The 144,179-nt window shown below is 38.0% G+C and overlaps 1 long non-coding RNA gene across 1 annotated transcript; it reads left to right on the top strand.

Moving 5' to 3' along the window:
• The first annotated feature begins 82,058 nt into the window (after positions 1 to 82,058).
• On the top strand, positions 82,059 to 128,972 carry LOC141557723 (uncharacterized). The gene is made up of 6 exons (XR_012486878.1): positions 82,059 to 82,315; positions 87,575 to 87,655; positions 103,928 to 103,968; positions 123,445 to 123,637; positions 126,773 to 126,905; positions 128,496 to 128,972. It is a non-coding gene; the product is annotated as an uncharacterized LOC141557723 (long non-coding RNA).
• The last annotated feature ends 15,207 nt before the right edge of the window (positions 128,973 to 144,179 follow it).

The following is a 144,179-nucleotide window of genomic DNA, read 5'->3' as shown; positions in this document are numbered from 1 at the left end:
ATTGGTTTCTTCATTTATAAAATGAGGAGGTTGAATTTGATCTCTCAAATCCCTTTGTGTTCAAGCAACCTGTGGTTTTGACAGCCTTGATCTTTGCTCATATTACCTTCCCTACCTTGAGTAGGGAAACCTTGAACTAGCCTCACAAAAACATTATGGGACATTGGGTAGAGTTGGAGAAAGAAATAAATGAAATAAAGTGAGAGAAAGTGAACATGAGAATTGCTACACTGTTAGATTCGCTATCCACCTAGAGAAGGTCATAGTTTGGCCCTGACATTCTGGGATTCTATAATGTGTTTGTTGAATTGAATACCTTTATACCTTGGGCAGTGGAGACAGGGATTCATTTGGCCAGTGTAGGGACAGCCTCCTTCCCACCCCCACAACCTCCACTACCAAGTTCTGACTTGCTTATTGTGGCCTCCAGGGGAAAATGCTAGGTTAAGTGTCCTCTGTTGAAAATCTTGTTCAGACATGAAGAGGTTTGAGGGGGTCTCTCTCCCTGCCTCTACATGCTCCTGGCAATTAACATGGGTGAGAGATGGTGGAGTGTCACTCTAGCCCTCATAGACATTACTTCTAAAATAGAAGGGAGAAAGGATCCCAGCTCTATTTCCTGAGATCAAATCAGAGTTCATTCTTGGCAAATTAATTCAAATTCGTCCAAGGCAGCATCATAAGCAGAATTCCCATTTCCTCCAGAAAGTCCTCTCTGACTAATCTGAAAAGAGGTGATCACCCCCAAATATCAAACTAACAACTTTCCTTAATCTCTCTGAATTGCTATCATGAGATTTAGCCTATAAATTAAAAGGCAGACATCATATGTATACAAGAAGTATCCTTCATCACTGTCAATAGTAAACTCATTTTGTGAGTTTGATATAAGTACTGATTTCAATTAAATTCTATTTATGAAAATTTGTTCTACCCTTTATAAAGCAAGAAACAAATTTAGTATATATTCCCTGAGATTCATAAGCTGAAAAAACTTAGTGTCATAGATTTAGAACCAGGAGGGACCTTAGAGGTCATTTAGTCCCTCATTTTATAATTGAGAAAACTGAGGCCCAGAAATATGAAATGCCCTGCCCAAAGTTATACAAGTAGTTAACCTGGCTTCAAAAAAAAAAGCCTCAGACTCCAAATCCAATGCTTTCCCCACCACTCTGTCCTTCAATACTGGGGAAGAGGCAAGATGGAAATAGAAGGACTCTTCAACCTCTACCAATAGTCAGCAGTTTTCCTTTGAACCTTTAAGCTACTATACCACACATGAAAGAAACTCCAAATTATTCCTATAATTAATAATTAGAGAATGGTATTGAATGGTACATAGATAGCTGGTTTCCAGGAAAACCAAGGTCAGTATCTGTCTCTGCCACATGCTGATCATATGACCCCAGGAAAATCACTTAACTTTTCATCATTCTCGATTCCAGATTTTCAAAATGTGCTCCAGGGACTCCCCAAGGATCCAAAGTCAACATGGCTTTCATAATAACTAAAGAACTTCAATTTCTAATACCATACATATATATATGTATATACATGTACATACACACATAAATTATTATTGCTGTGAGTTGTTTCAGTAGTGTCCAATTCTTCAGGACACCATCTAGGATTTTCTTGGCAAAGATACTGAAGTAGTTTGCCTTTTCCTTCTCCAGCAACTTTTATAGATGAGGAAATTGAAGCAAATAGGGTTAAGTGACCTGTTCAGTGTCACACAGCTAATAAATATCTGAAAGCAGATTTGAACTCCGGAAAATGAATCTTCCTGACTCCAGGCCCTACACTCTATGCACTGCTCCACTTAGTTACTTAGTACATATATATATTTGAATATAGATATATATGTATATGTGGGATTATATATATATATATATATCTCACATAAAAAGATTTTTATGGTATCCTCAATAATTTTATAATATTTTTATTTTTCCCCAGTTACATTAAAAACAATGTTTTTTTACATTTGTTTTAAAAACTTTGAGTTCCAGATTCTCTCTCTTAAACCCATACCCATTCCCCATTAAGAAAGCACATGGGAAGTTATGCCAAACATTTCCATAAAAATAATGTTGTGAAAGAAAACATAAATCTCCCCCCACCTAGGAAAAAAAAAAACCTTGTAGAAAAATGAAAGTGAGAGAAACAGAGAGAATGCTTCAATTTGTATTCAGATGCAATCAGTTCTTTCTCTGGGCATGGATTTTTCATGTTAAGTCCTTCAGAGTAGTCATGGTTCAATGTATTGCTGAGAATAGCAAAGTCATTCACAGCTGATCATCCTACAACATTGCTATTATTTTTGTAATACATTTCACCTTGTTTGAGTTCATGGAGGATTTTTCAGGGTTTTCTGAGAGCATCTTGCTCATCATTTCCCATAGAAGAGTAATATTCTATCATAATCACATACCACAATTTATTCAGCCATTTCCCAGTTAATGGACATCCCCGCAGTTTCTAATTTTTTGCCCTGAGAGTTGATATAAATATTTTTGTCTATATAGGTTCTTTTCCTATTTAAAAAAATCTGTTTTGGGATTCATGCCTAGTAGGGATATGCATGGTTTTATAGTTTTGGGGGTATAATTCCTATATTTTGATCATTTATCAACTGAGGATGGCTCCCATTTTTTATAAATTTGACTCAGCTCCCTATGTATTCCTTCAATAATTCTTAAAAGTACAAAGGGATAGGGAGGCCAAAAAGTTTGAGAACCACTATTCTTAGTAACTCTCCAAGACTATTTGATTGTATGTTGCTAAGAAAGTGTTTTATAGATGTGTTTTGACTTTACTTCAAAATCATTTCTAGGGGGAAAAAATTCATTCTCCTGACTGAACACTCCCTTTTGATTAAAAAAAAAAAAAAAGCCTTATCAAATAAAAACATATAATACAATGGCTACATCTAATAGTGTATAAAATAATCTGTCTTCCCACCTTTCTATCTTAAGTAGGAAGAGATTTTTTCATCAGCTATTCTCCAGAGTCTTCAATACTTTTTAAAAATTATTCAAAATTTAATTTTCTTTTTGCAGTTTTTCATCATATAGTCGTATATATGTATATGGTTCTTTTAGCTCTGGTCATGTTACTCTGCTTCAGTTCATACAAATCATCCCACGTTTCTCTGAATTTCTTATTTCTTACTATATAATGATAGGTACATCTCTATGCCATAGGCTTATTTTGTTTTGTTCTTAGTCGTTTCCCAAATTTTCCATAGATATCCTCTTTATTGGCAGTTCTTTTTTACAATAAAGAGTGCTAGTATAAATTGTTTGACATATACTGTATCTTTGTTACTATCTTTGGGTAAATGTCCAATAGTGGCTAAAGGCAACATTTTCAGAGGATGTCTGCTCCATACAGTAACATATGCTTGCATTTTGAAGATAGATATTTTCAGATTTATAGGTTTATATAGTGCAAAGAGAATTTGTAAACTAGAATGTATGGGTATTTTTATTTATCTATGACATTCATGGTGTCCAAAAAGTCTAAGTATAATCTTAAGCTTTAAAAGTTTAATATTGAATTCAACTATAGTACCTTGAATCTGACCTATTTAAATAACTGTCTACTCAAAAAAAATAGAAATTGATAAAAGTAAAAACATATATTCAGATATTTTCTTAAAGAAACATAATCAGTGCAAATCAGCTACTTCAAGGAAAAGGTTAAAAAAAAAAAGAACCTTTCTGCCACCACATGTCTGAGCTCTATGAAGCAGAGAGACACAATATTAGTACAGAGTAAAAATTTACTTGAAAAACATTAAAAATGAAAATAAAAGGTTACCAGCAATATGACCTTATAAGACAATTTAAAAAAAAGTTGCTGAAATAATAATCCTGCAAAGAGCATGGCATAAGATTCAGATCATTTCACCATCAACTCTTTTTCAACATTTTATGAGATAATATCATTAGTACTCTATATTTTTCCTAAAAGTAATTTAGATGAAACTGACAAGAGGACAACAAATAGATATGAAATGGAACAGATCAACTGGTATAGATATTCCATCTCTTTTTGTCACCTACAAAAGTGGAACTACCTCTATAATCTCAATACCTAATATACTATTAGAAGTAATTGCAATGTTACTTAAGAAAATTAAGTCAAGAAAAGCAGATAAATGTGATCCAATGCATCCAATATGCCTTCATGCTACAAAGGATCAGTTTTCATGACATCTCGAAAAAGGGAAGATTCCAACATAATCTACTCTTACTTTTTTTAAGTGAATGAAAAAATGTCCATACCAGTCCTACATTGAAAATGTAGAGAATATAAAGTCTCACTTTATCTATTATTTGTCAATTACCTCCAAAATTAAGAGATAGAATTTTTAAACATTTGACTCAGTAGAACAAAATACACCTTAGATAAAATGCTTTTCACACATGTTAGAGATACAAAAGATTCTATTAGAGATAGGACTATAAAGATAACTTTTAACAATTCTATTAGTATCCTCTTGATTCAACAATTTTATTGATATTCTCTTGGTTATGTATAAGTATATAAACATATATATATACATATATATAATTGGATAATTAAAAACCAGCTATAATTGTTCTTCCTCTTCTAAAAGGTCTCATGACCTATTTGACTCATGTAAAACAGAGTGCTTTCACAACTTTCCTGATTTATAAACCAGCAGAAGTCATCAATTATTACACAGAATAATGAGTGGGAAATTGTAGTAACACACTTATGGGACCTGGGCTCTAATCCTAGTTCTACCATTTACTATTTATGTGACTTTGACCAAGTCATTTTTTCTTTCTTTAGCCTAATTTCTTCCTTTATATTTGAACTCTAAATCCATGAATTTAAAATGAAGAAAGACATGAACAAAGATACACATGTTTGCCAAATATGCTTACGAGTCATTCAGGATGTTCTACAAAAAGTCCAAGGGGATTCCTTTGTAAGCAAAGATAACATTGTGCTTTATTACACAACAAGCCTCAGAAAACTCTTTAGGACCTCTTCAATACTCAAAATACTCAAAAGAGATCAGCCTAACCACCCACATTCAGAAAAAACAAAGTAGACCAAAAACATTTCTTGTCCAAACTAGAAAAATGCAGTGTTGTCAATCATCTTAAGGTAATTGTTGTATCCAAAGTCTACCTTTTTAACACTAATGTTCTGCTAGTAATGACATGCTAATAAGTCATGATGATATCATGATCTTATTTTGATTACATATATTTTAAAATTTTTGCACAAACAAAACCACTGCAGCTAAAATTAGAGAGGAAGGAGATAGCTGAGAGAGATCTTCACTGTTAAAGATCTCCTTTCCAAGATAAATAAGAAATTTATTCAAATTAATAAAAAGAGCCATTTCCCAAACTATAAATAGTCAAAGAATAGTCAAAGAAGTCCTTTTCAAAAGAAGAGGACCAAGTTATTCTTAGACATGTGAAAAAATGGTCCAAATCACCAATAATTAGAGAAATATTAACTAAAGGCAACTTTGAGACTCTATATCATACCCATAAAATTGGCAAAGTTGACAAAAATGGAAAAATGCCAAATGTTGGAGGGATTATGGGAAAACAGGAAGCTGATGTGCTTTTGGTAGAATTGTGAATCTTTTTAGCCATTCCAGAAAAGCAGTTTGGAACTAATCCCAAGAAGTTACTAAACTGTGCATACATTTTGTCCCAGCCATTGCAATATGAGAGCTATATCCCTAGTCATAGAGATCATAGAAAGAAGAAAAGGACCTATATGTATAAAAATATTTATGACAGTTTTGGGAGGAAATGGCTAAATAAATTTTGATACATGGATGTAGTGGAATACTATTGTCTGAAGAATTAATAAAAGGTCCAAAACAATTCCAATAGACATTGGACAGAAAATGCTATGTGCATCTAGAAAAAGATCTAAAGACACTGAATGTAAATCAACACATGCTGTATTAATTTCTTTTTATTGTTTTTATCTTTCCCATGTTTTTTCTCTTTTGCTCTGATTTTTCTCTCCCAATATGATTTGTAAAGCATTAAAAATAAACTCACCACAATAAAAAAAATTTAAATAAATAAAAAAGAATTAATAAAAGGAATAGTTTCCAAAAAAACCTGGAAAAACCTATATGAATTAATGGAGAAGTGAGAAATAAAATAATTCATATAACATGGCAAAGACAACAATTTTGAAAGACTTAAGAATTCTGATTAAGGCAATGACCAACCACAATTCCAGAAGACTTGTGGTTTATGCTATCCACTACCTGAAAGAGAAGTGATATATTCAGGATGCAGAACATGCATGAGAGAGAAAGAGAGACAGAGAGAGACAAAGAGACAGAGACAAGACGAGAGACAGACAGCGAGAGAGAGACAGAAACACAGAGACAGACACAGAAACACATAGAGAGGCAGAAAGAGATAGACAGATTCACAGAGAAAGAGTCAGACAGAGACAGACAGAGAAAGAGAAAGAGAGAAAGACACAGAGACAGAAAAAGAGAGAAAGACAAAGACAGAGAGCCAGAGAGAGGCAGGGACAGTAACATAAAGTTACATAGAGATAGATATATTTTTTTACATGGCCAATGAAGGAATTTGTTTTGTTTGACTGCACTTTTGTGAGAAGGGTTTTGTTTTTCTCTTTTTAATAGGAGGGGGATTTATAAGAAGGAGGAAAATCAAATTTTTTCATTGAAAAATATATTAAATTTGAAAAATATGAAAAATATCATAATCTTAGAATTGGCATTTCAGGTGACTCAAAGATCCATGTAAATATGTATGGTATTAGCAGGTTGTAATATATTATTAATGATGACTTGTAGATAAAAGACATCATCCCAGACCTCTATCAAAGACACAGGAACAAAACAAAACAAAATAAATAAATAAATAAAATAAGCCAGACATGCAGTCCTAAGTGAGAAACTGTAGTTGGGTGATGACCTGCACTGGTGGAAGGATTTTACACTGATGAAGTCACAGTTTCATCAAAGTAAAATATCAGCTACAATCCCACAGATGTAATTTCTCACAGGATCTAGAGATAGAGGACACCTCAGCAATTAACTTATTAATCTCTTCACCTTATAGATAAAGAAACTAAAATCAAGGCAGATTAGATGAGTTTTCCAAAGCTAAATAGATAATAACTAGAAGATTTGAATCCAGGTCTCATAACTCCAAAGCCAAATTTTTTTTTTTTAATGACACTATGCTGCCTCCATTGGTCTACAGTTAATGCAAAGTAAAAAGATCAGGAAAAAGAAAAAGTAAGGCTCATTGACTTCTTTCCAATTTTCCTCCTGACCTAGCTATTCTGACTCCTGAATTATCTCAGTTGCGTTTCCTCAGGCTACTCTCTCTCTACTTGGTGCCTGAGCTTCCCAAATCTATGTCACTAGTCTTGGTCCTTCAGAGTCAATCAATCAATCAATCAATCAACAAGCATTTATTAAACATCTACTCTGTGAAGACCCATGAGCGTGTTACCCACCTCCTGACAGGGTGAAGATTGAGACATTTTGGGGACATAGCTAATGCATAAATTAGTTTCGCTTGAGTATGCATATTTATTACAGGGAATTGGATTGTTTTATTTTTCAATGGTAAGGGGGAAGGTGTGAGGAAGAGAAAATAGATTTTCATTCACTGGGAAAGGAAATTATGTTTTTAAAGAATTTACTCTGTTCCAAACATTGTCCTAGGTACTAAAGATAAAAAATTACACACACACCCCAAATGTTAAGTCCTTATCCTCAAGGGATAAAAACATATACATGTATCAAGATATGATATGACAAAATAATACATATACATAGCAATAGAACATATACAAAGTAAATACAAGCTAATTTGTGGGAGAAGGAGGCATTCACAACCAGGAGAAATCAGGAAAGGCAGAACTTAAAGTAAGCTTTGAATGAGTCTAGGGATTCTTTGAGGCAGAAGAGAGAAAGGAATGCATTCCAGGTATATGAGACAACCAGCATCGAGAGGAGTTCTGTCTATGATTTTCATTTTATGGATAAGTCCAGGACAACTATACTTCATTCCCCTCTCTCTGATTCTTCTGAACTTCACTACCATGACTCAGCTGGCTCTCACCCTAGAACATCCTTCCACCATCCCAACTTACCTGTTCCATTAATAAGTTTCTTCCAGGATAGACTGGGGGGGGGGAGAGGGAGAAGAGAGAGAAACAGAAATAGAGAGAAGGAATTTTTAAAAGATAAACCCAGGCCAACCATGTTTCATTGTCCTGTCTGTGTGCCAGATTTTGCCACCATGACTCCACAAGCACTGATCTCCCCACCACCATCTTTCATCTCTCTTTATGTGCTGTCTTCCTGCTTTAGAAAGTAAGCTCATTGAGGGCAGAGACTATTTTTCTTTTAGTTTGTCTTCCAACTCCAGTCTCCAGTTCTTAGCACCTGTCATAAAGTAAGCTCTTAATAAAAAACATATTGCCTCCCAAAGATGGGGCTTAAAGTGCGTATGAGGCAAGAAGACCAGGTTAACTGGTGTAAAGTTTATGGAGAGTAATAGGTAATAAGGCTGGAAAGATAAACCAGGTTTTGAAGGTTATGAAGGACTTTAAATAATGGGGAAGCATAAGCTCCTTCCTCTGGAACAGGGCAAGGACTAAATATGTGGGCATGGGGATGAGGTTGTAAAGAAATCTTGGTAACTACCAAGTATATCATATCACTAGCATCCTATTGGGCATCTCCATCTTTATGTCTCCACCAACATGTCCAAAGAAAACTTCATATCTTCTCCCTGAAACTTAATTTTTCTGGATATCCCTAATTCCATTGGAGCAACATAATCCTACCAGTCATCTCTGACTCTTCATTCTTCATTACCCCATATACACATTCAATAAGTATCAGGTCTTGTAATTCTTTCTCCGCATCTTGTCACTTCCATTCCCTTCTCTCTACTTATGTGGCTACACCCCTGGTTCAGACTCTCCATTGCCTCTCACTATTTGGTTTCCTTGCTTCCAGTTTGTCCCCCCCCTGCAAATCATCCATCCAACTGTCAAAGTGAAATTCCTGAAGCACAGATCTGTCTGCTCTCTGCTGCTCAAGAAACTTCATTGATTCCCTTTCAAATACAAATGTCTCCTTTGGCATTTAGAACCTTTTATGTCATGGTTCATGGCATTTTTCCAGAGGGATCTCACATTACTCCCTCTCATTCACTCTACAATTCAGCCATATTGGACTACTTGTTCCCCCATATTTATGAATATTAATTTTGTCTTTTCATCCTCTGCTTCTAAAATACCTAGATTGATTCAAAGGACAGCTAAAGAACCACCTCCTACAACAAGATCCCTCTGGTTGTTAGAGTTTCTCCTAACCACATCCCTCTATCAAAATTATTTTATTACATATGTATTTACTATAGATAGATAGATAGATATATGTATGTATGTATAAATTTATACAACTTGTCTCCCTAAAGTAGAATGAAAGATCCTTGAGAGAAGAGACTGCTTTTATAATATCTAACACAATGCCTGGCACATAGTAGGTTCTGAAAAAGTGATTATTGAATTTAATTGAGTTGCCACATGATGTTATAAACTCCCATCTCATTTGTCACCTTCAAATGAGGTCCTTTCATGTGACCTTTAGTGCTTCCCCAAATCCCTTCTTTACATGCTATATATTTCCAGATATGCTTGCTTGAAGGTGGTTTGTTTTTTGTTTCTTGGGTTTTTTTTTTTGTTTTGTTTTTGTTTTTGTTTTATAGCTGGTATCATCAAAGAACTTTTTTATATTCAAATGAAGTTTTAGAGAAATTTCTAAGCCTTCCAAGTCCCCTTCAGAGTGACATAGTAAAACCAAAAAATGAATTGGAAGTCAGAATACTAAGATTTCAGTCCTGTTTTTGACATCAAATCATTTTGTGATTATGGTCATCATAATCTTTCCATCTGTTAAATGAGACCATTGCACCAAATGATCCATAAGCACAGTGCCTGACACATAGTAGGTCTTAATAAATGCTTGCTGGTTGTTATTTATTTGACAAAAGCTGCAGAGGGGCCTGAGTGCTATATTACAAGGCTGCCTAGGGAAGATGTATATTTAAATCACATCCAATTTACCAAATGAGATAGGTCTTTGAGAAACATTTTGAGTGAGGTAGGACATGGCATATCGCTTATTAAATGGAAAACTGAAAATTGAAATATTGCTTAGGGCTGTAACAAGTGGCCATAGAATTAAAAATTGGGAAGGACCAAAGATATCAACTAGTTGATTTCCCTCATTTTACAGCTGAGAAAAATGAGGTCCAGAAAGTGAGAGTAAGCCTGTTTGTGGCCACACAACTAAAGTAAATACTGTCAGAACTGTGATTCAAACCCAAGCCTCTTGACTACAAATCTAACCTTCTTTCCACTATAAAACACTTCTTCTGGAAGAAACCATGGAGGTGAGCCACACACACACACACACATACACACACACCAAAAGAAAGAAACAAAAAGAAGTGAATGGATTACTTGACTTGAAGGAAGGAAGCAGGTGCAGATTAAAGAAAGTTGAAGCGAGACACACATCACAAAAAAGCAAGAAAAGCTGAATCCATTAAGGAATCGGAGTGGTGAATAAAGGCTATTATTCTCACATTGCTACCACCAGTTAAGAGGGGGAAAGGACCAGAAGGAATCAGGGAAGCGGTAGAGGGATCAATTACAATTGTCTAAGGATGGAGAATCACAAATCTCAAGCAGCATTCGGGCAATGGAGAGGGATCTCTGGAGAAGCAGGCAAAGAAAAAGCTGAAATCATGCCAATACAGATTAAGTAGTCCATATATTTGAGCTCTCAGCAGAAACTGGCCCATTCTCCAAGAGACATTGCAGTGACAGAGAAGATCCACCTGAATTCAAAGAAAAGTATTTTTTAAAATACAATGAAGCATACATTTTACAAAGTTTCCAAATACTTTCAAATTTTGTTTCCTAAACTCAGTTGATAGTTTATTAATTTTATTATGCTTATCACAAAATATAGATGCTTATAAACTAACCTAATTGTTTTTTAACTCATTAAGAATTTATTATTGTTTTGAAACCACACTGAATCAAATTTGCTTCACCTCTGGGCATGTCCCATCTGTCATTTTATATTTGGGTCATTTTCTATACATATTAACATATTCCTAGAACTATCTATCTTGCTTTAAAATACTAGAAAGTAAGTTTCCCCTTGTAGAACTTCAGTTTTCTTATCCAAAGAATGAAGGAATTAAACAACAGAATTTCCAAGACTATAAGTGCTAAGAGTCTGTGATTCAAGAAAGGGACTCAGAGAGGGTTCTATGAAGTAGAAGGCAGTTGACCTGAGAAGAGAAGGCTTTCAATATGCAGAAGTAAAGAAGGATCACATGCCAGACATGGGGATTACAAATGCATAAAGGTAGGAGACCTAAAGATGGGAGTGACAAGCAGCAAGGATAGTCCAATTTGCCTAAATTGTAGGATATATAAAAGGACGTAGTATGGTGGGGAAAGTCTATAAAGACATGCCAGAGTCAGGTGGAGGTGTTTTTAATAATTATATATATATATATAGATAGATAGATAGATAGATAGAAAGAGAGAGAGAGAGAGAGAGAGAGAGAGAGAGAGAGAGAGAGAGAGAGTATTTTATACTCTAAGTCACAGAGGCCACAGAAGTTGTATGAGCTTCATAGAATTCATAGCAAGAAAAAGATTATTGTGTGCTGGGGTTTGTTTATAAGTCAACACTCCATTGGGGAGGTTGCCCTTGAAGAACCTGGAGGACTTGGACTAAAGAAGAGGAAAGGAGGAGAGGGCTCTGGTACCTGACCCACGACATTCCAAAAGTCTTACTACTAATCTTTAATGGGAAGAGTTATATGGAATATGGAAGAAAGCTCACCTGTAAGTCCCATAGTCTCTTCTTCAGGAAGAAGACCAAGGAGAAAAGGGAAAGTCAGAACTTGGCTTCAAATTATCCCAAATATCAACCAGCTTTGGTTATTGCTGATCTTTCATATTGAATAGGACCAATGACCATTATAGGGGATGTCTTGACTTGCACACAAATTATATTTAAGTGAGGCAAAGTTGCTCAAGTCATCAGCTTCACTCTTTCTTCCCAAATCATGGAAATCCCATGGCAGGAAAAAAGTTAAGATGTCTAGTGATGATCCAAGAAACGGTGGATACACTTGGTGTCTTCAATGTCTCACTGATCTCTAAGCATTCCACAGCTCCTGCTTCAGCTCTCTTTTTTGATATTGAAACAAATTGTTCTCAACCACCCATTTTACGAGGGGAAGTCTTCATGTTCCTGGGGTAGACATCCCTTTAATTCACGGACTAGTTTGTGACCCATTTAGCCAATTGGTTTAGCCAATCTGTCAATCTATTTCAGGAATATGAATGGTTTGGGGAGGATTAAGACTTCTAGTGTAAATGCTGCTGAGCCTTTTTCCAGAGCTGCTCATTCACCTTTGATATCCACTTTCATCCAACTCTCTTCTGTGGTTCCAAGAAGCCATAGCACGGACAGTGGACACACTTTAATATGTTAGCCTTAGTGTTTCCAATTTAAGAGATGTATTTGAAGGAAAACCAGAGAGTATTGGGAGGTATTTATTAATTTATTTCAGGATTTTAAGTTCTCTGAATATCAAAGATAATTTTCAATTATTGGAATTGAATTGGAAGCATGATAAAATGGAAAACTCTCTGGATTTAGAATCAGAAAAGGAAGGTTTGAATCCAGTTCTACTAACAACGTCTATGTGAGTGTGGACAATTCACACAATTTCTTAGGTCCTCAGTTTCCTTTTTTGCAAAATGAGGACCACCTGCTCTAAGGTCCTATCTAACTATAAATCCTATGACCTTCTCCAAACTGGAAATTCAATCTAGACTCCTTCAACCAGTTATTTGCCAATCTGGTTTGACTATTAGACAAATGGAAGAATCTCCAAACCCTCCAAGACCTGACCCGGAGCAAATTCCAGCTGCTCCCAGAAGCTGATAAACTGGATGAAGACCTGTAACATAGTTTAAATATATCTGTTGCTTGGGGAGAGAGGGGGTTGGGATGAGAGAGAGACATACATGTGTTAAAAACTCTAAACAAGATATGAGAAAGGAAAGAGATGAAATCCTAAACCTTAACTAGTCACAGTACTTTGTTCTGCTACAAAGATAAAACAGGACCAACAGAGAGTGGTTGTAGCACTCCCTCCCTAGAATGCTCCAGGAAGACAATTGATCACCATTTGTCCCCACACCCAGTTTAGACATTTGACCCCCTGGAGGTGAGGGGCTGATCCTGCCTGTTGATAAATTTCTAGAGATTTTCTCTAGGTCTATGGTTCTGGTTCCAGCAAGTTATTCTATTCTCTAGACCTTTATTTTTCCACCTGTAAAATAAGCAATATATATATATATATATATATATATATTTAATGGTGGAGGGAGGTTAGGGTGGGGAATGCATTTGATTCATAATGCTTGTGTGTTGGGCACTATCTTATTCTGATAAAGATTCTTCTTGCTCACTAACAGACTTCTGCATGTGTTTTAGAGAAATGAGAAAAGAACCACAAGTAACTACCAGGTCCCAACCAAAAAACTACGGAGATAAGCAAAACAGTGAGACTCAGGAGCAATAGTTTCTTAGTAGTTTCTTGTTAGCATCCAGTTGGGATTCTCTAGACGAGTTTCCATTTTCCTCCATAAATTAATTTAATATCATTGGTTTAGATTACTAATGTTCATTTACTATGTTTACGCATTAGACTTACTCTCTCCTCTTCTTCCCCAGCAAGGACTTTTTAGCCTGAGGACTGCCATTCAGAGCAGGAACATTTTAGATTTCCCATTTCAACAATATATGGACTTCAGTATCTACTTTTTACTTTATCTCAGCATAAAAACTTTTCTTGTTGGGGACGAAGGAATTGATTGGACAATAGAATGTCAGACCTGAATGAGGCCTCAGAGAGCAGCTTATCCAGTTCCTTCATTTTGAAGAATAGGAAACTAAAGACAATGTTGAAGAAGTGACTTCTCCAACCTACAGCGGGAAATCACATTAGACTTGGAATTAGAATCCAGGCCTATTGACTCCCATATTGCAACTCTTTCTACCATTTCTGAATGTACTGATTCATTTTAGAGTTTTTCCAGGCATGTCTCAAACTTCCATCCAATAAAAAATTGCATCTTTAAGCCTATTGCCCCAAAATACTCATTTCGTGGGTAAGAAGTTCTCAAGGGTATAAAACAGTAATGGAGCTGGGGACAGGGACTCAGCAGAATCCAGCATTTTGCTTGTATATGTTTTTATCTGGCACAGACCTCCCAGGTCCTCTGGGATCGAGAAGAAGACAACCCTAATGATGTCTGAAGACTCACTCCTTGCCACCTCATGACAGGAGCTGTAAACATCCATCCAAGAGCCTTTGAACAAAATAGTATGGCAAAAAGGAGGGAGAAAAAACAACCTCCAAATGAAACTTCAAGGAGAGTTTATTTCCATCTATGAACAACAGTATATCCAGTGCACACAATGAAATCTCCCTGGGATTCTGGCAATGATGGAATAACCCTCCAACTTTTGCTAAAGACACTAGAGGATATTTCTTTTTGTATGCAATAACTCCAGAAGACAGGTCTTAGGCAAAAAAAAAAATCCTGGAATACAAGGATTACATTAAAATATCAGACAAAAAAAAAAAGAAATTATTTTTATGTTTCCAAAATAATCATATAAGCAGAGCATAATTATGACTTTTTGGAGGATTTTAATTTAATTTTTTTAAATACTAAAACTTGACAAGAATCAACAAACATGATCATTTCCATATACAAAGGATAGGAGAAAATTGACTATAAAACTTTAAAACTCTATTACATACAGCTTGTAACTAGAAATTCTTACACCAGAGCTAGACAGCCCAAAAGGTACCTTCAAATCAATTTTTTTAAAAAGAAGAATTCAGAGGCAGAGACCTCAGGGAGAAATATTAGGCCTTGGAACACAAAGCCTTATAGCCTTACATGTCCTCAAGAGAGAGACTGCTACCCCTGAAATACCCATGAGGTAGCTTCTAGGAAGGTCATTGCCAGGGGAGGGAAAAGGGTGAGGCCGGGATGGGTTGGAGTGGGAGGATACTATCAACTAGTAGTTTTTTATTTTCCTATTTTAACTAATTATTTTTACTACCTAGGTCCTAAGCTCAGTCCTTTCTACGTGCTGATGGAATACAAGCCCTGTCAGCACCCTCTCAATGTTGACACCCTGAGGTGTAACTCTGGTCAGCCTGACCTAGTTATAGGCTCTCATGATTGCTCAGGATATACTCAAGTGTAATGTCCTGACCCCCAGATCTTTCTTAATCTTTTCCAGGGTGTTAACACCATCACCTTTCCAAATTACTTTGCATTTAATTTGTGTGTGTATAATATATTTGTTGACAATAGTCTTCTAATTTTTGCTATATTTTATAGATATAACCATATCTATAAAATACATATTATATATAGTTCATATTTGTGCATCTGTGTGGTTTCCCCTCCAGCCAAAGTAAACTCCAGGAGGTCAGGTATTGTTTTGATTTTGTCTTTATATCTCCAGGGTCTAGCACAGAATCTGGCATAGTAAGCACTTAATAAAACTTGCTGATTGAAAAAATGTTGTTGAATACCTCCTGCCTCAATTAATAGAAGTACAGTAAAGTAGAGGGTTTAAGTTAGTAGCCTGCAGGCAACCTCCCTCTATTCTGACCCAGAGTGAAATTTCACTCTTTTATTGATGAGGGTATCCAAAAGAAGAATCCAAGTGAATTTACAATGGAGAAGTCAAATTCTGTTGCCAATAAGCTTCCTTTAAGGGTGAGTATAGGAAAAGGCAGCCTGGCATAGTGGTAGAGAAGTGATCCTAAATCCAAATCCAAGTATACATAGGTTCAAGTCCTGCCACTGCCATACATTGACCTGTGCTGTCTGACCTTGACTAAGTCATTTAATATCTTGGTGTCCTAAGTGACTCTAAGTTACAGAGAAGGTGCTGTTTTGTATTGGTCAAGGGAGTAGCCTCACCTGAAAGTTCTATCACTGAAATCAGGCCTACTTCCTATATCCTATCCAATAAAAATTAAATTCTCACCCTCCCTTAACACAAAGCACTTTTTATAAAACACTTCCCTACCTCCCCCAGCCCAATGCCAGCAAGAATAAGTACCCTGGAAAGAAGCTAATCCAGAATACTTGCTGTCAGAAGGCAGGGACTTGATTTTCAGCAATTATTCTCCCTAATGCCTAGAAGAGCATGAACACTTGATGCATGGAGAACAAAATGATCCAAGGCTAACCACAGATGGATGCTGTGATTCATTCATGTTGCTACCTGGACCAGCTGAATTTACCAAAAAAAAAATAATAATAATTATGTAATCTTCCATGAAAAAGCAATGTGATATGGTAGGAAGAAAATTGACTTTGAACTAGGAAGACCTAGTTTCAAATTCTGGTTCTGCCACTTGTTACCTGTGCGACTTTAGACAAGTCACTTAACTCCCCTGGGCCTTAGTTTCCTCATCTGCAAAGGGATTTGACTAGATGACTTGCAAGGTTCTTTCCAGTTCTAAATCTATGATCCTATTTCAAATTTCAACCAACTATCAGATGAGAGGATATCTCTTGACCAAAGCATATCAGAGAAGCATTGAGCTGAAAGATAAGGGCATCAGAAAGAAACAGAGAGGCAGAAAGAGACAGACACACAAAGACAGACCGACAGAAAGACAGATAAAGGCAGAGAACCAAAGACAAAAACACAAAGAAACAGAGACAGAGACAAAGAGACAGAGACAGAGAGTGAGACAAAGACAGAAAGACACAAAGAAACAGAGACAGACACAGAGAGAGAGAGAGACAAAAAGACAAATACATAGAACAGGATGCTTCCATCTCAGTTTTCTCCAGTCATATAGGCTGCTCCAATAGTGTTTCCTCCAGTGCATTGTTGTGGCACACACAGGAACCTAGTTTGCACTCTTCCGGTGGGACCATACTTTGTATACCCCCATCAAGCTGGGAAGGCTTTGTAATGTGCCTAGTGATGGACTCTCTATTATCTGAGCACAGGCTTAGCTAAGTTTACAGAGGCCACCCCATCATTACTGAAAACCATATCATTGTTTTTCCCCTTCTTCAGTAACCCATGAAAACCATTTTCTAAAAAGGAATTGGAGGGATTGGGATCACTCTTGGATCTGACCTTTCCTAGTTGTGTAATTCCTTGGCAAGTCACTTGCAATATCATTTTTTCATCTGTAAAATGGGAATGGTAACACTTATAGTACCCACGTCAGAGGGTTGTTGTGAGGTAAACTTTGTAACCCTTCAAGAGCTGTATAGATGTGATTTTATATACCAATAAAATAATATATCCTCGAAGTATTAAACTATTTAGAAATCCATATGTCACAGCTGAGGGCACAGATAAAGAGTCAAAGAGTTTTTGCCCGAGGCTACTTGCTCACTTTAGCAAAGCAATAGCAAACACACCAGCAATAAATCATGAGAATGCAAGATCCCAAGATGAGCAAAAAGGACTTTTCTAGTCAACAAAGTGAATTCATAACCCTCTGGCCCTCATTTTCCTCATCTGCAAAATGGAAATAATTATATTAATATTTCCTGTTTTCATAACATTCTTGTTAGGATTAAATGAGATAATACTTTGGGTCTCAACATGATGCACTATGAAGAGATCATATGGACTTAAAGTCACAAGAAATGGACTCAGTCCTAACTCCAATTCTTCACCATTCTATAAAATGTAAGCTTTTTGAGGGCAGGAACTGTTTCATTTTTGTCTTTGTTAGTACGGAGACTAGCACTAGCATGGTGCCTTGCATGTTTGGTTTTTGTCTGCATCTGTGATTTCATCTGTGGAGGAAGCTTCCAATGAGGCAATACCAATGATGATGTCAACTGTTTTGTAAGCCATCATCTTGGAGAGTTGCTTAGGGCATTTGAGAGGCTCTGATTTAGCATGCTAGGAGAGCCAATAAGCCTCTATGACCCTGAGCAAGGCTGGCTCTCTCTCTATTACTTCTGCTCTTTTACATATAAGAGGTCCCTAATTTGTTGAATTAGACAAGTTACTTAACCTCTCAATTCTGATATCTTCATTTATAAAATGGGGATAATTCTACCTATCCAAGGTTATTGGAAGGAGAGCACTCTTCCAACCACACAGTGTTAAGTAAGGGATCTGTTAGAACTCTGCTGCTCTCGCAAAGCTCTAAGCAGGACACTGCAATGTCAGCTCGATGCTGGAGGTGCAGGGTAGGAAGCAGAGCAGGATCCCAAAAGATTGTGATTTAGAAAGTGTTCATAAGATCACAACTTGGAACTGGAAGGGACCTGAGAAGACATCCAGTACAATTCCCCTCATTTTAGAGACAAAGAAACTGACATCAAGAGAGATTAGGTGTCTTATTTGAGGTAAAACATATAGTAAAGAACATCCAAGATTCAAACCCAGATTTCATGATAGATCCTATAAACTATGTACTGTTTACACATATGGAAAAAAAAGTAGGAGGAAACCCTAATAGTCTAATAGCAAAAGAGGGCAATTCAAGGAGGATGAGGATGGAGATGAGCAAGGTTTTCCCTCTAAGGCTGTTTTATTATTTCCTAGAAATGATTTTTGGCAGAATCTCACCCACTCCAAAGAGGAATAAAAGCAGCAAGGCTCGAACTGGGTCCAGAAGGACCTAAACAGCTTCCAGAACCAGACAGGCCTTCCACCAAGAAAGACAAGGAAAAAATGTGCAGCTTCACCAAAGCTTCCCTGGGCAAAGAAGGAGGCAACAGGACACAGTATCCTGCTTCCGGATTACCCAATCAGGACCAGTTCCCAAATTGTGAGAAAAGGACACAACCGGGCTTCCTGCTAAACACCTCTTCCCCATCTTAGTCCCCTATTTGCCAGAATCCAAGCGACCTGAACAGGGGGACATGAGGCATAATCACAGCCATCTATTAATTTAGACTAATTTCCTGCAGTTCTATCCTAAGTTTCCCAACAGATTCAGAACTTAAAGGTTAAAACATAACCTTGTCTCAGCAGCTCTCAGAGAGCTCTACATGCAAATGTCTACCTACAGCTAGTTCCTGGTAATTATATGCATTTCCAAACAGCCAATCAGCTGTCAGGCTGACAGATACTGATCTTTTCGTTTTATTTTTAGCTCTGTGCTTCCCCCTCTAGATGCAAAAAAAAATTCTGTTTGTTCTGTTTGCTGCAGCAGCCTTTTCCCCCTAGCACTCCAATAAGCTCTTATCTTCCCGAGGCTGGAGTAGGGAGAGTACAGAGCGGCAGACTGACTTCCTAGCCCCTGGATGCCTTCATTGCTCCCCATGCAAGGTGGAAAAAAAATCCATGCTTCCCCCCTAAGTGACTGGAAGACATCCCCCACCTCCATTTATTTATTGGTGCCCTGGGTGTGCGCTAATCTTTGGGAAAGGGCTGGGTGGAGGAGAGAAGCATAGAAAGCTGCATCTGAGAGACCTTTAAATTTTAAAACCCAGCCGGAAGGCAGAGAGGAACTTCCAAACATCTTCAATGGCACATGCTTGGGAGGGTCTGTACCTGGGTTTGAAGCTCTTGTACACCCATGGGCAAGGGACAACGGGAGAAAAAAGCAGTTTGCCATCTAATATTGTTCCCCCTCCAATGGAAGAAGGCAAGAGGAACATTGCAATAGGTTGTTTTGTTTTTGTTTTTTGTTTGTGAGGGGAGAAGTAAATTATACTATGAGACACAGCCAACTTCATGATATATTATTTCTAGTCAGTTTGGAGAACTAGTGGCCATTGGGCAAGGAGTCCTTGTCCACAGTGCACATGCCAAAAAAAAAAAATTAAGGCAATGGGAGAGGTAGCTAGTTGGTATAATGGATAGAACACCAGCCCTGAAGTCAGGAGGACCTGAGTTCAAATATGATCTCAGTCACTTAACACTTCCTGGCTGTGTGACCCTGGGCAAGTCACTTAATCCCAATTGTTTCAGGGGAAAAAAAAGGCAATGGGAGTCTCTCAGCAAGGCTGCCCCTTTGAAGGCTGGGCAAGAGTGGCCAATACTTGGCACTGGAGAAATGGAGGGAGATGCTCCAAATTGCTTGGGTTATATATTTATCTGTTTCTACAAAGTGTGGTAGGATGCACATAGACTCAGAGAATATGCTAAGAAAAAGAAGCCTCTTCAAAAAATGATGTAGAAAGGGCAAAGTGAGTAGACAGAGCAAGAAACTAATAGAACATGCAGTAACTATGTGATCATGGGAAAGTCATTTACTTTCTCTGAGCCTTAGTTTACTCCTTTGCCAAATAGGGATAATGATATAATATAATACACCACAGTGTTATGAAGCAAGTGCTCTGTAAACCTTAAAGTGGGATACAAATTTAAGCTACTGTTACAGTCTGTGATTATATAATTTAAAAACAAGAGAATTAAGCAGAAGGAGGAAAAAGAGGAACAAGGGGGAAAAAAAAAAGACAAGAATGGGAAAAGGGGGGGATGGTGTAGTAGTGCATTGGTCTTCTATCTTCCTAGAAGTTGTGTCAACATAGATGCCAACAACTTGTTGAAAAGTGAAATTTTAGCCAAATTACTTTATTGATCCAAATAAATATAAGAGACACCTTCCCCCTAAAACTGGTTTATATAAAACTTGAGTGCAGTCTATAATCAGTGCTGCTTTTCATTATATGTGTTTGCTTCAGTTTTTCTTTTCCATTTCAAAGAGATCTGACTAATACAGTAATTGAAAATACTGTCTATACAACACCAAAACACAATGTTAGAGTGATTTTTTTTCTTTCTCTGAATTGACGGGTTGTTTTGGTGTCTTTGTTGTGATGGGAAGAGGTTCTCTCTCAAACCAGAGAATATGTTACTGGTTCCTTGGAGACCAATTTTATTTTTTCCAAGAGCTGTCATTCACATATAATAATGTACATTTATTTAAGGTTTGCAAGGCGCTTCCTTTACAGAAACCCTATGAACTAGATGGTTCTAATAACCATTTTACAGATGAAGAAACTGAAGCCCAAAGCATTATGGTCTCACACAAATGAGGAAGTGTCAGAGACAGATTTTGAGCAAAAGTCTCCTAAATCTCAACTCTGTTCTCACTCATTCTGTGAATGAATGAGATTTAATGAATGGATGTGTTAAAGTTCTTCTACATGCTATAGTTATTTACCAACAGTGGGAATGATTTGTGTTGATTTGTCAATAATTTCCCACTTATGACCATGATATGAGTTTTTGAGATGGCTGGCTTTGATCAGAGTTTGATCTATGGACTAAGACCAGGGCAAAATTAATTGGTCCAGCCAGTAATCAAATCTTTGATTTGGGGCCTTTATTAAGATAATAGTTTGTGCTCATGACCCTTTTTCAAAGCATCTTTCTCACAATAGATAATTGTTGCAAATATTTTTATTCTCATTTTACAGGTGAGGAAACACACACTCAGCAGAGTTAAGTGATGGTCCACTAGCAGGTGTCAAGGTCTCAAGTAAAAAATTTTTTACTCCAAATCTGGGGTTCTTTTCACTATTTTCCTTTGCTAACTACCTCATCCTACCAACCAGAGACAGAAGCTGCTGGATAAATTCAGCATATCCTGGGAAAATGAATATTATATGTTGATGGAGAATAAACCTAAGCCACAGAAGCCGCACACCCTGACCCAAGCATTCACCTTCCATTCTAAATCATGATAGGTTCTTGTTATCTATCTCAATGACCCATGCAAGAAGAAAACTTGGTATGAAATGGAAGAGGACAGCCAAATAACTGGGTTCTGAGAAGATCCTAGAGAAGAGAAAAATTAATATCATGGGAAAATTTTCATTGAGAAAGGAGGAAATGTCTATCTTCAAACTCTTCTTCCTCAGCTGTCTTTTCCCTTTGCCTTAAATCTGGTTCAGGTCTTCCTTATCTTTCACTTTATTAGCCTTCTGGTAATATCCTTGCCTCCACTCTCTCCCCTTTTCCAATTCATTCTTCATACTGCTGCCAAAATAAATTTCCTAATGACCTGTGGGGCAGAAGACCTGGATTCAAATCCAGTCTCTTGTGTATACTGGCTATATGATCCAGGATAAGTCAAAATTTCTTGGTCCTTCCAGACAACCTTCTTAATCTATAAATTACATCTTCATGGGTAAAGGGAGTTTCCTCAGTAGGCATTTCCTATGCCAATAAAATCACAGCAACTGTCCAAAACTACTGCACAGATCTGAGCATACCCTGCCCCTCCTACCTTAAAAAAAATTACTTTTCCTGATTCCCCCTTGATTAGAAGATTAAATACAAGTATCTTACCAGGACATGACACCTTTCCTGTTCACTTTAATGCCCCCTTAATGATCATCCCTATGAGATGAATTTATCTTGTATATATTCTGTCTGTTCCTTGTTTGCATGTTGTCTTGTTGTCTCTGCCATTAGAATATAACTCCCTTGAGGGCAGGGACAGCTTTTACTTTCCTTTGTATCCTCAACACCCAGCACATTGGCATATAGTAGGGACTTAATAAATGCTTGCTATGGTTTCACAGCCTCCACTTTGTCACATTTTTCACATTATTCTAATTTAGATACCCAATTTTCTGGTTAAATTGGGATATTAACCATTCTTCCTAAGTCTCTTCCTACTCTCTCCCAATTCTATATTCCAAACTAGGATTGTACTCCATTTACATCGTAATTATATTTTTAAAAAATCAGGAGTAGTCAAATGATGCAGTGGAGAGAACACCAGCCCCGGAATAAGGAAGAAAGACTTCAATTCAAGTGTGGCCTCAAGACACTTGTCACTTACTAGCTATGGGACCCTGGACGAGTCACTTAACATCAGCTGTCTTGTATAAAAGCAAACTGACTGTCATTTCAGGGCAGAAGCAGCTTTAATAAGGGGGTCAGAAAGGCTTCAAGGAAGATCATAGATTTAAGTCCCACCTCCTCATTTACAAAGAAGAAAATTTGATGGCCCAGAGAAGTTAAGTACCTTGCTCAGAGACACACAGAGATCAAGTGATAATAACAGGATGTGCAGTGAGGGCCTTTGATTGTGCAACCAGGGTTCCTTTCTCTGTAGCATCTTACTGAACTGAACTTTCAAAACAGTGGTTTTTCTTTTCCTTTTAAACTCTGTTCAAACACTGCCTCTATTCATTAAATTTTCCCAGATGTCAGCCCCAAACCTTTAGAAGAGATCTCCCCACGCCCAGATTTCCAAGGGTACTTTATCTAGACATTCCATGCCCCTATCTTATTTTTTCCTTATACCCCATTGGCTAAATGTTTTAACCTACATTACATTACATTAACCTATATACATTGACTTAAGCTCCCTGGGGTGGGGACTATGACATTCTTCATTTTGGTATGTTCAGTCCTTTGCACATATTAGGCACTTAATATATATTTACCAACAAGTTACTGCTACATTTAAAAGTGAATGCCTATAATTGCTTCAATTCTAGTACCTTGTGAAATGTTGAAGCACAAAGCCATGAGACATGGCTCTGAAATTCAAGAAGACTAGGAATTTGACCACCAGTAGACTTCACTTGAAGTAACAGGTTTATCTGAAGACATACCTATAAACTATTTCTTTATAAATTATAAAATCATATATCAGAGGCATTAAGAGATCTTCCTACTTCAAGGGATCCAACAATGGGCCTTTTCTTAAAAGCATATAATTTCCCTCTTGTAGCATGCACTCCTGGCAGTTACAATTACTAGTCTATCCTATGCCCAACAGAGTACCTTTGACCACTGACCTTTGTAGTGTCAACTCTACCCGGCTCACCTCCTCTGAGGCCTTCAAAGGTCTCTGGCCATGATTTCTTGAATCTATAGTTTAATAACCAGTAGTGCACTCAAGAACAGCCACGTGTAATCTTAAAAGCCTTTATTATGCCTACTCACATAATGCCCTGACTTGTTGGTTCCCTAGTGAACACTTGGTCTGAAGACCCACGTGTTCATTACCAAACTCCTTATCTCTCGGCTATCCATCCACTTGGCTCACCTACCCCAGACTAGGGAGCCAGGTTAAAGAGAGCAACTGCTGTCTGCAATGGGCTTATAAAGGGCCTGTGAGGTCACACACACAGCCAACCAGCGAGAGAGCCATCACCCATTACAAAGCTATCTCAATATGGACAGGATCCCACCCACAGAGCAGTCCTATATCCACAGAGATTACTTCTGGGCCACTCAAATCTCCTGTTGCACTGTGCCGCCCATTTAAAGGACCCTTACACCCTTTCATTTATCTGTTTTATAAATCCTCAATTTTTGTAAATGGGATTGTTTTTTACAAACAGCCCAAGCACCTTTCCTTTTGTCTATTGGATCCAATATAAACTCTACTGATATTTAAAGTCTTTCACAATCGGGCCCCAGTCTATCTTTCCAGAATTATTACACATTGATCTTCTTCACACACTCAATGGTCCAGCCAAAGTGGTCTGCTCATCACTTCTCACTGACATACAACATTCACTCTCCTGTCTCCTTTTCTTGCATTTGCATTGGATTGTCTCCCTTGAATGAAATGTTCTCCTTCCTCATTTCCAACTTGTAAAAACTCAATTTAATTACTGCCTTCTAGATAGGGCCTTTCCTGCCCTGAAATTAACTTTTACTATTTTGATAGACGCGATATCTATTTATCTATATATACATCATTTCCCCCATAGAACTGAAGACAATCAATCAGCAAGCATTTATTAAACACCTACTGTGTTCCTCAAGTGTACTAGACAGTGGGAATATAAAGACAAAGCATGAAATAATCCTCCTGTCCTTAATGATCTTATATTCATTCTATTGAGAGAGGCAATATGTCCATAAATTAAGTACATATAGAATAAATTTAAAGAGAATAAATAGAAAATACAAGGTATCCAAGTAGGAAAAACATTAGTGGCTGAGGGAATTAGAATAGGCATCATGTAGAGAAGGTGAGACTGAACTGAAATTAAAGGGAAATAAGGTATAGATAGAGGAGGACTGAGTGGATCCTGGTTATGGGAGATGATCAGTAAAAAGGAATAGAGATAGAAATCGTGTATATAAGAAATAAAAGTCCAGTTTGGCTGGACCATAGAATGTGGGAAAGAAAGTAAAGTAAAATGAACGCTAAAGAGGGATAAAGTTGTGAAGGGCTTTAAAAGCTAAACAGAAAAAATTTATGTTTTATCCCAGAGGCAATAGTAATTTTATTGAGTAGGAGGATGACATGATCAGATCTGTGCTTAAGGAAAATCTCTTTGGCAGCTATGTGAAGGATAGATTAGAGTAGGGAAAGACTTGAGACAGAAAGAACAGCTAACAGTTCATGGTAATAGTCCAGAGAGACGGTGGTAAGGATTTGAAGTAAGGGGATGGCTGTGTGAATAGAGAAGGGACAGGCTATGAGAGATGTTATAAAAGGAGAGATGGCAATATTTGGCAAATTATTGTAGGGAGGAAGAGAGGAAGGAGGTAAGGATAACACCCTAGTCACAAAGTTACAAAATTGGGAAACTGAAACAATGATGGTGCCCTCCACAGAAATAAGGGGCTTTAACAGAGAATTGGTTTGGAAGGAAAAAATTCTGTTTTAGATGTGTTGAGTTTAGGAGATCTCTGACATATCTAGTTGGAAATGTCCACTAGGTACTGTAGTTAGGTTGCAAAGCTCAAGAGAAAGACTAGAGTTAGATATATAGCTATGAGTCATCTGCATAGAGATGATAATTAAACTCAAGACAACTGATTGAGACAGAGATAAAGATGGAGGAAGACAGAAAGACAGAGATGCCATGTAGAGAAAGTAGTACTTGAGTTATACCTTCAAAGAAATGAGATAAGGGGGAGGATTGATGGATTCTGGGTATGGGAGATGGCCAGTAAAAAGAAGCAGAAACAAGAAGTGGAGTGTCATGTATATGACACAAATAAAAGTCCAGTTTAGCTGGACCATGGAATGTGGGAAAGAAAGTAACATAAAATGAGAGACAGAAAGAATAGAGACAGAGGTAAAGAGACAGAGAGAAACAGAGACATAGAAAGAGAGAGAAAAAGAGGAGGAGAGAGAGCCCATGAGAGCCAGAGAGGGAGAAAGAAAGGGAGAGAGAAAGAGAAAGGAAGAGACAAAGTATAAAAAGGAGAGACTCAGAGGGAACCCTGGGGTACTCTCACAATTCCAGAATGTAATATGGATGATGAGTTAGCAAAGGAGAGTAGGAAGCAGAGGTTGGACAGGTAGGAGGTAAACGAAGAGAAAGTAGAGTCACAAAAATTGAAAGAGGAGAGGGTATCTATAGGAGAGGACCATCACAACTGGCAAATGTAACAGAAAGTTTGGGAAGAATGAGAATGGGGGGGGGGGGTACAGAGAAGAACACATATTTGGCCATTAAGAAATCAGTTTCAGTTCAGTGAAAGGGTCAGAAGCTATAAAGTTAAGGATTAAGGAATGGTAGGAAAGAAAATAGAGACAACTTTTTCTAGGAGTTTGAGAAAAGGAGGAAAGACAAAGGGTGATGGCTTGAGGAGATTCGTAGAATTTAGTAAAGACTTTTTTTTGTGTTTTAAAGAATGGGAAAGGCATGTCTAAAGGCAGAGAAGGAACAAGTATATAGGGAGAGATTGAAAATTAAGGGGCTGAGGGAGCATTTTGCTAAAGAAGATAGGAGGGATAGATGGGATCGAGGGCACATGAATGTTTTCTTCATTGTCTGAGAGGAGGAAATAGAAAAACAATAGAAAAATAGAAAAATTTTGTCTGAAGTGATGATTTTTTTTATGATTTTTTTCCTTTTTTCTCATTTTACATTATTATAAGACATGACTGAGATTGGAAGGGGCATGATAAAAACAAAAGATCTCAATAAAAATTATAAATGAACAAATGCTTTGGTTTATTGATACTTCATGTGAAGTATACTCTACCTAATTTTCTTTAAGCAAGACCATACCTGTACTTACCTAATACCATGGACTTTCCCTCTGTGAAGCTCAAAGAAACTTGTTCATTAGTTCTTATAGCTTCAGAGGAAAAGTCAAGGGTCTAATACAAAGATAATTCGGCTGAAATCCAAGGGCACCACAACTCAAGTACTAGCTAGCATCCCAGCCTCTCTCCCAATCATACCCTCAAGGGATTGGAGGAGGCACACCTGAGATCACATGGGGGTACTAACAACCCAGAATGAGCTGACAATGAAATCAGCCTGAAGCTTTGGGGCCTATTCCTGAAATACAGAAACCCCCCAAGATGAGTTGATTTCCTTAAGACACACTGCCAAGATTTATAGGAAAACAAAGGGAAACACGTGCTATAGCCTCTGTTTCTTGTTATGTTCCTTCTAATTTTCTACCATCCCTCCCCAGCTAGACTGGAAGTTCCTTGGGGAAGGGATTCTCTCACCCCTATCCCTCACTCCCAAAGAGTACCTGGAGCAGTGCTGTGTACATTGTAGATTTATAAGTGCTCGGTGAGTGAGCAAACTGTAGATTAATGTGAGCTTTCTGAAAGAGGAGTTTGGGTGACGGGAGAGGAAGCTTAGGGGGAGAACAGGGAGGAGTGGATGTATAAGGATCAATATTAGTCACAGGGAGCCTGGGAGGGAAGTTGGAAGAAGAAATCATTGCATCCCCCCAAAAAAGGAGAACACATTACTCAATCCTTCACAGATAGGTTGTATTTGCCCCCATCTCTCTTAACCACTACTACCACCCTTAGGGAAATAAAAGAGCATTCCCCTGACTGAATAGAACCATAGAATTTTAGAATGTTTTGAATTTTAGACCTTAGGGACCACACCGAGACAAAAAAAAAAAAAAACCACAGAAGAGATGGCAGACAGCTGGGATCTGGAAGTCTTGTAAAAGGAAGAAGAGAGAGATAGCGAAGGAGGGGCTAGAACTATATTCATCCATCCATCCCCAAAATGAGTTGCACAACTGTTGTCTTTGAGGATTCTGAAACAAGAATGGGGGAGGGAAGGAACGAGAAAAGAATGAGGCACATGGGAAGATTAAATCTATATAGAACAGAGAAATCAAATGGGAGATCTGCAAGTTTAAAAACAAAAAATTAACTAGGTCATTTCCTGTAAGATGTCTAAAGAATGGGAAGGTGCCATCTGGCTGGAAATGCACAACAGTGATGCTATTTTGTAAGAGAGAACAATGCCAAGAGGCATTGGCTCTACAAAAATTACAGACCAGTCCTTACCCTTCTTCCTCAGTTCAGAAGACAGAAAAAAAATAAATAAATAAGAATACCGTTCCTTGTAACTGAAAGTCATCCTTTTGACTCACCCTCTTCTTCTGACCTTCAAATCATTTTCTCAGGAGCAGGGATGGGTTTGTACTAATCTAAACATCCTCTGATCTCCTTTGTTAGAAGAGAGCGGGCTTGAATTTAGAGGTGCCCATGTGGAGGAAGAATCTATGGCATTAACCTATTAAAACACAAGGTACCTACTGAAAATTAAACTGCTTTGAGTGGATATCAAGCAAGAACATAGGCTACACAAACACAGACTGAGTGATCCTGATTCTCTTATACAAAGCTTTTTTTTTCTTTTTATACAAAGACCACAGGGTAAGGGGATTATGTGGGGGTCATGGAATTATGATTTATTATCAATATATGTTTGATTTATACATGTACCTATTTTATATATTTATATATCTGGGGTTGCAAAAAATTTCTCAGGTGTAAAGGGGTGGTGAATGGAAAAGCTTTAAGAAGCCCTGCTCTAATAGATAATGACCACATTAGTTGGGCTCCATTCACTGCTCCCAGGATGATGGGACATTGGGGAGAAAGCACAACCCAACTCAAATCCTGTCTTCCCTGGACTACATGTTCCACTGGAGAAACATTATTTTTAAAAAGTATATCAAAATCTCACTGACGATCCTTGAGAGTGGGAGGCTATGGAGACAAGAGACAAAATTAAAACATGGAATTGAATAGTCTTAGAACTAGAAGGGGCTTAAGAGATCTTCTAGTTATAGAATCCTAAGTTTAAAGCTAGGATGGACCTCATAGGCAGAGTCCAATCCCCTCCTTTTATGGAGAGGAAACTGACACCAGAGAGGCTATTTACTTCGTCAGAAGTCATAAAGAGAATGTGTCCAAGTCAAGATTTAAACTCAGGTGGGACAACTAGGTGGCGCAGTGGATAGAGCACCAGCCCTGAATTCAGGAGGATCCGAGTTCAAATTTGGTCTCACTTCCTAGCTGTGTGACCCTGGGCAAGTCACTTAACCCCAGCCTCAGAGGGAAAAAAAAAAAAAAAAAAATTTAAACTCAGGTATTTTGACTCCAGAATCAGTGTTCTTTCCACTCATAGCATAGTGCCTTTTTTTTCTTACAATACAGAAACCAGGTTCTAGGAAGAAAAAGTACCATTTTCAAGATTACATGGTGAGTTAAAGGAATCTGAACCCAGATCTCCTGGCTCTTTGGCTTAGCATTCCAGATTAATTCTTTATTTTTCTGCCACAGAAAGAGATGTACCTTTGAAAGGAAGAGAAGACTAGAAAGCAAAAATCAGGCCCACAGGCCATTTCCTCTGACCTTTCCTCATCCTCCCAAGCGATCAAAAATAAGTTTCTCCTTCAGAGCCAATCTTACCTATAGGTATATGATTTTCAGTTCCTCTCTACATTCTTCCCTTCTCCCAACTTCCAATGCTGGTGTCGGCAATTCCCTCAATGGGAGTCAATGTCTTTTAATACATATTGAGACATTAAAAGTTTAAAATGGAAACAGCTAGAGTGACCATAGATTAAAATTCATTCACACTCAAGTAGAGTCAGTTCCATCATCAAGTATAAATAACTGTCAAATTCTTTCCTATTTTTATGTAAGGAACTAGAGAGCATTGGGCCTTTGAAATGGGGGAAAGGGGAGAGAAGAAGGGAAAAGCTAGAGAAACCAAAGACTAGCTTCACTGTGTTTTTAACTATATAGGGACATTTAGAAACTGTATGAAAAGGAAGTTTTGTTCTTGTCCATGGTTTAATTGCATAATTTGTTGATGTAATATTTTGTTCAGCATTTTCCATTTCATTGTTTTAAAAACAGTTTTTCTTAGGGACAAGGGTGTGGGTATTAATGGAGGAATTACCCAAAAAGCTTATAACTGACTTGGGGAGAAGGGGCATATGTGCATGAATAATGAAACAATATAAGACACTCTAAGAGAGGTAGACGGGTAGATTAAGTGATAAATGAATAGGATAAGTGATGAGGTGGCCAAGTGGATTTTCTATCACTTTAAAATAAGGCCGTCCTATTCTGATGGTTTCCAAGAATTTGGGGCTGAATACAATGGGACTTCAATCCCTATGCACTGACTGGAGAGGAAGAAATATGTCGGGCTGGAGAACTTTCCCAGCCTCCCCAGCAGGTGATCACAAGTAATCAAGGAGCAGAATCATTACCACTACAACAGCAACAACAAGAAAAATGACTCCTACACCCATGGGAAGATATTCTTTAGAAGAAAAGGAAGTATCTTGGGCACTTCTCCATAGCTTTCAGCACTTTCTCTCCAGAAGAGACACCCCGCCTTTCACAAACAACTTCACCTCCACCCTTACCAAGCTTGGCAACAGCTGCCTTTAACACTGAGGATTGTTTATCAATGCACATTATGAGGTGTGAGACTTTTTAAAATGTACCTTCCAAGCAAGGCGTTCCTTGCTGTCTCCAAGTCTAGCACAGGAAGATAATGACCTCTCCCTTCTTTCTTTCTGGAAAGCCATTAGCTCTAAATATATAACCTGGACTGGTACCGTTATCTAACATCCTCTAAGCACAGTGCCTGCCCTCAGGGAACACAAAACTAAGACATAAGCAACATAAACAACACATTTCTCCTCTGACCAATGCAAAGGTCAGATCCAGCTTCAGTGTGGCATAGCAGAAGGAGAATTTGGAGTGAAAAATATCTGGGTGTAAATCCTAGTTTGTGACCCTGGACAAGTTATTTTATCTTTCTCTGGCATTATCACCTTATCTATAAAATGAAGAGCTTGAATTAAATTATCTCCAAAGTTCTAAATCTAAATCCTGTTTACTATGCTCATATAACAATAATAATTAATGCTAACTGGCATAGTTTGGCATTTTAAAATTCATAAAGTGTCTTACACGTGTAACCCATGGTCATGGCCCTAGTCACATGGACTGGGTCCAATCTTGGGATTTGGGGAAAATTTCTGTCTGTATGTCTGTGTCAGTGTGTGTGTGTGTGTGTGTGTGTGTTTGTATAAATGAAGGTGATAAAAATTCTCAGTTCTCGTACAAGCACTCTCAAATTAATATAAGGTAGAAGAAAGCTTTTATTTTATCCTACAAAAAATTTGAAAAAAAAATTTTTTTTGAAAAGTACATAGGACTCAAAGAAACCTGAAAAGACACACAGCAAACTCATAAAGCACTTACAATGGCCCATAATCCCTCTTAAAAGGAAACTGAACTTGGAGCTGCCAGAAAGGCAGAACCTAAAGCTCTAGTTTGTGCTTACTTCTACAGGTTAGGACTTCCCTCAAAGCCAAATGTTTTGAGGCTCCTGGACAGACAATCCACTTTCTATTAGCTTTGTGCTTGATAAATAAATGACATTATGTGTTATTTCCCCTGACATTGTGGGATGTTATGACACTGCCCTTCCAAAGAGCCCTGAGGACATTCTGGGAAGAAGCCAGATTCTAAAAAGGGGAATCAAGCTCTTTACCCCATTTTCAAAAAAGAGAATCAAAAGTTTGTTTGGATCATATATAATGTCTTCTAAAAAGGAGGAGTAGAAAGGAGAAAGGTAGATATATGATGTACAGTGTATATCAGATATAGGACAGCTATTTATTTCCTTCACACAAAATGCTTAAAACACAAAAGATTCACAATCCCATATCAACAATTAACATGAAACAATGACTTACAACTACTCGCTGGCATTCAAAATATTAAAATACGAAGTACTTTATAGAATTACAGAAAAGCATTTTACCTTTTCTCAGATCTGCAATATTTGTACAAATGCCTCAAAGTTCATGATTCCCTGGCAAGTCAGACTAAATTAAAAGGCCTTCCTGTTGTCCTATAAGTGGCTGTCTTCTCTTCAAGAAATGCTAAAAGTAGTAGCATTAGAGAGCATCACCAATAAATGGCCCAGGAGCTCCCAAGGCATCAGATTTACAAGGTTGCCTCCAAGGCTGGAAAAGCCCATGGATTCTAGTTCAATCAACTGTGCTCAGACAAAAGCACACAAAGCAGAAGAAAGAGTCAGAGATTTCAGGTCTCAACTCAAACTCACTTTCAGGTATTGATTCAGACTCATTTAAATTAACTTCTTGCTCTAGCAGCCACCCTTTCTGGTGCCCTTTTCCCACTCTTCACAGGAACTCCTAGAGAGAGGGAGTTGCAAGGCCCAAATTCAGAAAGAAAAAAAAAGAGAGAGAAAGAATGAAAGTTGTTTCTTCTAAATTGACACAGAATCCTACCCTGTACCACTTTGGGGAAAATAGGCTACAGTACCAATGGACCACCAAAAGTGCCAAGTTTTTCAGTGTTGAACCAGAGCACATGATGCACAGAAAGTGGTACCAATGAAAGGATTGCCATTTTACCCCCCTCTGCATAAGGAAGTATTCTACACACATTAGAGAGAAGGGACTCAATCCTAGTATTAAAGAATAGGCCAGATTTGGTTAGATGGAGTAGAGAAGACCAGACATTCCTGGGCAAAAGGAATAATAAGGAATAGAAAATGGGAAAATTTCATACTACATGTTACCAAATATTTTTAGCACTTTCTGAAAACATATAGTATTTATATGCAAGACCTTACACTAGACTCTAGAGGAAGACAACGGATGAATAAGACAGTAGGTCCACTGGTAATAAGACAAAGTCATAGTCTCTCTCTTGCAGCAGTTTACATGGGGTAAATTAAATATAATTAGCATTTTTAAGAGTTTACTGTGCACATAGATGTTTGATGATTCAAAGACAAAAAGAAAAATAATCGCTGTCCTCAAAAGAATTTATATTCTAATTCATATTGCTTCTGCTTTGACCAAAAGAGAGATTTACTCTAGATTCCTTCATGGGACCTCTCAAGAAAAGCGTATTTATTACTTACCTCCCATATATGAGAGAAAGAAAAAGAGACAGAGAGAGACAGAGAGACAGAGACAATGAGAGAGATAGAAAGACACATAGAGAGAGATAGAGAAAGAGAAACAAAGACAGAGAAACATCTAGAGGGGGGAGGTGGAGAGAGAGGGGGGAAAGGGAGAAGGAGAGGAAGAAGGAGAAGGAGAAAGAGAAAGAGACAGAGACAGAAACAGAGAGACAGAGAGAAATGGAGGGAAGGAGGGAGAGAAGGGAGGAAGAAGAAGAGAGAAGAGGAAGAAGGAGAGAGAGAGGGAGACAGAGAAACACAGAGAGAGAGAGAGAGAGACAAAGAGAGAATGAGTTTGGAGCTTTCATCCATTCCTATACACAGTATGAAGCCTTGAATGGCTGGGCATCATCTGCTCTATGAATTTTCCTTTAACACTTAAATAGATTGTGATTTCTTGAGGGCCAGAACTGTTTTTGCTAGCACTTTAGCAAAGTGCCTGGCACATAGAAGGTGCTTAATAAATTCTTGCTGACTTGATTAAATAAATAGAACAGAATTGGAGAAAGGGGAAACACTAACAGCTAGAAGAATCAAAAAAGGTTTCATTTTGGAGGGGGTGCTTAAGATGAATGGTGAAGGAAGCTAAGGATTCTAAAAAGTAGGAGAGCATTCTAGGCATGTCTGCAAAAAAAAAAAAAAAAAGGCAATGAGAAGGGGAATGGAATATAAAATTCCTGGAATATCAAGTAGGCCTGATTGGCTGGAGAAGAGAGCATACAAAGGGAAATAATTTGAATAGTCATAGTCCTGGGACTAACAGAGGAATAAGGCTCTTCCTTTGTACTTACAAAGCTTTCATCAAGTTACAACTTGTCTTTCCCTCCCCCCCTTTACAAAATGGGAAGGGGAAAAACAACTTCACCTTGACACAAAAACTTAACTTTAACTTTTGACTTAAGAATAACATATTAATATAAATATATATATATATAACTTTGTAACTCTTCATCTTCATCATTTACAGACATTATTGAGCACCTGCTATGTGTGGATATTCTATATTAGTCACAAAAGATTCAAAGAGGTTTAATTCAGTCCCTGTCCTCAAGGAGCTTACAATCTAGTTAAAGAAATAAGAAAGAAGAGAATGTAAAATAGTAAGAATCAAAGTCTATAGACAAAGTAATAAAAGAAGTGGAGAAGAGATCACTGACTATTGAGTAATAAGAGAAGTCAAGAAACATTGATTGACCAGCGACTGTGCTAACTTGTGAAAATACCAAAAAAAAAAAAAAAAAAAAAAAAGTAAAGTAAAGAATAGTCCTTATTCTCAAAGAATTCAGTCTAATTTTGGGGGGGAAGGTGATACAAACAACTATACACAAATAAAATATAGTCAGAATAACTTAGAGATCATCTCAGAGGGAAAGTACTACCATTATGGGGTGTTAGAAAGGCTCTTGCAGACAGCAGGATTTTAATTTAAACCTGAAAGAAATCAGGGAAACCAGGAGGTAGAGCTGAGGAAGGGAAGCATTTCAGGGTATGGGAGACAGCCAACGAAAATGCTTTGAAGCAGGAGATGAATGTCTTTTTCAAGGAACAAGAAGGAGACTGGGGTCATAGGATTACAGAATCCAAGACTGGAATGGTTGGGGGAGGGAACACATTATGAAGCTTTTTAATTTTATTTTATATATAATATAGTATTTTATATTTAATCCTGGAGAAACAGTATGGAGGGAGAGAAAAAGAGAGCTCAGCAGAGTCTTGGTGATCACTCATAGTTAGCAGATGCTATGGGCGGAGAATCAGCAATGGAGACTGAGAAGGACAGTCCAGACAAGTAGGAGAACCAAGGGAGAGCAGGAAAGGTTTCTGTGAAAGTTGGAACTTGAGCTGGGTCTTGAAGGATTTAGAAAAACAGAAGGAGGGAATTTCTAAGTGCACAGAACTGTAGACTTGGAATACAAAGACCTAGCTTCATATCCAAGCTCTACCACTCACTAATTAATTTATCACCAAACCTCAGTTTCTTATCTATAAATAATAATTACAAATTTTAACTACCTTCTTAATATGGTTGTTGGTGAGAATTATTTTGTAAATCTTTATGCACAATGTAAATGAGCTGTTATTATTATGAAGGAAAAAAATGTATTTTCAGAGAATATATGGTTCTGCTTGATTCAGGCAGATGTTTTTATAGAGAATGGCAATAAGAACATCATCCATGACCCAGGGCAGGAGATGGGGAGGTAGGGAGAAGATGAGATAGAAGGCATAGGTACAGAGAGCTAGAATGTCTCAAATCTCAAAACAGAAGAAACTTGGCTTTAAATTTTCAAATCTACCACCAACTTGTTAAATTGAACTTTTCCCTTTGATGACCCCCACCTCTCTCACTCATTTTTAATCTCTCTGCCTGCTGCCTCTTTCTAGAAACACATTTAGATATTCCCAAACTTAAAAAACTGTCTCTTGACCTTACCATCACCTCAAGCTTTGATTCTATACCTCTCTTCTCCTCTCTTTCATAGCCAAACTCCTACAAACAACATGTAATCATTGACTCTTATTTCCTCACCTCCCACTCACTTCTCAGTGTTTTATAATCTGACTTCCAATGCAACCATTTCATGGAAATCTTTCTTTTCAAGGTTATCAACTATCTCTTATATGCAGAATCTGATAGTCTTTTCTTCATCTCTCTGCAGCATTTAACACTACTTATTACCCCATCTTCTAGGACACAAGCTCTAAACTTTTGTCCCTGTGTTTGGGACAGAATGATCTTTTCTGGTTTGCTTCCTGCCTGGAGTGTAACGCAGAGCTCTGCTCTAGGTCCTCTTCCCTTCTCTCTGTAGATTCCTGTAGACTCATCAAGGCTTCACTATGATTTTCTATGCCAATGACTCCCAAATCTACATATCTAGCTCTCATCTGTCTCCTGAGCCGCAATCCTACATCACCAGCTGCTTGCTGCATATCTTCACCCTGATGTTTCATACATGTCTCAGACCTGCACATAGATGGAATTCTGTGTCTTTCCCCCTGAATTTACCCTGATTCTTCAATTTTTTGCTACGTTCTGCTGAGAGCTCCATCATCCTTTTAGCCACTCCAAGGGCCATCACCAGGCGTCCTGATCCATGACTTGGACTCTGATGATTCTGCAAGACAAAGTGAGGCTAATGACCTGACACAGCTTAGCCTCACCTAAATCCAACTCATTTGCAAGTCAAGATATCACCCCCATGATATCATTGGTCCTTTTCAAATGAAGGATGAACAGTAACAGCAGCCACTCAAATTAAAAGTCAACTTTGTTTCAACGGGAAAAAAGTGCTCTGGAGTCAAAGGACCTGAGTTTAAATCTTTGTTTGTGACTTTTACTTAACTGTCCTGTGCATCATTTTTGTTGGAGGGGTGAGTGAGTGACAGTTGGGGTTAAGTGACTTGCCCAAGGTCACACAGTTAGTAAGTATCAAGTGTGGGAAACTGGATTTGAACTCAGGTCCTCCTGACTCCAGGACCCGTGGTCTATCCACTATACCACTCAGCTGCCTCCTTCAGTTTCTTCATTCAGGAAATGAGCATATCTCATGCTGTTCTATCTCAAGCACTCCACATTTCAGCCAATCTGGAGCACTGGCTGTTCCCTGGATTTGTCTATCTCCTACATCAAAACCTCAGCATCATCTGCCCATGATACCTGTAATGGTCCTTTCTCTTCATTTCTGTCCCTTGGAATCCCCAACTAGTGCCATTAAAGCCCAGTTCATGTAATACATTCCATTCAAAGTTTTTGCTCATCTCCCTGGGTCCCACCTTCTATAAGTTGTTAGTGCCCTCCTGACACCCCATTCCTAATTACTTTGTGTCAATCAATCAACAAATATTTATTTAGTGCATGCGGTATGCCAAGCACTGTGCTAGTTCTAAGGGGATGAAAAAAAAGTGAAATGTCCCCTGCCTTTCAAGAGCTTAGCAAGGGAAGGTAGCACCTACATATCTAGGTACATACTAGAAACACTGTAATTTACCAAAGAGTGGGAAAGCACTAGTAGCTGGAAGATTGAACCAATGACATAAGGAAGGTGATGTATTGACTTATTCATAGAGGCAAAGCTGTACAACTCAAGTGATCAGAAAAAAAATTCATTACTTTAATTGAGCCTGCAAGTAAACTAACAATTCTAAGAGGTAGAAATGAGTAAGGAATAGATCATTTTAGGCTTGGGGTCCAACAAGTGCAAAAGAACATAGAATAGCCATAGCCATTTTATTAATATGTATGAAATAGAGTAATATGTGAAAAAGACTAGAAAGGTAGAGTTAGGATCAAGTTATGAAGGACATTAATTACCAGACAGAGAAGTTTTTGTTTGATCTTGGAGGCAATTGGGAGCCAGTGGAGTTTGTTGAGTAAGGGAACAAGATGGTCAGATTTGTGCTTTTAAAACAAAAATTGGCAACTGTATAAAGGATTGTTTGGAGAAAGGAAGACTTTGAGGAAAGGAGATTTATTGGGAGGCTGTTGCAATGATCCAGGGTGAATGAAGAAAAGAGGACAGATAAAAGAGATATTCAATCACTCAGTTAACAGTAATTATGCACTAAGTGCCAGGAATACCAAAATAAAAAAGGCAAAAGATCCCTGTCTTAGAGCTTACGATCTTATGGAGCCAACAACATGTAAACAATAAGAGATAATTAACAGAGTGAAGGCACTGACATTAAAAGGAATTAGAAGTGATTTCTTAGAGAAGGTAAGATTTTGATTAGCCCATGAAGTCAGTAGTAAGAGCCAAGGAGGGAGAGCATTCCAGGTATGGGAAAAAGAGAAAATGCCTAAAGCTGAGAGAGGCAAGATTTTGTTCATGGAATGCCAGAAGAGAATGGATTAGACAACTGACCAAATATGGAGGATGTGAAGAGGGAAAAGGGAGTAAGAAATTGAAGGAAAATACCGAGGTTACAAATCTGGGTGACAGAAAGGATAGTAGTATGGTTGATAGCAATAGTAATTTTTGAAGAAGGTTGGATTTTGAAGTGAGGGGAAGGATGGATTCTGATTTTGGACATGATGAATTTGAGATGTGTATAAGAGAGAGAATTGGAAATATCCAATAAGCAATTGTTGAAGCAGGACTGGGGGAAAAGAGAGACAGAGACAGAGAGGGGGGAGGGAGGGAGGGAGAGAGAGAGACAGAAAGAAAAAGAGAGAGAATGAATTAGGGCTGGATACATAGACCTAAAATAGAACACCTGAATAGAGGATATTTTAGTCCCATGTGAACTGAAAGGAAGATAGAAAAGATAAGAGAGTCCTAGACAGAGCCTTGAGGGCCCTGAGGCCACCTGTTAGGGATAATGATATAAATGATGATCCAGTAAGAAACTTAGAAAGAATGGTCAGAGAGGAAGAAAAATCGCAAGAGGAAAGGTCAATGGCAATGAAGAAAAATTCATCGGACTTGGCCATTAAGAAATCATTGGTACTTTGGGAAAAGACACGTTTCCATTAGTTGATTGTATATAATTTGCATTTTGCTTCTTTGTATATATTGTAATCTCCCAGTATAGCATACACCCCTTGGGGACAGGAACTGTTTTGATTTCTGTTTTTGTATCCCTGGACACAAAATCTTTTTTTCTTTTTTTTTTCTTTTTTTTTTTTTTCTTTTTTGGTATTTTTGTATCCCTAGCACAGAATCTTATGCATAGCAGGTGTTTAATAAATGCTCTTTTGCCAAGTTCAAGCCATTCTTTTATGCTTTTTAAAAAATTATTTTAACTGTGATCTAGACTATTAAAAACATATATAAATATATAGCATGGTCTTATATCACACATGTTTTAAAATATTTAAATATAAGCCAATACTCTTATCAGTTTGATCTTAATGGATAGGACTTTTTCTCCCTTTGAACACTTAACAAAAACTCTTCATGAATAGTGGTAATTCAAAGCACTTTATAGATTTTTATCTACAACATTGCTCTGAGATGAAATCTAGAAATCTTATTCCTGTTCAAAATATGGGAGAACTGATGAAGACAAAGGGAAAATGTCTTTCCCAGAATTCTGTAGTAAGGAAATGATGGCTTTAGGAGTTACTCAACAAATATTTATTAAGCACTTAGCTATATGCTTAGGCATTACGCTAACTAGGGATTAAAAAAAAAAAAAAAAAAAAGACAAAACACAGTTTCTGCCTTCAAGTAGTTTACATTCTAGCAGGGGAGCCAATCAGTAAATAACTAGGTTCATACAAGAAATACCAGATAGATGAAAGGTAGTCTGAGAGGGGAAGGCAAAAACAATTGAGTGGAGTAAGGCAGAGATAAGGGAATAGAGTATTCTGGGTATGAATATCAGCCACTCTAAAGGCTTGGAGACAACTGATGGACAGTTCTGTTCAAGGAGAACTTTATAACAAACCTATAAAGATTATGAAGATCTTCAAAAGAGAATTTATGTTTGATCCTGAAGGTAGTAGGTAAAAGTCAGATGATCTAATTCCCAATCCAAAATAGCAGCTCTAGTAACAATAATAATTAGAATTGTAATAATAATAGGTCACTGATACTTGTATATATATATATATATATACATTACATATTATTTACATACATATATATATGATGTATACACTGATACGTATATATATGTATATATATATACATTGCATATTATTTACATATATATTTCCTCCCAACAACTCTCTCCAAGTTTCAGTTTCTTAATCTAGGCCTATAAAATAGCTAATACAAATAGCATTGCCCCCATTTTACAGAAGAAGAAACTTGATAAGTGATTTGACCAATTGCACATAGGTCATAAATACCTGACTAGTTCCTCTGGTATCAAGTCTAGTATTCTTTCTGCTACAGCATTTTGCCTTAGATGGTGATGGGTAGGGTTGAGATTAGGATTAGCATTTATGATATAAAGGGAAACTTTAAGCCATTTCATTATTTAGTCTTAAGCAAAAAATTAGCTTCCCTTTCAACTCTGCATAATTTCACTTAAAGCATCTATCAAGCAAATGTGTTTTAGTAACCAACCAATTCTTTGCCTTTCTATTCAATACCACGAACATTGAAAGAGCTTATTTACCATAGGTAAAGTCCTGGGTTAGAGACTGAGCATTTTAAGATCAACGATAACATAATACCTGCCTTTGAGGAGCTTATAATATTACATATTTGTACTAATCTTATACACTCTTCTTAAAAAAAAAAAGTATGCCTTCTTTAATTTTAAAGAGGATGGAAGCACAGTCCTACTCTGCTCCCCCAAAATAGATTTGTTATGCATTAGGAGACTGAGAAGGAACAGTCAGACAAAAGAGAGCAAAATTCACTAAAATCCAGAGATGGGAGAGTAGCTGAGCAAATACAAGAAATATTAGCCATGAGCCTCTGTCCTCAAAGAAATCCAATTAATTTTAAGACATTGGATCTTCTCAGTATCCACAAGCTTCAAACTCGGGATCTTTCCAAGACATCTGGGTCTTCATCATATTTTAGACAAATCTATTCCCTCCACCCCCCCCTTGCCTATGAAAGTCCTTGTGGTCCTAATGGTCTATGATTCTCTGACCTTCAGAAGGTTGCTCTTTGCTTTTATCAGACCAGTGACCCAATTCTAACAGACGTGAAAAGAGGGGATGGGCTCATTTCCTTAAAGTGACACATTTGAGAACCCTTGAAAAAGTTTAAAGTGTTCTTCTACAAGTGGATGGTATCATTATTAAACCAATAAAGCTCTGTCAGTGACCAGGTAGGGATGGAAATCCTGACCTATTAGACCACTTCTCTTCCCTTCCCAGCAGAAAGGTCGCTGGATTTGCCCCATAGTGCCTATGGCCAGTCATGTCTGAATACATTCTTCCCTTTGGCACAGGACCATGTGACCTGGAACTTTCTGAGGAGAAAAAAAAAAAAAAAGGAAAAAACCTCCAACCCTCTCTCTTCGCCTCTCTTCTTTGTGTCCCAAAGACAGGTGTAACTCTCAGCCCAGGAGAAGCAGGTGTGTCCCACTGGGCCCTAAGCAGCTGGCTTTAGCATTCCTTTCCCGACACCCAGAAATCCCCCCAGGGAACACAGCCATCTGAAACATCAAAGGAACGTCTACAGACTTCTGAGCACTGCCACAAAAGACTGAGCCAGAGGGGACCGGGCTGGGGCAGCAGTATTCCCAGGCATGGAACAGAGCCGGCCACATCCTACAGTGGGATGTAGCATATTTTCCTGGCCAGCGCATCCGGCAGAGAGATACCCTTTTCTGTCATAATACATACACACAAGGGGGCAGAGTTAAGGTTTCTGTGGGAGGCTTAATGTAGTTTTTTTGGCAACAAGTTCTTCGAGTGCATCTCTCCTTTTCTGCCTGTTTTAAGAAGAGAAATGGAAAAAATAGCTCTGACTTCCCTCTCCCAGAGACTTAAAAAAAAAAAAAAAGAAAAAGAAAAAAGTAGAAGAAAAAGAAAAAAGAAGAGAAGAAAGCCTTTTACAATTATCCCTAATAAGTATAAAGTAAAAAATCATCCTCTGTTTCCTCCTGCCAAGACCATGGTTCGAAGATTCCCCAAGCCCATTAAAGCCTAGATTATCCTTTGGGGATCTTTTCAGAGCCACACTGAAACCAGTGCCCGTCATAAGAATGATTATTTCTCCATCGGATGCTTACAGCTACAGAGAGCATTCGGTAAAATATGGCAATGTTGGATTGCACCTGAGCCTGAGCGGGTAAGACTTCAGAGTTCTAAGGCTAAGTTTATTCACTTGTCAGTAGACAACAGAATGCATGCATATCTGCATCCTCCTCCTCCACCTCTTCTTCCTCTTCCACCTATTCCTCCACCTCCTCCTCCTCCTTTACCTCCTCTCCCCCTCCTCCTCCAACACCACCAACAAAGCCAAATCATCACCTAACAGGTTGGGCACCTGAATTTAGGCACCTCTCCAAAAAGCAGTTAGGCACTCAAATCTCTAGAAGGAAGATGAGAACAAAGAGGAAGAGAGTGGAAAGAGCTCCAGATGTAAAATCAGAGAACCTAGCTTCATATTCTGCTCTTTGTAGAGTCTTAGGAAAGTCACTTCTGTTGGATGTAACCTAGAACACTGGGAAGATCTCAGTACAGATCCTCACTCTGCCACTTACAATACACTCCTTAGCTGGCCTCTGACCAATCTGTCACTTTGCCAGTGTTAAGTCTGTTTCCTGATCTGTAAAATGAGAGGATTGTTCTATTTGACATCCAAGATTCTTCCCCATCAGCCATATATCCATATTTCTGCACTTCAGATCTTCCAACTCTAAAAGACTGTGGTTCTAAGGCAATTCTTAACAAGGAAGAGCTGAGGGTGGGAGGGGTTATCTATGTGGCCAGGTAAGATTATCATGATGCTAAGCAACGAAACAGTTCCTAAGGATTCAATCTACTGCTGCTCCTGTTTATCCAAAAGAAAGAAAAATAGAGGCTATCCCATAAGCCATGAGTCTAATCCTCTAGAGGCAATCCAGTCCTGCAAGGGATTTTAAGAAGGGGCTATTAGAGACAGGTTTGGTGGCCTAAGGGGTTGGGGAAGAAAAGTCTCCAGGATTAAATTAAAGCAATGGCTGCTGCTGGTGAGTTTCCAGTTCAATATCATCAGTGAATTTAATGAGGATGCCAGGCCCTTCTTAGCATCCAGATCACTAATGGGGAGGTTAAAGAAAACAGGACCTGACACCCATTCTGATGGGCAACCCTCTGGACAAGTTCCCACCAACTCAATCCATTAACCTCTGCCCAGTGTCCTTCACCCCTTGGTCCACACCACAGGGCTCGTCTCCAAGTCCATCTGAGAGACGAAGAAGGCTGCACACTACATACTCTTCGAAAGCTAGGATCGAACAGCTAGTTACAACTGGTCTCATTGCTCCATCTGCTTATTGTGAGATTTGCTTTAAGTGAAAGGCCGTGTAAATTGAGATTTTTTTAAATGTAAATAAACAGTATAAATCCATTGGACTACTTACTTCTAGTCTTTGTCTTCCCTCTATCACATATACCGATTTAATACCTTCACTTAACATCTTCTTTTATCCTTTATTCATGGGAGGATGTAGAATAGAAAGATCACTGGGTATGGAGAACCTGAGTGCAAATCCCATCTCTATATTTACCATATGGGTGATGTTGGGACAATCACTTAACCTCCCTGTGCCTCATTAAACTACATTATCTCTCTGGTCCTTTCCAACTCTCCATCTATCATGTTAAAATTTCTAGTATCTAATTCAATGCTTAGCATATAAGTAGCTCATATATGTTTGTTGAATTGAATTTACCAGGAGCTAAGTAAGTTATCCACAGAGTTGGATAATTATACCTTTTGCCACCCAGCCACCCCAAAAAAGTTGAAGAAGAATGAAAAAAAATCAGCATCTTTTTTACCTTTTTCATTCATCTGGAAAATACTCACCTCCATAACCTCTTTTCCTTTAGCCTCATCTCCCCCTCCCCCCTTTCTCTGTGACTTCGAGAAAAACAGATTTGGGTGATTTCTTTCACAAAGCCTGTTCCTGTGTGTTTGTGTTTCCAAATGATCCTTTATCTGCTTTTAATAAACCTATTGTATCGACAGGGTCTTCATCGTGTCCAAATCAAGAATGCCCTTTTCCTTCCATTTTTCTTGCTAGAGCAACTCAAAAGCTTCACCATTTTATAGCCTTCATTGATTTTGCCTCCCTCCTCATTTATTAATGGGTCTACTTTCTCTCTGGAATTCTTTTTTCTCTTCCCCTGACACATTACAAAAGCCCTTCTCATCCTCTCCATCCCCTTGGGCTAATATTAGCAAACATCTGCTAAGTAGTATTTTATATTATATAGGTTTTTGATATTATATGAGTATAAATAAAATCCTAGGCACTTGTCTCTTAACCGCCAGGGAGCCCACAGGTTACTTCTTCAGCATATTTTTAATGTCTAAATTACTTTCAATTTTAACAAAAATTTCCCTTTTTTATTTAGTATTTACAGAAAGAGATCCAAATACAGAGTTCACAACTCAAACCACTCAAGAAAGGAGCATTTGCATATGCTAATGAGAAAAAAAAAGGAGAGGGAAAAATGTATGAGTGAAACTCAAGAGTCCTATAATTGGAACAAATCTGGAGAAATCCAGTCACCTGTACTCCCCAATCCTCATTCTGGAATCCAAGGTATTAAGTAAATACACAATAGAGATTGGGTTTCAACATTAAGTGAGCATATAAATGGCTGTGAAAGCAGAAAAAGGGTGCAATACAACCCAATACACAATGAATACAATCCAGGAAACAAGTATCTTGTCCTAGCACAGAATGGCATAAGCAGTGCAGGAAGAGAGGAGGAGGGAAAGAGGGAAGGAGGGAGGAAAGGGAGAGAAGGGAGGAAGGGAGGGAGAGAGGGAAGAAAAAGAGAGAGGGAAGGAGAGAGAAGGGGATAGAGAGGGAAGAATGGAGGGAGAGAGGGACAAAGAGAGGAAGGGAGGGAGAGAGAGAGACAGAGACAGAGACAGAGACAGAGGCAGAGACAGAGAGACAGACAGAGACAGACAGAGAAACAGACAGTGAGAGACACAGAGACAGAGACAGAGAGACAGAGAGAGAGACAGAGAGAGAGAGAGAGAGAGAATATACTGAGCTTCATACATAAGAGCACAGTCCTGATCAACATTAGCTAGTCTGCCCACCATGCATCCCCAAGGGTAGGCAGATTCCAGTCATACAACCAGAGAAATGGAGATGATACATCTGTTAAAACCAGACCACACAGCAAGTGGAGGGGCCAATGCAGACAAAACTCTTGACATCCCTGACCCAGGCTGCTATGTAGCAAGAATGAAGCAAGGTCACTGAAAAGACCATCCTTTGGCCGACTTGTAACACTTCGACCTGCCCAAGACTGGGAGAAGCTGTTTAAATGCTGAGTTCAGCATACAGAAAGGCTCCTCTAAGCAGCTCTACCTGCTGTTACTTTAAAGCCAACTGTGTAGAATCAGACCACACTGGAGACCGCTCACCTGCCAAATCCCCTCAAACTCCATCCACGGTGAGATCTGCAGAAGATTTCTAAAAACCCCACCCCCTTCCCTAATTCTGCAAGTTCTTACTCCTCAGAAGAATGGAATTCCTTCCAAGGTCATTGGTTATATTCCCCAAAACCTCATAAACTCCCTTGACTCCCAAAGGATTCTATAATTTATTCACCTAAATTCAGTAGAAACCCCTTCTTTCAAAGCCCATTAATTGAGAATACATGATCATTTGGATTAAACTAGGCTGGTTTCCTTTTCTATGAATTCACCCAGTTCACCAGAAATTTACCAATAGATTTTGCCAAGACACTGGAGATATACGGGGTCCCTTTCCTTTAAGGAGCACAGTCTAATGGGAGAGGTAAAAAACATGTACACAACTACTTATTGTAGTGAAATTTGGAATGCACTAAGTAGAAAGTTTAAAAAACTAAAATTATTTGAGTGATCTGAAATGATTTCAGTTCTGTAACACTTTGGAAAGGGGAAGATAAAAGAATGAACTCTTAGTACAAACAAGGATGGTAGGGGAAAGTGACCCAAATTGGAGAATAAACTATTTTCAATAACTCAGTAACAATATTTGTTTACAATTAATGTGCTAATTACAAAGTTTGTTTAAGCCACTCATCCACTTGGAAACACTTTCTCAGGCATAGTAACATTGTGGTTTATCCCAGAAGCAATAGGAAGTCACTGACTTTTTAAAAATTTTTATTAATTTTTTTATTTTCAAAACATATGCATGGATAATTTTTCATCATCGACCATTGCAAAACTTTGTGTTCCATATTTTTCCCTTTTTCCCCCACTCCCTCTCCAAAATGGCAAGTAATCCAATATATGTTAAGCATGTTAAAAATATATGTTAAAGCCAATATGTGCATACATATTTATGCAATTATCTTCCTGCACAAGAAAAATCAGATCAAAAAGGAAAAAATTAGAAAGAAAATAAAATGCAAGCAAACAACAACAAAAAGAGTGAAAATGTTATGTCGTAATCCACCCTCAGTTCCCACAATCCTCTCTGGGTATAGAGGACTCTCTTCATAACAAGACCATTGGAACTGACCTGAACCATCTCATTGTTGAAATGAGCCACATCCTTCGGAATTGATCATTGTATAATCTTATTGTTGCCAAGTCACTGACTTTATTAAAGTGGAGAAATGACAATCAGACCTATACTTTAGGAAATTTCTTTGTTCTGTAAAAAAACAAAATACTGAAGATGGGAGAAACTCAAATCTAAGAAAGCAGGAGTCTATAACAGTAGTCTGTATTTGAAGTGATTCAGATCTTCCTGAACTCTGATGAAGGCTGAGTAGATAAAAAGAGAAAGATGCCAGACAAAACATGTTATAAAGGTGCCAATGACAGAATTTAGCAACAGAATTAGTGGGGAAAGGTAAAGAAAGGGAGGAAGAGGGAAAAATCAAGAAAGACTCCAAAATTTGGAGTTCAATGGCTGGACAGCCAGGCTTGACAGGAATAGGAAAGTTTTGAGGAGTAGACTTGAGGAGGGGGAATGAGGGGAGAGATAATGAATTCTACTTTCAACAAGTTGAGTTTGAGATACAGTGGGCAACCAGCTACAGCCATTCAGCAAACATTTGAGAATGTAGTATGATAGTTGAAGGAGAAGAATATATAGATTTTGGAGTCATAAACATCGTGATAATTAAACTCATATAAGCAAAGGAAACCACTCATTTGTAGGTGGGAATGAGAAGAGAGGGAACAAGAGGGCCAGCACAGAATTTTAGGCTATATTCATGCTTAAAAAGCAAGAGATAGGTAATGATTCGGCAAAGAAGGATATAGTAAATGAGCAGCCAGTCAAGTAAGAGGAAAACCAAGAAAGCAAAGTGTCATAAAAACCAGGGAAAGAAAGGGCATCCAGGAGGAAGAAATAGTTCTCTGTGTCACAAGTTACAGAAAGGTCAAATAATATGAAGACTTAGAAAAGGCCATCAGATCTAGTATTTAAAAGATCATCGATAACTCCCCCCAAGAGAGCAGTTTCAGAAGACCAGAAGTCAGACTTCAAGGAAGTGAAAAGTAGGAGATGAGAAAATATAGATAACAAGTGTAGATTATTTTTCCTGTAAGTTTAGCCTTTTCTTAAAGATCACTAATGAGGGACAATCCACTATCTTCCTTAGTAGCCACTTCTACTTTTGGATAGTTCACACTGTTAGGAAGTTTCATTATTTAAAAGTAACAAAGTAGTACTTCTTTAAAAAAAAAAAAATCTATACTTCAGGCTTTTTTTTAAAAAATAATAGAGAGAATCAGCAGTGTCATGATAAGTAGCCACTCTCTATGATGAGAAGCCCAGATCTGTCAAGGGCAGAAATTAGGAGTCTGTGGGTTCTTCCCTTTGTTGCCAAAATGGTCTGCAAAATGAAAAGGAAAGTCTGTTCTCTCTCTCTCCTTAATATCAATACTTATTGGCATGGAAGCCTTCACCAACTTCATTTCCAACCTGGGACTCTTTACCCCATCTTAGGCAACCTAGTGCCCCTCCCCCACCCCGGAAACTCAACATATTGAGGCTGAACCTAGATAGATACCTAATGGATTTAGTCCACCAAAGTTTAGAACTTCATTGCTCAAGAGATCTCCTAGCCTCAGCCTCTTTAGTAGCTGGAATTTCAAGGGTATACCAGTATTCCCAGATACCTCTTCACTCTCCTTCAATTTTTCTAACAATGAGTGCTAGCCAAAAGTAGAATGGAGTGTCTTTGGAGGTGTAAGTTCTCCATAAATGGAAATTCTCAAACAAAATCAAATGACCACTTATTGAGAATGTAGTAGAGGGGATTTCTATTCAGATATGATTGTACTAAATGGCCTCAGAGGCCCCCTCCAGTTCTTAGATTCTAAGTAGAAACTGGGAAAATCCATTTCTTTATAAATTTCAACATATGTGACAGGGGTTTCTAACCTTGTTTGTGTCATGGGCTCCTTTGACAGTCTGCTGAAGTCCAGTGACTTGTTCAGATGAATGCTTTTAACTGCATTTTTTTAAACTACTTTTAAATAAAACACATAGTATTATGAAAGAAACCAATTATGTTGAAATAGTTATCAAAAGGTATTTTTTTAAATTCATGAATCCCAGGTTAAAACCATCTGTATGAAAAACACTAAAAGGTAACAAAATTCTTGTTAAAGGCATGGGCAATGTTAACACCACATGATTAAGTTGAAACTGAATGACCTGCCTAAGGTCGCACAAGTTAAGTGACATTAGAGATGAGATTTGAAGTTAGGCTCCCTAAACTCCAGAGCCAATAAAGGCATATTCTCATGTGTTGAATTAGTCAGAGAAAGCTGACTAGAGGAGATGAGACTTGATCTAGGCTTTCATTAATGATGAGAATTGGGAGAAGAGTGGGTAGGGAGAAGGAGGCACTATTGGCAGGGAAGGGGTTATGCCACGGAGGGAATGAACCTGTTGTTTAATTATATAATTTCAGAGCTGGGAGGCACTTCAGAGGTCTAGTCTAATGAGTTTAATGTCCCTCAAACAGTTGGCAAGCAGAGGAAACAAGTAGTTTGGACACCTACAAGATGCCCAAAAGATGATTCAAGTGAATCCATAATCCTATCAATGTGAAGCTATACCCTTCAACAGTGTAGAGGTTGCCACCCATTTGCATGTTTTCATCCATGTAATTCTTATTCATATCCTTCTATAAATCCTCTCTCCAATCCTCTACAGGTTTTTTTCTTTTAGCATTCCATGGGTATGGCAATACCACAGCTTGACTTATACTCCAAAGAAATCAGTAAGAGTAAAAAAAAAAAAATATATATATATATATGTGTGTATATATATATATATATATATACATACACATAAATATACATATATGCATATATATTACATATACACATGTGTAATAAAATATATTACATAAATATGATGTAGTCTATGATCTAGAGATCAAAGTAAAAGGGAAAGGGCCTATATGTATAAGAATATTTATAGCAGATCTTTTTGTGATGGCAAAGAATTGGAAATTGAGGAGGTAGCCACTGGGAATTGGTTGAACAAATTATGGCATATGAATGTGATGGTAAATTATCGTACTACAAGAAATGATGAAAGGAATGGTTTCAAAAACTGGGAAGACTCATATGAGTTGAAGTAAGCAGAGGGGCAGCTAGGTAGCACAATGGAAGGAGCGGGAAGCCTTGAGTCAGGAAGACCTGAATTCAAATCCAGCCTCAGATACTAGCTGAGTGACTCTGGTCAAGTCAGCTAATCCTGTTGGCCTCGGTTTCCTTATCTATAAAATGAGCTAGAGGAAGTAAACGTAAAGCAATTTAGCATCTTTGCCAAGAAAACCCCAAGTCTTGAAGAATCAGACACTACCGAAACAACTCACAACAGCAACAGAATTGAGCCGAACCAGGAGAATGTGTGCAATAAAAACAATATTGTAAAAATAAACAAACTAAAGACTTGGGAACTCTGAAAACATAGTGTTCCAGCACAATTTCATGATGAAACCACAATTCATAATAATTTATGATGAAACCAATTATTCACCTACTCATAGAGATGATAGAATGCGGAATCAAACATTTTTCTGAACATGACAACTGCAGAAATGTGTTTTGTTTAATTATAAATGTTTACAATGTTTTTCTTATTTTCTGGGTAGGGGCTAAAAGTAAGAAATGCAGATCTCATTGTATAATAACACTATTATATAATAAACAAGTACAGATGCAAAGAATCTGAGAACACTCATATGAGTCAAGGAAAAGTAAAACAAGAAAACCAGGGAAAAAATGTATAAAATGACTCCCGCATTAAAAAGTAGAACAACCCATTTTCTGGAGCCTTAATCAAATCAATACTGTAATTACCCCTAATATAGATGTGTACTCTCCTAATATCTCCATTCACCATCTAAAGATTTCAAACCAAAATACCTGGCTACCACTTTGCTATACTGCTTTCTCCCCTTTAGAATGTAGGCTTCCTGAGGGCAAATGTTTCTTCCACTTTTGTATGTGCAAGGTCAGTGCTGAGTACAAAGTAAACATTTAATAAAAGCTTTTTCATTCCCTTAAGAAATCTCATTTAAAAAAATTGACAATCACAACTCCAATGGCAGAGAGGTGAAAGATGAGGAGTACAGAATGATATAATTTTTTTTAGAAGGATAATGTATGGTTCTCTTTTGCTTGACTATATTCATTTGTTACAAGAGATTCTGAGTGTTATGGGGGGAGCAAAATGGCAAAAATGATGCTAAAAAATAAAAAATGAAAAGACCAATAATGAAACATTTATAAAACATACAGAATAGAGCAGAAGATAACTCAGAATGAAACACAAATAAGCAGAGCAGTACTTAAATTATACTTAATTTTATTATATAATTTATAAAAACTGTACATAATTGATATTAATAGTTTCATATTCAATTCTTTTTTCTGTTCTTTGAATATGAAAATGATCACATTTATTGATGACTATCAACTTCATAACCTTCCCCCTCCAAAAAAAAAAAAAAAAACCTGGGGGAAAAAAATTCATGGATACTCATGAAATAATCAGATTGTCCATCTGTTATTCCACTCTCCTAATACATATCAGCCTACTTCCCTACTTCCACCAGTATATTTACATCCACTATGCATTTTCATGGAGAGGCAATGTAGTACAGGAGAAAGTGTGCTGGCAAAATGGATGATTTTTATTACATTAAATTTAAAAGGTTTTGTACAAAGCCAAATTTGGGCATAATTCCAAATTGTTCTCCGGAATGATTAGTTCACAACTCCACCAATGATGCATTAGCATTCCAATTTTCCCACTTCTTCTCTAACATTAATAATTTCCCTTACAGCCAATCAGATGTACATTTCTCTAATCAATAGTAATTTAAAGCATTTTTTCATATGAGTGTAGATAGCCTTGATTTCTTCATCTGGAAATTGCCTGCTTATATCTTTTGATCATTTATTAATTGGGGAATGACTTGTATTATTATAAAGTTGACTCAGTTCTTTGTGTATTTTAAAAATGAGACCTTTATCAGAAACATTGGCAGTAAAAATTGTTTTTGAACTTTCTGCTTTCTTTTTAATCTTTGTTGTATTGGCTTTGGATGTACAAAACTGTGAATACCCTTTGATTCAGCATTACTACTACTAAGTCTGCATCCCAAAGAGATCATATAAAAGGGGAAAGGACCCACATTGACAAAAATATTTATAGCAGCTCTTTTTTGTGATGACAAAGAATTGGAAATTGAGGGTATGGCCATCAATTGGGGGATGGCTGAATTAACTGTGGTATATTAACGTAATGGAATACCATTGTGTTAGAAGAAATAATGAACAGGCAAATTTCAGAAAAACTTGGAAAGACTTACATAAACCAATGCTGAGTAAAGTGAGCAGAACCAGAACATTGTACACAGTAACAGCAACATTTTGTGGACAATCAACTTTGATAGACTTAGCTCTCCTCAACAATACAATGATCTAAGAATTCCAAAGGATTCATAATGGAAATGCTATCCAGAGAAAGAATGGTGGAGTCTGAATGCAGATCAAAGCATACTATTTTCACTTTATATTTTGTTTTGGTTTTTCTTTCTTATAGTTTTTTTCTCTTGTTCTGATTCTTCTTTCATAGCATGAGTAATGTAGAGATATGTTTAATATGATTGTATGAGTATAATGTGTGATTTTATGATTGTATTGCTTACTGTTTGGAGGAGAGAGAGGAAATGGAGAGAGAAAAAAATCTGGAACTTAAAGTCTTATAAAAGTGAATGTTGAAAACTATCTTTACATTTAATTGGAAACAATAAGATATTATGGGGGAGGGGAGAAAGAGGGAGAAATGTGTTATATATTTAGAGACAAAGGAATTGAGACCAAATCCCACCTTTGCTACTTACTATCTGCACAATACTGGGCAAGTCACTTAATATTTTTTGACCTCAGTTCCTCACCTGTAAAAAGTTGGAATAGAAGTCCTAAAAAAAAGTCTTTTCTAAGCTCTATGGTTCATTGTACTTGTGTTCATGATAAAGTCTCACAACAATGCTCCTTACTGCGGTCCTATATTTGGTGGTGGTCCCTGGTAAAACCCACCTCATCCCTTCTATAACCCTTTCAGTATCTAGACAAAGGAACAACAGGGGGATGACGAGACTTCATGATGTGTCCATGATGACATGCCAACACCTTGACTGAAATGGAATTTACAGACCAGGACACCAGCTCCTTTACCCATCATCTCTTCCTCACACTCTCCTCACCTTCCCCCACTTCAGTTCCCCATGACACCCATTATGTGAAAGATTGTCATTGTTTTCCTTGGACCCAAAGGGTAAAATCAGAAGCAATGGTTAAAAGTTAAAAAGGAGTCACATTTTAGATCCACATACAATGGAAAACTTCTTAATTAACAGAGTTGTCTAGAAATGGAATGGACTGATTTAAGTAGTGAACAAGGAAGTCATGATTTCCCTGTCATTAGAAGCCTTTATTGAAGATTGCATGACAACTTGTCCTGAATGTTATGGAAGTAGATGGTTTGGAGAAGAGATTGGTGTTAGTGAGATCTCTTCTAACTTGAATTCTTTAATTTGAAGCTTTTTAAATTTTAGTAGATTAATTGCATTCTTTTTTACCATGGTCCCCCCTCTCCAGCCATTTCTATCCCCACCCCTGTCTCCACAGGCTTTTACAGATGAACTTTTTGACTTATCTTGCCAGGGCTTAAAGCCGCCACAAAATTTCCCCAAGTTTCTCCTCTAATCATCCTCCTTAAACTCTCCCTCTGCTTTACAACACTTCTTCTTCCATTAGGATGTAAACTCTTTGAGATTAGAGATTGTCTTGCTTACTTGTATTCTGATCCCTAGAAAATAGCACTAAGTATAATAATACACAGAAAGTGCATAAATCTTCTCTCTCCCTCTGTGTGTGCCTCTCTCTGTCTCCCTCTCTATCTCTCTGTCTCTGTCTTCCTCCCTGTCTGTCTCTGTCTTTCTGTCTCTGTCTGTCTGTCTCTGTCTCTCTTTCCCTCTCCCTCTCTCTGTCTCTTTCTCTCTGTCACTACATTTCTCTTTCTCTCCTGAGATAAATGAGATTACCTTCAGACCCACAGATGCTGCACATGGAAGGTGTTTTTAAAAAGGGATATGACCAGCCTCTCTTTCTGTGGAAGGAGATGTAACAGAACAATCAGTTGCTACCTAAATTACGCTAATTAGTGCATTTGCATATTGACTACTCCCTTCTGAACCACTTCTGGCTAGTGAGTCTTCCTGCATGGTACTGTGAGTACCACATGGGGTGGATAGAAAACTGGAGACAGGCCAAATCCAGCTATTGTCTCAAAGACAATCACTTCTCACCTGGCTCTAAGTCTGCAGCTGGACAAGTTCAAACCTTCTAAAGCAAGTTCTAAGGGGACAGTTTTCTCACCAACTTGGAGCCCAGAAATAAATTAGATGCAAACCATATAATCAAATATCTGTCCCTAAAGAATATGAGATCTGGGATGGTTGGAAAAACCCTGACCCCCAAAAGGCCTAAAAATAAAAACAAAAAGCCCCCGGTTTCTGATGCCTGAATTTCTAAGATTCCTGTGGTTGAAACCAGAGATTTTTTTCTTTCTAATAAAATACAAAACCTTCTGAGAGGCAGGACGGTGAACGGTAGAGGTGTACTCTACTGTGTACTGAATGCAGTCCACAACACTCCATGTGCCACTTAAACTAGCTTAAAATGTAATTGGGAAATATTTAACAAAATAAAAAATACAATAAAAAATAGATATTACATTTTATATCTAAGTCAATATACGCCTACAGGGTCTTTACATATAGTTTAGTGGCCCCTATTTCTATTTGGATTTGACACCACTGCTATGGAGGAAAGAGTTCTGGATGTGGAATCAGGAAGACCTGAGTTCATCTGGCCTCTGACACTTATCATTTGGGTGACTGTGGACACGATCTCTCTCTGAGTCGAGGACAATTCTCTAAGACTAGATACTAAATTTTAGATAGATTAGATAGATTAAAATTATAATACAGTGATCCCTGCAATGGGGATACTATTTAGCCATCATCACCTCTCTGGGTCTCAGTTTCCTCATTTATAAAATAAGAGATCAGACCTGATTATCTCTAAGGCTCCTTTTAGGCTTACATAGTGTGATTCTAAGCAATGAAGAATTATCAGTCTAATCAGAATAAATTTAACAGATTCTTTACTAAGAGGAGGAACTATCAAAAAAGAATGGGAGATAGAGGGAAAGAAGGAACAGAGAGAAAGAAAGGGAAAAATCAAGGGGAGACTAGGAGTATCAAAATCCAGCTTCAAGAATGTCCCAATTTTCAAATCAGAGAATTCGGTGATTAATGCTCGTTTGGTTGATTGGGTGAACATTAGACAATCTAGTCCAATCTCCTTATCCTACAAATGGAGGAAAGAAGATTCAAAAAGTCACTAATCCAAGGCCATTCAGGGATCCAACCACAATTCAAATAAAGTGACTATGTCAAAGACAAGGTAAATCAAAAGGCAAAAGAAAAAAAAAGAGAGAGAAAAACCAATCCTTAGCTTCAAGAAACTTATAGTCTACATTAAGGACAGGGAGAAAAGTTTACAATGGGTATTCAGGGGAGCAAATGGGTGGCAGAGAGGAGGCCAAACCCAAGTCCCTGGAGTCCCCATCTAGTGTTCTGTCAACCCTACCCCACCAGGCTGCCCCACCTAGGCTGGCAAAGTAGGACTATACCTCTCTTCCCTTCTCCCTCCCAGCCTCCCTCCACACAGGCTAGAAGGAATCTGTATTTTGACAGAAGCAGCAAGGTGATGGCTGGGATCCCTGAGTGCCCGTAGCTTGGCACGCAGAGCTGGGAAGCAGACTTGGAGCATCTGCTTTAGTGCCAGTTCCCCCTCACCACCTTCCGGTTCCCCCTCGTCCCCACCCTGAGCTGCAAGTAAAGCTTTTTTCAAGCAGCAGGCGCTAATAATACGGCAGGAAAAGGAGAAAGCGGGAGCAGGCTCTCCTTGTTAAGAGTGTCCTGTGCTGTCTAATAACACAAGGTGTCATTGTACACCAGAATCAGCGCCTGGAGCTTTATTTATAACAACTGAAACACAAGGCAACTGGCCAGGAACTGGGAGGGGGGGTGTGGGAGAGGGAAGGAGTGAAGAGAAAGGAGGGGAGAAGAGATCACCCTACCAATTCCTGCATGCCAGAAGTTTCCTCCTATGGGGAGACAAGTCAAGAGAGAAACAGGAAGAGTGGGTGTATACAAGGGAAGGACAGAGTAAAGTACAAGTGGGTACACTAATGTCACTGCAATATACCTAGAGTGGCTCATTTTATAGGTCAGGAAACTGAGGCCCACAGTGCGAAATGACCCACCCAAAGTCACTATGCAATAAGCCCTTAGTTTCCTAGTCCTTATTACTGAACCACAGAATGTAGAAAGCTTAGAATTTTATAATCAAAACTAAGAGGCTATATAATATATATTAAGAAGAGCTTTAATCTTAGGACCAGGAGACCTTTGAGGCTTGATTCCAACACATGCCAGCTGTGTAGTTACATCTTTTCACCAAGCTGAGTTTTAGTTTCTTCATGTGTAAAATGGAAATAATACTCAGGATTGTTGCAAAAGTCAATTGGATGAAATAGTAAACACTGTTAAGCTCTGTACCCAGGCAAGCTATCAGTGAAAATGCTGGATTTGGAATAAAATGCCTGGATGTTGAATCCCAGTGCTACCACCTACAAGCAGCACATCAATTAATGTCTCAGAGACTTATTTTTCCTTATCTGTAAAGATAGCAGACTCGATACGATAGATGATCTCATTCAAGTTCTAAATATCTGGTGATAGTGATCAATGATAATGATATTCTTGTTCCCTTTTCATTTTCTTTTTTTCTTTTTTCTTTTTTTCAAGGTAATAGAGTTTTATTAAGCCCAGGGTCACACAGCTAAGAAATATTATGTGTCTGAGGCCAGATTTGAACTCGGGACCTCCTGACTCCAGGACTGATGTTCTACCCACTGCACCATGTAGCTACCGCCCCACATCCTTCACTTTCAAAGAAGAGCAATGACATCAAGGGTGATGTCTTGACTTGCAAGTGAACTAGATTTAATCAAGACAGAGTTGTGCAAAGTCATCAGTCTCACTATCCCCTCCAGAGTCACCTAAGCCCATGGGCAAGACAAAAGTCAAGACCCTGGCAATGTTTCAGGATGCAATGGGTGACTTTGTCCTTCCCAAGCCTCAGGACTTAACTTCCCAAACAGTAAGGAATCCTTCTGCAACACAGCCACCCACTGAATGGGCTTGAACACTTCAAATAACTAGAAAATTTCGTCCCTAAAATCTCCTCCTGCAAATCTGAGTTCTACCAAAAATCATCTGCTCCCCCTCCACATGAGCAATATTTGAAGGGAAAGATCAAGTTAAGTTCCAAATCTCCTCTAGCCTCAAAAGCTAGGCTTCCAGGTCCTGGGAACAAAGTACAATGCCGTGGAAAGGATGTGACCCAAGTCCTCAAACCTCTCTGACCCTCAGTTTCCTCACCTATAAAAATGATAGGTCAGACTAGGTGGCTTCTAAAGTTCCTTCCAAATATAAAATCCACAGTTCTCCCCCTCATCACTCTAGTCAAACTTGTTCCAAGAGACGGTGCATCACCATGCCCCAGAGCCCCCAACAGAATCCATTTCTGTTTTGACGCCAGTTACAAGTAAGAGAGTGCTCTAGTCCAGTTAGCAGTATCCTTTGTAATCTGTGGCACCTAAAAGTAACTACAAGATTGGCCAGCAAGGAGCACAGTAGAGACATGAGCTGGGCACTACAGCCCCCAATCACATTCAGGACCCCAGGGTGCCCTCAATACCCAGACATGGCATGGACCGACTGAAAACCAAACTCACTGAGGCAGCATTCCTCACCAGTAGGGCAAATGGGGATGAATTCTGTGGCCAGAAACGAACAGGAAGGAAAAACACTCCAGCCTTTCTGAAGGCTGTTTTTTTGAAGGCTGGAGTTTTTGAAAGGTAGAAGAGAAAGTGGCAGGGTATCTTACCTTCAGAAGACTCTAAACCACTTTCAATCGCTAAGTAAACATTTATCAAGTATTACCTACCAATCTACCTGGGGGCAAGGTGTTAGAAATTTGTTGGATTTGAGTCATTTCTGCCATGTCCAATTAGTGATCCCATTTGGGTTCTCTTGGCTAAACATTTTACTTATTTACTGAATAACTAAGGTAAATAGGGTTAAGAGACTTGCCCAGGGTCAGACAGCCACTAAGAGTTTGTGGTCACTTTTGAATTCAGATCTTCCTGACTTCCTGACTTGCCCAGCACTCTATCCACTGCACCACCTTGCTGCCAGTATTGTTAATAATAAAGGTTAAAAATTATACTCTCCACCCTCAAGGAGCTGACAGTCTAAGAGGAGGATTCAGCATATATTCGCTTTGGTAGGTTTACCAGAGGATAGCAAACTAGGTGTTACTAGTTAAAGAACAGCCAGATAAATCCTGCCCGAGCTTTACAGAAGCAGTTCTGGAGTGTGGCCTTAGGCTCCTTAACTCTGTGATCTCAAATATCTTCCCATCTCTGGATCTTGATTTCTTCATCTATAAAATGAGAAGTCTGAATTGATTGCTCTTAACTTTTTTGTCATGGTTCCCATCGACAATTTGGGAAAGCCTATGGATCTCTCCTCAGAATGAGGCTTTCAAATTCATAAAATAAGTATGATATAAGGAGACCAGTTATGTTGAAATCCAATTATCAAAATATTTTTTTAGAAACTAATTCATGGGGCTGGGTGTGGTGATATCATTGATTTCTCAAGGAGGCTGAGGCTGGTTTACTTAAATTTAGGAGTTCTGAGCTTCTGGGGGGATAACGCTGATCAGATATCCACACTAAGTCAGTCCCAATATGGTGTGAGTTCCCAGGAGCCAACCAGGCTGCATAAAGAGAGGTGACATTAACCCCCTTGCAGTTCTGCAAACAAGACGCTCCATCCCTCCACTCCAGGCATTTCCTCTCACTGTCCCCCATGTCTGGAACAGTCTCCTCCATTTCAACTACAGGCATCCAGATCTACATCTGGTCACTGGACCCAGATGGCTCTGGAGGGGAAAGTGAGGCAGGTGACCTAGCACAGCCCTCCCTCACCCAAATCCAATTCACTTGCATATTATGGCATAGCTTCCCTGAAGTTGTGTTCCTCTTCTAGACAACTATGAGCCCCCTCCCCCTTTCCCCAATTCTTTGAAATTCCAACTAAAATGCCAAAGCCTACGGGAAGCCAAATTCTAGGACCTTCCATTAATTCCTATTTATCTTGATTTTAGCTTGCTTTGCATATATTTGCATTACATTGTAACCTTTTATCTCTTTTTTTGTATCCCCAGCACTTAACACTGTGCTTGGTATTGCAGGCATTTAATAAATTTTTATTGACTGGAGCCAGATCAGAAACAGATCAGGCCAAAGTTTATGTGCTAATCCAGCCAGGAGAGAAGGGAGATCCAGGTTTTTTAAAAAGCCTTTGGTTAAGAACCCTTGGACTAGATCACCTCTCGGAAATCTTCTTGCTTTCGGTCCTATGAAACTTTGCCATACAAGGATCAATTAAAGGAATTGAGGGATTTGAAAAGGAAGAGAATTTAGGAATCACTAACCTAATAAAACCTCACAGCTTGACAGCAATTTGGTCTGTTGTGTAAACCATGTGTGAGGGGTATTTTTTTTTTTTTTTTAATGTGGTAGAAAATGCTTGTGAAGAAAAATATTCCTTATCCTGACTCCCATTGGAGACTGCTGGGCAAATAAGAAACCGGAGCCAATTACAGTTGCAATAAGGTGCCTGAAGCCAGTTGACCCTTTGGCTCAACCCTTCCTCCCTATCATACTTCCCCACCCCCAATTTAATTCCAAATTCCTTTCCTATCATTCCCCACACACCTCATCTTTACTACTGATCTACTTCCCTTGCTGAGGCCCTCCTCCCCATCCCACAACACTAGCCACCCACCCTCTCAAATAATGCTTTCTTTTTTTCTTTCAATTTACCACTCCTTTTGCATAGGACCTGAGCCACCAGTTTTGCTCCAAGAAAGGGGAAGAAAGGGAGGGAACAAACCGGTTTCCATTCTGTGCATGCAAATTCCAACCGAAGAAAGCCTATTGCATATCAGTGATATATACTTAGAGCTAAAGTGAATGAAATTTAGTCCTTTACATATTAACTGATGAAGTCCACAGCAGGGGAGAGAAATGATTCAATCAGCATTAAGCCCTTCCTGACTAGAGAACTGAGAAGTTAAATCAATTATCTTGGGTCAGCAGGTTAGAACTCTGAGCCCATCTACAAACCAGGGGGTTCTTCTTCCAGGACCCCTCAAGGTTGCAGACCCACCTTGCGCTTCCCTTGGGATCAGAATGCCTGGAGCGTGTTTGGGAAAGGGGGAATGTGTTGCATCGCAGATACTGACTGCCTGTATTTAGACATGTCACTGAACTTCTCAGGATCTCTCTGGCCACATTTCCAAAATGAGGGGGTGGGACTAGATAGCCTCTGAAATCCCTTTTAGACCTAAATCAATGACAACATAATTGGTGTGTGTGTGGGTGAAGGTGTGTGTTAACCTGGGGAAAAAAAATATTAAAAGAGTGAAATTTTAATCCCAACAGAAATATGATTCGCTTTGCCCAGAAATTCCCAGGCCCAGTATACTTAGATACTTTTTTATTGTCATTAGTCAGTTGACAAGAATTTGTTAAGGACCAGATAAAAAAAATAAAAAATAAAAAGAAAGACATCCCTGCCCCCAAGGAGCTTACATTCTAAAGGTGGATTGTTATCATCAGTCCTCTAAGAGGACCAGGACATAGGGAGGGGATGCCATGATATGCAAGTAAATTTGATTTAAGTGAGGAAGGGCTGGGCAAGGTCACCTGCTTGACTTTCCCCTCCAGAGCCATCTGGAGCCAGTGGAAAGATGTAGATCAGGATGACTGGAGATGGCCCTAGAGGCAATTGGCCTTTTTAAGCTAAAGTCTTCAAGAAGTCTCAATTAGACTGAGGCTGCACCATTCAGTGATGAAGGCTAAGTGGAAGAGAGAAAATAATCCATAAAAAGAATCAGAGATGGGAGAGGAGGTGAGATCTTGGCAGCAAAGCCCCAGGAGTCAGAAGCAGAGCTAGAAGAGGAACAAAAGGTGTTAACTGGGCCCCCTCTCCAAAATGGAAGCTCCAAGAGGAGCTTACCAAAGGCAGAAAGAGGCTGTGGGAACAAAGGGATGTTCCAGAATGAGAAGGCAACCAGCAGTAAAAGAAGCTCTAGGATGAGAAGACCACTTAGGGATGATGGGAAAGTACCTAGGAGAGAGATTTGAGGCAAATACTTTTTAATATCTTAGAAGATGCATTATGACTTTGTAAAGTCTAAACAAATGAATCTCCTCACTTTGTTTTGGGTTTGTTTTTGTTTTTTTGTTTTTTTAATGAATAGAATTAGAAAATATGACACAAGAAATAGAAATGCTCAGTATTGGAAGGACATCAGAGAAGATAAGTCACATGCCTACACTGTTGGTGGAGCTGTGAATGTGTTGAACTTTCCAGAAAGCAATCCATACTGTGCAAGAAAACAATTGTAAATCCCTGGATCTCCCTACTGAGTGTTTAACTCAAGGAAGTCAAAGATGAAAAGACCCTATTTGTGATTGTAAAAAGCTGAAAACAATGTGGGTACCCATGGATCAGGGAAGGCTAAATAAATTGTGATGTGAATCTTATAGAATGTCATTGCACCATAAGAAATGATGTCTATGAGAGATTCCAAGAAGCCTGACATAGGACAAAGAAAGCAGAAGCAAGAGACCCATGGGCAGGATGTGCTGAACTCAGATTCAGTGAAATGACCAAATTTGGTTCCAAAGGATGGATGATGAAACATCCTTCTCTCCTCTTGGAGCAGTGGTGGTCACATATACTGTCAGATTCTGTCACTGTCATCAGCTTTTCCTTTTCACAAGGAAGAATAAGAGATGAAGGGTAATACTGGGGAAAGACTCAAGTATAAAAACCAAAAGGTATCAATATGTTGTTTTAAATAAATATAATCAATGAAGTGAATGGAAATAGCAGAGAGTTAGCTAATTAATATAGGTAACTCACAGGATCTCTTCCCAATTTAGCTAACAGTGTGGTGTGATTGAACTTTATTTTCCTTCTCTATAATACCACCTCCAGATACTTATGGACCGAGAGTCAACGAAAGGACAGCCTTTGACATAAAAGTTCCCCTAACACTATCTCACCAGATAATTATGATAAATCCCTTATAAAAAGGATGAAGTTGGTAATCCAAAGGGTATTTTACAAAAGCAAAGAACTATGAGTAAGAAGATTACCACACAATATGTACAATAACAACACTCTAGACAAAAGTTTTTATTAAAGCAAAATCCCCCAAAATAAAAGAATGCTGTTTTCCCATAGGTTTTCATTAAAAAAATAATGTCTTCTCAGAAGAAAAGATAACTCTTAGGAGACCAAGATCCTAAAGTGGTACTCATAGTTCAACTTCATCCTCCCAAAGGTGTATAGAATTTAGACATTTACATTGCCATGTGAATTCCATATAGCAGTAAAATCCACTGACATATATAGAATATCTTGTTCAGTCATTTTCAGATGCCCAACTCTTTGTGACCCCATTTGAAGTTTTCTTGACAAAGATACTAAAATGGTTTGCAGTTTCCTTCTCCAGGCATATATGAAAAGACACCTGCAATAAAATTTATTCAGTAGCAGACAATGCATCAATATTTTGATGGATCTGTGATCTCAACAGTGTAGGTGTTTTCTCCAATGGCACAATTAACAATCCATCTGTGCCTTCTCATAGAGACCAACTTGTCCATTTCTCCCTATAAATCCTCCACAGGATTCTGCCTTACATTTGAGGTCCTTCCTCTAGCACAGTGGGTCTCTTAATCTTTTTGTGTCATGAACCCCCTCTGACAGTCTGGTTAAGCCTATGAACACTCCCCCAAAAATGGGATTTTAAAAAAATTTATAATTAAAGAAATTTATAATTTATAATTAATTCCAGTTCATGAAAATAAAAAAAATTCCCATTCAAGTTCAGAGGTCCTTGAAATCTATTGATAAATCTCTAAGTTAGAAATCCTTAGATATTGTAAGGATATCAATGGAAAGCATTTATCCCATGTTCTCATTAGCTAACTGTCCCACCTCATTTTACACTCCTTCAGCTCTCTGATGATATCCTTTAGGAGGAATTACCTGTATTCTCCACTGAAATTATGTGAGACTCCTCACACCTATCACATACCTCTCTGTTACTCTTTGGGTGATCTACAACTTTAATTCTTTGAAAACTATGGTATTCTATGATGTGCAAACATACAACATCACTAGAAGAACACTGAGGTTGAAAAGACAGATCTTTGTTTCAGGGAGAACCTTAGGGCCATTAAAAGCATTGCATACTTTTCCAAGCACCATCCAGGCCTCCTACTCAATTCTGGCTCGGCTATTCATCCCTCACAGATAATATACTTTTTAAACAAACAAAATAACTTCATAATATCCTTAACATATCCAAACAACATTTATCCTCTCCAAAGGTCAATGCCTAGAAAGACTTACCTTTAAAAAATCAGCTTCTAGAAAATGGGGGTTGAGGAGGTTGAACCAGATGATCTTTAAATTCACATTTAGCTCTAAATTGATTGCAAATCTCAGACTTCCCAAACAAAATGGGGAGACTCAACCAACCCCAGCCTCTGAAAGGCAACTGTGGTCTCATGAAAAGAGCACTGAATGAAGATGTATCATATCTTGGTTGTAGTCCTCTGCCACAAGCTGGTGGCAAATTCATGGATGAACCCCTTCACCTCTGAGTGTTTCTTGTGACACAGATGAGAGGCAATAAGCATGGTGGTTAGAGTCCAGCCTTGGTCTCAGAGTCAAGAAGTTCTGGTTTCAAGTCTAAAACTCTAATTCATATTGGCCCTATACCCATGAAATAAGAGATCCAGCAACCACAAATAAATAAACATGGACAATAATAATCCCTGCTCTGTTTACCTCAGGGGCTACAATGTGTATTTATTGATTCCATGGGAGATAAGTAATGAGAAAATACTTTGTAAATTGTATTTAAACCTTAGGCATTTTTGTTCACTGGCATCTGGTCAGATGCTGACAACAGAGGTATATAAGGGTGGTCTACACTCTGTCTGAGGTATAAGCTGTGACACAGTCCAGGCCCAATGTTTTAATACTATGACAATATGAAAGTGATTTGTGTCATACAGGCTATCTTCTATCAGATCATTTTCTTCAAGGAATCTTACACTTGGTTTTAAGTGAGAGGTCATTGTCGTAGATGCAATAAAAAAAAACCTAGAGAGCAAATGTTTGAAGTAAAAATTGCAAGAAAGAAAAAGAGGAGAAGGAAAAGGAGAAGAAAGAAAAGAAGGTGGAGAAAGAGGAAAAAGAAGAAAGATTCACAAGTGTGTGATTTCTTGGCCTTAATTTCATATAGTAAATGTTGTCATTTGAGAAATGAAGATGAGGGTTCTTGCAGGACCTCTTTAGAGTTCTTGTCAAAGATTGTGCCTCCACCCAGGACTTATTCTCTGTTCCTGGCCAGTCTGTGTAGTGATAGGAGTCTCACTGACAGGTGGAGTCTACTCTGTGTCACTGAGCCTCAGGGTGTCTGCTAGAGTTACCTGGGGCTCTCCTAGGGTGGGTTCTTTCTCTTGGCATCCAGTCAAGCAAAGACTGAGATTCTTCCATCCAAACAGGAACAGACTCCGCCATAAACGCTTTTAGAAGCTCCCCTTACACCAACTTCATAACTTCTCAGGTTTTGTTTAATGGCTCGGTAAACTGGCTTGCACACACATGCCTAAGGATACTTAACTCTCTCTCTCTCTCTCTCTCTCTCTCTCTCTCTCTCTCTCTCTCTCTCTCTCTCTCTCTCTCTCTTCTCTCTCTCTCTCTCTCTCTCTCTCTCTCTCTCTCTCTCTCTCTCTCTCTCTCTCTCTCTCTCTCTCTCTCTCTCTCTCTCTCTCTCTCTCTCTCTCCCCAAGACCCAAGAGCCAGCTGACAGCATACAGCATGGGCTAGGGAAGGAAAAGAGGATGGATTATGTGCGATGAGAAAGCTTCACCATCACCAGATGGCTCCCAACCAGAAACAGGGCCCCTTTCCGGAAGCTGGGAGATAGCAAACAAGAGCCCAAGACAGGGTTGGCTGGAATAATTATAAGGTGAGACCCTGGCAGTTTGCAGTCTTTGACTGTGCCAGCTGCCGGCAGAGGCAACTTTGGAAGTGGTTTCATGGATGTTACCGAACTGAGACCATGACTTAGGTCTGATTCCCCTCCACATGCACCTGGCACCTGTGATACTCTCTCACATCCTTTACCTCTGGGTCAGCTCTGAAACCAATGGTTCCAATACCTCCCTTCCAGATCTACCTGACTGGGGGCACTTTCTCTCTTCTATAAATCATAGACATATAACACACATACATATGGCATCTGGCCTACACTTCTCCAATGGCACATTCTTCCTCCATTGTCTGGAAATATAAGTCTTATTTTCCCTTGCTACACAATGAACCTGGAAAGGGAAGGTAGTCATGGCTTGTAGAAAGAACACTGACTTTGGAGTCAGAGGACCCCAGTGACTACAGCTCAAATTCTGCTCAAATATCTATGTGACCTTTGGGCAAATCCCTTAACCTTTGTGAGCCTCAATTTCCTGTTTGTAAAATGGGGTTTTAACTAAATTGCTAAGGTCCCTTCTAACTCTGTGATCCTATTTCTAAGCCTTTTTATTCATATATTTATTAAAAGCTCACTGTATATAGTACAAGAGAATGTAAGGGAAGATATGGTGTTTGAATGACGACCACCTAAGATAGGAATTGTTCATTTTTGTGTGACAGGTACCCCTTTCAGCTTAGTGAAGCCTATGACCATCTTTTTAGAATAATGTCTTTAAATACAATGAATGGAATGACAAAGTTGGAAAGCAACTGTTCTGAAATACAGCTATCAAAAAAGAAAACATTTTCTTTTAAAGTTATAGACCTTAAGTTAAGAACCCTTGGTCTAAGAAGAAGATAAGACCCAGATCACCATCTGGAGCCCAAAAGGATCCCAGAGACCTTCTGGACCTTACATATAAGGAAAGATTCAGTTGACAAATCAAAGGTATCTTTGAATCCAGATCCTTGTTATTTGATCAATACAGACAATTATATTATACCATATTGCATGAAAAATGAATGATTTAACTTTGCATCCCTTACAGTCTCTAACACATAGTATCTTTGCACTTAGTGGCTGACTCCTTTGCCTGGAATGCACTTTCCCCTCCACTGATTCCCCCGGCTTCCTTCTAGACAGCTTAAATTTTGCTTTTGGCCAAAGACCTTTCCTAGTCTTGTCTCCCCCCTTTAAGCCTTCCCAATTCAGATTATTTTCATGTGCTCTATTTATATTTTATATCTAAATAGTTATATGTCTCCCCCATTAGAATGTATGCTTCTTGAGAGCAGGGTCTATTTTTTGTCTTTCTTTGCATATAGAGTGTAGTAGAATGCCTGGCATATGATAGGTGCTTTATTAATGTGTTGACTAACACAGTGAGCACTAAATATCTATGAACTAGGAGTCAATGAAAGAGTCCTAGAATTCCTCTCCACAGATTACCTAAGGCCACAATCAGATTCTCTAATACAGCTAGGTTCTATTAGTGCGAATACTGAATCCCATTAAGCAGTTAATTGTTTGAATTTGCACTGCATATTTCTACTGGGATAGAACTAATTACCTTATCTTACATAATTATAACTTCAAATAATACACATTTGAATACAGGGGAAGGCTCAACAAGCATGTGGCTAGCCTCCTGGGATTAGGTGACCTAAAATCATTAGCCAGTTCCTTTCCCTTATGGACAGGAAATGTTCCTTTTGTCAAACGGAGCCCCAAAGGCAAGATCATGAGAACCTGAGTCACCTGCCCCTTCCCCAAAACCTAGAACCTCTATCCATTCATTTCAAGGGAGAAGGAGAATTAATTCATGGAGTAGTTAAGAAGAAAAGAAGAAGAAAGAATAGAAAAGGGTAAAGAAGTTACTGAACTAACCAAAAAATGACAGAGAAGTACACTAATCATGACATAACCCTAATATGGTGCTGGAAGTTTGAGCAAACTCTTCAATTACTTCTGATCTCTGATTTGAACAAGGACACCCCCATTTCTTTTTTCCCTGGCTTTCTACAAGAAGAGCTATCTTTACAGGATTGTCAATTTGGAACCACAAGGAATTTCAGGGTCATCTAGGCCAATCTCATTCTACATTTGAGAAAAGCCAATCCCATAGACATCAAGTGACTCATCAGACATCTCACAACAGCCAAAACCAAATTTCAACCTTTGATTCCAAAACCAATGTTTCTTCCGGTGGAATATGCTGCTTGCCTATCCTCTCCACTATGACTCTCACAAAGAAAATGAGGGAGCTGTCCCAGGGTCTCAGTGCTGATATGATCCAGGCAGTCTGAATCTGTCACTGACTCGGGAAGCGATCTAACTAAGGGGTCTAGGGATACACACTGAAACAAATTATAGGATAAGGGCAGCAGACACAACATGCTAGAAAAATGCTCCATATGTCATCATTTCATCACCATGATAAAAACCAGACCTGAAATCCCATTCCTCCTTTTCCATTCAAAAAGTCTCATCCATCCAGGTATCCTTCAGGAGGGACAGTAGAGCCATGAGTGCTTTTGTTAGTGATTTGAATGAAGCTACTGCCATTTAAATCTTTCCATTATGCTCATCTTTACAACATCCTAATTTTTCCCCAACTCTTTATTCACCCAAGCATTCCAATGGCCATCCTTCCTCTACCACAGATGGTAGGGAGAAAAGGAAGGGAGGGAGAACATGAGAATCTCTTTATTAAGTAACAGAGAGTTGAAGGATCTGAAAAAGAGTGTAAGGACTTAATTTCAAGTCCCAACTCTACCACAACTAACTAGGTGAACATGGGCAAGTCATTTCTCAAATCTCAATTTTCCTCATCTGTAAAATGGAACTGATTTCTTCTTCATAGAGTTATTTTAAGGAAAGTACTTCATCAACTTTAGAGCATGAAATATAGCTTGTTATTATTGTTTTAGTTGACCCATAAAGCAAAAGCCAAAATGAACTGTTATTTTGCCGCTGCAGCAATCAAATATTCACCTGTTCAACAGAGATTTATTGTGTGCCTCCTACAAAGCTCTGGGAGATACCAAAATAATTAGGACATAGTAATTACTTCAAAGAGTTTGCTATTTTGTCAGAATGATGAGAATCGTATACTTAAATATCATGGAAATCAAAATATATAAAGTACATGAAAGGAATAAGTGTCTACTTCTTACTGAACTGGGAATCAAACTAAAATTTAAACTATAATAACAAACAATCCAGTAGTTTGTGGTTTATATACTTCCTAAAACATTTAAATCAAAACAAAACAGAAATATCCAAATAATATCTAAGCAATATGAATCAGTGATTTAATTCAGTTCAAGTCCCTGGATGACCTCCAAGCTGACATTTGGAAAATACTGTTTCAAATGCTACTTGTCAGCATCACAGCTTGCTAATATTCCATAAATTCTGAAATGTGGATAGAAATGCACCAGCATTCAGGTAGTCATCCTCCATCAAGGACTCCATCTCCCATTGGAATCAATAAGATCCAAATTTCATTTTGGGGGCTCCCAGGTAATCAATCAGTATTTATCAGTTCAAAGTACCTAGCACTATTCTAATTCTTCAGAATTCCCCCATTGAACAGTCACATTTCCTTTCCCTAAGGAATATACAATCAAGAAGGTCAGAAGTTAGAACCCAGACGATAGAATGGTATAGATGGAAGAAACTTTAACAATCTTCTAATTCTGATTCTAGATTCTTAACCTGAGGATCATGAATGTGTGTGTGTGTGTGTGTATGTATGTGTTTGTGTGAATTATTATTTTTTAGCAGAAAAGTGTCCTTTATATTTTCTTTTCCCTCTCAGAGAGCCAGTTGTTAAATGCTTACTAGCATCCTCTGTGCCTGAGATTATGTAAACAAGAGTAAAAAAGAACTTGTGAGTGTAAAAGAACTGCCCTGCAGTGATAAAGAAAAGCAGGTCTCAGGAGTATGATGACAGACCTCCTGAGATTGGTAGCCACCGTCACCGCTGAGTAAAAGAACAAGAGAAATTGTATGGTGTAGTACAGGACAAGAGGTTGATGGGATAAGAGGCTGGGAAACTATAGGGCTGCTGCTGGGAGGAAGTTGGTCTCTTGGATGTCACCTAACTTGACTATCCTGAGAGAAGCCTCAGTTGCCTCTTCTTAGTTCTAGCCCTGGCTCTAATGGATCATTCTGTAACATAGAAGATGTCCACAGTGTTTATCTAGATTGATGTCTATCATTTTAAGGCTACAAAGAAGTTTCTGAGAAGACTTATTTAAACCTGTTTTTAAATTTGAATTGAAATGACTAGAGAAGATGACTCTTTAAAAGGAATTGCAGCATAGGTTCTTCTGTAAAACAAAGAATCTTTTATAAAGCTGAGTCAGTGTTATAGAGTGAAAAGATTTTTTGAAGGAGAATCTAGAGGCTCAGCTTTGATAGTAACACGAGGTGTAACTTTGGATGATTTATTTCATCTTTTGAGTTTTTAATGTATAAAATAAAAAGGGGTTGAGTTATATAATTTCTAATAGTCCTTTCCAGCTCTAATACTCTGGTTTTTATGGTTACTCCAGATTTTCATAAATGGGGTTTGCTTAAAGAAGAACACATGTATATAGGGAAACTGAATGGTAGATCTTTGAATATAAAGAATCTTGTTGTTGAGTTGTGTCTGACCCTTTATGTCCCCATTTAAGGTTTTCTTGGCAAAGACATTGGAGTGGTTTGCCATTTCCTTCTCCAGATCATTTTACAGATGAGGAAACTGAGGCAAACAAGGTTAGGTGACTTGTCCAGAGTCACACAGATAGTGCCTGGAGGTTGATTTGAATTAAGATCCTCCTGATTTTAGGGCCAGTACTTTATCCACTGAGTTTTATTTACCTGACTTTAAGGGATGTAAGAGATTATTTTATAATTAAGATAACTGAAACCCAGAAAGGAAAAATGATTTACTAAAGATGAAAATCGTAACAGAATTTGAAATTAAATCCATGTCTCCTAACTCAAGAAATGGAATGGTTTAATGAAAGAGAAGATGGACTTTGAAGTTGGAAAACCTGTGTTCAAATCTTGCTCGTTCACTCAGCCATTTGCTCTTGTGAGTCTTAGTTTTGTCATCTATAAAATGAGAAAGTTGGATTGGATGGCCTCTGAGGTCCCTTCCAGCTTTATAGTTATGAACTAATGCTTTTTCCACTATTAATGAAAATGTAGTCCCATTATCCTTGTTAGAAGGAAAAAGAGAAATTCTTTATTGCTCTCTCCATATCTCTATTCCCTCTGTTCCTCTCTCTGCTCTGCCCTTTTCTGCTTATATCTTTCTGTCTCTGTGTGTCTGTCTCTCTCTTTCTCTCTCTCTGTCTCTCTCTCTGCCTCTGTCTCTGTCTCTGTGTGTATCTCTGTCTCTCCTCTGTTTCCCTCGCTCTCTGTCTCTCCTCCCTATCTCTTTCTGTTTGTGTCTGCTCTGTCTCTGTTCATCTATTCATCTATCTGTCTGTCTATCTGTCTTCTGCCCCCCCCTCTCTCTCTTTCTCTCTCTGCCCTTCTTCTCACTCTTTCATTCTTTTTATCCCAATTCCCCAGTGGAGGGGCTAAGCAGGGAGGAAAGAAGAAAAGAGAGAGAAAAATGCATTTCTCAATCATAGCCAGTATGTATCACAAAATCATCTTATTTACTTACTCTCTCAGTTAATTAATGAGTATTTATTAAGAACCTACTGTATGCTAGGCACTGTGCTAAGTATTAGAGATTTTAAAAAACAAAAGCTAAATAGTTTCTTCCCTCTAAATGTTTAAATTCTAAGTTTCAAAGGCTCTTTTCCAACATTCACTCACCATCCTGGGTACTGGGGTTCAAAGTAGGGAGTATCATTAGCTAACCCACCTGACTTTTGTCATTCCCTTGCAAGGCAACTCTAGTCTCAGAACTGTGCAGGATGACATTCAAGTACTCAGATAGAGAGAGTTGCCCTGCCCTGGCAGAAAGAACTAAACCCTGCAGCTCTCCAGGAAAAGCAGCTCCAGGCAGAAGTCAGGCCAGGTGGCTCAGGTGGAAGGACCAAGAGGCTCCTCGTTCACTTGCAGGGACTTGCCTGACAAGAGCAGCATCTGTCCTTCCCCTTCCCGTCTGACTTTAATCTCACTGAGGGGAATTAAGAAAGGTGTAAACACAGCTTCTCTAGCTGCAAGCCCTGGCAGAGAGACTATGAATGAAAGAATGTGAAAGAGAGAGAGAGAGAGAGAGAGAGAGAGAGAGAGAGAGAGAGAGAGAGAGAGAGAGAGAGAGAGAGAGAGAGAAAACAGAGGGAAGGAAAAAGGAAAAGGATATAGAGGAAATTTGCTAGCAAGGGACAATCATAAGAGTGAGAAAAACATGTAAACATGTAAGAGAATAAGAAAAATGTAACATTCCCTCTAAGTATCTAGCACAATATCCTGTACATGGTAAAGATAAGGGTCCCAGAATTCCAGCATAATAATTATTACCATTATAATAGTATATAGTATTCTCAGAGTTGCAAAGCACTTTACATATATAATCTACATTATTAAAGGTGACAGACCTGAGGAAAGACACAGATAAATTGTTAAACTGAATGGAAAAGGTAAAGAATTATTATACCAATAAACCAGGTTCAAATCCAACCAACAGAAGTTGGGCTAAAGCATGGGTTGGAGAGGAAAAGGATGGTATTCAACTTAAAGACACAGAGAAAGAAAGTATAAATGGGGCAGAGGGTTTTCAGTCTAATAGATTTTGAAGATGCTTCTAAAATTGCAGCTTAGCTGCCTAATTTGTACTTAACAACCAAGCCTTTTCCAGAATCTCTTTAATAGGACTTTCCATTCATTTAAAAAAGAAAAAAAAGTTTTCTCTTTTCCTTCAACAACTTTCTTCCACTATGTAATTTAGTTATCCAGAAGATTTTTTCCCTCAATTGCCAGGTGTTTCTGACCTTTGGCATGAGCTTTTCCTAAGCTTCCAATAAAGTGTTTTTGAATTGTTTGAATTGTCTCCAAGCCTCTTGTAGGCTATTGGTTCTTTAAAATTCTGCTTTTTCTTCCAAACTAGGGCTCACATTTTGTCCTGTCCCTTTTGGATAACTGTGTGTTGATGGATTTGGGAGGAGTTCCCTTTTTCACTAAGATGTGGAATCTAATTTTGTCTCATTCACTATTTCTTAGTGACTCACCCTCAGTCACTTATTAAACTAGTTCCTGCTTATTACTCAGGCTTAAGTCCCAAATACTTCCTCCCAATGTGGCTAACCATGCCAGGAAGCAGCCATCCTTTGTCCTCTAAACATCTCACCTCCACCTTTCCTCCTGATGAGGCATTCTGCCAATCTGGGTTGAGGGTTACCTGCCCTGATTCTGCTGCTTCTCAACTTCATTTAACATTTCTCTCTCAGTCTCATCATCTTGATCAAGTGATGATGTATAACATTTTTTAACCTTTTTATTATAAAAGTATGGAATTTTCACCCACAGAAACTCTATAGGAGTTCTTTATTCCAAACAAACTTTTGGTCATTGACACATCTACTCCCCTTCCCTCCCACCTGTCTTCAGATAAAGTTTAAAGCTCAAAATCACTGTATCTCACTGATGTGCCACCAAGATACCAAGTGAATCAAGACCCTCATTGCTACCAAAAAAAACCCCAATAACTCCTACCTGCCTATTATTTTCAACTTTACAAATTATTGTTTCCCCAAACCCTAATTGATCCACTTGGTTATTCAGTTTCAAACATAGATAACTAGCACTTCAGAAATCAAACTTGACATTTTTATCTCTTTCTATACTCAATGATATTGAGTAGCTTACAATCTAAGACAACCCCAAGCTTCAAGCTGCATTTTAATATGAGAAAGCAAAAAACTATTACTTCAATATTATTCCTCTTTATATCCCTCATGTAGGAGATGCCCAACAATTAGGGAATGGCTAAATAAGTGTGGTATATTATTACAATGGGATACTATTATGTTATAAGAAATGAAGAGCAGGTGAATTTCAGAAAACCCTGGAGACTTACATGAAGTGATGCAAAGTGAATTGAGCAGAACTAGGAGAATATCATAGACGGTAACAGCAATATGGTACAATGATCAACTGCAAATAATTTAACTATTCTCCAAAATACAATGAAACAAGAAAATTCCAAAGGACTTATGATTAAAAAAAAAAAAAAAGATAACTACCTCCAAAGAAAGAACAGATGGACTCTGAATGCAGCTCAAAGCATACTGTTTTTTATTTTCTTTTTCTAAAAAATAATATTCATCCTTTTAAAAAATAAATAAACCTCTCAAGTATTTACTGGATAATCACAAGCACACAAATTAAATAACTTACTCCCTCTTGAATACACTGACCCATGTCACTTGATAAGGGGAAACATACTTATATATTTCAATTCCTTAAATTTCAACATTTCCAGAGCTAATAAAATCTTCCTTAATCTTTCCAGTTAATACTACTCTCTTTCTCTTTATGTTACCTTGGATTTACTTGCCTGTATACATATTTTATCTCCTCTCTCTGTCCAAAAAGAGAAAGGAGGAAGAAGAGAAAGAGAAGGAAGAGGAAGAAGAAGAGGAAGAGGAGAAGAAAAAAAGAATAATTTGAGGATAAGAATGGTTTGATTTTTTATTTGTAGCCATAGCACCTACTATAGCATCTTGTGCATATCAAGAATATAAATGTTTGTTGAATTGAAATGTTGACTTGGAGCCAACTCAATTCACCTGATCAAATTCAATTTAAATATTTATTATTTTTTAATTTTTTCCAATTACATGTGAAAAAATTAATTCTTTTTTTTAAATTTTGAGTTGCAAATTTTCTCCTACTCTCTCTACCTTTCCCCTTCATTAAGGAGGGACGCAACTTGATACAGGATACACGTGTGCAATCATGCAAAACATATTTCCATATTAGTCATTCAACTTAAATATTTGTTGAAAAAAATGAAACTCAATACTGTGAAATTACAATGATCTGCTACCCAAACTCCTGACATGAAGATGATGGACTCAGAGTACAGAATGAGACATAAGTTTTCTGAATATGATCAATGCAGAAATTTGTTTTGCCTATGTTTATTTCTTTACAGTGTTTTATATTTATTTTTTTGGCACTGAGGGAAATGAGGTGGGGGAGAGAGAGAATAGATTTTTGTTCATTAAAAATAAATTTTATTTTTAAGTTATAGTGACTAAAATTGTCTGAGTACCAATAAATATTTATTAAGTGCCTACCATGTGCTTGGTACTGTGTTAAGCTCTGGGCTTACAAAGAGAGAGACAATAAATCCTGCTCTCAAGGAGATCACAGTCTAATGGGAAAGACAATGACCAAAACAAAACAAACAAACAAAAAAAAAACCCAAGTATAAACAAACAGGAAAATTAGGAAATAATTCAGAGAAGGAAGGCTTTAGAATTAAGAAGGGTTGAGAAAGACTTCATATAGAAGATTGGATTTTAGTTGGGATTTAGAGGATGACAGTAGGTGGAAATGAGAAAGGAAAACTTTCCAGGTTTGAAGACAGTCAGAGAAAATGCTTAGAACAGAGAGATGGCTCCATCTTATTTATGAAATGTAAGGAGGCCAGAATCACTAAATTAAAGAATACATGTTGCTGGGGGGAGGGGAATTTTGGGTAAATTCCTTTATGAAGGATTTTTGTGCCGCCAAAAGGGGAGGTTCCTAAAACTCCCTACCCATGCACCGAATCCCAAGGGGATTTAGGGGAGCCAAACCTCTTCATTTGGTTTCCTGAATCCTGAACCTGACACTAGACCTCATCATTTAACTCCCTAACCACCAAGAATCCCAATCTCATTTTGGTTCCCTGACGGAAACCCCAAAATCTAAACTTCATCAGTAGGATTCTCCTGATCTTACACTTCACTGGCAGTCTTCAAAGACCCCAGTCACTTCCATATGACAAGAAGGCACTGGAGGACTTAATGGAAGATTATGCTATATCCGTGCCAAAATATTTGCTGTGGAAATTAATCAATCAGTAAAAATTTGTTCCAAGCACTGGGCTAAGGCGTTAAGATGCAGATATAAAGGTGAAAGTCAGAGTGATTTAGGTTTAAAAGCATAGTTAAGTAGCTCCATAATACCAAATAGTTTCCAGAATATCTTTTGGCTGTTGTGTGGAAGATGGATTGGAGAGGTAAGAGACTAGATATACAGATACAAATAAGAAAAGTCCAAGTGGAAAGTGATGAGGGCCTGAACAGTCTGAAATTGTCTATGTGAGTAGGGAGAGAAGAGATAAGAGCACTATTACAGAGCTACAATCAACAGGATTAGTATGGTTCTACTAGATATGTGTGATGATAAGTGAGAAATCAAGGATGACTCTAAGGTTGGAAACCTGAATGACCAGAAGAATGGTAAATTTGAAAAAGTAAAGAAGACTGGAAGAAATTGGGAAGTTCAAACTATGGAGTGGGAGATTTTTAGAGGAGATAATGACTTTTGTTTTAGATATGTTGAATTTGAGATACTGATGGAATATCTAGTTCTAAATATCCAGTGATTGGTGATAATGGGATTGGAATTCAGGAGAAATACTAGAGGTAGTATACAGATCTGAAAGTCTTCTGTATAGAAATGATCACTTGAAACCACAGAAAATGATGTGGCTACCAGGGGAAATTTGTAGAACAAAGAAAAAGGATAAAATCTTGAGGTATACAGAGTTGGGGGGGGGGGATACAAATGATAATTCAGCAATGGAATTTGACCACTGAGGAGGAGTAAGACCACAAAGTAAAAACCCAAGAGAAAACAATATTCCAAAAACACAGAGAAGAGGAAATAGTCACTCAAATGCTGTAGAGAAGTTAAAAAGGATGAAGACTGAGAAATAAAAGTTGAATTTGACAATTAAGATCTCATTGGTAGCCCTGGAAACAGCAATTTTCATTGAGTGATAAGGTTGAAAGTGAGACTACAAGCTTTTCCCTGGAGTTTCACTGTGAAAGAGGAGAAAAATATAGGGTGATATCTGGGAGATTGGGGGCTGGGACAGATCAGGGGTGATATTAGCTAACCAGTGATGGATTTAAGGATGAAGGAAACTTAAGCATGTCTGTAGGCTGGGAATGGGTCAATACAAAAAGAGAGATTGACAATTAGAGAAGAGATGAATGATTATGGGGCAATCTGCTAAAGGAAACTAAAAGGATAAAGATATATTCAAAACGTTTGTTGCTAATGAGAAGGGCCACCTCTTCATCAAAGACTGGAATAAAGGAAAAGATTAATAGAAGATGATGTCAAGGGTTTTTGAGATGTTTAATGAAGGAAAAGAAAAAGCTCAGTCGACAATCATTTAATAATCACCTACTCTATGCCAGACACTGTTAGATGCTGAAGATACAAATACAATGAATGAATGAGTGAAATAATCTTTACTCAAAAGCTTACCCTCTGATGGGGAAGGCAATGAGTCTATGTAAAACTACAGTCAGAATAAATATAAAGCAATAAATACAAATAAATTCATTTAGAAGGGAAGACCCTAGCAGGTGGGGAGATCAGAAAAGGCTTCATATAAAAATTTGAAGTACATCTTGAAAGAAGAGAGGGATTCTATCAGGCAGAGGGGAGGAGCCTTCCAGGGTAAGGAGACTGTCAAGACAAAGGCATGGAGATGGAAACTAGAGTGTGATATTTGGGAAACAATGAAAAGATCCTTTTGGTTGTATCATAGAGTATAAGAGAGCAAGAAGCATTCAATGGGGTGAAAAAGATAAGTTGGGGCCAATTTGTGAAGGACTTTAAAAGCTAAAAAATGAGTTTCTAATTTGTTATAAAGGTATTATGGATCCACTGGAGATGAATGAGTAGGGGAGTATATGATCAGAGCTGTACTTAAGGAAGATGGAGTGGAGTAGGGAGAGATTTGAGGCAGGAAGACCAATCAAGAATCTTCCATGTTACATGATTATGATGAAATTCTATAGTGCTATTAGAAATGATGGGCTCAATGATCTTGAAAAACATGGAAAGACTTGTATGAAATAATGAAGAGCAAAATAAGCAGAACCAAGAGAACATTTACAGTAACAGCAATATTGTTTTTAAAATGACTTTTGAGGGCAGCTAGATGGTGCAATGGATAGAGCAATGGCCCTGAAATCAGGAGAATCTGAGTTCAAATTTAGCCTCAGACATTTAACACTTATCAACTGTGTGACTGTGGGCAAGTCATTTAACTCCAATTGCCTTGCCAGAAAAAAAAAAAAAGTCAATAATTTTGATTATTATAAATACCCAAATTAACTATAGTGAACATGTGAACAAAGATGCTACAACCAGAGAAAGTACTGATGAATTAAAGTGTATATATAGAATAATTTTACATATACGTATACCTATTTGTGTCTAATGGTAGCTATCTCTAAGGCTGGGAGGGGAAAGAAAAGTAAAATTGGTTGGGGGGGAAGAAATTCACATAACTATTACACTTTTTAAAAATGCAATTTATACATAATCAATTTGCAAGTTCAAGTTCATGTGTAATCATCTTGCTTATGCTATGGCAATGTTTGTTTTATTCCATAAATTAAAAAGTAAATATTTTTTTTAAAGAAAAGATCCTGCTGAAATAGCCTAGAAGTGTGAGGGCCTAAATTAAAGTGATGGCTACGTGAGCATAGAGAAAGGGTCAGACACAAGAGATGTTGTGGAGGTAGACATAACAACATTTGGCAACTGATTGGATATGTGAAGTGAGGGAGTAGAAGCAGTTGAAGATAATGCTAAGGTTACATACCTTAAAGAATGGAAGCATGGTGATGCCTTTGACAGAAAAAAAAAAAAAAAAGGAGGTGGACCTCAAAGAGGAAAAGTTTTAAGAGGAAAGATAATGAGCTAAGTTTTGGACATGTTAAGTTTGAGATGTTCCTGGAACATCCTGTTGAAATAATATCTAATTGGCAAATGGTACAATAATGAAGAGTAAGGAAGAAACTAGGGCCAGATATATAGATTTGGGAGTAATCTGCATAGAGATTATAATTAAGTCCACAGGAACTTGTGAAGTTACTATGTGAAAATATATAGAAGGAAGAAAGGGGAACACAAAATCTTGGGGTATACCCATAGTTAATACGGCATAATGACTCAGCAAAGAAACAATCAGACAGATAGGAGAACTAGTAAAGAGGGTAACATCACAAAAACTCAGAGAGGAAAGTATATAAGAAGAAAATAAAGGTCAATATGTTAAATGCAGCAGAGAGGTAGAAAGGGTATGGGGTTGAGAAAAGTTCCACAGTTTTGTCAATTAAGAAAACATTTGTAACTTTAGAGCAAAATTTTGATTAAGTGAAAAGGTCAAAAGCCAGAATACAAAAGGTTGAGAAGTTGATAAAAAGTAGATTCACACAATGTAGGGTAGCTTTTTCAAGAGTTTGGCTGAAAAAGAAAAGAAAGAGGTAGAATGACAGCTTGAAGGAATGAATAGTAGGGTATAGTGAAGGCTTTCTAAGGTTGGGAAAGACATAAACATTCTTGAAAGCAACAAGTAAGGGACTTATAGATATGAGGACATTAAAAATTTGAGAAAGAAACAGAGAGGATGATTGAAGTTTCAGTCTTCTAGAGAAGATGGGCTCAAAGGCCCAGGTAGAGGGGTTAACATAGACTTTTGACTTCCTCTAGCATTGTCAACAGTAAGAAAGGACAAGGATGGTTGGAGCAAATTTAGAATTAAGCATTGAAAAAGTATAACAACAGGGACAAGGGGGTAAAGTATAGAAGAATTCAGTTTCAAGTTAAATTGGCTAAAAACAGTCAATAACAGTGAGGGAGTAAAGCCAAAGCAGAGGTCATGGTTTAGGAGAAAAATCAAAGGATGGAAAACCTAAAGGATCAACCAATATTATTCTGTTACCAACTGTCCTACAGGCAAAAATAAAAAAACAATCAGGAAAGTATTAGTTATCTCCCCACTGCTTTTTCTTCCTTCTTCTCCAATTTTTAACATAGATGCTTCTGAACTGTTACATAGAATAGCTCAAAGAAGTAGGAAGTTTGAGCTCTATTCCAAACTCCTTCTGCCCAATCTCCTTGTCTGTTCCTTCTAATGACATGAGGACTAGGTTTGTGTCTATCATAGGTGGTCAAAGCTAGCAAGAGTTTAGAAACCATCTAGTTTAACTTATTAATTGTATAGATCAGAAAATTTAGTCCCAGAAAGAGATTTCATCAAGGAGAAACTAAGTGATGCAATGGATAGAACACTGGGCTTAGAAACAGGAAGATTCATCTTCATAGGTTCAAATCAGTCTCAGATACATACTAGCTGTGAGACCCTAGGCAAGTCACTTAATCCTGTTTGCCTCAGTTTCCTCATCTGTAGAATGATATGGAAAAGGAAATGGCAAACCACTTTAGTATCTTTCCCAAGAAACCCCAAAGAGTTGGAGATGACCGAACAACAACAATATAATCCAGTTAGACAAGAAGTCCAGACCAGAATCATATTTTTGTCCTTTCCTTTCAGTGTTCTTTTATCATACCACTTTGCTTGTACTTGTGCTCAGTGAGTTCATTTTATTGGCCAGATATTTACGGTGCTTGATTCTCCCAAAAGGTCAATGTGAATATCAACAGACATTTGCAACAGAGGGGGAGAAAAGAAGTTGACAGAATAGTCAGAGCAAGGAATAAAAGGAAGTGGGATGAAGGAAGAGGAAAGAAGAAAGAAAAGCACAAAGGGGTCTAAATAGTAGTAGGGATTCGTTGTAGCTGCAAATTTCTTGCTATCTCCAGAGTAAAGCACATAGAAACATAGAGCTAGAGCTAGAATGAGCATGAGAGGCTATTTAATCTAATCCCTTCATTTTACAGATGAAACAACTGAAGTTCAGAGAGGTTAGATGATTTGTCCAAGGTTCTACAAGTAGTAAGCATATTAAAACCCAGGACTTTTCATTCTAAATCCAGTGCTCTATCCACTTCACCATATTGTTTCTTTTTAACTAGAAAGTCATTTTCTAAATCATAGTGTCTCAAAATCAGAAGGGAGCTCAGAAGATATTCAATCTGACCTGTATCTACCCAAGAATTCCTACTTCATTCATTCTCTACTTGACAACTTCCAGAAATAGGGTGCCTGCTACCTGTGAAAGCAAGCTGCTTCACCAATTAACAATTCTAATTTTTAGCTCTTCCATTTTAATCTCTGTATCCTCCTTTCCTTACCCTTACCCTTACTCTTGTTCTTGGTTCTGCTCTCTGAGGCTAAGCAGAAAGACACTAACTACCAGGCCACATGGCAATCCTTCAAATACCTGAAAATAGTCATCATCTCTTCCTAAGCTTTTTTTCTCTAAGCTAAACATCCCTAGTTCTTTCAACCAATCCTTATACTACAGTTTCTGTTCTTCTCAAGATCCTGATTTCTTCTCCTGGATGGACTCCCATGTAGTCTTCCATGTTCTCACCACAATGATTCATCAAATAGAGTTAGGGACTTTGTCATTTATGTGCATGGCCAAGAACGTGCTGGCACAGCTTAGAGTTCCTTCAAAAAACTGTCCTTTGGGTTAATCCAATAATTATTATTGATTATACTAACATAACATATTTTAAGGTCAAGGTTACTCTTTCCTTATAACAACATTGTCACTAAAAAATACCAGTATTATTGTCCCTATTTTACAAAATGGTTCCTTAAAGGTTTGCCTAGTTCAGACCTGAAAGAAGAAATTGATCCTAGAGAAGATGTAATAGAAAAGGGTGCTGGATTTGGAGTCAGCCAGGTTTGTGTTCCAGCTTGAACTGGACTGACTCCAAATCCAGCACCCTTTTCTATTACATCTTCTCTAGGATCAATTTCTTCTTTCAGGTCTGAACTAGGCAAACCTTTAAGGAACCATTTTTCCCCTCCTTTTTACCTTATGTCCTCTACTTTTCAATAAAACCCCTCCATCTTAGCTAGGCTATTCTCCTGCTTGTCCTGAGAAAATTCTTAGCATATTCCTTCTTCCCCTTGCTGGACTGCCCTCTCCCTTTTTGTCTGCATTATTCAAGTCCTATTCTTTCTTCAAGTCCCACCAGCTCCAGAAAACCTTCTTCAACTACTTCAACCCTCAATAATCTCTCCTTTCACTGAATTCCCATAATACTTAGTGCCTGAACCAATCATTTTTATTGCTTAGTCTCCCAACCATACCGTCTTGTCACAGTTTCCTGTGGTACATCTTATCTCCCCAACAACAGTGTGAATTCCATAAAGTTATGAAACATGCTTTTGCATTTCCCACATCACCCTGCACATAAATGCTCAATAAGTAGTAATTTAATTGAGGCTGGGTATAAATTATATGGTTTCCAAAGAGATTCTCTCTCCTCTGCCCAGTCCAAAAATTCTATAATCCCATTCCCTAAAATTAATCTCCCTACCATCAGCCTCCAAACCATCAGTTTTGCCAAAAAATAATTTTATTTTCATCATATACATCTCCTCTGATAACAGCAGAAAGATGAAATATGGTATAATGGGAAGAGTACCACGAGTCCTGACCCTGCCACTGGCCCTCTCCATAGGCTTAAGCAAATCACTCACCTCCTGAGCCTCAAGTCGGACTGAAGTGATCCCTAACTTAAGCATTTTAGGAGCTACATACTATCCTCAAGTCTTGACCAAGCCATTCAATCTTGTTAGACCTGTGATTTTAAAGGGCAGGGTGAATTATAACCAGTTCTCTCCTGGCCAGCACCAAGAACAACATAAGAGGTTTCATTCTGGTTTTTCCCCCTTTAAGAAAAAGAAAAGGAAAGCCTTTTTTAAGCAACCAAAGTTGAACTTTTAGAAGGAGCATGGGCAACAGTATTTAAACCTCCAGAGAAAGCATTTTTGTTACTGCTGTTGTGGATTTTTTGAGAGGATAGAAGAGGATAATTTGAAGTCTAATAGTAACACAACAACAGCTGGACAAATAAGAATGTCATGTGTACTTTCAGGGAGAGGACTAAAGATGAGTTGATATGATTTTTCTAAGTTGAGGAAGAAATAAAGCTGGGGATAGATTCCTGTTCTACATCATTTCCACAGCAAACAGCACATTTCTTTTCTTTCTTTTTTTTTTTTTTTTTTTTTTTTTTTTTTAAATGGGAAAAAATCAGCCTGTTCAGTGGATAACCTGATGGGGGCAATCCCAGTTCCCAGGACACTCTAGATTTTCCTTTCCGTGCCCTCTTCTTTCTCTTTTCTCCTGCTTCCGAATCACGCACACCTCCGCGCACCCAGGCACACACAGTCTCCCTGTCAAATTCCTGGCTGATCCGGAGGGACATGTGTCGGGGAGCCGGCAAGTTCGCCATCCAACTGCTCTTCCCCGAGGCCTCAGAAACTGCGGTAACCATAGAAACAGCAGCCAATCCGAGGGCTCTGCGGCCAGCAGGGGCGGAGACAGACCACTCCGACCTACACAGGTAGGAATAGAAACAGGAAGGCCTTTCCATCGCGCCACCCAGCAGTCCACATTAGGATGGGGAGCGCTGCCTGCCGGGTTTCTGCAAACAGACACTTACAGAAGGTCAGAAAACTTTCCTTCACTTGAACCAAGCACCTTCTGCCCTGAGTAGCCTCAAGCACCAATTTCCCTCTTCTAGTTCTAAATCCAAGATGCTATGTACTTTTCCCTGCGACCTACACACACACACACACACACACACACACACACACACACACACACACACATACACACGCACACACTTTATTGTGGCTGCCATACCTTTTTACACTGTTTTTCAATTCTATATTTTATCAGAAACTGTCTCTCACTATAGGTTGGAAGCTCAGATTTGGAAGGGATCTGAAAAAAAATCATCTCATTTAAGGCAATCCTTCAAATACTTGAAGATAGCCATCATCTCCTCCTAAGCTTTTTTCTCTAGGCTAAACATAGCTAGTTCTTTCAACCAATGATCATATTACAAGTCTCTGTTCTGCTCACCATCCTGATTTCCTCCTCCTAGCTGGACTCCTGTGTAGTCTTCTATATTCTTTTCACCACAATGACTCATTAGATGGAGATTGGGACTTTGTCATGTATGTCCACCCACTCATTTAACAAAAAAGGAAACTGAGGCTCAGAGAGAGAGACTGAATTGCTTAAGATCACGTACCTAGTTAGTTGCAGACTCGACATAGAACCTAGGTATCCTGACCCTACCTCTCTAGACCCTAGGTCTCTACTATATTACATGTTATTTCACCTATGCAAATCCTGTCTGCTCAAGTAGGCTGTAATATTTGATAACATGCACCCAGATAAGTTTTGTGTCATCTCCCATTCCAGCACTCAGCATGGAACTGTACATGTAAATATTAGTTCATTAAATAATAGGTGCTCCAAAAAAGATTTGTTGAATGAATTTGTATCTCAAATATTATTTGGTTTAAAGAATATAAGAGAGCTTTAAAAAGTTGTGAGTTTTCATGGCTCCAAATGCTTCAATCAATCATACAGAACTGAATTCCTCAAACCCTAGCACAGAATTAGATATTACATTAATAATTGTTGGACTTTATTTAGCTTTTTATTATAAAACATTTTTCATAATTTTTATTCTCTCTCCATAACAACTTTGTGAAGTAGGTAGCACAAATATTTTTATTCCCATTTTACAGATAAGGAAATCAAGGTTCCTATACAGTAAATGATTTACCAAAGTACAAACAGCTAGGAATTGCAGTTAAGAGTCATATAGAATCTCTGACTCCAAATCCAATACTCTTGTCTCTAGATTTCAAAGATTGTTTGATTAATTTGTTTGTAAGATGTTTGCTAACTAGTAACTCAATCCTGTGATCCTCTTTTTTCTTCTTTTTAATACCGAAGGAAAACTCAGCCTTGTTCTGCCTCCTCCCTCTCCTTTACCACCCCTGATTTCTGTCTGCCCAGGCTGGACCAACTGGTCTTTCAAAGTTTTCCCTCAGGATACCTCCAATTTAACTGAACCTTATAGAAAGGAGGACTAACTGGTATCTAAGCTCCTTTCCAGCTCTCCCATTCTGTGAGCTCACAAGAGAAGCAGATAGCTGATTCCCATTTCTGCTGGGGTTATGGGGCCCTGTGTAAAATGGTGGTTACAGAACCTGTTTGGTAAGTAGATTGGGGAAGCAACTTCAGTTCCCAGCTCACAGGCTGAAGGGAACTGCCTAGCTCCCAATTGAATATTTGCTCAGGGCCACTTAAAGGTTTTGGAATGGTAAGGTTCACTGCTTGCCATCTCCAAAACCAAAACAACTCAGGAAATCAGGATTCCAACCAATTGTTCATTCCACGGACATGTATTGGGTATCAACTATGAACAGCTAAGCTAAGAAGGCATAGAGAGATAGTACAAAGTATTTTACATGATCCCTGAACTTGGGGAGTTTACAATTTTGCTGGGAAAAGAAAATTCATGCTCAAGAAAAACTAAAACAATAATACAAGATGTAGCATATGATGAGTCCTAAGTGAATAGTAACCAATAAAGGCTACAAGAGGCAATGGCACAATTAAAAGAACAGTGTTACAATGATTTCAAATCCTAGCTGGGCTCCTTATGCACCTAGGACTTTTACATCATTAGTCACTTTAACTTCTCTGAGCTTCATTTCCCTCATATAAAATGAAGATGCTAGTGGGGAATGGCTGAACAAATTATGGCACATGAATATAATGGTATATCACTTCAATTAAAAAACTATGAACATGAACAATTCAGAAAAAACTAGAAAGAATTACATTAATTGATACAAAGGGAAGAACCAAGGAAAGCAACACACAGAATGACTATATAAAACAAAAATAAACAAATAGTTATAAACAAAAGGGAGAGAGGGAGGAAAGAAAACTAATTATATAAGTGATCCTTAGAGAAGAGTTAAGAAAACATGATTCTCTCTCCTCATTAAGGAACTGGAATATTTCATATGATGTCAAAAACAACTGATGGTTTGATAAGTTTTGTTCTTTTTTTATCTTTATTATATGGGATAGATCCCAAGGTAGAAGATATGAGGAGACATTGATAAATGACTGTAATGTAAAATAAAATATATCAACAAAAATAAGATTACCTAATAAAATAAAATGAAGAGGTTAGATGAATGTTCTTCAGGTTCTTTTCCAGTTCTTAATTCTATGATCTTTGCTCAGAGTTTACTATGGGCTATAGTGGAGTGGGGGGATCAAGAACTTAAACAAGTTTTTGAATTATGGTTACAATTTAAGTAGAAAAAAGAAGCAACTGAATTTCAAACAGGAAGGTGAAAATGTAGGTTTGTTTGGAGAAAGTTAGCAAGACAGATAAATGCCAACATGAGCAATACTCTCAACGATTCCTCTGTCCAAAAGAGGTCACAGTCACCAGAGTTCATCACTTAACTACAATCACTTGATCCCTCTTCTCTAGACTATGTTTAAGAGTCAAGGGATTTAGGCACCAGGTTGTGGCTTCCAAAATTTTAGTCTTCATTCACTTATCCAAGTTACTTTTCATGACTGAGATCTCAGTGTGCCCATTTCCAAAACTGAAAAAAAAAATGCCTCCAAGAATGTATAAATATTTTATCTGAATGTTCCACTACCGTACTATTCCAATGCCTCACTCTAAATATATGATACAAATACTAAAGCCTCAAAAACTGAAATGTATTCTACATTTCACTTTTAGGCAAATTTTAGAGTTTTTTTTTAATAGGAGAAGAATCTCCTCCAAAGCATATCTTAGAACTAGAAGGGAATTTAGAGGTCATCTAATCCAACAGGTGAAGAATTGAAATCCAGTTAAGTAACTTGTTCAAGGTCACACAGGTAATGGCATAATCAGGATTTGAACCCTGGTTCTCTGGTAGAGATTCAGTTTCAGCCATCATTCAGCTCCTTCTTAAATACCTTTTATAGTCATTCATTAATTCAACACATTCAACAAACACTTATTAAATATTAGATGCATTCAGAGCATTGTTTAGGTCCCTGGAGAGCTAAAAATTCTAAAGATACATCCTGCCCTCATGTAGCTCCCAGTCCAGTCTAGATTTTAAATTTAAAATTTTTTAAATATCACAAATGAATTAGGGAGCTGCTAAACAAAATTCTATGGAAAATTTCTTGGACCTTTGATTTGATGAAAACAGCTAAGTCATTCACAGTTAATCATAATACAATATTGTTGTTACTATATACAATGTTCTCCTGGTTCTGTTCACTTCACTTTGCATTAGCTTATATAAGTCTTCCCAGGTTTTTCTGATATCATCTTGCTCATCATTTGCATAGCTCAATGGTATTCTATCACAATCACAGAGTACAACTTATTCAACCATTCCCCAATTAAGGATATCCCTTAAATTTCTAATTCTTTTTTTTTTTTTTGGAGGAAGTCAGGATTAGGGGACTTTCCCAGAGTCACATAACTAATAATTATCTGAGGTTGAATTTTAACTTAGGTCCTTCTGACTCCAGGTCTAGTGATCTATCTACTATGTCACTTAGCTCCCCCTCAATATCCAATTTTTATGGCAATTTATATTTAAGAATAAACCAAAATTTGTGCTTAGGCTTAAAAAGAGGGGAAGAGCATCTCTTTTTATATATTGCATATTCCCAAGAATTGAGGCTCTGTGATCCCTATGAACTATAAGACAGAAGATAGATATGTGTAAAGTGCTCAGCTAGAGGTAGAAAGATATGCTATATAATCATGAACCTCAACTCAACAGACATTGAACACCTCTGATGAGCAGAATGCTGTGAGACATTGGAGGAAAAATATATTGTAGGAAGAAGGAAGAGGAGGAGAAGGAAAAGAATGAGGAAGGGGAGAACTAGCATTTGTGTAAGAATATAAGATTTGAAAATCATTTGACAGCATTCACTTTACAAATTATTATTATTATTCCCATTTTAGATGAAGAAAACTGAGCTTTAGTGATTTAGCTATAGTTACACAGCTGCAGAGTATCAGAGTTAGAACTAACCCTGTGACTAAGACAAGACCCTTGTTCTTTGTGGAGCTCATAATTCAGCAGGGAAATAAGACAGGCATAGATAATTGGAGATTTCAGAAGAGGTATCACTGTGGATTCTCTATCCACTGATAAAGACTCAGGAAAAGGACTTCTCAAGATCTTGATGGTAATGAGATACAGGTAAGCATAATACACTATAACACAGATAGACACATCAGAAGAAGGCAAAACAAAGATTTTTTGTGAGTCCTACCAAAGGGACTGTATGATGTGGAATTGGAAGTCAGAAAGTCTCAATTCTTGTCTTGACTCTTGTTGCTATGTCCAAGAATACCCCACCTCAAATCAGTTTCCAAATACTATTATTTCAATCCCTACAATGTCTCTCCAATTTGTTTCATCCCCTGAACCCTAGTTCAGATTCTCATCCTATCTGATGTGAACCACTATGAATAGGCCCTTCTACAATCCATCCTCCACATCAGCTCCACTCTTGAGCTCTCCCTCACATACTCCATATTATTGCCAAATCAAACTATTTTCTACTCTTTGATCTCATTTATCCTCACTTCTAAGCATTCACCCAGGCTAAAACTCCCCCATTCCACATATCTCTACCTATTGAAATGCTCTCACTTGCAGGTTTAATTCAACTATGATAGCATGGATGAAACCATTCTGATCCCACCCTCTAACTGAAAGTGATCTCTCACCTCCTCAAAATTCTTATTGCATCAAAGCTGGCTCCATCCCCTCTGTCCCATGACATTCTACCTTTTATCATAATTATTAATATATGTGACTCATCTATCTTCCTTATCTCCATTAGATTGTTAAGATCCTTGAGAGCAGGAACTGTGTTGTTTCTCATCTTTGTACTCCTTGCAGCAAACAGAGGCCCCTGCATGTAGTAAGTGCACAATAAATATTTGTTAATTGAATTTGTCCAAGTGCCTTATTATCTTTCCTATGACAGAAAAGAACTGTGTCTCATGCTTCTTTATACTCCTCTCCCCCATCATGTATCTTGTATGGGTAGGCCCTCAATAAATATTTGTCCAATGAACAAGCATCTATCTGAATATACTAGATTTCTACTAAAGAAGTTCAGGGATTTCAAGCAAAAGCTGTTTCTACTACCACATTGCTAAGCCTCCTTCCTCTTGCCAACCAGCCATGTACCTCTCAACTTATTCTACTGAACCTGGCGCCATCCCCTCAGGTTTGCACACCCACACAGACCTGCAGCCTCAACTGGTTCCAGAAGCCAGCTTGAAAGCCTGTTCACTCCTCTAGGCAAAATCCCTCTTCTCAACCCCAACAGCATGTGGAAAACCATTCCAGCACATTTGGCTTTCCTTGTATTTTTGGTTTCCAGCAACAAATAAAAATAGTTTCAAGGACATGCATAGGGGAGGGGAGACGAGGGAGACCTAGTCCTGTGAGGTACCAGAATAAAAAGTAAAAACTGCATGTGCACGATTCCCCATCTTTCTCCCATTCTCTCCAAAGGGACCGTTCTGAGTGGTTGACTTAGCATTTAATGATTTTGGTAACTCTCTACCTCCCAAGCAAGTCTTAGCTTTGTAAAATTAATTGTATCTAAAGCTAATGTAAAAGTAGATAAGCAAATGTCTGGATGATGCTAAATGTTATATTCTGCCCCAAAATGTCTTATTTCCTGAAAAACATGCCTAAATCTCAACATTAATGATTTATTTCACTGAATCACAAAATTTGAGAGCAATTTTAGCAGTCATCTAATCCAACTGATAAGCAAAAGAAATTCCCACTACACCATACCCATACCAGTAGTCATCCCATTCAAAGAGCTTCTAAGGAAGAGAAATCCACCAACTTTCAAAGCAGCCCATGCCAATTTAGGAATGGACCCATTTCTTTGCCTCTTGAAAGTTAGTCTCATACCTTCAGCTAAAAGGAATTCTACTTCAAAAATTTGTGTAGCACATTATATGAATCTCTCTTTTGTTTTTACCACACTATATTGAATCTAACTTGTGTTTATATGTGATAATCCCTTTCTCTTCCCCACCCCCCATTTGATTATAAGTTTCTTGAAGGCAAGAATTCTTCATCTTTTTTCTATTTGTATCTGCATACTGTAGGAGTTAGCAGGCTGCATTATAGGAAATTGTATATGACAGATATCATGGTAGACATGTAAGTTCAAAAAAAGGAAGAGGATTGGTGATATATTGAGAGTGAAGAATAAATATATAATAGTATCTACCACCTCCTAGGGTTGCTAATATCAGTAATCAGACAATATCAATAAAACATTTTGCAAACTTTAAAGCAATATATAAATGATACTTATTTTTATTGTTGCTGTTATTCAGAAGAGAGCAAAAAGAAGTTCAGAAAGAGACAGACAATCAAGTCAGTATTGGAACTACTAAGTTGAATTTAATATATATTTTTAAAAATCCAGACTGTGCATAATAGATATTCAGAGTGTCATCTGCAATCTTCTTTTTTTGTTCTTTATATAAGGAAATGTTCATGTTTGTTGATTTTTGTCAAGTTCATAATAATAATAAAAAAAAAAAGTTTTGTTGGGTTTTTTTTTTTTGAAGAGAGTTAATGTCAATCTTGTTTTGACTACTTGAGGGCCCTGAAGGACAAATGTTGATGATGAAGGGTGTGTTGAGGAACTGAATAGGAAGAAGAGCTAAAGAGGTTGGGTTAAAAAAACTTCCAGACCTTGCCAGTTTTGCAGAGGGTCAGTTCGTAGAGATCACAAGAGGGTGCAACCAGCCTGTCATTGATCCCCAAAGAATAAATATATGTCAAATAGCCACTGGGGACAATTGTGGGAGAGGGTGCTCCCTCAAACATAAGAATCGTGACTAGGTATTATAGCAAAGAGAATGCAAAAGTTATTCCAACTCTTAATCATTTCTCTATTGTTCAGCACCAAAGGATATAGCAGAGTAGAGACCAGTGAGGGAAATAACTGCCAAGGTTCCTCCCCACCCTACCACAAATGATCTCTCTCCCCATAAGAGAGAAAAGGCTGGACAGAGATGATCCAAGGAAAACTTCCTTATCCTATCTCTTTGATTACTGGCCAGAGTGAATAGGAACTGAAAGAGTCCATTCCAAAGGTCACACTTCTCTCTCAAAAACTTCTTTCCAGCCTCCTGGCTATGACAAATGACTGCTGGTAGAGTTCTGTCCATCACTGCCCCTCTTGCCCTATTCTTTCAGTCAAATATTGTGTGAATAGGATATAGAATCAAAAGATTCCACTTTAAATTATAGCTGAGATTAAGAGTTGTATTACTCTGAACAAGTCATTTGACCTCAGTTCTCTCTTCAATAAAATAAGAATACCTGGAATAAGTTAACTCTGAGTTCCCTCCCAACTTGAATGCTGTTCCATGATTTTTTTTTAATTTTATTTTTTTTGCCACCTAGGTCATTGAATATGAATTTGTATTTTTACAGAACAACTAAAGACTATAATATTTGCCATGTGCAAAACAATATGCTAGATGCTGGAAGAGATATAGAGTAGAGCTAAGACATTGTCCCTTCTCTCAAGGAATTTGTAGTCTCTTAAGGGGATAGGACACCAATTCAGATGGCTATAATACATAGTATTACAATACACATACAAAACTGAGATCAAAGGACCTCAGAGCTGGAGCTAGCAACGACTTCAGAAGTCATCTAATCTAACCCCCTCTTTTTACATATGAGGAAATAAAGGTCTTCATGTGCCATGACAACTAGGGAAGCTGTGGAAGCTTGACAAGAACCCTGAAACATTGGTGAATTAAGCTCTGCTGATAGCATTATTTGAATTACTATCTAGGTCAGTGCAAAAGAACTTTTCCTAAGTGTAAAAGAATTAGATAAGGTAGCCAAGGTTGCAGGTTGGCCCTACTGAAAACCATTGTGATGATCATCTTGGCAGAATATGTGGCATTCCATCACGTTCTGTTCCCCTCAAAAAAAGGGAATATTGTCCCCCAACAAATCAGAAATACCCTACCTCCTGGAAATGCATTAGTGCAAACAGTGCTGACCACCAATATAGACAAACCCCAAGTAAGCAAGAAATGAACTGAAGACATTAATATTTTTTATGTTCCAAAGCTATATCATAATAAAATTAGAAATAGATATCATGAGTTTTATTCCATCTTTTTTATCAATAGTAATCTTAACTCCAAGTCTACAACAACTTACTGCTGATCACTGCAGGGCAATCATATGTAAAAAATTACTTCATTCTTGAGCCTAGATTAGAAGAAATAAGAGATGAAATTGAAGAGCTACTAAAATCTAGAGATAAAAAAGTTGAAGAACCTGATGTCATTGAAAATCCACACTTAATACAAACTCCAAAAATTATACATAATGATGATGATGATGATAGCTTCCATTTATAAAGCACTTTCATACTTACAAAGTACTTTATATGTGTGTCTCATCAATACTCACAACAACCCCATATGGTAGGAAATAAAAGCCTTATTTTACCCTTTTTACAGATGAATATACCAAAACTCAGAGAAACAAATTGACTTGCCTATGTTAAAGGGTGGGAGGGGAGAAGGGAAGTAGGAATTTAGAACTAGTACTGACTCCCAAGTCTAAGGACTCTTCCACCACATGCTCAAATTTCCCTTCTCAAAGACACTTGGCCAGCTGGTCATTAGCTGAGGTAAGCCTAGAACTCAGATTAGAGGCCAGGGCTCTTTCTACTTCATCATGCTCTGCTCCCTTCCTAAAGCCTCCAAAATATATTTGTTTCCCTGTTTAAATTTCCCTCACCTCAGTTCCATAAATATTCTGTAGGCACTCAATCCAAACACAATAGTGGTCCTTCAGGAGCAGAGCAACAAGACCTGAAGATAGCCACTAGACACCTATTTCTGGCTACAGCTTGGTCTAAATTTTAAAAATGGCCTTGAGCTGTTCCACAACTCAGGCATCAGGAGCCTAGTCCCAGCACAGCCCTCAATGGTGTCATTGTTGATGCTTGGAACTCAGCTGCAAGAGCCTGGCTCCTTGACATGCCAGAGGGTTTGGGGTCAAGAGCAAAATGGGGACGCTAGCCACCTGGGCTGGTAGGGGTGGGAGCCAAGCAACAGGGAACCGAATAGATACAAGGCACGACGTTTAGAAGGCAGGGAAGAGGGCATAGACAAACATCATAAGGGCAAAGTATATACTCTGCCTAAGGGAGGTACACACCCAACACAACTCACATACACAACAAAACCCATGCAAAGGAAATGACTCTGCTTTTTCTCTATAGAGAATGACACATTTTCACCACAATATCATAGTAGACCACAGAGGTGGGCAGTGGGGAGTGAAATAGGCCTGTTCAGATTAAAATGAAATCATCTTCTCTTCATAAGATTATAGAATTTAGAGCTGGACCATCAGGGTGACTTACTCCAACAAACTCACCCTACCTCCCACCAGTACTGAGAGAAAATCTATGGGAGTCAGGTCTATTCATTTATTCATTCATTCAAGAAATATTCACTGATTTGTGAGGTACAAAGGCTAGAAAAAGAAAGATACTTCATTCAGTAAAACAAAAGAACCTGAAGTGACTATGACATTCATGGCTCCTGCCTAGGATAACTGTGAAAAATGTGAAGATCAATAAACTTTGTAATGGTAGCTCCCAATCCACAATTAATAAATGGTCAAAGAAGCAATATGGAAAGTGAGAAGACCTGAGTTGTTTTTGTTTTTGTTTGTTTGTTTTTTAGTTTTCAACATAATTTTTTCCATTTTGTTTGGGTTTTTTTGTTTATAATAATAGCTTTTTATTTTTCAAAATACATGCAAAGATAGTTTTCAATATTCACCCTTGGAAAACGTTGTGTTCCAAATTTTTCTTTCTCCTTCTCCCCCTTCCTCTTTCCTAGACAGTACTAATCTAATATAGGTTAAACATGTACAATTCTTCTAAACATATTTCCACATTTATCATGCTGCGCACACGCACACAAAAATCAGATCAAAATGGGAAAAAAATTAGAAAGAAAAAAACAAGCAAACAATAACAACAACAACAAAAGGTGAATATACTAGATTGTGATACACATTCAATCCCCATAGTCCTCTCTCTGGATACAGATGGCTCTCACCATCACAAGTCTATTGGAATTGGCCTGAATCATCTCATTGGGATTCAGGCCCATCCCAATTGATCATCACATAATCTTGTTGTTGCTGTGTACAATGTTCTCTTGGTTCTATTCGCTTAATTAAGATTAAGATAACTGATGTTCATGTAAGTCTCTCCAAGCCTTTCTGAAATTAGCTTGCAAATATTTTTTTTATATAACAATGATATTCCATTACAGTTATATATCACAACTTATTCAGCCATTCTTCAACTGGTGGGCATCCACTGAGTTTCCAGTTCCTTGCCACTACAAAAAGGGCTGTCACAAAATTTTTGCACAAGTGGGTCCTTTTCCCTTTTTATAATCTCTTTTGTATACAGACCCAGTAGAAATACTGCTGGATCAAAGGGAATGCACAATTATAGCCCTTGAACATAGTATCAAATTACTCTCCATAATGTTTGGATAGTTCACAACTCCACCAACAATGTATTTTTGTCCCATTTTCCCACATCCCTTCCATTATTATCTTTTCCTGTCATTTTAGCCAATCTGAGAAGTGTGAAGTGGTATATCAGAGTTAAGACTTCAGTTCTAAACCCATCTTGGCCATTTGCTATCTGACTTTGGGCAAGTGGACTCATTTCTCGGGACTTCGGTTTCCTCATTTGTAAAATAAGAGAGTTGAACTCTGGAGTGTCTTACTGTTCTAAATTTATAATTCTATAATATGAAGGTAGTTTAAAAATACATACCTACAAGTTATTGATAATCATTTTTAAAAATCATTCTATCTCAAACTCCCAAACAATCAAAGGAATGAAAATTAAAATAAATTTGAAAGCCTATCTCCTGCGCAACAAATTGAGTCCCCAAAAGGGATTAAAAACCAACAGAAACAATACTGAGAGACTTGGGGGAACACAGGTATCCTCATTCCTGGGTAAATACAACTTGTAGAATCTTTTTGGAAAGCAACTTGGAAGCATGCAGTAAAAGTTACAAAAAGAATTCTACCTTTTGGCAGAGCAGTGGATAGAGCACCAGCCTTAAAGTCAGGAGGAGCTGAGTTCAAATCTGGCCTCAGACACTTAACACTTCCTATCTGTGTGACCCTGGGCAAGTCACTTAGCCCCAATTGCCTGGCAAAAAAAAAAAAAAAAAAAAAAAAAAAAAAAAAAAAGTAGAGCACCAGCCTTAAAGTCAGAAAAGATGGTTTAAAAAAAAAAAAAAAAAAGCAAAAACAGAAGAATGCAGTATACACCACTTATACTCACACAAGAGAAATATTGATTGAGAACAAAGAGACAAAGAATTTTGACGGGACTTAAATAACTAATAGTTTATGATATTTTATGCATTAATATGAATTAATTTGAATGTAAATAGTTACTAAGTTTGATTGATGATTACTCATCAATAATGTTTAAAACATTTAATAAACACAAAAAGATGAAAAGGACAAGGATTCTGCCTGCCAGAAACTTATACTCTAATCAAGGAAGATAGAATACATATATTATGTAGAATGCAATAAGTGCAGAAACAGAAATGTCATATTTGTTTGGGAAACTGGAAATATTACTTCTTTCTATGGAAAGAGTGCTCCATGAAAGTCATCTTTTGATGGATATCTACAACAAAGAAACCACCCAAAGATTATGCTAAAATTGTAGACATAAGTCCGATGACATATCCCCAGTTTATCATCCAAAAATCAGTCTTGCTAAACCTGGAGAGACTCAAGAGCAGGTCACATATGGGATGGCGAATTTTTTTGACCTCCACTAAATCATGAGTCTGAATGGAGGCAGAGGAAATGCTCACAACTACAAAATCATAGTCCGTGGGGAGTTGAAGTTGAAGTAGGGAGATTAAAAATGGAGTATGGGTAAAGAGAAGAGAAGGTTACAAAAAATGGGGCTTGCAGCAGATGTTGGAGAGAATAGGGGAACTCTGGAGAAGCAGAAAGGAGGGAGGGACATCATTATAGGATCTATAAAAGTAGATATGAAAAAACTCCAAAACTGGGCAAGCCTCCTTTCCTTTTGTTCCTGGGATCTTAAAAACAAAAGACTGAACTTTCAGGATATATGTAAGAGTTTAACATGATTTACAAAATTACTCTGGTTGATAACAATACACAATGAATAAATCTTCATCCTCCCTTTTTTCCCCCCAATGATAAAGTCAGTATTGATAGTAAGCAGAGTTCTGGACCCTGGGCCCTGAGGCCAAGAAGACATAAGTTCAAATTCTATTTCCAGTTCTCTGAGCCTCAGTTTTCTCATCTATAAAATGGAGATAATAATAATAATAACACCCATAGAACCTACTTCAAAGAATTGTCAATCGGCTCAAGTGAAATAAAAAGCACTCTGAAAACTTAAAAGTGCTATGTGAATGTCAGTTATTATTTTTAAACCCCCAAAATCTAGTTCATTTTCTACCTTCAAACTATTATTTCCCAACATTCAGATTCCTGAGTCATATTTTCCTTATTGCAAAAATATCTCTTGATAATTTAAATGCACATTAAGGAGACTGAAGAATTAAACAGAAGGAACAGGGTGCTGATTAGCTACAACCAAGTCAAGCTATCAAATACCTTTAGAGCAGTTCTCTCTGGAAATGACCTGAAATAGTCACCCCAAGTTCATTGAATCAGAGTACCCATTTTTTCTGTCTGAGCTGGAACCAACTCTGCAGCTTTTAACAGAGCAATGAACCAGACTAAGAGAGTTGAAAGTCCATTAGTTCTCTGGGGCCAAAGGAAAATTCTTGCCAGCCCCTCCAACACAAATAGCCCCTGGAAGATCACTGGAGTCCAAACTTCACTAAAAAGATCTCAAGTCCAAAATATGCCCTCTGTTAGCCAGAGAGGAAAGAGGCCAGGGTTTTCTTGGACTTAAAACATCCCAGACACAGGCAGACAGAGCCCAACAGCAATCTTATCAAGATAATTTTGTAAACACAGTGCCAACACATAGCTCATAACAATGTGCTCAACAGTACCAAGTGCTCGCTATATTGTTCCATATGAACTCCATGGTATTGTGACTGGACTCCCAAGAAAATTTGGCCATCCAATCCAGCACCCAGAGTCTCTAAGGGGACTGATCTAATATACTCCATAATATTGGTGCCTTCTGAAAGTGAATCCAGGTTTCAATCCATTTCCTGTGAATTTTGTAATTACTCCATATCTTTTCCATGGACCTGATCTCAGAGAAGGAGTGGGATTGGAAAGGAGGGGGAAAGTAATTTCTCAGAAAAATACTTCTGGGCTTTCCAACTACTCTTAAGTTTACCTTGATGATTTATAAAAAGGTAGGGTGTCTTTCCTCCCCATTACCATGGCAGAAGAACCAAGTTTATTTTCCTTGCCCAAGGCAATATATATTTTACCTGCTACAGGACAAAGTCAGAGACCAGGCATATTTTCAATGAATATTTTCTGAAGTTCAAATGGTATGAACGTTCATTCATTCATTCAATGATCATTGATTAGGCACCTGTTGTGTGCTAAGCACTTTGACAATACTTGGGAAATAAAGGCAAAAATGAGAAAGCCACTACTCTCAAGATGTTTATATGCTATTAAGGGGAATAACATTAATAATAACATTTGTTGTGATTTGTCATATTTGTTACCAGACAAATAAATACAAAATATGTAAGTAGTGGATACAAAGTAAAATAGAAAGGAGGGAATAAAACAACTGGGGAGGTTCAAAAAAGACCTCACAGAGGAAATTCTTTTTTTTTTTTATTCATTTTTCCAAATTATCCCCTCCCTCCCTCCACTCCCTCCCCCCGATGGCAGGTAATCCCATACATTTTACATGTGTTACAATATAACCTAGATACAATATATGTGTGTAAATACCATTTTCTTGCTGCACATTAATTATTAGCTTCCGAAGGTATAAGTAACCTGGGTAGATAGACAGTAGTGCTAACAATTTACATTCGCTTCCCAGTGTTCCTTCTCTGGGTGTAGCTACCTCTGTCCATCATTGATCAACTAGAAGTGAGTTGGATCTTCTTTATGTTGAAGATTTCCACTTCCATCAGAATACATCCTCATACAGTATTGTTGTTGAAGTGTACAGTGATCTTCTAGTTCTGTTCATTTCACTCAACATCAGTTCATGTAAGTCTCTCCAAGCCTCTCTGTATTCCTCCTGCTGGTCATTTCTTACAGAACAATAATATTCCATAACCTTCATATACCATAATTTACCCAACCATTCTCCAATTGATGGACATCCATTCAACTTCCAGTTTCTAGCCACAAACATTTTGGCACATACAGGTTCCTTTCCACTCTTTAGTATTTCTTTGGGATGTAATCCTAGTAACAGCAATGCTGGGTCAAAGGGTATGCACAGTTTGACAACTTTTTGAGCATAGTTCCAAATTGCTCTCCAGAATGGCTGGATTCTTTCACAACTCCACCAACAATGTATCAGTGTCCCAGTTTTCCCACATCCCCTCCAACATTCATCATTATTTGTTCCTGTCATCTTAGCCAATCTGACAGGTGTGTAGTGGTATCTCAGAGTTGTCTTAATTTGCATTTCTCTGATCAGTAGTGATTTGGAACACTCTTTCATATGAGTGGAAATAGTTTCAATTTCATCATCTGAGAATTGTCTGTTCATATCCCTTGACCATTTATCAATTGGAGAATGGTTTGGTTTCCTATAAATTAGGGTCAGTTCTCTATATATTTTGGAAATATATATTGGAACCTTTACTTTTAAAAATATTTTCCCAATTTGTTACTTCCCTTCTAATCTTGTTTGCATTAGTATTGTTTGTACAGAAACTTTTTAGTTTGATGTAATAAAAATCTTCTATTTTGTGATCAATAATGATCTCTAATTCTCCACAGAGGAAATCCTTGAGCTGGGCTTAAACCCAATATCTAGTAGAAAAAGTACAATTTCCATTTCATTCCAATTTGGGGATTTTTTGGTTGTTGCTGTTATTGTTCTTGCACCAAACAGCAAGACTGTTTAGTTAGTGTATGGACTATACAGGAGGTGAGTCCAATAGAAAAATGTGAATTTCCAACATTCTGCAGCAACAGAAAAGAATCAACCAACTAACAAGAATATCTGTTTAGTGCCTACCATATGTTTGATTAGTATTACCTGATTATCCTTACAAAGTAGTCATGAAGGAGGATTCATGGGACTCTGGTTCATACACTGAGCACCTAGGAAGACATCTCTCTGCATGACAAGGTTAAAGAAAGAGTTTGCTTCCAAGAGAATCATGATGATAGGTATTGAAAAGGCCTTGAAGAGTCTAGGGAGCATGCAGAGACATCCAGTAACTAATTCCAGTCAGATAACTACAGTGGTAGAGAAGAGTGTCTTTTCTTAGACTGACTGTAAAGATATTCAAAAAGGTATATCAACCTCCATCATGATGTTGATGGCTCCATCAACATCAGCTATTTTCATCTTTGTTTCATTTGCTCTTAGGGAATCTTTCACTTAAATCATATGGTGACACCTTCTCCCATTTTGAAGTCAGATGGCCTAGTCCTTGGCTATTGTGTTTGTCCTTTTCCATTCTAAGAAAAGAGGGGGAAAATCTCTATGACCTCACAAATCTGAAAGGTCCAGAGGGACCCCAGTCCAGCAGTAGCTGAGACAAGGACTTGAGATGAAACACCTCCAAAGGGAGGTGAATTTGGGGGCCATTGCTATGTAGGAACTGAGCTAAGTTATGAGTTTTATCCTTTCACACTCCTAAGTGAAATAGGAGAAAAATATACCCCCAAGATATTGGGAGAAATGTACTCTGTTCTTGCTATATTTCTGAAGTATATGTCCATTTGTGGAAACCAATTGACACGAAGTGATTAAGAAGAACTGGGTCCTGGTCACAGCCCCTTCAAAATTAGGAGAACACAGCTGGTAGGGCATCAAGCTGATGACAGTAAAGAAAAACCCTGCAACCTCTCAGAGTACCTGACAACCTTGAGGAGGAAGTAAAATAGCCCTGTTCTTCAGGATTGAGCCAGAGCACTCTCATTAAAATGTAGTCAGGTTACAGAAAGGGCAATAAGACTAGAGAAATGACACAGTTGGCCCAGAACTTGCCAAAATTAAGGGATAAAACCAAGAATAGCTCCTTGTCCCAAAGATAGCAAGAATATAAAGTAAAACAAAGTACAATCACATATGGTTATGGATTTGATGATCTCTTCATATATATTACCTCTTCCAGTGCAAATTCAAACCCATTTACACCTTTTTTTTCCTATGTGATTTTTGCTCATGCCCATTCATACAAGTTCCATATTCTATATTCTTAGGGATTCTCTATAATAAGGAATGATCTGGTATTGAATAAGGCTAGACCTTAGAACAAAAACTTGTTCACACTAAGTATCCTTATAAGGCTTTCTCCAGTATAAATGTGTAATGATAAATAGACCAAGCATTGTCCTGGTTAAAAAGACAAAAACAAAATCTCTCACTACAAGGAATTCACATTCAATTTGGGAGGGAAATAATCAGAGAATCATGTAACTGGGTTATCTCTGTGGTTATATCTATCAAGAAATCTTCTGTGATCTTGACATAGTTTAGTTTAGTCTTATTGAAAAGGAATCGTTAAGGCTACACTTAAATCTACCAAGTCAAATTATTTTTTATCATCAATAAACAATGAACCCAGCAGGATCTTTCAGTTCAGTCAGTTGTAGGTCTGGGGAGAGATGGAGAAAATCAACTGGTAAAAGCCCATGTGTTTCCTTTCTCACATTTTCACTAAAGATATCTTCACTATGTACATAGAATATGTCCATGAAGATGTATTACGGATAAAAAAGTATATTTATTAGTTAGTAATTGCTGGTATCTTCTTGTTCACCCTTTTTTGTGTCTACTTTATGTGACTTTTTCCATTCTCTAGTTATCTTCTTTCCACTGAGGTGTCTTGAAAGCCATTGCATGAGTATTTATACCTTTATATTGTTTTTAGCACAAATATCTTCTTGTGTATATTGAGCAGGCTACAACTATTCTTCCCATTGTATATTCTCAATTACTATTTCCACTTCCTCAAAGTGGTAGTTCCAGGGGCAGCTAGTTAGTGTAGTGGATAGAGCACCAGCCTTGAGTTCAAATGTGGCCTCAGACACTTAACACTTCCTAGCTGTGTGACCCTGGGCAAGTCACTTAATCCCAACTGCCTCAGCAAAAAAAAAAAAAAAAAAAAAAAAAGTGGTAGTTCCACTATAACCAATGATGTTACCAGAACATTATAGAAATGCTGACAAATCTGTTCCATTTTGCATCGATTTGTTGTATTCTTTCTCATTTCATCTACAAATCTTCTGAGAAATATAGAGTTTAATTTAATTTAATGCCGAGATTTCTTGCCAAATGGAAAGATGTGGCAGTCAAAGAGAGAGTATGTACTCATTTGCAAAATATTACAGAGAAAGATTACAGAAGATTATAAGTATTATCTCATGAAATCACAGCAAAAAGCATGGAGCATGGAGAGCAAAATGAGCCTTCAACCCAATTAGGAAGCAAATTAAACCTACAAAGTGTCACTTTATTAACTAAAAATTTCTTTCAATTGAGCAAGAATGTCTTCTACACATAACTAGGGTCAACTAGATGGCGAAGGGAATAGAAAGCTGGTTCTAGAGACAGGAATACCTGAGTTCAAATCTAGCCTGAGACACTTATAGCTGCTTGACCTTAGGCAAGTCACTTAACTCCCATTTTCCTTTAAAAAAAAAAAATCCTGTTCTGGATCATTGTCTTGTTGTGTTAGAGGGGCTTACATAACTCAGTGAAATTTTGAGCTATGACATGCAGGATTACATAAGCTTTGACCAAAAAAAAAAAAAAAGTAAGCTATTAAAGAAAGAAATAGGAAGCCACTCTAATTTTTCTGTCAAGAAAACCCCATAACAAAAATATTCTACAGAGTCACAAAGAGTCATCTGAACAACAACCAAAATGTGTAAGGCATTGTGCTAGGCACTAAGAATACAAAAAATGACAAATAAATTCTCTACTCTCAATTCTTCTTCTGAATCTTCTGTATCTATACCTTCACACAAGTTGCCTTCCATTACTGGAGTGCTCTTTCTCCTCATCATCCCTGACTCTTCAAATCCCTTCAAAGCTCAGTTCAAGCAGCACTTCATATATGAATCTTGCCTGATCCCTTTAATTGTTAGTGCCTCCTCTAATCATTATGTATTTCTTTTGCACACAGTCTATATTTACTTATCCTTGAAATATTTTATCTTCTTAGCATAATATAAACTCCTTGAGGGCAAGTATCATTTTCATATTTGCATCCCCAGTGCATTGCAAAGAGTAAGTATACTACAAAGAAAAAGATTGGTGATTTATTGATTGACAGGAGGTTTATGTCCTACACAAATAAGTTCAAATGTGAATTTTCATTAGAGAAATAGAGACAAAGCTTTCTCACAAAAATTGATGAGGAAAAGAATGCTTTAATCTGGCAGGATCAGACAAGTCTCCTTGGAAGACATGTAATCTAAACCAAGTTTTGAAGGAAGAGAAGGATTTCAGGGAAAAGAGATGAGGAAAAAGTGTGTTCCAGTAATAGATGACAATCTGTACAAATATGATGATGAATAAACAGGACAGGATAAAATCGATCAACACAATTTAAGGGGAACCTGAAAGGAATCATGTAAAATAAGACTTAAAAGGTATATTGAAACCAGATTGTTTATGCAAGATATTAAGTGAATAAGCATATAATAAGTGCTAGACTAAGTTTGTATTTAATCCTATAGGCAATAACAAGCCACTGTTTTTCAATAAGGAGAAATATCTAATCAGACCTGCAAATTAAGAAGACTATTTTGGCAGCTATGTGAAGGTTAGATGGAAGAGAAAGAAAACTGGAAACACTTAGCAAGTGAATATACGTGGGCTTATGGTCAGATAAAGAGAAAAATCAAGATATGCCAATTTTTCTAGCTATTATCAACCAAAATAAGAAAGTTGGGAAGAAGGGCAAATTTAGAGAGTCATAACCAGGGTAATGTGACTGGAGCATTGTCCCAAGACATCAAAAATTAGAATGTTCTGAATAGCATTCATACTCCAACAGAAATAGCAAGAATAATTAACTAAAATAAGATGTTATCAAACACTTTCTCCTAGGACATCCTCCCAAGCCCAGTCCAATCCTACCCTCTTCCCTTCCCTGCCTCACACGAGCGACTTCATGGTATTTCAGAGTGACTAACTATGACAATCTATGTCCTATCTCTGTCCATCCCTGCACAGGACCTTGTGATCAAAGTCTTTCTAAGGATTTTCTTCAAGACTTCATTTGAATTTGTCTTAAAATGTTGAGTTGAGGGCACCTTTCATACTTGTTGCCCTAAGTAACAAAATTTATAGTCAAGGCTCTATTAAGAGCAGAAAAAAAGGAACTCCTTTCTGTGCAAGTTGAATTTAAAATATCAGTGGAACATGCATGTACCCCCAAAAATCATTTTTAAAGGATCATTTGTACCAATCTGAGGTACTATTAACTACTACTGGGAAATAGATTTTGTATATTATAGATTAATAAGTTTTCTTTGAGTTCAGAGTTCCTTTCTATCTTTGTATTCCCAGCACTTAGCACAGTACTTCACTAATATTAAGCCTTTAAAAAATATTTGTTGATTGATAGATTAATTTCTATTTTACTTTTTAAACTCATATTGTAAATTGAAACAAAAGTAAATGTATAGGCTACAGGGGCATTCAAAAAAAGACCTGACTTTAGACATACTTGTCAGCATCAACAATCAAAGCAAAAGAAATTTCTTATCCACCTTTCTACTCCCAATACAAATACTGGTTTGTTTGCCTAGAATTACAAATTCAGGACAGAAGAATGCACCTAGATCAGAAATCTCCTTAGTCCTGAGGGCTATCATATAGATGAGGTAAGCAAGGTGTCTAATTGGCAGAGTTTATGACTTAAACAGAGGAGAGGAAAATAGAGAAAAGGGGTGGGAGAAAAAATGAGGAAGAGATGAAGAGGAGGAGGAAAGGAAATGAAGATAAGTGGAAAGGGGAGAAACAGGAAAAAACAGAACAAGGGACTGAAGAAAGAAAGGGATGAAAGGGAAAGAGATAATGAAGGAGAGAGAAAGTAAAAGAAGAGGAAAGAAGAAACAGGGAAAAAAGGGAGGGACAAGAGAAAATAAGGTAGAAAATAATGAAAAAAAGAAATTAGAAGGGAGTGAGGGAGAAGAGAGAGAGGGTTCTCTCACTCCTTGGCTCTTTTGACCCAGCCCACTTTAAGTGCTTGAGGACAACAAATTGAAGAAATAAATAGCCAGTGCCTTCAAACATATGATCTAATACCACAGAATACTAAGTTGACTGCCAAGACTGGCCTTATACTGGTTATTTAAGCCATCAAATCACCAGAGCTCCACACATTACCAGAGAGGAGTGAAAAGTTAACTAGCTTGAAGTCAGGATACCTGGATTCAAATCCCATCTCTGTGGCCCTACTACCCATATAATTTTAGGTAAATCACGTGACCCTCTGGGGATCTGGACAAGCTGGCCTTTGAGATCTCTTCCAGTTCTAGAGTAATGATTCTATGATTATTGCTCAACTAGGACTCAGCCCTTGAGATTCTCTCAGATTTAATGCAGCTGTAACCAAAGAGAAAACTTCCCAGATTAAGAATCCCAGGTTATGGGTATATATAGAATATAAAACCTGAAGAAGAAAATGGCAAGCCACTCTAGTATCCTTGCCCAAACAGGGTTACAGAGTGGAATAACTAAACAACATAAAGCAAAATAGGAGATAATCTTTCTACGCCTAAAATAGCCTCTTCTCTAAGTACCTGAGTTTTTATTAAATATATAATCAATTGAGGATGTCATTATTAGTTATAGAAGCATTATAAATACTCATTTAAACAGAAACTTCCTTCCAAAGAAAGCAAAGTATTTTAAATATGTTATTTCATTCAAGCGATATTAACTAGAATTATTTCCATTTTGCAGATGGAAAAACAAAAGGGAAGGTTCCGCTGATCACAAACAAGGTAAGAAACTGGCTAGAAATCACATAGCAAGTTTAAATCAGTAATGGAAATGGAATTCATGTCTCTAATGCCTATCTAGTACCTTTTAATGTTAGTAAAGCAACTGTATAATTAAATCATCTCCACTTACTACCCCTTCAAGCTATTGTCCTTTATCTCTCCAGCCTTCCTAGGCCATATTCCTAGGAAAAGTTGTGTATATTGATTGGCTCTACTTTCATTCCTTAGCCCTTTGCAATCTATCTTCCAACTATCCCCATTCAATCTGTCCAAAGATTACAGCCATCTCTTAATTGTCAAATCATAGTCTTTTCTCCTGCTTCTTCTTGGCACTTGACAGTATGGACCACTCTCTTTTCCTAGATACTCTTTTCTCTTGTTCATAATCTCTGGTTCTCTTCCTAACTGTCTGACCACTCTTTCTGTCTTTCTCAGTTTCTCTGGATAACACTCCTTAACCATGGGTCTTAACCAAGGCTGTGTCCATGCTCTCTTTTCATCTCTCCCCACAGTCTTTTGATGCTCTCAATGATTCTCATGGACTTAATTATCATCTCTATGTAGATGATTCACAGATCTATATATTCAGCCCCAGTGTCTTTCCTGAGTTCTATTACCACATCACCAGTTGTCTATTGGACATTTCAAACTGGAGAACATCTTAAATCTCACATGTCCAAAACAGAACCTAGCATCTTTCCATCAAAACTGACCCTTCTTCCAAACTTTCCTATTTCTGCAAACATCCTTCAGTCTCCCAATTTTGCCACATCTACCTCCATATCTCATACCTCCAGTGCCATCTCTACCAACACAAGCTCTCCTTTACTACAAGCCCCCATCACATCTTACTTCCATCACTGTATTCCAATCCCATTCCAGTCCCTTTGCCCCACTGCTGCCAAAGTGATTTTCCTTAAACACCATGTCACTTCCCTACTCGATCAGCTCCAGTGACTCCCTGTGGCATCTAGAATCAAACATAAATGCCTCTGTTGTGTTTAGTTCTTTTATAAACTGGTTCCAACTTCTCTTTCTGACCTGACTCTCCCTCCTACACTCAGAGCTCCTCTCCATCCCATCTTTACCCAGGATACTCCATCTCTATGCTTTTGCAGGAGCTAGCCCTCATGCCAAGAAGGCATTGCCTCTCCTGTTACAGAATCAGTCACTTTCTTCCTTCAAGATGAAGTTCTGGTACCACCTTCTACTTGCCTTTCTTGATCCCTACAACTCCTAATGCTCTTCTTCCCAAACTACTTGGTTGTTCAGTCCTTTCAATTATGTCTGACTCTTCATGACACCACTTGGGATTTCTTGGCAAAATTACTGGAATGGTTTGTCATTTCCTTCTCCAGCTTATTTTACAGATGAGGAAACTGAAGGAAACAGGGTGAAATGACTTGTCCAGAGTCACACAGCTAACATGTGTCTGAGACTGGATTTGAACTCAAGAAGATGAGTATTCCTAATTCCAAATCCAGTATTTTATCCACTGCATCACCTAGCTGTACGTATTTGTATTTGTATGTGTTCTCTTAATAGTAGTCTACAAATAATAATGTATTGTTTCATTTTTGTATTTATGTTACACTGTCTAGCACAGTTCCTGGCACATAGGCAGTATTAAATAAATGTTAATCAACTAAACAAAATAATAAAATCCCAAATGTTGAGACCTATTCACTTGGAATGAAATTAATTTCCAGACTTTAACAAGGCCTTTGAGGGGCAGCTAGGTGGTGCAGTAGATAAAGCATCAGCCCTGGAGTCAGGAGGACCTGAATTCAAATCATACCTCAGATACTTGACACTAACTAGCTGTATGACTTTGGCCAAGTCATTTAACCCTGATTGCTTTAACAAAATAAATAAGAGTCTGTGTGTGTGTGTGTGTGTCTCTCTGTGTGTGTGTGTGTGTGTGTGTGTGTGTGTGTGTGTATGTGTGTGTGTGTGTATACATATAAAAAAATTTTTTAAAGTAAGACTTTGCTTCCTTCGTAAGTCGGGGGAGGCCTTTGAAAGAGAGAGCTGGTAGTGACTGTCAATATGCCATATCCAATGTTGGGGACTTTGTATTCTTACATAGGAATTGCCTCTCAGCATCTTCTGTGACCTTTCTCCTAACCTTTCCAGTATTTTGGAGGCCATTTTTTCAGTGGACATGCCTTCAAGTGTTTGCTAAGGAAAATTTTGAAATTGCCATTTATGTTCTACCTTCTATTACTAGTTCAATTGACAATAGTGTTACAGGCCTTGAAGGCAGTTTGGCTGGGACAGCTAGGGGTTGGTGAGAGGATGTGGAAATGGGAACTAGAAGCTGAAACTACCTGTGGAGCAGTCCCAGGGTGTCTCATTAATCAAAAGGTCCCTGTGTGGCTATGGAGTCAGATGGAAGCTTTTCATCCCCTTGTTTGGAATTTGCAAAGTTTGGTGTTGATACACTTATAAAGAGGATGATTGTAACCATATTTTCCCTTAATATGTGCTTTTGTATCTATAAACATTTGAATAAATAAATTACCCTGATATGGGGGGAAAACAAGACTTTGGATGGTTTGATGATGACACATAAGGTCATCCAGATTCAGAGGGGAAAAATGAGATCCTTATTCTAAAAACTGTATTACTAAGAATCTGTCCATGCTAGCAGAAGTGCCCCCTTCCCTTAATCCTGAGGGAGGAATGGAAGAGGACATCCCATATGTACTGAATCCCAACCAATTTCTTGGAGTCTCTGTGAGAGGATTCACTGTCAGTGGCAACTGGGAATAGAAAAGGCTTTTGTCCATATCTTAAGGAGGTATGACTAGGAGGGAAGAAGTGAACATTTTGTGGGTTGTGATATTAAAAGGAGCTGAGGAAAGTGAGCCAGTGCATACAAATCCTAGCACATCTTTCCAGGATTCTAAAACTCTGCAAAGAACTTGCTATGAAAGATTGGGTAGGTCCCTTTACCTCTTGGGCCTTAGTTCCTCATTTGAGGAACTGGGAACTAGGTAGTATAGAAAACCATGTGACTCTGGGTCAGTTATTGAATTTCACAATGTCCCATCTATAAAATGGGCTTAATAACAAAATCTCCCTCCCTCACCAGGTTGTAGTGAGGATCAAATGTGTTAATATATGTAAAGCACTTTGCAAACCTTGTAACATTATGTAAATGCTAGCTGTTAGTAGTAGTAGTAGTAGTAGTAGTAGTAGTAGTAGTAGTAGTAGTAGTAGTAGTAGTAGTAAAAATGAAGGAGTTCTGGACAATCTCTGAGGTATCTTTCAATTCTAACATTTGGTGATTCAATGATTTCAGCAGGTGATGATAGGGAGTGGAGTGTGAGCAAAGTCTTGGAGTGAGGAAATTAAGGGATGTGTGCAAAGAATGAAGAGTAGTTCAATTTAACTGGAATGTGGAGTAGAGGGAAAGTAGGAGGAGCTGATGCTGGAAAAGTATATTGGAGCCAGCTTTCATGGACTGTGTCTTAGATGTCTCTGTAAATCAAAACCTAGCACAATGATCCATACATAGTCAGTGCTCAATCAATGTTTGTTGATAACAATGTCAGATGCCAGCCTTTCTCTAAGGCAAGTTTCTCTTTTCCATTCAAACAGAGAAAATAGCAACCTAAATTTCACCTGTATGCAAGAGAAAGGATAATGGGGACAGAGGAAAGCCAGTCTGCCTCCATCCTTCTGGCCTTTCACACCTTTGATCTGTGGATCCCAAACAGTAATTATCATTCCTGCAAATCCTGGGAAACTGAGGTACCCAGAGGCAAAGACTGCACTGTCCTGGGAACACACTCCATTTCCTTCCTTTGGAAGTGCTCTTCTATCCCCACCATTTCAAAGTAATAACAACTATAGCTGACACTTACATGGTACCTTAAAGTCTACAAATCACTTTGCAACTATTTTTTCATTTATGCTTCACAATAACTGTGAGATACTACATGTATTCTTCTCCCCCATTTAATAGATGAGAAAACTGAAGCTTAGAGAGATTAATGTCACAGAAAGTGTTGGAGGTAGGCTTTGAACTCCAAGTCAAGCTTTCTACTTATTAAATCTAATCCAAAACCCTCACTTTATAGATAAATATGAAATCATTTACCAAAGGGCACAAATAGTAAGGAACAGAACTAGGATTTTAATCCAGGTCATCTGATTTAAAATCCAGCTCTCTTCACCATTATCATACTGGTTCCCATCCATCTTTCAAAGCCCAGTTAGACGCCTTCTCCATCACAAAGCCTCCCTCCATGTACCCAGCAGAATGGGGTAAGTCCTTCCTATAAGCTCCTTCTCATAGCATTCTATATGTCTCTTCTGGCACACATCTCCTTCTGCCATACTCTTTTCATTCTTCTCTCTAAACTGTGGACCCTCAGAAGACAAAGAACATGTCTTAAAAATCATTTTATCCCTGAAGTACTTGTGGAGTGGGTATTCAATAAATGTCTGTTAAACTTAAAATACCTGGAATTCATTTATGCAAAAGGCATTTATTAAGCACCCAGTATATACTAGCACTGTGGTAGGTGCTAGGAATATAAAAACAAAAATTAAATAGTCTCTGCCCTTGGGGAATCCACATTCCACTGAAAGGAAATGACAAATCTAGCTAAATAAATGCAAAATCTACAAAGTAAATGCAAAGGAATTTTCCGGTAGAGAGAGGACACCCACAATTGGGGGGAAAAGGGAAGGGAGAGGAGGATCAAGATAGGACTTGGGTAGGAGATAGTTTGAAGTGAACATCAAAGGCAGTTAGGGAATCTATTAGGTAAAAATTAGGAGGGATTGTATTCCAGACAATGGAGTCAGTCAGCTTAAAGGCAAAGGGAAGGAAATAAAATGCCTTCTATTGGGAGACAGCACTTTGGTTGGAATGCAGACTGTATGAAGGAGAATAATATCCAATTCACCTGGAAAAGTGAACTGGAACCAAATTGTTAAGGGTTTTAAATGTCTAAGAAAATAATCTGGTTTTATCCCAATCATAATTAGGAGTTTCTGGAACCCAGGGAGTACCTGGTCAGCACTGTGCTTAAGGAGCATCAGTTTGTTAACTTTGGAATACATGAATTAGAGGGAGAAGAGATGAAGCAAGGAGATCTACTTGTAAGTTCTTATAAGCATCCAGTCTGGAAGTGATGAAAATCTGAACTAGCATGCTGACGGCTAGAAATAGAAAGAAGGGTTCAAATAAAAGAACTGTGGAAAAAAGAATTGACAAGTCTTGGCAACTGATTGGCTAATGGTGGGGAGAGTGAGGAAAGGAGAGGAATGGAGGCTGAATTTTGAGGCTGAAAACTTCAGTGGCTGGAAAAATGACTTCAACAGTCATAGAGAAGGTAAGAAAAAAGGCACATTTGAAGCAAAAGATAAGTTCTATTTTGGTTACATTAAATTGGAGACAGTTATAGGCTATCAAGTTAGGGATATCTGATGATAGATAATGAATTATGTGGGACTGGAGCTCAAGAAAGATCTCTATTGGAGATGTATATATAAGTCTAGGAAACATCTACATAGAGATGACAACTAAATCAATTGAAGCTCATGAAATGATTGAGAGTGAAGAGAGAGAGAAGCCCCAGGATAGAGCTCTGGGGTACACCCACATTTAGAAGAACATGGCTGATGACACAGCAAAAAAAAAAAAAAAAAAAAAAAAAGGCTGGGAAGGAGTAGCCAGACAAGTCAGAGGAAAATCAAGAGCGAATTGTATCACAAAAACCCAGGAAGGAAAGGAGGCTCAACTGTGTCAAATGCAGCAGAATGAAGAAGCTATCAAATTTTGTAATACCAATCTAGAAGCAGAAATTAAGCTGCTAGTATCTCAAATCTTCCCTCAAAATAGCTTCCCCCCCCAGTATCCTGTAATACAAGGGGTTCCCACAGAGGAAATATGTGCTTTCAGTCTGTGCCTCAGGAAGCATCCGAAAAGCACACTGCCTGAACCACACAGGAGGCAGCTCCCTGCCCTCTGTATCTGCCCCCTCCCCAAAAGATGAGTCATTTAGACCTACTTCCTTAAGCACACTGATATTTTCTCTTTCTTGGGGTGTGGGGAAATCTCCATCCACTCTCAAACCTGAGAGATTGTGAGAAGACAAACTGCCAAACTCTGGTCAAGGAACCATGCAACCTCCTCAAGAGCCTTAGTCTCTTTCCTGTTCAAGCTGCAGGGCTATTCTACAATCCATGTAGGCAGAAATCTGTGGGCTGAAACTCTAAGAGAGGCTGAGTCATTCTGTTCGCTCTTTTTTGCTCCTTTCCACTCCCTTTCCCTCTCCCCTTCCTTCATCTCCCTCCCCTTCTCCATCTTCTTTTCTCTTTCTCCCTTTCTCTTCCTATCTCTCTGTGCTTCTCTCTCTCTTTCTCCATCTCCCTCTCTCTCCTTCTCTCTCTGTCTCCCTCTTCTCTCCCTTTCTTTCATCTCTCCCCTGTATCTCTCACTCACTCCCTCCTTCCATCCTTTCCTCTCTATCTCTCTGTCTGTCTCTGTCTGGGTCTCGGTCTCTCGGTCTCTCGGTCTCTTGGCCTGTCTGTCTCTCTATCTCTTGTCTCTGTAAATGTCAATAACATTAGATATCCAATCACCTTCAACTCTTCACACACACACACACACACACACACACACACACACACACACACACACACTCTTTTGGTGGTGCTGTTTACCTCCACTAGATCAATCAGCATTTGGAGAGAAAATAGAAACCCTTTTAGAGTCAATTAATGAGAATTGGGCAAAAGAAATGTGCTTGTTTAAATTTTCTCTATCTAGGAGGCAAACAGGGGTCCTCAAGAAATGGACAACTACATCAATTGGGGAATGGCTAAATAAGTTATGGTATATGAAAAGGTAGTAGGAGCTGGGCTGGGCTTGCACTGCTCTATAGTCCCAGGGGCCCCCTCAGCAGGTCCACAACAGGCTCCATTATGCATTGCAGGATGAGGGGAACCCAAAATTTGCTGCTGTACTACAGCTTGATTAAACAATGTCTTCTTAGGCATGAAGGCTAAAATGAACCTTCTTTTCTCCCTCTCACTGAGAGAAAACATTACCAATAAAATAAAATAAAGAAGGGCCTGGGGGGAAAAGTGTTTTCTCAGGTGCCCTAAGGTTGAGTAGGTGGGACCTAAGAGAGCCTTATTTAAAGCTGTTACAGATTAGCAGGGGAACCAGACCTGCTCGTTAAAAGGCACCAGGGTGGGACTGAAACTTCTTGGTCTTTTATCCTGAGATGATCAATTCCAGTCCTACCTCTTTCCTGGCCCTAAACTCATTTGAGCAATTAAGAGGAAAAAGGATATTTAAACCAAAGGTATTGTTTGTCTTTATTACTGTCTTTGTAACAAATGGAGAGAGTAGGGAAGAAAGGGAGGGCTAGGTGGAGACAGAAGTCAGGGACTATACCTATTAGCTAAACTGAACACACATTACCTTTGACTATCCATACATATAACTGCACCAGGACTTACAGTCTGTGGCTCTGAAGCCTTCTCCTAAAGAGCCAGGCTGTGATGGGGTACTATATCAAGGGGATACTATTCTCCCCATCCTCAGGTGGGCAGAGCTGGCAGCTTCCACCTGGCCTCAGCTAGGATGTCCTGCTGGACAGAGTACAAAAATCATAGGCAGTGATCAATGTTTTCTATGTACTAGGAAGCATGTTTCCACTCTGACACTGCCAGACCTCTGAGTGGACTGCAATACCACTGGCCATGAGATTTCATTACCCAATTTATAGCCTTCAGGGCTGCTATCCACTGGTTCTATTCACATCTTTCAGCATAAAGCTTACAAGCAGTTTTGTTTCCTTTTCCCAGGAGGGGAGGGTAAGGGCAGGGAGCAAAGGAGTATGGAAGAAAAAGGGCCTGCTGGCCCTTAAGTCAAACCTACATATGCAGGTCACACTCTGCCTGTCTTCCTCAAGAAAGACCAAAGGATTTTGGTGTCCCACATGTGTAAAATATTATGGTAGACAAAAGAGAGACAAAAATAAATGTGGCCTCTACCCTCAAGAAATGGACAACTACATCAATTGGGGAATGGCTAAATAAGTTATGGTATATGAATGTAATGAATATTATTGTTCTATAATATAGAACATAATAAAAAAGAACAAAATAAATGTTCTACAATATAGAACATAACATAGAACATATATAGAATGTAGAACAATATTATTGTTCTATAATATAATAATAATAAAATAGAATAGAATAGAATAAATAGTGAGCAAGCTGATTTCAAAAAAACCTAGAAAGACTTACATGAACTGATGCTGAGTAAAGTGAGTAGCACTAGAACATTGTACACAATATCAACAAGATTATATGATAGTCTGCAATGATAAATTTAGCTCTTCTCAGCAACACAGTAGTCCAAAACAATTCTAACAGATCTGGGTTGGAAAATGCCATCTGCATCCAGAAAGAGAAGTATGGGAATTGAATGCAGATAGAAGCATACTATTTTCACCTTTTATTTGTTTGTCCTTTCTTTCTTGTGGTTTTTCCCTTTTGTTCTGATTTTTCTTTCACAACATGACTAACAGAAAGAAATATGTTTTAAAAAATTGTATATGTATAATCTATATCAGATTACTTGCTCTCTTGGGGAGGGAGGGAGGAAAAAAATTAAAATTCAGAATCTTACCAAAATGATGAAAAATCTCTTTACATGTAATTGGAAAAATAAAATACTATTTAGTAAAAATAAAAAAAAAGGAATGACCAACTAGGTGGCACAGTGGATAGAGTGCCTAGTCTGAAGTCAGAAAGCTCTTTTTCCTGAGCTTCAATCTGGCCTCAAACATTCACTAGCTGTGTGACTCTGGACAAGTCACTTCACGCTGGTTGCCTCAGTTTCCTCATCTGTAAAATGAGCTGAAAAAGTAAATGACAAACCATTCCAGTATCTTTGCCAAGAAAACCCTACATGGGATCACTTAGAGTTGGACACAACTAAATAACAATTAACAAACTCTCATGAAACTTAGATCTAATAAGGAGACTAAGTCATGAACAAAAATAACTTATTCCATATATATCCTTGAATGGGGCTTGTTAGCCCTCTGCATTAAAATATAAGCTGTCAAAGAACTATTTGTTTTTATATCCTCCATACCTAGCGTCATGCCTGAGATATGGCAAGCCCTTAATAAATATTTGTTGATTAATTGGTTAGTAATACAAAAAATGGACAAAATATAGGGGGAGGGAGAGGAGGAATTGAAGGCTTCACAGAGAAAGTGGCATTTGAGCTGGGCCTGGAGGATAGATAAGATTTTGACAGAAACTGAGGAAAAGGGAGATTCCAGATGGAACACATCTTGTGAGCAAAAGCAGGGAAGTGAGAAAGCAAGGTATACAAGGATTTAGGACATAGCAAACCAGTTTTGCCTGAGGATGGAATCCAGAAGAGGAAGAATCTAATATAAGGCTAAAAAGAAAGGCAGGTTGGGGCCAGACTGCAAATTCCCAGCTAAGGGGTTTGCCCTTCATTCCCAAGGTATTGAAGATTTTTAACTGGGCAAGTGATGAGAACGGAGAATAGAGTTAGGAAGACTAATTTTGTAGAAGGATAAATTAGTGAGGGGCAAAAAGTGGGAAGGGTAAGACAGAGACCATTTTGGAAATAGCTACAGTAGTCGAGGTGAAAGGTGAGGAAGGTCTAGTCTAGAGTTTGGGGCAACAGGAATGACAAGGAGGAGACACATACAAGAGATATTTTGGATGCAAGAATTGTCTTGGAGATAGTCCACAAAATTTGATCCCTGATTAGCAGTGGGACAGAGAAGGAGAAATCTTCTGGCTCCCCTAGGTCAGAAGTCAAGCAGCTAAGAAGGGCTCTTGTGATTTAGCATACCCCAGGCACTTGAGTCCTATGCCATGAATCCCTAGCAGGTCCAACTCCCTCCTGAGCCCAGCTTGCCTCTGCCTGCCTGCCTGCCTGCCAGGGCCTTTTCAAGCAAAGGGGTAAAGACTGAGTTTTGGCAATCATCAACATGCCCAGGCCTGGGGGTAGTGCAGATGTCATAGTGGCCCCTTCCAACAGCAGCTGGAGTTTTAATGCAGCCGCCTGGCCCTTAATGGGCTCACACAGTGGTCATGGGAACAGAAAAGCTCAGCAGCCCTTGTTTATGTCTGCTGGGTTCAGAAAGGTCATAGAACAAAATTTCCTTCCCTGTGTTATCCCAGAACTAAGGATCTTGCCAATAGACTAGCATGGATTGGCAAAATCCCCAAGAGAGTTTAGAAACTATCATTGTAATTCAGGCTCTGTTGAATCCAACCCTGTAAAGGATTTATTGGGTACCTCAGGATGCCTAGAACTATACTAGGTGCTTTGAGGATGTAAGAGAAATATACATATTATCCTCAAAAATTAACAATTCCAGTGGGAAAGGAGTGAGGAAGAAAAAGTTCTAGATTTGGAATCTGAGAACCCGAATTTAAATCCCAAATATGCCACTTATTACATGTGTGACCCTAAGCAAGTCACTTCATTTCTTTCAGCCTCAGTTTTCCCATTTGGAAAATGAAGGTAATAATAGCACTGCCTCATAGGATTGTTATGAGAACCAAATGAAATATAATATACGTATTATATAAATGCTAGCTGTCATCACTAGTAGTAATAGATACCTTTAGATCTCAATCCCCCCTCAGTTCTACAAAATAAGAGTTAGACTGAATGACCTCTAGGGTCCCATCCAACACTGACATTTTATGAAATGTCTGGTACTAGTAAGTAATGCTAGGATGGGATGAAATCATTACCGGGTCATCAGGAAAGGCTTCACAGAAGAAGTGAGATTTGAAAAAGGCTTTGAAAAACAGGTAGGGGCAGTGGATGGAGTGTCTGGCCTGAAGTGAGGAAGAGTTATCATTCTGAATTCAAATCTGACCTCAGACACTTAGTAGTTGCGAGACGTGGGCAATCACTTAACCCTGCCTGCCTCAGTTTCTTCATCTGTCAAATGAACTGGAGAAGGAAATGGCAAACCACTCCAGCAGCTCTGCCAAGAAAACCCCAAATGGGGTCACAAATAATTGGGCAGGACTGAAACTGACTGAATAACAACAATTCGAAAGACCAAGAAGATTTATAGAGGCAGAGACAAGGAAAGAACATTTCAGGCAAAGGAACATAAGCATAAGATTGTTCCAGGAAGCCCTCTGACACTCTAGAAGCTTATTCTCCAACTTCTAGCATCATTTCCACCATTCATTCTGTCTTATTTCTAACTTCTCCTAATAAGGAAACCAAGATATTTTCACACTGATTCCTTTCTGTTCTTTCTTTTGCTGAGTTCTCCCCTCCTCCTTTACCCCCAAAGCCTGAAATCATATGCCTTCTCCAATCTAAGAATTCTTGGGTTAGTGAATCTAAACACCCAACTGTTTCAACATTTAATTCTAGTCCATAAGCACTATCAAACACCTACCTACCAGTGGACAATTACATAAAACAAAAGGATTAACAAGACAGCACATTCACAAGAGGTGCTATTTATGCATTCTAAAGGGGACTTTAATTCATATTATCAAACTTCTTTCCCAAGAGTCCATGAAACCATCATGCTACCTTTCAGCAATTTGTCCAGAAAGGATTGTGAACTTGGAACAATATTCTGTCCAATATACTATCTATACACCTAATTTTATTCTTGATATCATAGATTTAGATTTAGAATACTAAGGAAACTTAGAAATCATTTAACTCACTTCCTCTCTCTCAACCTTAATTTTCTCATCTATAAAATGAGCAGACTGGACTTATCTTCTTTGTGTCATGTACTCATTTGACAATCTGATGAAGCCTCTTCTCAGAATGTTTTTCAGTGCCCAAAATAAAATATATAAAGTTCCAAAGGAAACCAATTAGATTAAAATACAGTTATCAAAAATTTTAGAAACCAAGTCCCCAGATTAAGAATCCTTGAATTAGGTGATCTCCAAGGTCCCTTTCTTAACCTCAATATTTTTTGTTCAGTGGACTAACATGTTATGTTCAAGTATTGACATTTTGTGATTCTCCGTGTCTGTCGATAAACTCTCCTGCTTCTTATTTCTGTTGCCAGAATGATGTGTAAACCATCCCATTTCCTTTTTTGCTTCCAACCCAAACACTAGCCAAGGCCACATGTAAATCATATTATTCAAGTAAGAAATTTCCTCGTATTTTCATACTTTTTCAAGAAGATTCTATTTCTACACATTTAAGCCTTGCTGTTCCCAACATAGTCTGCTCTGTATGAGGAAAAAGAAGTTTCCTATGGTATTCCTGCTTTGTAATCTCCATGTCTTTTGGGGAAAAGTAACATCACCCAGAAATGTGCATGATGCAATCCCATAAAATGCTGGGGCCCTGTGTAAAACAAAAACAAAGACAAAAACAAAAAACAGCCAATTTATAACTGGAAAAGGACAACCTCTCTCCTCTATATAATAGCATGGTCCATCACCTCCGAATTTATTAGGTTTGGAGGAAGAATATTTTATAATTACCCGGGGATCACTTTTTCCTCCTTTACCCTTCCTTCTCTAAGTCTATCGATATATTAGATTACTCTCCCCAATACATAATTCCATAGTCCATTCTCATCATTCTTCCAACATCCACCATATCCAACATGAAGATATATGCTGTGCCTACATATGAGTATGCCTCTAGCCATAGGGGTAAGTCTCAGAATGGCCTGATAGGATTTAACCCAAGATTGGAGAATGATTTAGGGCCATTCAAAACAAAGTGGGGTGTCAACATTTTGAAAAAGCTTAAGCTACTAGTAATATAATAGATTGTAAACTCCAGAAGGTCAGGAACCATATCTTATTTAACTTATGTCCTACAATATCCAGCACTAAATTTTGCAACACAGTATAATTTAATAAATGTTTATTTAGTTGAATTTTTAAAATGGCTATTAGAATTGCAAATAGAAAAATATTTATTCCCTTATGTATTCAGAAGGGAAAAAAAGCCCCGAGAAAGAATTTGTGAGACTGAAATTTTTATTCTGAGGATCTTGGGCTAGTCTTTGTTTATTTTACTCAGCCCAAGTTGGAGCTAATAGCACTAATAGCTTGGAAGGGATTTTAAAATGGTTTTCTCTACCTGAACAGGATCTTTTTGGTCATTTATAGATTGGAACTTCTAGGGAATTGTGATCTAATTGTCCTGGGTCTTCCCAATGATAGGTACACATAGAAATCAATCCATACTGCAATCCATACTGAAACTTTTATCTTCTGTCCTCCCATAAGTCCTCCACAGAAAATCTACCCAACTTCTGAGGATCCCTAAATCCTTTTGGCATTGTGTGGACGGATACCTGTGGGAGATGCAAACTGTCCCTCAGTCATCTATCACTCCTGCCACATGACCATCCCTACCTCCTCTTCTTGTCATGCATCTGTCCCTGACATCTTGTTGTTTCTCCCCTGTAATTCTTCATTGGTAAAATGTTACAGCTTACTCATGTCCACCATGCATGTCTCCATTGTCCTTTGGGTGTGAACTACAAACTGAAATTCTCATATTCCATAACTAAAAGAGGATTAATGTTAACGGATATGGGATTTTCAGAGAAAATCTTGGGACAATTAAAAACACTGTCCAGCTTCCTAAATGCCATCCAGCCCACTCTCCTCCTCCTCCTTTTCAATTCTGGCTTCAGTTCCTTATCCAATAGAGTCTATCAAAAGCATATGAACTGATAGACCTGTTCTCTGGATTATCTAATTCAAGTGTATCTCATATCCTGGACAAAAGACATTCTTTAATCATCTTCTTGGTTTTTGATGAGAAGACAGGCTGATTCTTGTGAGTGCTTATAAAGTAGACCTCATTTATGAATCTCACACCAAGTCCCAAGGCCTGATAGGACCAATACAATGTCATATGCAAATAGGAATAACTGAGGAACTTCATCATCTATAGTTGATTTCTCTCCAATTTCAACTACATCTTGGAATAAATGAGTGCCTCTGTCTAAATGAGCAGGTTTCTGAGCATCAGTGGCATTAATATAATACATAGGCTATCTAGTTCCCTTCCCAAAATACCCTTCTACTTTGCTGTCTCTTGTAAGAGATTTCACTATCCCTCGTATCCTACCATCAATTCAATTGCAAAATTTAATGTACAAAAAAATTGTTAACTGCAAACCTGACAGATCGTCAGCAGAAAGGGTCTCTTCCTCTACCTCACCCTGGTACACCCCATCTGCAATGTCAGGGCTAGGACATGATATTGTCAATATCCTCAAACATATCTGCCTTTTTTCATAATGGAAAAACAACATGGCCAGAAAGAATGGATTCAGTGAAAGTCCTCTAGATTATTTCTGTCTTCTATAATCTCTCCTCTTGTGAAGGTTTCTGAAGGAACCTTATAAAGCATTTTCTTTTTAAGCCTCTATCCCTTCTTCCTCTCCCTGCCTCTCACCTATTTTTGCTCTGCCTCCCACACATACACTTTTCCACCCTCATAGGTGTGGAAAACCCCTGGTGTCAGATCAAAGGAAATCCTAAATTCATGTAGCATTTAATATTGAACTCAAAGCTTAACCACAGACTTTAGAAAGTGCTGACACCCCAGAAAAGTACTTATCCAAGAACTGCCCCCAACACTTGTGAACACAGAAAAAGTCAAAGGAAAATATATCACAGGAGAAGAAGAGGATGAGGTAGGAAACCTCACTTGATTGCCTACCAGATTCTGGCAAATAACAAAAAGACAATTGTGTTTAGTACCATTAGATCAAATTAGAAGAAACATATAAAGAAGAGAGAAATTGGAAACTTAGAAAAAGGGGAGAAAAAGAGAGTGGTGACCACAAAATCGGAGCAGAATCCATCAGTTAACATCTACTGAGAGTAGGACACTATAAGTACCTCCCAAGCAGTTCTTTTATTTCAGAGAGTCCTTCTTGCTATAGATATCTGCTTTACACTTAATAAGGTATTCTCTGGGATCAAAATTTAATTATACCACATCACCTTTTTTTTATTTATTTATTTGTTTGTTTGTTTGTTTGTTTGTTTGTTTATTTATTTAATTTATTTGCGATTGACAGGAATTTATTTTCTCTCTACCCTCCTTCCTCTCCCCCAGAAAAGAAAAGCCAAATCCTTGAAACAAATATACATAGTCATGCTAAATTAATTCTCACTTTGGCCATCTCCAAAATCATGTCTCATTCTGTATCTTGAGTCTATCACCTTTCTGCTAGAAGTTGGGAGCTATTCTTCATCCCCAGTCTTCTAGAATCTTAGTGGGTCATTACATTGATCAGAATTTTTAGGTCATTTCAAATTTCACAATGTGAGAGTGCTGGCTTGCCTTGTTTACTTGTGATCTTCCTAATGTATTTTCAAGCAACAAGGATTGATTTTTTTAAAAACTCATGTCACTTTATTTCTTTCACCTGAGGAGGGAGTGCTCTTTAAACATTTTCTTTTTTCTACTAAGTCATTTCTTAAAAACCATAAGGACAGTCATGATAGTTGTCCCTATTTTACAAATGCAGAAAACTCAAGTTCTCAGAGCAAAGAGGTAATTCTCATGAACATAAATGAGGCCATATTTTTATATTTATATCTCCCCCATTTGCACATAATAGGCATTTAAAAATATTTGTTGAATTAATAAGTGAAATTATATAATAGTATAATGACAGTTTCTATGAAATGTCATGAGAGTCTAAATCCTCTCCAAATACTAGCCAGGAAGCAATTGAAATGTCTCTAATTTTCTTCCCTCTGTTAACTGTGACTGTTCTAATATGATTGCTCACCTCTGTCCCTGGTGCCCATCTGGTTTTCTCTCTGCCTCCCCTCTATATTTCTTCCTATCCAATTAATCCCCGCCTCTCCTGTCTCCCTTTGCCACTACTCTTCCTTTTGCTCCTACTCTTCTGTGTCTTTGGAGCTAGAAAGCAAACTGGACCTTTGCAGTAGTCCTATGCAAAGAATCACGGAAGGCAGAGAGTGCTGCAAGGGATGCCCTCTCTCACCTGTCATTTCTGAGCCTGTGAAGGCACCTGCAGAGACCGACAGACAGAAACTGGCATGACCTCAGCTCTCTGCTGCCTCCCGTACCCTCCTGGGTGTCGACATTCTGCCGATTTTTCCCAGCAAGAATGCCTCCTAATTCCCCTTAGCCCGTCATTATAGTCAGAAGCTGTTTGACTAGTTTCCAGAAAGCGTTGGAGACCTGAACATGTCTGCTTTCCACATGTGAGAGCCAAAAAGCATTTTGTCAACATTTCAACAGCTCTTCAGAAAGAAAATGACTAAGATAAGGTCAAAATGGGTTTCAAAGCCCAGCTATGATTATTTTTTTTTCCCTTACAACCTAACAACAGTGCTAACAATAATGCTCTGGCAGCCAGGATCAGCTATTCACGTGACTTCCAAGACTTGCAGCCGGAATGTCAGGGTTTAGGGGGCCTGCTATGAGGAGGCAAGAAGTCTGAATGCAAACCAATCTCTGTACCATCTGCCTAATGCCATCCGCCCTCAGCTAGGCACTGTGGTCATTACAGAGGGAAAGACCAAGCTACTAAATAAAAAACAAAAATAAAAACCACTTAGTAGAGCATACAACTACACATGTGTGAAGAAAGTGGTGTCCACAACACTGTCCTATTTCTCAGCCAACAATCAGGTGTTGTACTCCTAGACTTTCAAAAATCTAATTTATAGAAACAAGAATAGATTGGATATAAAATATGAGATTTTTTTAAAAATCAGGAATACTTAATTTAATCAATCAAAAATATTTATCAATAACTTTTTATGTTTCTAGCTCTGTGCTCAGAGATGATGACACAAAGACAAAAGGGTTTAAAAAGTCCCTGCTATAGAAGATGTTACATTCTACTAGAGAAATTAACACATGCATATAAGATACATTCAAAATAGATATGAGATGATTTGTTGAAGAGAGAGTTTTTAGTATTTGTGCCTACTACTTGTAAGAACCTATGCTAGAGATAGCTGGAATACAAAGATGATCAAGACAAAGACCCTGCCCTCAAAGAGCTTGTAATCTAGTAAAGGAAATAAAGCATAGACACAATTATCCATAAAACAAATAATAAAACAGTAGTGCATATGAGAAATACATATTATTCTGAGAAGAATAATAACCATAAATAAGAATAAGAATAATAGTGATCAGGGTAGGGCAATTGGACTAACTTTATCCTAGGGTACTGAAATTTAGAAGGCATTGGAAACTCTTGCATTCCATCATATATCAATAACTAAATCTGAAAATAACCTAATTTGCTTTAAGTACAAGGCCACAAGAAATGGTTAGAGCCATATTGCAGAGGGTCTTGAATGACAAGACAATAAGTTATCCTGTAGGCAATTGAGAGCAGAGTAGTACTAATAGTAAGTGAACAAGGTGAGTAGTTATAAAATAATGAAGTGGAGCAGAGATTTGCTCACCAAGTACAAGAATACTGGAACTACTAGGGGCACCTCCTCCAAGTTCAAATAGAGTTGTTTGGGGACAAATAAAAGGAAGTCCTACTTTTTTACAATGATAGTAAATAAAGAACATATTACCTCTGAGGTAAGAGATATAAAATAGATTCACTAACTTGCTAAGTGACAATGAGCTGTTTCATTCACAAATATTTATTAAGCAACCATTGTATACAAAGTGCAGAGCCTAAAGGAGTCATAAAGTTTAGATATGCCATAGAATCTCAACTAGATCCTCACTGTTGCATACCAACACTTTTACTCTTCCCTTACTAACTATACCATCCTGCACAGAATCTGTTCCTTTTTTTCAGGCTACTTGTACTGCCTGTTTCACATTCCTTTTTAGCCAAGGACTTCAGCTCTAACTTCACTGAAGAAAAATTGAGGTCATCCCTCCTATTCTTTCCAACTCTACACTTAGAATCATTTCAACATTAAACTTTACTTTCCCCTTCTTTGTTCCAATATCAGAGGAAAAGATAAGTGAATAATAGGAAGGGAAGGAGAAAGAGAAGAAAAGGAAGGAAGGAGAGGAAGGAAGGAAGGAGAGGAAGGAAGGAAGGAAGGAGAGGAAGGAAGGAAGGAAGGAAGGAAGGAAGGAAGGAAGGAAGGAAGGAAGGAAGGAAGGAAGGAAGGAAGGAAGGAAGGAAGGAAGGAAGGAAGGAAGGAAGGAAGGAAGGAAGGAAGGAAGGAAGGAAGGAAGGAAGGAAGGAAGGAAGGAAGGAAGGAAGGAAGGAGAGAAAGGAAGGAAGGAGAGGAAGGAAGGAAGGAAGGAAGGAGAGGAAGGAAGGAAGGAAGGAGAGGAAGGAAGGAAGGAAGGAAGGAAGGAAGGAAGGAAGGAAGGAAGGAAGGAAGGAAGGAGAGGAAGAAAAGAAGGAGAGGAAGAAAGGAAGGAAGAGAGGGAGGGAGGGAGAAAAGAAAGGGAGGGAGGGAGAGAATTTATTAAGTACATTATATGTTAACCATTGGCTATACAACACAAATGCAAACAAACCAGTCCATCCTCTGAGGAAAAGCATTCCAACAGAGCAGAACAATACATAAAGAGAAGCAGAGTTGTAAAGGAATGGCTATTGAGCAGGCAAGAATGACATGGTTTGGAAATGATCAGTAAGCAGTTAATTCTGGACAAGAAAAAGTGGAACTTCACATATTTGTTCAGAATTCCAAGGAAGAATCTAAGTAGTCTTTCTCCTTGCCCACCTCAACCTCTTTATTCGTATCCTTAAATCTAATCCCTTCTGTCACTTCCATTCCTTCTCCTTCCCTATGTTTATAAACACACCAAAATCACTCAAAACAAAACAAAACACCTTGACTACCTTCTCAAACCTTTATTCTTTATCTCTCCTCCTTTTCATAGCAGAACTCCTAGAAAAAACTTTCTACCCTTATTGCCCAGTTTATCACCTCCTCATTTCTCTATCTTTTGCAATCTGGCTTTCGATCTCAGCACTCAGCTAAAACTGTTTTTCTTTTTTTTTTCTTTTTTTTTAAATTAATTTTATGATTATAATTTTTGACAGTATATATGCATGAGTAATTTTTTATAATATTATCCTTTGTATTCATTTTTCCAAATTTTCCCCTCCCTCCCTCTATTCTCTCCTCTAGATGACAGGCAATCCCATACATTTTACATGTGTTACAGTATAACCTAGATACAATATATGTGTATAAATCCAATTTTCTTGTTGCACATAAAACTTTTTCTTAAGGTTACAAATGATTTCTCAAAATCACATTGCCTTTCTCAGTCTTCAGCCTTTCTAACCTCCCAATATATATACTTGGCACTGCTTACTCCTCTGATTACTGGTTACTCTGTAATGTTCATTGTTAATTCTCCTCCTAGATGTCAACTCTTCAGTCTCCTCAGCTTCATCACTGATTTTCTACTCCCTTTGCATTAGTGTGTACTAGACTCTTCTCTCTCTCTTTCCATATTCTCAGGAGCTGGATTACATACCAAGAAAGGAGCAAATTCAGAAGCAAATAATACCCATGTAACTCAGATTCCAAGGACAGGGTAAGGTCTCAGTTCAAGCTTTTCACCCCATCTGAAACCTACAGAGGAATAAGCAGAGCAAGAATCCCTGACCAAAAGAAAACCAACAATCCATCACTAAACAGCAAAACTTTTCAGGTAAATAAGAGTGACTGAGTCCAAAAGCATTCTATTATTGCTAAGACCCAAACCCAAGTCAAGAGTTGACAGATCTGCTTCCTAAGCTATAAAATGGGGCTAATAAAATTTGTTGTAAGGCTCATAGTAGGCATTTTGAAAATGTTTTTCCCTTCCTTCTCTTCACTGACAGTCCTAGTGAACTGAGAGGGCCAAAAAAAAAAAAAATACATCACTGATAACTGACTTTCTCATGATAAGTCTCTACATACTCAACTAGGGTTATGGAGGAAGGGTATTACAGGAAGAGGAGATGGTCTGCACAAAAGCATAAAGACAAGAGATAAGAATGTCCTATATGAGAAACGAGCCAGTTTAGCTGAAATATAGACCATATAAAAGGGAATAAATGTGTAATAAGTCTAGAAAGCTAGATTAAAGCTAGATTGTGAAGGCCTTTAAACTGCAAATAGAAGAGGATTATTTTGAGCAAGGGAGTAAAATGATCAAACATGAGCTTTAAGAATTCTTCTTTGCTCCGAATACAATCCTTCCTTTGTAACAATAACAACAACAAAATTTGGTTCTGCACATATATATTGTACCTAGGATATCCTATAAGATATTTAATATATATGGGAATGCCTGCCATCTAGGGGAGGGGGTGGAGGAAAGAAGGGGAAAAATTCGGAACAGAAGGGAGTACAAGGGATAATGTTGTTTAAAAAAAAAAACAAACCTATGCATATGTACTGTCAAAAAAATGTTATAATTATAAAAAATTAATTTAAAAAATTGGAGGAAAAAAACTATCTGAAATATCAAAAAAAAAAAAAAAAAAAAAAAAAAAAAGAATTCTACTTTGCAACTCTGTGGAAGGTGAATTGAAGGAAGAGGCTGGAGTCAAGGGAAACCAATTAGGAGGCTATTCCAACAGTCCAGGCAAGAATTAAATGAGGATCTGAACCAGGATTCAGGGCAGCTAAGTGGTACAGTGGAGAGAAAGCTAGGCCTGGCATCAAGAAGACCTGAGTTCAAATCTGGCCTAAGATATTTATTAGCTATGTGAGTCTGGGCAAGTATTTTAATCCTGTTTGCCTCAATTTCCTCACTTGTAAAATAAGCTAAAGAAGGAAAAGTTAAACCACTCTATCTATGCAAAAAAAAAAAAAAAAAAAAAAAACTAAATGGGGTCACAAAGAGCTAGACAAACTGAAATGACTGAACAACAATTGAAGTAGGGTGGCAGTCTTATATAGAGACGAGGAAGGACAAGACAGCTGTTGTAGAAGTAAAATGGAAAAAAACTTTGCACCTGGTGGAATGTGGAAGATGAGAGAATCAGAAGAGATGAAAGTGACTCAAAGATTCCAAATCTGGGTGACTAGAAGACATAAGTAAAGCGATGGGTTTAGAAGAAAACAGTTTTATTTTGCACATGTTGAATATGAGCTGCCTATGAGACATCCAGTAGAAAATATCCAAATAGACAATTTGTGATAAAGTATTAGTGCTGGATATGTAAATCTGGGATTACCCTGTATAGAGGTTGATAATTGAATCCATGAGTACTCATGAGCTCACAGAGAAAAGATTAAATTGTCCAAGCAGAGCCAAAGTGTATGGCCACAGAGGGTAGGATCCATAGGTGACAACCCTGCATAGGAAGTTAAGAAGTAGCCAGATAGGTAAGAGAAGAGTTATGTAATAGAACATATGACAAGAGAGAGTTATGTTATAAAAACTCAGAAGAGAGACTATCTGAGAAGAGAGGATGGTCAACAGTGTCAAATACTGCACAGAGGTCACAAATGATGTCTGAGATGAGGCTATCCGATTTGGCAATTAAAAGATCACAGTTGGCAGTTTTGGAGAGAGCAGTTTCAGTTGAATGATAAAAGTCAGAAGCCAGAATGTAAAGGGTGAAGAAGTAAAAAAGAAGAGAAGGAAGTGCTTCCAACTAAGTAGAACCTGCCAGAGCTTGTACTCCATTGGCAAAGTGTTCAAGGAACCAGATCATTTTCATGCCACAATGAAGCAACAGAGTTGGCTATGGTAGAGTTGCCTCTTTATTGGGACCAAATTACTCAGACTTCTCTTAACCCAAATAGAAGACTTATTTAGGCATAAAAGAAGAAAAAGGTTATCATTGCTTCACCTGAGTTAGGAGTTTGTCTTTGTACAAGTTCCCTCTACTCTCTTTTTGTCTTTCTATTCCTATATTTTTTCCTCACCCTCTCTCTCTCTTCCTCTCTCTCACCTTCTCCTCCTCCTCCTCCTTCTCCTCTTCTTCTTTCTTCTCCTTTTCTGTCTCTCCATCTTTCTCTCTTTTTTTCCTCTGTGTGTGTGTGTGTCTCTCTCTCTGTGTCTCTCTACACACACATATACACACAAACTCCCCCAACACATTCTCCAAACACAGCAATCATCAATGATAATTTGGAAGAAAAGTATCATTTACACCCAAAACTCAAGAAGGAGAACTTTTTTCTAAGATTGCCCTGAGATAGATCCCCAAGTACAATTTGCCTCTATGACCTCTTTTACATTAAACTCTCACTTGCCCAGTGAGCGTCAGCAGTCCCAAGCTCACTTTCTACAAATTTGTCTTCAGAGACCTATTTGCCCTCTTCAGAACCTGAATGTCATAAGAGTTAGAAGAAAAAAGTCAGGTGGGTTCTTGGAAACCACCCTGAGAATTACTACCATTGCTCTTTGTCTTACAAAGACCCAGAAAAGAACAATGATTAATAGAAATAATAAATATTATTTTTAAAACTTTGTAAACCTAAAAACTTGTTACATTGGCCCAGCAATAATCTTTATAATAAACATGATAATAAGTTCTTCCTACACACAAGATGAGTCCTGAGTAAAAGTCTGGGAATAGAGAGGCATGAAGGATGAATTATAAGGGAATGGGAGGAGGAAGTAGACAGAGAGGCATGAAATGTGTGATGGAGGGAGGGGTTGGGAGAGTGGATGGAGCATCTCAGTAAAACTGCTGAGTAAAAAGTGTCTTTCAAAGGGATCCAGATTATTCCTCTAAATTCTCATCTCACTAAATTTCAGTTCAAGCGGCTGCAAATATTTGAAATGAGTAATTTCTCTTGATGAAGAGAGGCTGATTTCTGATTCTGTCTAATTTATTTTGAGGTTTTGGGGAGCACTGAGAGAGGTTGAACAGATAGTTAAACATTCCGTCCTCCCTCCCTCTATTTTTCCCTACTCCACCTGCTGAGATTGAAATAAAACTTTCAAGCATAAAAGTCCCAGGAGCATGACACAGGTAAGGCATATGGGGAAGGACTTTTGTTCTGAGATCTTGTTTTACATGGGAGAGGGCAGGATAATGGCTTCCAACATCATGGTGAGCTTAGCAAAAAAAAAGAAAGGAAGAAGATTTCAGACCCAGATTCAAATTCTAAGTTAGCAAAAGACTTTTTCTATTCCTCTGGTGTAGATAGAACACTGGATTTGGAATCAGGAAAATCTGAGTTCAAATCAGGCATTTACCAACTGTGTGACTGTAGACAAATCACTTTGCCCCAGTTTCTTCAACTATAAAATAGGGCTAATGATAACAGTCACCTCCCATGGTTGTTTTAAGGAACAACAGAGATAATAGTTGTGAATTACATTAAAATTTTCTAAAGTATAAAGTTATAAAGCATAATTTTTAAAATAGCACCTGGCTTATAGTAAGAGCTATATAAATGTTTGGAGTTGGCTAGGGGACACAGTGGATAAAGCTCTGGGCTTGGAATCCAGCTAAGAAGACATTTCCTGACCTCAGACACTTCCTAGCTATGTGATCCTGGCCAAGTCACTTAACCCTATTTGCCTTATTTTCCTCATCTGCAAAATGAGCCCGAGAAGGAAATGGCAAACCACTCTAGCATCTCTGCCAAAAAAAATCCCAAATGGGATCACAGAGAGTCAGACATGACTTTAAAAAAATAACTGAACAATATAATATGTTAGTTATTACTTGGAAACAATTTTTTTAAATCATAGATTCAGAGCTTAAAGCTATTTAAAGATCATCTGTCTAACCCTCTATTTTGCCAATTAAAAAAAATCTGAGTTCTGGAGAGGGTAAATGACACGTTCAGAATAGCTGTCTTTTCAAGAACCAGGCAGGATTCAAACTCAAGTCCTTTGACTACTGTTTCAGCATTCTTTCTACAGGGAAAGAGGGAGATAGAAAGGGAAAGAAGGGGAAGAGATAGAAGAAGTAGATCTGACAAGAGATTTATTTAGTCATTCATCCATTGTGGTAGGTGTTGTAGAAATAGAAAGTTTATATATTATATAGTACCTATCTATATGGAGTTTGCAATCTAGTGAAGAACTGGAATTAAGTCCTAGGCTTGTCTCAGCTCTGCCACTCATTTTGTGGCTTTGGACAAATCAATTCCCCTTTCTTAGCTACAGTTCCCTTCTTTCTGTAAGGATGGGGTCAATTTAGTAAATCAGACAAATTATTCTTCTCCCTCCTCCCCATCCCACTTAAAATAAGTTATAAAATGCTAAGCCTTGGCACCTTAACTAGGCAGGAATGGATTTCAATGAATCAAATCAATCCAAGGCATTATGAAAAGACTTTGATCAATTTAGAAGTCTCTGATGAGCCATTGGATGAACTCAAGTGACTGAATTGGAAGAGCATTCAGACTGGCTAAGAAAATTGGTCATGAGCTCAGGGTCACCTATAAAATATCAAGCCAGATCACACTAATGTGCAGTGAATGAATAAGTGCTCCAGAGAAGACTCCTGAGGAGATCACTTTAATGGGAGTTGGGGGGGAAGGGGGGAAGGGGGGAAGAAGAGAAGAGTACGTCCTCTTTGCCCTTTCTTTCTTTCCCCTATCCTTAGGCTGGCTGGAAGAGGACATTGTGAACATCAAAGCGTCTGGAGGATCTGAGACTTTCCCATTTTCCCAAAAGTATCCTGGTGGCAAAATCTGCATTGGAAAACAAGGACAGACCAGATACAAATGCACAGCTCTACAAAGATTTCAACAAACAAACTACTCTACACCTAAGGGTAACTTCACAAACATTCCATGGAAGAGAAAAAAGGGAGCTTTGCCTCATGTGCTGTCTAAATTGGTATCAACTTTCTCCTGGGCCCTGTATGTATTTTTAAAAATATATGTCATAGACTTGGGGGGGGGGGTGATTGAAGATGTTTTGTATTAACTATGCCATTTTAGTAAATACTTTAAAAAAACAAAACAAAAAAAAAACAAAAAAAAAAAAACCTATTTAAGTCCAGCTCTGGGCTATCACTAGCCATCTTAACTTATTTAACTCTGAAGGAAAAAATAAAGCAGATGACTTTGCACAGCAATGAATCACTCAACTCCAATTCACCCAAAAGTCATCACTGGTCATCTTCGAGAACAAAGGTCAAAGAAAAACAACAACAAACAACAAGTCTAGCTGACTAAATTATTCTTCATTTAGGTTGTTGTCCTTTATTCTCAAAAAGGATCAAAATGACATTACTATGTTGGAGTCAAGGTACACTGTATCTGACTGTGTCTGATCAGACAGATATGAGCTTGGAAGGTTCTACCACAGGTCAGGCACAAAAATTCCATATTAATATTTGGAATAGAGATGTCTCTAAATTTGCACAACTCAAGTTTCCTTTAAGGTACTGCGATTCTATTTTGCTTATGGAGCACAATGTTTCCTTGAAGTGGGCCATGCTGGGTAGTCCTGTGACAATGTTTCCCATGTCTCAAAACTAATTCGAAAGTTCTTCTAAGAGACCTTGATAGTGTCCTTGTGTTGCTTCCTCTGACCTCCATGTGAGCACTTGCCTTCTGTGAGTTTTCCATAAACAGTCTTTTACGAAAACACACATTTGGCATTTGAACAATGTGGCCAGTCCATCCGGGATTTCACTCTCTGTAGCAGTTTGAATGCTTGGCAGTTTCGCTTAAGAAAGAACCTCAAGGTCCAATACCTTATCTTGCCAGGTGATCTTCAGAATCTTCCTAAGTCAATTCAAATGGAAGTGATTCAGTTTCCTGGCACAGTGCTGGTATACTGTCCAGATTTCACAGGCTTGCAATAATGAGGTCAGTAACAGCTCTCTAGACCATCTCTTCTCTCCCACACTTTCCTTCAGAGCCTCCCAAACACCAAGCTAGTTCTGACAATTTATGTGTTAGCCTTATTATCTATATTGACATCCCCATGGTTCTCTGTATGGATGATACAGTGCTGGCTGATGGAAAACTTCTGTTTTCTTGGTGTTAATTGGTAGGTCAAAATTAGCACAAGCAGCAGATAAATTATTCTGAATATACTTTGTGGCATCTCAGTTTCAGAGGCTGCACTGAGTGCACATTCATCTGAGAACAAAAAGTCATATACCAACTTTCCCTCTACTTAAGTCTTGCTTGTAGTTTGGTGAGAAGTACAACAATGATGGCTTGTGAGCTATTAAGAAGACATCCTCCTTAGCCCCTCAGTGTTACCCTTAGGGCTCTGAGGGAAAATGTAGCAGCCTAGTTCTTGGACAAAAACTGTCAGAGTGGGAGTTTAAAAAAAAATGGCTTCAGAGCATATTCTGCTTCTACAAGATGAGAGAGTTGGCATATAAGGGATAGAAACAATCACCAAAAGATGAACAGGTAATTTTCATTATATGAAATATATTAACAAAATCAATGCAACTAAGGAGGGAAGAGAAGCTAGAGAGTATGGGAGGGGAAGATTCTGTGTATCAAATATTCCTAATAAAATTCTGATATTCAACATATACCAAGAACTAACACAAATACATGACTAAGCATTATTCTCCAATAGATAAGTGATCAGCAAATGTAAATGAAGAACTAAAAACTGTTAATATCCACATGAAAAACTGCTTAAATCACTGATAATGAAATACAAATCAAAACAAAACTGAGGTTTTATTTCCAGCAATGATGACATAAAAGACTGTTGTTATCCAGAGGTTCCAACTTTTCATGAACCCGGTGGACCATATCACATCAATATTGTTCACTGAGTTTTCTTGGCAAGGATACTAAAGTGCTTTGCCATGTCTTTCTCCAGGGGCAAACAGAGTTTAAGTAACTTGCCCAGAGTCCTGAAGATACACAGTTAAGTATAGGAAGTGGATTAGAACTCAGATCTTCCCAACTCTAGGCCTGATGCTCTTCCACCAAGCCATCTAGCTGCTTCATGGCATAAAGACAAATAAAATACAATATTGGTAGAGCTGTGAATTGATCCATCTATCATGGAAAGCAATTTGGAATTATACTAAAAAGGGGACAAAAATCCCAATAAGGTAAGAGACAGAGAGATGACAACAAAATGCTCATAGAAATACTTTTCAGAAAAGCAAAGAACCTAAAATAGTTGTCTGCTAATTAGGAGGTGGCAATAAAAAAAATTTGTGGTTCATGAATGTAATGGACTATTGCCTTGCCATATGAAAAAGTGAATATGGAGTACTCAAAGACAGAATGGAGTCAGAAAAAGGAAAACAACCTATACAGTGACTACAACAATATAAATAGACAGGGCAAAGAAATAAAAATGAACATATCATTACAGTGACAAAGCTTGGCAAGACAGACAGAAAGAGACAGAGATAGAGACAGAACATGAGCAAATTCCAACCCTCTCCCCTCTTTGCAGAGATGAGAGCCTGTGCTTATGGACAAAAACTATGCTATAAGACTTATTTGCTGGCTTGGTTAGTTTTGCTGAACTGCTTTTTTTTTTTTTTTTCCTCTTTCTTTTTCATTCTTCGTTAAAAGGAATGACTCCCTGGGGAAGGAAGGGGAGAGGAATATATTCAGAAATAAAAATGGTATATATAAAAGAAGATAGCAATAAAAAGTCACACATTTTTAGAATTAATTTAATTTTAATAAGTCAGATGGTTGAACTAGAATCTTTTACTTAATAAACATTTATTGAATGTTGATAGTTTTGGAGCCACAGGTTGCTAAGTCACAGCTAACTAGTGGTATGACGTGTGGCAAGTTATCTATCTCTCTGATCCCTAAATTCCTCACCTGTAAAAAGAAGGGATCTGATAAGATCAGCGAATCCAAACAGGTGTGCTGCAAGTGTTACAAGGTATGCTATGAAATCTGGAATATAATTTTCTTGAAGAAAAAAAAAAAAAGAAAGAAAGTTTCCTAATGTACTTACACAGAATTTGTAGTAACAGAAATATGGAATTCACATAATAAACAAATTTTGCCTACAACACATACAAACTAGATCTAACAAAGAATTGTTTTATAATGCCTGCCCTCTCTGAAGGAAAACTGAGCATGTTCAAGACTGTCCTCGCAATGTCAACTGAAACACAGGAAAAGAGACTGAGCCATTGGCAAAAATTATTTGAGGACCTTTGGGCTAGATACTTCTTAAGGTCCTTCTAGCTCTAACATGCTATGACTTTATGTTTCTCTGAGCACTAAAATTCTTTTACCATGATTCTACATCAAAAAAGATACAAGTTAAATATATAAGTGCTCAATGTTTATCAGAGTCAAAGGAATGATCTCATTTGGTTAAAATTAACCCCAGAAGGAGGAGGTGAGTTTTGAGCTAAGTCTGGATCTGCAAGGTCAGAGGAGGAGGAGGGAACACCTGGTTTGTGCAAAGTATATAGCCAGGACAAGTATATTGTCTTGGCTGGAGAACGATGAGTGGAGAACAAAGGTCGAAGAGATAAAGTGAAATTAGTTGGGGGAAGGTCTTGATGAACATCAAGTTTAGGAGTTTATTTGAATGAACAGAAAAATACCATAAGTTTTCTCTATTAAGAGATTGTTATAGCATTGGACATCATCAAGTTACAAAGTAATTGGGCTAGATAGTCTTAGAGATAATCAAGCCCAACTCTCTCCTTTTTTACAAAAGAGGCAACTGAGACTCCGGGAAGACTTCCTTTACTTTCCCTTACTTTCTCTTACTCCACCACAGGAAAACCCTGTGTCTAAGTCAGTTATCCTTCAGGCTCCTGCCCTCTAGTCAAGCGGCCCTGCAGCCTGTACCAGAGAAGGCACAAGGGGCTCACAAATACCCCCCACCCTCCATCTCCCAGAATCAAATTTTTAGGGAAGGGATAGTGTGGTCTAGTGAAAGAATACAGGACTTGGAATCACAGAAGAGACAGTAGGGGGAAGTTAGTCCAACCACCCTCACTTCCTGGTCAGGAAACTGTTGCTGGGCCAAGTTATGGAAACAAGATTTGAACCTCCATTCTGACACCAAATCCAGTGTTTTCCCACTATTTCAAGCCAGAACTTGGACTGAGGTCTTAGCTTTCTTATTGCCTGTATGATTGAGGGGGAAGAGAGGAGGAGGGAGAAACCGGGTTGGGAAGGAAAGACAGACAAATTTGTGACTTCAGAGATGCTTAAAGACCAACTTCATTTTACAGCTGCTGAAAAGGAAAGTGGGAATTATTGCCACCCCTACTACCTTACATTTAGAAGCCTAATTGGAGGAACAGGAACTGGAGTTGTGATTTTCTTGGTGGAAAGAATACCTGAATGAGGTCTCTTCTCCCAAGATAGATGGACATCTACTCTGAAAATTAAAGAGTCCTAGAGAGTGGCCTAGAGCAATGAGAGGCTCAGTGAATTGCCCAAAGCCAAATAGTCAATCTTGAACCCAAGTCAGACCTCATTCCTCATTCCAGAGGCCATATTTCTATCCACTCTATGGAGTATCTCTCACTTTGGAGGGAGGGCTGTAGGACATTAACTCTGCCCTCAGGCTTGTTCCCATAGTGTATTACCCACTGTCTGGAGCATTAATTTTCCTTCACCTCCAAGAAAAGAGTCTCTCAAGCTATTGGGAGAGGGAGCTACAGGGAAAAGAGGAGGACCTTCCCCGGGAGAGGGCAGACCTCATTGAGATGCAGAGATGAAACACGTCACCGAAGTGAAACAAAGGCCAGCCAGCTTTCAGAGAAACAGGAAAGGACTTCCTGAAGAACAAAGGCAGAAATGATCTAACTCGGCCTCTCCACTAAAAACAGCCACCAAACCAGTTGTCATTCATTCCTCCCCAGGTCATTCCAAAAGCTAGAGGCTTGCATATGCAAAAACCAAAGAAGATTAAAACACTTCCAAACAAAGATGCAAAAATCTTCCTTTTTCTCTTCCCCACCCCCACCGCTGCTTGGGTTTTAAATCCATCCACACTGGTCTCAGCTTGTCCTCCTACCTCCTCAGCCGGTGGTTGTCACACCACAGACATTTTTAGGGGTGACAGCTGGCCTTCTGGAACTCAGCTCTAGTTCTGGAAATTTTCTTTCCTTTTCTTCCTTTTTTCTCTTTTTTTTCTTTTAAGGGAGAGAGCCAAACCACCATAATTTTAAATAGCAATCCAGTGGAGGGGGAAAGGCTCGGGAGAACACAGAGGAAGGATGGCCCAGTTGAAGTTTGGTTTCCATTCTGTCTGCCTTTAACTGAAGTAGTGTTGAAAGCAATCAGGACTTTCCAAAATGTCAAGAGCAAAGAGGGGACCCGGAGAGCCTGTCTAGCCCAAACCTCTCATTTTACAGAGGAGGAAATTGTGGCTCCAAAGGGGGCCACTGGGTCACGCAGAAAGTTAATAGAAGAGGCACAACTGGGCTCAAGCTTTCCTGCAACCCAGCCAGGCCTCTTCCGTCTAAATCACTTTGCCTTATCCTTCCTGACTTAGAGGGACTGTTACTAAGCCTTCCCAAGAGGTTATTAAGAGCAGAAAGACCAGGGTAGAAAATGAACCAGAGGGAATAAACTAAAGGACCTCTCTCTTATTCAAGGAACCCACATAACAAAAGCAAGCTCAGAATGTTAAAGCTAAAAGGGACCTTAAAGAATCCCCACCCTAGAGGGTCTTAACCTTTTTTGAATCATAATATCTCCCACACTTCCCATAGACCCTTTCCCAGAACAATGTTTTTAATGAATAAAACAAAATACTGGGATTTAAAAAGAAACCAATGTCCTTATTTTACTGTAAGATAACTATATCTATTAGACACATTGCTAATAAAGACAAACTTCAAAAAATAAATAAAAAGGAAATCAATTATATTGAAATACAGTCTTCAAAATGTTTTTGGGTTTTGGTTTTTTGGGTTTTTTTTTTAAGCCAAATTGACAGATTCCAGGTCATAAACTCATACCCTAGTTCAACTGTCTCATTTTAGGAAACTCAGAAAGGGTAAATGACTTGTCCACAATCACACAGCAAGTTAGTGGCAGAAATGATATTAAAACCCAGATGGCCAGAATCCTAAGCCAGATGTTCTTCCAGTATGTTGCTTGTACCTCTCATCAAACTCGACTTTTTTTTCAGAATTAATACTTCTCAGGGAACAAGGTATGTACAGTACTCTTCTCTTTGCCTCCCTTACCAGCTTTGTAACTTCAGAAAAAACATTTAACCTACCTGAGCTTCACCCATAAAAATGGGGATAAAAACATTGATTTTGCCTGACTCACAGAATTACTGTGATGATGAAATGATATAATATACATAAAATTCTTTATAAATGTCAGCTATTCCCATTAGGATTATGTGACCCTCTATAAGTATATGGTCCCTTCATGACCTTTGGCAGCCTGCTAGAGATTTGGTAATGCAGAGAAGATTTGGCAGGGAAAGACGGACTGATAGGGAAAGATTCAAGTTGGACAACAGGAAGCAAGACTTTAGCAATGAGATTTAAGAATATGGGGACCTTATGTTCCAGATCCTCTAGAAAAGTGCCTGCTTCAAGAAAAGACTTTTAATGAGACATTTCTCACCTGAAAACTTTTCTAAAAAGGGTGAAAGACTAGTCAATCAATAAACATTTATTAAATGTTTACTATGTGACAGTGCTGGGGATATAAAATGGAAGCAAAAGACCCTCTCCTGCCCTCAGGAAGCTCACTTTCTAAATGAGAAGACAACAACCAAAGACAAGATCATTCTAAACGGTGCTGGGGATAGAGCACCAGGCCTGAAGTAAGGAAAACTTATGTTCAAATCAAACTTCAGGCATTTACTATCTGTGTGACCCTGGAAAAGTCATTTACTTAACCCTGTTTACCTCAGTTTCCTTATCTATAAAATGAGTTGGAGAAGGAAATGCTAAACCACTGCAGTATCTTTGCCAAGAAAACTCCAAATGGGGCCATGAAGACTTAGACAGTACTAATCAACAACAGCAATAACAATAGAATTAACAAGAAATAATGAACAGAAAGCAATAGAATTAAGAGGAGTTAGAAAAGGCTTCCTAGAGAAGACAAGATTTTAACTGAGACTTAAAGGAGGTCAGGGAAGCTAGGAGGCAGAAATGAGGAGGGACAGAATTCCAGTTTTTGGGGAACAGCCAGGGAAAATGTCTGGATCGAAGAGAGAGGGTATGTTCTTCATGGAACAACAAGGTTAATGCCACTGGATCCAGAAGTATGTGGCAGAGAACAAGATGTAAGTCTACAGAAGAGAAGAATTCAGAATTTCAGGAACAAACTAAATGACCTTTCACTGTCGTTCCTATCCATAGGATTAGGGGGTGATAAAAATTAAGCTGTCAAAAACAATTCAAGTAAGCTTAGTGTACAACATTTACTCATTCATTCCTCAAGGTACTATTCTAGTACCGGGTACTGAGAGAAACAGAGACAGAGAGAGAAGGAGGGAGAGAGAAAGAGACAGAGACAGAGAGAAGAGAGAGACAGAGACAGAGAGAGAAATAGAGAAAGAGAAAAAGAGAGACAGAGACAGAGAAATAAAGAGAAAAAGACAGAGAGAAAAAGAGAGACAGAGAGACAGAGAAAGAGACAGAGACAGACAGACAGACAGAAAGATTTATTAATTGTTTACTATGCTCTAAGTGTTGTGCTAAGTGCCAAGTACAAATATAAGCAAGTAGGATAGTCCCTGACCTCAAGGAAATTACATTCTTTTGGGAGAAGACAACACATTAAAAAGGAACTAAAAATGGGAAGGGTTAGAGAGAGGAAGGAGAGGTGATATGATGCAGGAGGATAGGGAAAGTAATATAAATATTTGGATAAGGACAAAATAATGCCAAAGCTTGTTTATTAAAGCCCAGGGTAGTTCAAGAGGCAGAGTCCAATTTTCCAGAAAAGAGGTGGAGAGGTCTCTAAGAGGAGACTTAAAGACCATAACAGCAACAAAGTAAAATACAGAATAGTATGTGATACACATAAAAGAAAGAGGCTCAAAATGTAGTGATTAGAAGAAAGTAAGTTGTAGTCTAAGGATTCTTTACTTTTGTATGAAAAACCCATGTGTCAAGTTGGTTAAGTCATGGGATATATAGGTAAATGTTTAATAACCAGCTTTTTGGGAGAAAATAATGTATATATGATATTTTTAAGTTTAATCTCTATGTTAATAACTGTGCTATGTTAATAACATGTTATGTTAATAATTTTTCATCACATTTCTTAAAGTGTAGACATTCTGATCTGTAGTTGCTGATTTCTAAGGTGTGAAAGCTCACCATAAAAATTTAACAATTGATTCTCTAACACACCTTTGGGTATAGGCTAGACTCTTTCCCAGAATATCTTTAAATACATAAAACAAAATACCTAGGATTATAAAAGAAACCAAAAGTTATTAATAATAATACAGGTGTAATTTTTTTCTCATTTAACTTCATGAACTTACCACTTGTAACTTGACATTCACTTTGCCAAGTTTAGAATCTTCCTTCTAGGGGCAGCTAGATGTAGTGGCAGTAGATGTAGGATGGATGTAGTACCAGCCGTGAAGTTGAGAAGACCCGAGTTCAAATTTAGCTTCAGACACTTAATATTTCCTAACTATGTGACCCGGGGCAAGTCAAGTCACTTAACAGCAATTGCCTCAGGATGGGGGTGGGGGATTTTCCTTCTAGGCCCATGTTAGAAAGTAGAACAAACATATATTCTTATCATGTGTAACATCTATTGGATTACTTGCCATATGGGGAAGGGGTGGGGGAAGGGAGGAAAATTGGAACACAAGATTTTGCAAGCGTTAATGTTGAAAAATTATCCATGCATATGTTTTGAAAATTAAAAAGCTTTAATAATAAAAAAAAGTAGAACAAAATGGAAAGCAACTAGTAGTACAGTTTATCCAGAAAGCAGAATATATGAAGGAGAGTGATAGAAAGTAAGGCTGGAAAAGAAAACATCATTAGAAAATATGACAAAGATAAAGATTTTAATTCATCTTAACTGATAAGTTAGTCATGGTACACTAAAGAGGGGGAAACTGGTAGTTTAGATTCTAGATTCGAGGGTGTGCTGGAGAAAGCTGATTGTTAAATTTTCACTTTGACAATTCACACTCAGAAATTGGCAAAACCTACAAATTAGAAACTTGATTTAACGTTTTATTGATTGCTAAACTTAAGAAAGTAATAAGAAAATGTTAGTAATCAGATTAAACATTAAAAAGTACCATGTGTATTTTTTCCCCAAAGAACTACCTATTAAACATTTACCATTATACCATGGGTTTGATCCTAGGCCCTACCTTGAAAAGGCCCTTGACCCTAAAAAAGTCATTTTATGGATAGGGGTTGACATGGAATCAGGAAAACCTGAATTCAAGTAATATCTCAGATACTTACCAGCTTTGTGTTTAAAACTTCTCTGTGCCTCAGTTTCCTCAGCTGTAAAAGGAAGGAATTGGATTAGATAATTACTGATGTCCTTCCCAGCTCTAAAAATTATTCCTGATTCATTCACCACTTAAAGAAGAAAGCATTCCTCTAGTCAATTAATTCATTAGTCAATCACTTCTTCCAGTATACTGATCTGTACAATAGAAGTCTCATTTAGGTTTGTAACAATTATATTATTTATTTTTTAAAAAGTAATAATATTTGTTTCTCATATTCTTAGGTTAATATGTTTTTTTCTGATTCATAATTATTCCTTAGATTTCTTCCATATCTTCCCATATTCCCCCATACCTTAGTCATCATCTACTTGATTGAAAAAGAACTTTCTAAACACTAAAGGTATTTGAACAGGCAGGCTACAGGACCACAAGTAAGGATGTAAGGACCACAGGAAAAGGAGCTTTGCACTATTGCTTGGCAAAAGAGGCTGATCCAAAAGTGAGCTCCTTTTAGCTTGAGCATTCTATGACTTGATTCAAAACTATACCACCAGAAAACATTATACTAGAAAATTCTGTTTTCATTTATTGTCCATCTAAAATAAGTATGGACCATAAAGTGGTGGTAGAAAGCCAAGGTCAAAACTTCACAAAGGAAGAAAATTATTTGCCCACATTTTAGAAAACATTGTTGTTGCCTCATTCTGAGACATGGGACAGCCAAGCCTGGAAGAATTAAAAATAAATTATCCCTCAGAGGACAAAGGAAAGAAACACATTGGGTGCAAACAGGCCATAACACATAATAAATAAAGAACTACCCCCCCCAAAAAAAAATAGAGTAAAGGACTTAAACCAGAGAAATTCAAGCAAGGCTAAAACAAAACAAAAAAAAACAAAAAGTGAATCTGATTTTAGGGCAACCGGAGGGATAATTAAAAGGGACAACAGCTGATATGCTCCACTCCTATCTTATTAAAGTCCAGGAATATGGAAGAAGGCTCCTAAAGTTGAGTAAATCTTCTGCATGCATTTATAGAAAAACATAGATGAGAATGGCACAGATTAAGTGGGATGGAATAGATTTCACTCTGCATTGCTAGAAAGAACATCCATGTAAATGAGATCATAGATCCATTATTATAGTGAAAAGCATATATATATTTTTAATGCATAACATAGTTAAATCATTTTTGCAGGACCTTAACCAGTTGCTTGGAACATAGCAGTTCTCCAGTGATTAATTAAGATTGAACTGCATTAAGCCATATTGACTTGGTACTGAAAGACCACCCAAAACAAATTCCCACAATTTAAGTTCAACTGGTCAAATGCCAAAAACTGAGGCTAGGGCTTAATCTTCCCAACCTGATAAAGAACCAAAAAGACAAGTTCTCTTAAACCTTTCACTAACCAAATAGAGACAGTGTGGGATAATGGATAGAGAACAAGCCAGGAAAATTTAGGTTCAGTTTGAATTTAAGCTCAATTTTTACATGTCTGATACATGGTAAGTACTTTATAAATGCTTAATAATTGATTCAAGTCCTTTCTCTAATCCAAGCTATTGAGGTAACCCTGGAAAAGTCACTGAATTTCTCAGACTTCTGGGCAACTCATAATAATTCTGTAAGTTGCAAATCAAAACTGCAACAGTAGTGGAGATTTCTTCTTCTGGGAACTCCCTATATGTATCAATGAAATCAAAAGTCCAGGCTTTATCTGGGCCTGCACTGGTAAGAAGGAGTTTACTTATGTGGGATTTCTTTTATCAGCAACATCATGGATCTAGTCCTTAACCTTAGTAGGCCAATAAGTTATTAGAAGGAAGGTTAGGAATCAGACCTGATGTTTCACTGGAGTAGAGAATTCATGGATAAATTGAATTTAACAATAGTTTGTATTTCTATAGCACTTTTAAGATCTACAAAGCCTTTTCCCTCACTATCCCTAGGAAGTAGGTAATGGTAGCATCCCCCTCTGTAGATAAGGAAGCTAGGGCTCAAAGAATTAAAGGGATTTAAATAAGGCTGAAACAGAGGTAAGATTCTAATTTGGTTACTCTGATACTGTGACCACTTTCCAAATGACCTTCTTGACTTCATCCTAGTCCCACATTCTCAGGAGCCCACCCTGTTTGGACAGTAACAAAGGAAAATAGAGCAAAGGGAGAAATATCTGGCTGACTGGAAAAGAGAGAGGAGAGGGCAAAAGGGAAGGAACCTGAAGTTCACATACATATGGTCAACCAATCAATGCTCCCTTACTGAAAAAAGTATCTTCTGTTCCCCTTTCCCCCCTTGTCTCCAGCCCATTCAGGCTGCCTGTTGTAGTTTTGTAAATTTTTGTCGTCCAAGAATGGTCTTGAGGATCATTTTAAGCTTGGTCTCTCCCTGAAAAGGGGGGAAAAGTGTGTGTGTGTGTGTGTGTGTGTGTGTGTGTATTATATTTTACACATTTATACATATATACATATTCATATATGGTCTCTCTATATATTTTTTCATATATATATTATATATATGCATATGTATATATATATATATATATATATATATATATATATATTAAGAGGAGAATAAGTAATAGCACAGATATATCCCAGCTTCCTCCATCCTTCTGTGGTGAGTCCTGCATGAACTGCCCTTCTCCATTCTAAGCAATGACAAGAGGCAGCATAAGAAAGAACAACCAAAGATCTAACTTGTTTACTAGTAAAAACAGTAGTACTTCATATTTAAAGGCCACTATTTAAAATCACTTTTTTTTTCACAGCAACCTTGTAAAATTTATATGTATAAGCTTTATTATTACCCCAATTCTAAAGATGAAGGAATTGAGGGACAGAGGGGTTAGGTGACTTAGTCATGGTAGTTACACAGGAAGTGAATGTCAGACCCCCTGACTCCAAATCCAGTCCTTTCCTTCCAGAACAAATTGGTTCTCTTCTTTGAGGAAGCACTTTTGTGAACCTTTTTCTAAAATCCGGAAGTTTCCTTCATTGCCTACGCATCCCCTACCATGACCATCAGCATTCAGTTTTAGAATAGTTTCACCAGCAAACTAATTTCCCTCCAGGATCCTGTTAGATCAGACCAACCCTCACTAAAGTGGTCAGAAAATTGCACACATACCCATTTCCCCCCAAAGGGGACAAAAATCACTTATCTGATTAAGATCATATTTAGTATCTGATTTAGAGAGAGATTCAACCCACATCATTTTATAGATGAAGAAACTGACGTCCAGAGATAATAAGTGACTTGCCCAAAGTGAACCTAATGAGGCTTCCTTAACCAGTCCCAGGTTAAAAAAATGAAGCATGCTTAAACCTGAAAAGCCCGAAAAACAGACAGAATTCATTTTGACCATTACTGAGCAACTACCCTCCTGGAAAGTCTAAGGTATATTCAACTGACCCATCCCTGTGAACATTCTTAGCTGGAGAGATGTTTACAAGTAACACATGTAATTACAAAGCTAGTTATGTTAGCTTTCCCAAGTAAATAGCATCTGACATGCAGCTCTAACTGCTAAAGGAAGAGAAACGGCCTTCAAATTCTGCCAACTTAAGTGTTGAGGATAAATAGGTAAGAAAAGAATTAATTCATCCCTTCTTTATGTCTTTCTAACTATTATTATTAAGACCTGATGTAATCTGGTATAATAATTGGAATTATGCAGATATGTGGATCATCAGGTAAAGTTTCTGTCAAGGTAGAGACCTCCCAGTGTGGGCTCTCTCTCCACCAAATTTGTGACATGTGTGATGTGGAAAACCTTAAAAACTTTCTAAGGCACTGAGAGATTAAATAATTGTTCTCTAAAATACAGGGGGGTAGTGTCAGAGGCCAGATAGGAACTCAGATATTCCTGACTCCAGATTCTACTTTCCACTAAGCCAAGCTTTCTCTCTTATAGACCTCATATAAGCTCTTGCCTCTTACGCTATGACATCAACAGTTATTCACCATCCCACAATCCTCCCCTCTTTTTAACTTCCTTCTCTTAAGTACACCACCATGTGCCCCTAAGTTCATAAACTCAGACTCTCTCTTGATTCATACCTCTTTTTTTTAATCTCACACATCCAGTGAATTGTCAAATCCAGTTGATTCTACTTCCATAATAGCTCTCCTATCTATCCTCTTCTCTGCGTGGCCCATGACCCTAATTTAGGACATCACCCCCTCTTTGTCCTTAGTGATATTCCTGAAGCATTCCCACTCCAGAGATTGTTTAATGCCTGTAAGATCAAGTACAAACTCTGTTTAGCTTTTAGAGTCCTTCACAGCCTGGTTCCAGCCCAGCCTCCAAGTTTTATTCCACATTGTTCCACTTAGTCTCCCTTCCAAACAAACTCCTGTATAAAATGCTCCGTTTGCTATAAATGTTCTTCCTCCTCAGCGTTGTCTCTTGGAATCTCTAGCTTCCCTCAAGATTCAGTTCAAGTGCTAACTTCTCCACAATGCCCCTTGTTATCTCCCGGGGTTAGAGTTCAGCCTTCCTAGTTCAGTCATTTTCCAGACTCATTTGGCGCTTCCTGACCTATTTGGGTTTTTGGGGCAAGGATACGGTTTGCCACTTCCTTCTCCAGCTCATTTTACAGACGAGGAAACGGAGACAAACAGGGTTAAGTGACTTACCCAGGATCACACGGCTAGCAAACGTCAGAATAGATTTGACCTCAGGAAAAGGAATGTTCCCAACTTCCCAGCTCCAAGCCCAGCACTCTGCCCACTGTGCCTCTCAGCTCTCCACTTACTTTGTATCTAATTTACATAGTCTCCGGTCCCTTCTTTGTGTTCATGTTGTTTCGCCCAAATAAATTTAAGTTTCCTGAAAGCAAAGACAATTTCATTTTTGTCTTTGTATTCCTAGCACCTAGTGCAGTGCCTGGTATGTAGCAGGAGTTTAATAAATGATTACAGAATAAATGAACTCTGTGTTTTACAAAGGTTAACTCCAACTGTTTGAATGAAATAGAATAGTATCACTCCCTTTCTACAGATGGAAAAATTGAGGCTCCATTAGGAAAGGAAAATATGAAAAGAATTTTTTCCAAGCTACTTCTGAGCTCAAAAGTCCATAATGGTTCAGAACTGCCTGTGAAACCAAATCCAGACTCGTCAATCTGGTTAATCTGGGGTTATATTTGTTCTATTACCAAAACAGATAGGTGCATATAGAGATAAGCATATGGCTCTTTTTTTTCCAGTTTATTGGAACAAACCTTTATTAAGTGCTTACTGTGTATAAGCCAATGGACTAAGGCTCTCAGAATCAAGACAAAATGAAGTTCATGCCTCTAGAGTTTTCTAATCTACTATATATAAAGCATGGTCAATGATAACAATTCCTGTATTTGAAGGCACAGGACATCAATTATAATTCTGACTCTGTCACTTTCTATCTATGTGACTTTGGGCAAGTGATTCAATCCAGAGCTTTTCTGGTAAATGTCCAAGACAAAAAGGACCAGCAGATAGTTCTTGACTTCTTTGCTCTTCCGTCTCTGTCTTCAAAATGCAAGGCCTGGGCCAGTGCCCTCTGGGGCACTCTCTGGTTGTTCTGCATTCTGCGGGTCTATCTGGCCACATAAGAGAATACACGCTGAGTAGAGAAGGCCGCTCGTGGTTTCTCCCTCTCTCTCTCACAGAAGGGGCATAATCTGATTTTAATTTCTAAAATGTTCACAATTCCTCTCTTGAAAGCAACATCAATAATTTAAGGACAAAACTTTTCTTTGATTGGTGTTTTCTCGAAGCAGTTTACACAGGAATGGAGATACTTGGAGTATTCTGGCGGTCAGTGGAGAAAGGGGTAAGGAGAACAGTGCCAGTGCCGTCATTAAGGCCTTATGTCTTTGGGCCACAGGAGATTATACTGAAATCAATCCTTCAAGACTTAATGTAAAATAAAAATAAAGGCCAGG

Source organism: Sminthopsis crassicaudata, chromosome 2, assembly GCF_048593235.1.
Source record: "Sminthopsis crassicaudata isolate SCR6 chromosome 2, ASM4859323v1, whole genome shotgun sequence".
Lineage (NCBI taxonomy): Eukaryota > Metazoa > Chordata > Mammalia > Dasyuromorphia > Dasyuridae > Sminthopsis > Sminthopsis crassicaudata.
Note: the sequence above shows the minus strand (reverse complement) of the source record. Positions and strands in the feature narration are given on the sequence as shown.